The 138,835-nt window shown below is 46.1% G+C and overlaps 13 protein-coding genes, 2 long non-coding RNA genes, 2 other non-coding genes and 1 pseudogene across 33 annotated transcripts; 10 read left to right on the top strand and 8 right to left on the bottom strand.

Moving 5' to 3' along the window:
* Nucleotides 1–1,094: 1,094 nt before the first annotated feature.
* Nucleotides 1,095–2,924, bottom strand: LOC120679438 (myb-related protein 306-like). Its single transcript, XM_039961022.1, has 3 exons — nt 2,511–2,924; nt 2,276–2,405; nt 1,095–2,184 (listed from the first exon to the last, which is right to left on the bottom strand). The coding sequence occupies exons 1-3, from the start codon at nt 2,641–2,643 to the stop codon at nt 1,464–1,466; spliced, it is 984 nt and encodes a 327-aa protein (XP_039816956.1). The 5' UTR covers nt 2,644–2,924; the 3' UTR covers nt 1,095–1,463.
* Nucleotides 2,925–19,652: 16,728 nt separating this feature from the next.
* LOC120679428 lies at nt 19,653–27,885 on the bottom strand. The gene is made up of 4 exons (XM_039961016.1): nt 27,598–27,885; nt 24,596–24,911; nt 23,738–23,897; nt 19,653–20,243 (listed from the first exon to the last, which is right to left on the bottom strand). The coding sequence occupies exons 1-4, from the start codon at nt 27,745–27,747 to the stop codon at nt 19,775–19,777; spliced, it is 1,095 nt and encodes a 364-aa protein (XP_039816950.1). The 5' UTR covers nt 27,748–27,885; the 3' UTR covers nt 19,653–19,774.
* Nucleotides 27,886–36,687: 8,802 nt separating this feature from the next.
* Nucleotides 36,688–41,776, top strand: LOC120679414 (apoptotic chromatin condensation inducer in the nucleus-like). 2 transcript variants are annotated; one of them, XM_039961001.1, is made up of 5 exons: nt 36,688–37,216; nt 37,329–39,919; nt 40,417–40,830; nt 40,941–41,176; nt 41,272–41,776. In XM_039961001.1, the coding sequence occupies exons 1-5, from the start codon at nt 37,023–37,025 to the stop codon at nt 41,521–41,523; spliced, it is 3,687 nt and encodes a 1,228-aa protein (XP_039816935.1). In that variant the 5' UTR covers nt 36,688–37,022; the 3' UTR covers nt 41,524–41,776. The 2 variants fall into 2 exon arrangements, with proteins under 2 accessions (XP_039816935.1, XP_039816942.1); XM_039961008.1 differs by having other exon boundaries at nt 36,689–37,210; nt 37,326–39,919.
* Nucleotides 41,777–44,251: 2,475 nt separating this feature from the next.
* LOC120679403 (60S ribosomal protein L34) lies at nt 44,252–46,349 on the top strand. Its single transcript, XM_039960994.1, has 4 exons — nt 44,252–44,418; nt 44,544–44,623; nt 45,804–45,913; nt 46,001–46,349. Exons 1-4 carry the CDS (start codon nt 44,340–44,342, stop codon nt 46,089–46,091), a joined length of 360 nt encoding a protein of 119 aa, XP_039816928.1. The 5' UTR covers nt 44,252–44,339; the 3' UTR covers nt 46,092–46,349.
* A 140-nt stretch (nt 46,350–46,489) lies between these two features.
* TRNAL-CAG lies at nt 46,490–46,570 on the bottom strand. The gene has a single exon. It is a non-coding gene; the product is annotated as a tRNA-Leu (tRNA).
* Nucleotides 46,571–48,899: 2,329 nt separating this feature from the next.
* Nucleotides 48,900–49,606, top strand: LOC120696060. The gene is made up of 3 exons (XR_005683999.1): nt 48,900–49,019; nt 49,117–49,418; nt 49,483–49,606. It is a non-coding gene; the product is annotated as an uncharacterized LOC120696060 (long non-coding RNA).
* Nucleotides 49,607–51,482: 1,876 nt separating this feature from the next.
* On the top strand, nt 51,483–67,378 carry LOC120679385 (pentatricopeptide repeat-containing protein At1g74600, chloroplastic-like). Its single transcript, XM_039960974.1, has 2 exons — nt 51,483–52,948; nt 66,487–67,378. The coding sequence occupies exons 1-2, from the start codon at nt 51,781–51,783 to the stop codon at nt 67,284–67,286; spliced, it is 1,968 nt and encodes a 655-aa protein (XP_039816908.1). The 5' UTR covers nt 51,483–51,780; the 3' UTR covers nt 67,287–67,378.
* Nucleotides 67,379–68,829: 1,451 nt separating this feature from the next.
* LOC120679394 (putative NAC domain-containing protein 94) lies at nt 68,830–70,978 on the bottom strand. The gene is made up of 3 exons (XM_039960982.1): nt 70,801–70,978; nt 69,656–69,957; nt 68,830–69,562 (listed from the first exon to the last, which is right to left on the bottom strand). The coding sequence occupies exons 1-3, from the start codon at nt 70,976–70,978 to the stop codon at nt 68,849–68,851; spliced, it is 1,194 nt and encodes a 397-aa protein (XP_039816916.1). The 3' UTR covers nt 68,830–68,848.
* Nucleotides 70,979–75,409: 4,431 nt separating this feature from the next.
* LOC120679372 (membrane-embedded CAAX protease MroQ-like) lies at nt 75,410–78,943 on the bottom strand. Of its 2 annotated transcripts, none has more exons than XM_039960953.1 (10): nt 78,597–78,943; nt 78,233–78,321; nt 78,001–78,108; nt 77,819–77,901; nt 77,383–77,516; nt 77,080–77,129; nt 76,886–76,978; nt 76,667–76,758; nt 75,944–76,099; nt 75,410–75,775 (listed from the first exon to the last, which is right to left on the bottom strand). In XM_039960953.1, the coding sequence occupies exons 1-10, from the start codon at nt 78,852–78,854 to the stop codon at nt 75,762–75,764; spliced, it is 1,077 nt and encodes a 358-aa protein (XP_039816887.1). In that variant the 5' UTR covers nt 78,855–78,943; the 3' UTR covers nt 75,410–75,761. The 2 variants fall into 2 exon arrangements, with proteins under 2 accessions (XP_039816887.1, XP_039816895.1); XM_039960961.1 differs by having other exon boundaries at nt 75,993–76,099.
* A 5,342-nt stretch (nt 78,944–84,285) lies between these two features.
* LOC120679363 (activating signal cointegrator 1-like) lies at nt 84,286–87,365 on the top strand. Its single transcript, XM_039960944.1, has 4 exons — nt 84,286–84,528; nt 85,459–86,091; nt 86,660–86,758; nt 86,841–87,365. Exons 1-4 carry the CDS (start codon nt 84,355–84,357, stop codon nt 87,189–87,191), a joined length of 1,257 nt encoding a protein of 418 aa, XP_039816878.1. The 5' UTR covers nt 84,286–84,354; the 3' UTR covers nt 87,192–87,365.
* A 4,072-nt stretch (nt 87,366–91,437) lies between these two features.
* On the top strand, nt 91,438–94,708 carry LOC120679358 (annotated as a pseudogene).
* Nucleotides 94,709–95,854: 1,146 nt separating this feature from the next.
* LOC120679345 (pentatricopeptide repeat-containing protein At2g36730-like) lies at nt 95,855–99,380 on the bottom strand. 2 transcript variants are annotated; one of them, XM_039960921.1, is made up of 5 exons: nt 97,580–99,380; nt 96,774–96,843; nt 96,495–96,564; nt 96,338–96,410; nt 95,914–96,197 (listed from the first exon to the last, which is right to left on the bottom strand). In XM_039960921.1, the coding sequence occupies exon 1, from the start codon at nt 99,121–99,123 to the stop codon at nt 97,609–97,611; it is 1,515 nt and encodes a 504-aa protein (XP_039816855.1). In that variant the 5' UTR covers nt 99,124–99,380; the 3' UTR covers nt 95,914–96,197; nt 96,338–96,410; nt 96,495–96,564; nt 96,774–96,843; nt 97,580–97,608. The 2 variants fall into 2 exon arrangements, with proteins under 2 accessions (XP_039816851.1, XP_039816855.1); XM_039960917.1 differs by lacking the exon at nt 96,774–96,843 and having other exon boundaries at nt 95,855–96,197.
* Nucleotides 99,381–101,286: 1,906 nt separating this feature from the next.
* LOC120679313 lies at nt 101,287–106,613 on the top strand. 13 transcript variants are annotated; one of them, XR_005677132.1, is made up of 7 exons: nt 101,287–101,356; nt 101,553–101,690; nt 101,900–101,955; nt 102,467–102,612; nt 103,166–103,407; nt 103,602–104,367; nt 104,451–106,484. It is a non-coding gene; the product is annotated as an uncharacterized LOC120679313 (long non-coding RNA). The 13 variants fall into 13 exon arrangements; XR_005677127.1 differs by having other exon boundaries at nt 101,288–101,356; nt 101,553–101,675; XR_005677117.1 differs by lacking the exon at nt 101,287–101,356 and having other exon boundaries at nt 101,374–101,675; nt 104,451–105,337; nt 105,473–106,613.
* Nucleotides 106,614–107,962: 1,349 nt separating this feature from the next.
* Nucleotides 107,963–112,918, bottom strand: LOC120679302. 2 transcript variants are annotated; one of them, XM_039960857.1, is made up of 9 exons: nt 112,762–112,918; nt 112,048–112,118; nt 111,588–111,951; nt 109,745–109,816; nt 109,590–109,654; nt 109,290–109,440; nt 109,116–109,193; nt 108,933–109,022; nt 107,963–108,487 (listed from the first exon to the last, which is right to left on the bottom strand). In XM_039960857.1, the coding sequence occupies exons 3-9, from the start codon at nt 111,843–111,845 to the stop codon at nt 108,362–108,364; spliced, it is 840 nt and encodes a 279-aa protein (XP_039816791.1). In that variant the 5' UTR covers nt 111,846–111,951; nt 112,048–112,118; nt 112,762–112,918; the 3' UTR covers nt 107,963–108,361. The 2 variants fall into 2 exon arrangements, with proteins under 2 accessions (XP_039816791.1, XP_039816800.1); XM_039960866.1 differs by lacking the exon at nt 108,933–109,022.
* A 2,347-nt stretch (nt 112,919–115,265) lies between these two features.
* Nucleotides 115,266–116,916, bottom strand: LOC120679292. Its single transcript, XM_039960850.1, has 3 exons — nt 116,713–116,916; nt 116,542–116,612; nt 115,266–115,870 (listed from the first exon to the last, which is right to left on the bottom strand). The coding sequence occupies exons 1-3, from the start codon at nt 116,795–116,797 to the stop codon at nt 115,745–115,747; spliced, it is 282 nt and encodes a 93-aa protein (XP_039816784.1). The 5' UTR covers nt 116,798–116,916; the 3' UTR covers nt 115,266–115,744.
* A 2,898-nt stretch (nt 116,917–119,814) lies between these two features.
* LOC120679288 lies at nt 119,815–120,804 on the top strand. The gene is made up of 2 exons (XM_039960837.1): nt 119,815–120,009; nt 120,119–120,804. Exons 1-2 carry the CDS (start codon nt 119,943–119,945, stop codon nt 120,304–120,306), a joined length of 255 nt encoding a protein of 84 aa, XP_039816771.1. The 5' UTR covers nt 119,815–119,942; the 3' UTR covers nt 120,307–120,804.
* A 4,324-nt stretch (nt 120,805–125,128) lies between these two features.
* On the top strand, nt 125,129–125,270 carry LOC120696356. The gene has a single exon (XR_005684132.1). It is a non-coding gene; the product is annotated as a small nucleolar RNA Z247 (small nucleolar RNA).
* An 8,414-nt stretch (nt 125,271–133,684) lies between these two features.
* LOC120695340 (protein FAR1-RELATED SEQUENCE 5-like) lies at nt 133,685–134,815 on the top strand. Its single transcript, XM_039978616.1, has one exon. The coding sequence runs from the start codon at nt 133,685–133,687 to the stop codon at nt 134,813–134,815; it is 1,131 nt and encodes a 376-aa protein (XP_039834550.1).
* Nucleotides 134,816–138,835: the final 4,020 nt, after the last annotated feature.

Genomic DNA, 138,835 nt, shown 5'->3' with positions numbered 1-138,835 from the left:
ATCGACATCGAATTCCTTTCTGTGTGTGTGTGTGTGGATTCCTATACCTACACAGTTTAATTTGCATTAGTTGGTGCTGTCTTGAATATAATAGTTTGTTTTCTCTTCTAAATTAAAGGAATTGTGAATTTCAGTATGATGGGTATTCCATGTTTGTTAAAATGGAATTAGGTCATTACCTTTGTGATTACTGAGTGACAAATATGTATATATGAGTCGACATAAAATTCGAATAACCTTGGGAATTATTTTTTATTGTCATTTCTGTGTCATAATTATCTTTCGCTAGGATATATACTTCCTTTAGTTAACAAAATTTATCGTGTAAGACTTTGTAGCAAAAAGTTGAAAATATATCATCAACACAATCAAGCAAGAGATTGTACTATATATGTAATAAAGATAGCTAAAAAAACTTTCACTAAAGTTTATAAAAGCGACAATTTTCTAGATGAGTAGTGGCTGTTGTTTGCAGCAGGATATACACAGTACCTTCACCAGAAAGAGAAATCAGTTATCTGTAAAAAGTTCAATTAAAGTCCAGATATATAACAGTACACTGTACTCCAGAAGAGATTAGCTGTGCCGTGTGATTTTCATGCATTGAATTGGGCCAAATAAATGCAAGACAGCGCTATATTCAAAAGAACACCAGAACTCGCTAATTTTCAAGTACACATAAAGATCTCAATTTAAATGGACGTACAGGCAAACTAATTTTTCTTCAACTTGGTGTCCCACATGTTAAAAATGTTATACAATTCACATAAAAATGATTCATGAACGAGATCCATCACATCTTGGGACTACGATCCAACTTTGGAAGAAAGCAATTGAATTATTTTTATTTAGAGATCTGGTAGGATTTCACCGGAATTCCACAAGATAGTTCTAGAAAAGCAAACACTATATATACACTTTTTCCTTTTGCGGGGAGGGGAAATAGATCGAGAAATATGGGGGAGTTTTTATGATTTTTAGTCCCTACTAGCATAGTGCCCGTACGTTCCTACATAAAAAATAACATAATAGAAACAAATGTAAAGTGGAATGTAAGTAAAATCTATAAAGCGCAAGGAAAAAATGGAGTAATATAATTGAACATCTATCTATATTCAATAACATCTAAATATATAGATATCTTTTAAGATGTACACTTCTTTTCTTTCTGCCACCCTCATGCATGGTCCATTTAGGAACCTGTCATTAGTGTAAGCTTACATGATCAGTTCCAAACCCTAACATCAGAGAAACAACAGCGAAAAAAATAGAAAAGGGATTAAACAGACTAGATCGACACCCAACTCGATCTAAATCGCCGAGAATTCAAAGACATTTAGTTTGTTTAATGTCTGCTTAACCAGTAAGGCAGTAACCTAACCCGGCCATTACTTCTTCTGTTCTTGCATGTTACTAGCTACTCGATTAACTTGCTTTTGGTTGTACTTGTGCAGGGGCCTTGATTAAAAGAACTCACTGGGGTCCCCTAGCGGCACCACGTCGGCCATGAGCCCCACCTCGCCGTGCCCCATGCCATCGTCGAGCAGCCAGCTCTCCAGCATCGAGAACGCCGGCGCGGAGCCGGCGCCGGCCGCGCTGCCGGCCATCTTGCTCGTCTCCGTCGAGTAGTCGGGCGTCTGCGCGGCCGTGTTCCCGGCGGCGCCTCCGCTGTGGCTTGCCGACGCGGACGCCGCGCCCTCGCCGGAGCACTGCGGCCGCTGCTGCGTCGTCGCCGTCGTGGACGTCGACCCCGACGCCTCCGGCCCCTTGCCGCCGCCCGGGCGCAGCCACCCCTCCAGCAGCCGCGCGATGTTCTCAGCGCTGGACGCGTACGTCGTGGACCCCGGAGGCGTCGGCGGAGGCGCCACCTTGGCCGGCGTTACCGAGGGCTCCAGCGAGAGCGCGTCGCGCAGCGCCTGCCGCGCTGTGTGGATGTCGGTCTGCAGCCGCCGCTCCCACTGCCCCTTGGGGACGGCTGGACGCTTCCCGGCCCCGGCGCCGCCGGTCCTATCGCCGGCAGCGTCGCCGCCGTCCGAGCCCGAGGCCGCACCAGCAGCGCCGTCGTCTCCCCCGCCCCCTTCGCCGGCCTGCATCTTCTTGAGCTTCTTCTTGAGGTGCGTGTTCCAGTAGTTCTTGATGTCGTTGTCCGTCCTCTCCGGCAAGTAAGACGCTATCGCCGCCCACCTGCAGAGCAGCAGATCAACAAAGCTCAGCGCTCAATCAAAACGTACGCCTCCCCGGCGGCGGCGAGTCGACCATCAAAAAGAAAACAAACCTGTTGCCGAGGAGGGCCTGGAGGTGGATGATGAGCTTCTCCTCCTGGTCGGTGAAGTTGCCGCGCTTGATCCCCGGCCGCAGGTAGTTGGTCCACCGCAGCCTGCAGCTCTTGCTGCACCGCATCAACCCTGCGCGCACACCGCCGGCAAAAAGAGAAAAAAAAATCAAATCAAAGCTTGGATCTTGAAAGGCAATTATCCCACAGCACATCATCTGCACTGCAGCACACGCACCGGTGTTGGTCGGCACGGCCCGCCAGTTCCCGGGGCCGTGCTCCTGGACGTAGGAGACGAGCATGAGGTCCTCCTCGGGCGTCCACGGCCCCTTCTTCACTCCCACCTTGTCGCAGCACGGCGGCCTCCCCATGCCACCGCCTCTCCTTCCCTTTTCCTCCTCTTCCTCTCCGGCCGGCAGCTAGCGGCGGTGGTTTGTGAGCTCTCTTGCTAAGGGCCGGCCGGATAAAAGCACCGATCGATCGATTCCGGCCGGGGTCGTCCAGGCAGATGAGTGAGGAGGTAAAAGGGGGTGGGGGCAGGATGCACATATATATACACGCACAGCACGAGTGAGGGCGAGAGGAGGAAGACGAAGAGAAGTGAGCTAACCATTAGTGCAGTGGCAGTGGTGGCACTGGAAACAGTTTGACCCCCGGTAGAATGCTGAGCTAACAAATCAAAACCGCGACGCGACATGTGTTACATCCACACGCTCTCACGCGCACACATGGGCTGATGTGCACAGTGCGCGCGGCAAGCGAGAGGGAGAACAGGGCCTTTGTGTGTGTGTGTGTGTCTGAATTGAACCTGATCAGCGCGGGTTTGGTAGCATTTCCTGGAATTTTGGGTTTGCATTGCTGTCGAGTGGATATTTTTTTTATTTCGGTATGGTGACCATTAAATGCGTGTGTATCTTTTTTTCCTTGAGAGGAATGGCTGTGTAGTGTACGTGGTGACAATATAATGAATTTGAAATAAGTAGATGGCTGTATCTTGCTAGTGAATATTGTCTCCATTCCAAATTATAAGACATCCAAAAATCATGGAGAGTCAAAGCAATCTCAAATTTGACCAAGATTATAGAGAGAAATATAAAAATTTATGATATCAAATTGATATACTATGAAAATATAACTAATAAAGAATCTAAGGATACTTAGTTTATATAATACATGTCATTATTCTATTATATAAATTTGGTCAAACATAAAAAACTATAACTCTCTAAGATTGTTGGAATGTCTTATAATTTGAAACGGAGGGAGTACAATGTAATGAATTTGAAATAAGTAGATGGATATATCTTGGATATTGATCCGATGACCCAGATTGAAGTTTGCATGGTTTGCATGGAGAGGTTGGTTTGCACCTCATATGTTCTCTTTGCAATAATAGCTACTATTGCAAAACAAATGTATGATCAGGGTAACAAAACAAATATGCGGTTAAAGGCTCTAGGAAAAGAGAGAAATTCTTGATGGTACGGGAAAAAAATGGAAAAGAGCTAGCTGTCATAGGGTCATATATATAAAGTGGTGAACATAATCTTGGGCTAATCATATTCAAATTTCAACTGAAGGGTTAAGAAAGAACGTTAAGTGTAAAAAGTTTATAAAGCATGCATGTAAGCGACTCTCATCAATATACACTCTTACAGGAACTCCATCATAATAGCAAAATACATCCTGAGCTGGAAAAACATAAAACATACCTAAAACCGACATCCAAGAGCCTCTCCTTCCTCCTCGCTAATCCATCTCGCTCGCCACACACCCTCCCTCTCGGTAGGCATCTTTGCCGAGCCTGCGCACTCACCATCTCCCAATATCCCACGTCACTCCCGCCCTTCCACCATCTCGCACGCCCTCATCACCCTACTAGTTCTTCTCCTCTCATGTTGCCGCCCTCGCGCCCTGCCACCCTCGCTCTCTTCCGCCCTAGCACCGCCGCTCTGGGCACACCCCGTCGCTGCTTTGGCACCCTCCCGCCCTCGCGTGACCTCGCCAACGAACCCGAGTGTCGTGGTGTTAGGGGATAGGCACACGGCATGTGTTCTCGCCGCAGAGGCTGACGGCGATGCCCCCCTCTGCATTGTTGATGAGGGTGATGAGGTTCTTGTTGACCTTGCTGATGACCTCCATGGTGAGTGCGTCCGTGACGCTGAGGCCGTTGCGGAACTACGGCTCGATGCCGACGTGGAGCAACCAGGAGTTGATCTCAGGCCCTCCGCCATGGATGAGCATGAGGCGGAGACCGAAGCAGGAGGGCGGGGCCGGGAGCGCGGGAGTGGCTTGGTATTTTGCCGAGCAAGGGGGACGAAATACCGAGTAGGATAGCTATCCAAGGAAAATGAGACTCTATTTGATTCTTTTTCATTTAGCTAACTCTTCAAGGATACCGGGCTTTTGGAGATGATCTAAGACATGGTGAGTATACAAATTTTTAAAATAATTCTAAGCTATCATACACACATCAACAACCACCATATCATGGTCAGCGAGGAGATGATAGCGACATTGGTGGGTCTGCTCATCATTGAGGCCACGAGGGTGTGTGCGATCGGAAGTGTGAGAATAGGGGTCTAACGAGCCTCATCTTGTTAGAGCAGCAGTAGCGTATAGATCGCGGAGTAGTGCTAAGCTTAGACACTTCATTCGGGTGCTACGTGGAACAGAACACTTCATCTTATAGATAAGCATGTGAAGTCCAGTTCAAAAAAAATATCCATTCTTATCCTCACCACTATTGCTTTCTTCCCACGGATTCCCATGGGTATTCCCCTTCCCCTTCTTATTATTTTATTTGAAGCATTCGGTGCAAAACGAAGCTCCGAGACTAAGGTGATGCTTCGTAGCACTTCCCCCTCCAGTGTATGGACAGAGAGAATCTTTGTTAGATGTTCCAGAGCACCCTCTAGATTTCAACACTGGAGATGTTCTTAGGAGGGAGCTAGCTACTGACAACAATGGCATGGTTGGTGGAATTGTTGATATCGAGGTGCTCTGCAACATGTAGTGGAGCTTGGCAGTGGGAAACTGTTGATTCTACTGATGTGTATATTCGCGCCACATCACCACCCATTTGTAGTGCCATGTAGGCAAACTCAACTTTAAAGCTAGTACAAAGGCTATTTAGATGGTACTGTGTGTGGGGGGGGGGGGAGGGGGGGAGATAGGTCGACTATTAGGTTTCTTATGGTGGAACACATACAATCGTGTTCGACACCTTCACTTTGTACGAATGCTCATATTTTTTGAATTTCTTTTAGGATTTAACGACACTAATCTTTCAGTGGTAGATGGCATGCTCATTAATTGTGTGGCACGAGTGGTGACTTTGATAGTAGATGGAGGGAGTAATTCATCAATCATCACCATCCCTCACTATATGAGAAAAGACTTATTTGATTTACATATAAAACAAGACAACATATTGAAATATTTATCATCCAATATTAGATTTCTTATGGTGGAACTTGTCCATTCCTGTTCGACTCCTTCACTTTGCACAAATGCTCATATTTTTTCTTTGAGCGGGGTGGCCCATGGGGCCCTGTAGTGTAATCTAAACTCTTGTGTGTTTTTTCTTCTCCTCCTCTTAATGAAACATGTGCTCGGGCATGTTCTCAAAAAAAACTTTGCACGAATGCTCATATTTTTTTTGAATTTATTTTAGAATTTAACGCTAATCTTTTAGTGGTAGATGGCATGCTCATTAATTGTGTAGTGCGGGTGGTGGCTTTGATAGAAGTTGCAGGGAGTAATTCAACAATCATCACCATCCTCACTATATGAGAAAGACTTGTTTGATTTACATATAAAACAAGACAACACATTGAAATATTTATCATCCAACAATGGGACACACAAAAACCACTTTACGATGGTAATATTTTTCGACCAAAGGCACTTGCCCGGCTTTATTAGAAAGCGTGAAAGAGCGTCTACATGAGGCCGACCCATGTTGGGGGTACAAGTTTACAATTCGCGAACTGCTATACGGAAGCAGGGCACACAACTGCTATACGGAAAAACAGAGCCACTGCCCCAAAGGTTCAAAACCGACACCCAAAGGACGCCAAGCATCTTCCACACGCGCTCAGCAACCCACCAGAAACAACAACTGCAAAACTAACAGACCACTTCAAACCAGATAGAAAGCAACAAATTAAGCCCCACTCTCAACAGGTATTTGGAAAACGATTACTACACTAGACGACTTGCTCCCAACAGTGCGCATTACTTAACAAAACCGATCAACTTGAGCATCTGCATCTTCCATAGCGTCCACATAGCACTTGCACAAGTAACAAGAAGCAGCCTCTTTGAAAATCTTCTGTCATCCCTCAAGACTCTAGAGAAATTTAGGGTGTTAATATTAGATTCCCGGATCAAAATATTGTTAGAAGTTCTCTCAGAAAAGTAATATAAGGTATATATTTGTTTCTTTCTAGAACACCATGGCATTAATTCTACTTTGTCAATTGATTTCTTTCCATGTGGGTTCTTACATGCACTCCAACCATTTTGTTGTGTGTCCAAATGTGGCAGCCAAGTAGTGGTAGTTAGATGATTAAGTGCTGCATTAACTCTATAATTAATAAAATCAACTCACAACAGCCAAGTTTACTTTCTTCGTATTAAGAATGATGTAGACTATCCAAACTATGTTGACCACATCTTTTAAGTATGTCCAATTGCAAATAAGTAACATTTTGGACATCTACACGGCCTTTGAAACACAAATTTGATTAGGTGTAACATATTTAAGGAAAATTATACTTTTACAAAACAAATTTTCAAAACACAATAGAGCTTATTATTACTAAAGGCTGGACTTGTTAATTGGATATGGACCCAAAACATCTCTTATTTGTAATTTTGTAGAGTAACGTTTTGATGTCATATACTGATCAAGAGGACAAATTGTCTTCTCTAAAACAGTGACACCATCTCATCTTTTATAGGGACAAGTCAAATGATTTCAGCCATATACACCCCATGTGTAGCGGTTGAAATACTTGTTGGAATTTTGTATTCCATGGCCTTGAAAAAGTAGCATTGTTTTTTATGCTCATGAACCTATAGATCATTCTTAAGTTTAATTGACTATATATGCTTAGTTTGTGAGCTTTTTTAATCACCACATTTTCACAAATTTATGCTTAATATTGGCATATTTCTTGCAATCACATGTTTTGAGGTTGTCTAAAGTCAACTATTTCATCAATAATCATACTACTACATAAAGGGCCATCTCTAACAATTCATAAGTCCTCAATTTGCCACAATATTAACCGAGTCACGGATGAGGCCATTTATGTATCATCCGTGACATAAAAGTATTATATGTCATAGGCTATCTACTATGATTCTTAACACAATCCTTTGCAGAAAAAAACTCTAATTCGTGATTGATACTTCGAGCTTGTGAAAACATTCATCAAATATCTAAATCGGTATAAAAGAAAATACAAATATTTTTTTGATCCTAGGAGACCCTATTAGTAAATCATTAGCGATGGTCAGACCTAATACCACTAGCACCTACATGCTCAACTATACCATGTGAGATGTGAGGTTGACATGCATGAATTTGACCATCTAAGAAGAACATAAGATGAGAGTGACTTTATTCCTATACATATTTGGTAACTTTTCGAGTAGCTTGTTACAATAAAATTATTATGATTAGGAACAGAGAATATGCATAGAAATAATTGAGAGAGGGATAAATGACGAAATGATCAACAAGGACGTCCAAGCCAATTTGGAGGCCCATAACATATACCAAATTTAAGTTCAACTCGGATTCCTAAACTACAATGCCTTAGAATTGTCGACGAGACCTCTTGCAGAGTCCATTTTCCATGTTCTATATGTATATATGGAAAGCTAAGGAGATAAGCTTTCCAATTTCACTAGTCCCACATCAATATCAAATCCAAGTCAAAGGAAATCATCAAAACAAGTAGATATCAAGAATCCATCAGGGTGTGTGTCTCTATTTTTTAGTTCATTGGGCCAAGTATCATGTTGTAGTCCATTAAGGACATGTCTAGGATTTTTGGCCAAACCCATTTATATTTAGTAGTCCTCGCTCAAATTAGGGTTGGGTTCTGCTTAGATTATTCTATCAAAAATAGTTTCATTGTTATCGGTCTGTAAGACCCCAATTCATGAACACAATTAGTCATTCACAATTTTGTTGCATTCTTCTTCGTTCTTGCTTGTGTTTTTCGATCGTAGGCAAGGATTAGCCTTCGCGGTGTGGACAACCAAGCAACGCACATGATTTCAACATTTTTGAAATAGGGCCTAATAATCTCTTTTGTTTTATAGGATGGGTGTACTACAAAATCTAAGCATGGCTATTGGCACAAACATAGATCGACAGCAACCAGCAAACATGATGGCATCTTACTTTTGTCTTTAGAACTCATACGGCTTTTGCATTTTGAACATTGTATGGCAATTTACTGCCTTTTATTTTGAACAGCATAGGCATGGTAGAACAATGGTAACTTCTGAATAGTGGGTAGAATGATCATGGACTTTGAGAGGGCAAAGACATTTCTATATCACCTCGTTCTTAAAGCTTTGTAATCTGGTCATGCTAGTGATTTGAGATATATATAATGTTATATTGAGGCTTAATATTTATTTGAAATTATATTACAGCTGTAAATGGAATTTTCGCTGTGGACAACAAAGAAATATGCCAGCTCCAACGGTCCTAGGGGAACTTCTCGATTTCCTTGATCGGAGGTCTTTAGGAAATTACATTGGTGGATTTCCCTGATTGGAAGCTGTCAATTGGTGAATTTCCCTAAGGGTTGTAGCTCGCAAGGAAAAAACTTAACCTGATAGTTCCCGACAGATATATAAATCTGATGAGACAATATTATCTTGTGAGTTCACCACCAAAAAAGATAATGACAAAAAAAATATTATGTCGGGAAATCGACCGGCAATTTTATTTACTATGACAATCCATTCTTGTCGGGATTTGCTTGTCGGTTTGCCAACAGAAATTATTTTTCTAATGGTTTTCGGTAATTTCCTTGACGATTTTCGGTACACAGGGTAATTTCTGTTTCTGGTAGTGACAGTTGATGACGAAATGTGAAATGGTACTTCGATTGCAGGTTCATATTTTGTTGATCAGTAGTCGTCGCTTCTGTCAGGTGGTCGTCAAATCGATAGTTACCCTGGCCTAATTAATGGAATATCCGGCACTCCCATTTCCCATCACCATGTAAAGGGGTACGCATGAATTTTTTAGGTACTTATCTAGGCATTCATGAAGCATTGATGCTCCGTACCGTCGATATATTAGTACTATGCATGCACTGAAATAATAAGAACGCATCGTTGTCAGAGATTGGGGCCCAAACGCTTGCATGCGACGAGTGCTGCATGTGTGGGGCCTCCGTCCTTCACCCCGTAACCAGAGTCATCAGTAATTAGTTGTGCACAAATTATAATTACAGTTATCCTAGCTATTTACAGTTAACTATTACAGCTAATTAACCTAGCTACTGTAGTACTGCGGCGTTCTTTGGTCGTGTGGCAGGCGTTGCAGTGAATATATATACACACACACACATATATATATACACACATATATATATACACACATATATATATATATACATATATATATACATATATACATATATATATACATATATATATACATATATATACATATATATACATATATATATACATATATATATACATATACATATATATATATATATATATATATATATATATATATATATATATATATATATATATATATATAGACACACACATATACATACGGCTAGCCTACACGTGCTATACGTACATTTATAATTTATAGGAGCATAGATGGAGCGTGCTTATTGCGTAGTAGATACGTACTCTCTCTATTTCTAAATTATAAATCATGTTAGTTTTTTTAGGTGCATAGCTTTTGCTAGAGATGAAGCTACATTGTCCTTGTGCACCATCTAGCAGTGTGGTGCAGGCTTGCCGCTTGCAGCCTTACAGAGTTGCAATTCTGTCTGATTTTACTTGCCAGTGGCGGAGATCTCTATTTATTTTTTATAGGAATTTTAAAATTTTATTTAGTTCAGGTCTATTTCTAATTCGCCCCCACGAGGAGTTGAATCTTGACTTATTGAAAACTCAGGTGGTCTAACCACTAAGCTAGAGGCTCTTTTGCAACTTTTGATCATTACTTTCTTTTCTTTTTTTGATGGGTCATTACTTTCTTTTCTAACATAAGAGTATTTGATTATGGACATATCCCTCTTGTTTACATTTAAAAGACATATTTAATTTTCTCGGGACCTGCCCAATAGTTATTCTACAAAATATAAAATTATAACTATAAGCAAATATTTTTATAAAAATATAATAATACCAATATGTCAAAAAATTATATATTGATAGAGTAAGTATTGGTCAAAGTCTTGTCTCAACAAAAAAAAACTATGGCCTACATGACAACTCTATATATCTAGATGTACAATAGTATCCAAATTAAATTGATTCATAAAAGGGCAATCGATCTCCTTTTGGAAGAAGAGGTAATATTTAGCTTCATTCCACATAGAAAAAGAAAAGAAAAGGATAACACAGGAGATATTGGTAGGATGATTTTGCTAAGATTGGAGAGGTACATACGTAGCGCATTGCAGATCGGAAAGGCAAAAATTAGGTGACAAGATGCGCTTCTAATCGTGACAAGACCATGGTTCACCAAACCGGTGGGAACCAATCCGGTTTGACCGGTTACTGGTCAAACCGGTCCGGTCCGATTTCGGTTTGAGCCGGTATCAAACCGGCCCAAATTCAAAATTCAAATTTGAACTCAAAAAAATGAAAAATTTCCAAAAAAAAATCCTAAAAATACTTCAAGGTGCGACGAATCTAATGGTGTCAAATTTTCTCAAAAATTCATTCATTTAGTATAGTTTGCGGGGATTTGAAGTAAAAAAAAAGCGTGCATACAAAAGTATACAAATACAATGTAAAAGTAGTACAAAAGAGGGTTGGAGGGTTTATTTAGACTAAAATATATTATACAAACATTTATTTAGTATACTTTGCGGGCATTTGAATTTAAACCAAAAAAGAAAAAAATTGAATTTGACCGGTTACCGGTCAAACCGACTGGTAAGCCGGTACGAACCGTTTGCACTGCGGCTTTTGAATTCAAATTTGACTTCGACCGGTTTGGACCGGTTTCCGACCAAACCGGTCCGGTATACCGGTACCGGACCCCGCCGGTTTGGCCGGACCGGTCGGTAGGGTTAACCCTGAACAAGACACCAAAAGGCTGTCTTCATTCCGATCCACATACACATGAAAGATCAAAAGCACTAAACTTTATTGCGAGACCGATCAAATTAGAGCAAAATTTATTGCAAGCCAGCCTGGTGAAGAGTGCCAGGACACAGGACGAAATCCATGACCGTCACATGTGCATCCTCCTTTGGACACTTAAAAAACGCGGGGGCTAGTTATAAGAATGCATAATTCAGAACCTAGATATCTAGGGGGGGAATCTTGTACGTCTACCTACCCGTTCAAAACCGAGCAAATCTAAAATTTAATCAATGCTATTGTTAATTCAAAATACTTACAATTAAAAGTAAAGACCAATCCTAACTCAGTTAATGGGAGATCTATATAGGTCTATAGCCTAGTACTTAAATTGTGTTCTTTTCTACTCGAATGTTGGTGTCTATTTTCTGTCCAGGAATAAATTACACCCTGGTAAAAGAACTTTTCAAGGAACTTGGTAACTGCTCAAATGATCCAATCATTGCGTAATATTTGAATCATGGTAAGTGTTTCCTTGGAAAATTAAGAGTTATAGTTAATATTCAAAGTAATTAGCAATTTTTGGGAGCCAAAATCCTCTACCATAATGAAATTTGTGTTCTATAATTATATAGTGGTTCTTTAAACACAAACCCACAACCACTCCTTCCTCTAGGAAAAACAGATAGGAAGTGACGCTTGGGACATCAACATGATTGTCCAAAATGCAATTGTGTCTACTAATTTCTACTTATATTAATTGGCAAAACATAGCAACAAATTGTAAGATATGAAACTTTTTTTCGAGAAAAATCTTCTTATACGTACATCTGTAAATGGTTAACTACCCCAAAGTACACAAAATAAGTGATGGACAAAATTTTTTATATGTTAGCCATGCACGCCACCCAAAACATCTCTCTTTTTTGAGCGGAGGGAGTAAGCATATTGTAGCAATTTGTTTTCTTAAATAAAAACAGTTTTTTTAGAATGGTTGGGGAAAAATCAACGGTATTAATAAAGAATGGAGGCAGGTAGTCACCAGCTGTATAAGTGTCTCGTGTATATTCATTGTCCATTTGACTCTTCAATCAATAAGCAGCAGGAAAGCAACATTTATCAACCAGAAAAGGACGAAACTTTTGTATTGTTTTTGAGTTTTTTTTTGAGTTTGATGTATTTTTTTATGTATCTGCACGCCATTGATGATATTGTGCACATCATTATTATTATGTCATGTTGGTTATGTACTAGTTGAGCTTAAGCCGAACCTAGAAGTTTGTCATCGACCATAGAGGTGGACGATTAGACCTAAAAAAACTGAATGATTTTCAATATAATCCAAATTTCAAGTAAGCTTGAGCCCAGCTCAACAATCTGGAGGAAGTCTAGCTAGAGACAAACTGAGCTTGAATCGAGCAAAGGCAAACAGTGAGCGGAGCTCAGTACGTAGCTCGTGAGCCTTAACCTTTCCTAGCTTGTTTTCCAGACTACGTTTAAAATTTTAGAAATGATAAAGAATTTCGCATGGGTCTCTCTAGCATCTTTTTTCCAGAAAGTATACGAGTCCACGAATATATACTTTGATAAATAAAAAGTTACAAAAACCAACATACAAGCAAGTAGGTTTTGAAGTTCCCACTTGCAAGTCATTTTCTTGCAGTCTACTCGGTACGACGAACACAAATACACAATCGGTCAAGAAATCCAAGTGCAAGTATCGTTAGTCCCCTAGCTACTAGCTACTTTCTTGTTTGTTTGAAAACTGATGTGCGACGAGGTTGTTACACGTAAGATCGAGCTCGGTTCAGTGAGACCATTAATTGTGATTTTCGAACCTGCTGTGTTCATCACCCTATGGGTACCTTGCTTGCTACCTACTAGATCATTTAGTGAATTGCCCACATTACGTATTCACACATCAAGTGTACCAGTTGACATTAAAGGACATCGGTTTATCTGTGGAAAACTTGAGGAGGCTTGTGCATTTTTTTTCTTTTCATTGCTGAGCTTTGCTGCCCTTTTCCGCAATCTTACTAATACTAATTGGAGGCTCCTTTGAAGCCACCTAAGATCTTAGCTGGACACTCTAGAAAAATAGAGAAATCCTAAAAATTCCCACAAAAATCAGAAACATCTGGCCATCGATTTGATAACTCTAATCATAATAGTTGTTGGATCTATGAATCTTTTCGAATAAATTACCCCTCTGCCATTATAAAAATAGACTAAAATAACCCCCCTAAATACGTATCTAAATTACCCAGCTCTGCCATCATAAAAAAAATCTGAAGTAACCCTCTAATCTTCATGTAAATTACCCACCTAAAAAATATAAATAATCCCATAAATTTGCATATAAATTATCCAATTATATTGTTGTAAAAAGTTAAGCAACCCCTAAATCTGAATCTAAATTATATAAGTACAAAAAATATTAGAGTGCACCAATATAAATTTATAAATTACTATTTCTATTATTATTAATGTTTTATTTATGCTATTGTTTATATAAAAATGCTACCCGTGATACGTGTCACCATGTATTGATGTATGATGGAAGCAATAAGAATACCAATTCACAAACAAATGCTTCAATTAACATATATCAAACACATATAGACGTGCGATGCAAAATGAGATCCATTGCAACTAGATAATGATAAATATGTATTTTATAGTATGTGTTAGAATATTTAATAGATGAAAGAGGGTGTGAGATAGAGATAATTATAATTATTAGCTATAAGTTTTATTTTTATATTAATTCTAATTAGCTCATGTGGGAGCTCGGGTTGATAGGCTAGTGTAACTAATAAGAGTATTCACTACTTAGGCAAAAAAAAAGGAAACTTGATTATCCTATAACCTTGAATGCCTTTTTATTAGTACTTTCAAGATCTATATATGTTACCCGTTTTTGAGTATCAATCATTATTTGACTTCACGCATGGCATTGTTCTTTTTCTGTTTTGTTAACAAAGTTCGGATACAAATCAGTAAGATTATTGAACATATAATGATTTACGCGCGGGGTTGGGGCGCTCTGGCCGGATGGCAAGCAAACAAGTGGGGCTGTGGGAACCAACCTAGCTCGCACGATGGGGGCCGGACCAAATTCACGCATGGAGATCAAGGGGATGCACCGGGAGCCAGATTATTGCATGAATCATCAGGAAGTAATAGCGTGGGCCCAACCCAAATGGCATTCATCAAGGCCTCGACAATGGGGTTACATGCATGTTGGGCGAAGAAGCCAGATGAGTTTGCAGAGAGAGTGTAGAGATCTCTCTAATAGAAAATTCTGGTTATAATTTAATTAGCAAGTAATTGAAAACAATGGGCCTAATAAAGGTCCATTGGCCCACGGACACGACACGTGGTAAGGTGGACACGTAAGCAACATGTATATACAGAGTGAGTACTATTCTAGTCTGTTGGCAAGGCCCCGTTTGGTTTTCATTTGTTATTCTTTTATTATCTGAAATTGTGGACGTCATGTACAATCAATTTGACCATTTATAGCCTGAGCTGACAACCCTGCTCGACAGGTTACCTACATTTCTGATGCATGTAGTATATGTATACTACTACTTGCTTGACACATAGGAGCACCCAGCCTTTGGTGTGAACTCTGCCTGAAGTAGCTAGAAGAGTGTGAAATCTCATACGAGATGCTCCCTCCATATATCATGTGTACTAGCTGCTAAATCAAGCTGGCGACGAAACTATATTTCATCATGGGAAGCTAAGCTGGCTTCACCTTTTTCGTCCTTGCGATATCCATGGACCATTCCCCAAGCTCAATTCGCGTGGAGGCATGCAGATGTAGGGCAGGCAGGCAGAAGCCCTCAACCGTATCCTCTGATCTGAGAGATAACGTTGGCACATGTATGAACGCAGACAAGATCACAAGTAGCTAGAACAAGGCAATGTAGTCAGCATACAGAGGAAACTAATACGTTCACATGTATGGTACACACACAAAACAAATATAATGCATGACTACAGATGTGTACACAAACAAAATAAAGAAGATCTGTACGCAATACACGTCGTCACCCGTCTCCAAACCGCTCATCAGAATGCATACATGTAGTACTAGTAGCGAGCTGCAAAGGAAGCAAATTCCACTAGGCTGTGCGTCGTCATCTACTTATCTCGTCAGACGTCGCCCTTTGAAAGTGGACTCTTGTACTTTGCTCCGAAAAAGGGACAGTCGATCGACGCGCTGCCAGCAGATGCACTGTCGGCAGAGAACCAACTCGTCGCACGCATTTGATTTTGCCCATCAGCTTCGGTCAGTGGGGCGAAAAAATTTCAGCAGGAAGATCGAAGCAAACACAAGCTAAGGCCCTTGCTCTAGTAGCAAAGTTCGCATGAAACAGTTTGGATTTCAGCAAGAGCAGCAGAAATCCACTGTGCGTCATGGCGGGGGCGGCGGACAGATGCAATGCAACCTTTCGTCAAGAGAATTTCAATGGCGACGATGGACGTGCCGACGGCCGAGGATGTGTATGGTAGCGAAAAGGACCTGATCATCCGAGGCGTCGATCGATCGGCTCGGTTGTGGCAAGAGGGCCAGGTGTGAACCGGGGCCGCCACGGGACGGACGCGCCGGATTGTCAAGCAAGGCTGCGGCGCCGATGGGATGTGATGGCGCGCGCCTTCAATGCGGGCGCGGGCTGACTTGTGCGCGTCACCGAGTCAATGCTGGTGAATGCAACGCCCGCTTTAACTGCCGTCCACCTCCTGCGGTTCATTCCGTTAGCCGCGCGCGCCCGCGCGTCGCGTACTACCTTACCAAGTTACCATCTCTCTCCCATCCCTCGAATTTTCAAAGGTTTTCAGAGGCCAAGGCATCTCGAATTTTTTCCCCCCTTGCCAAGTTAACAGCCAAAGCAGCAGGGAGCTAGGTACAAGAGAACCAAGCCTTGGTTTGGACGTGACAAGGAAGTTTCCGGATGACAAGGATAAGCTAGCGAGCCCTGTGTGTGCCCCTGCGTATGAGGAAGCGATCAACGCTTCGTGGCGAGGTGGGAGGTGGGGTTTTGCGGAGATAGCGAAGCAACTTGGATCAGTTGGTGTTGGTGGGGGCTTGGCAGCGAGCCCAGGTCACTGACGCCAGCGACGGAGCGGCGGGTCGGTTGTCATACGCCCCCACCCAAAACAGCTCATGTTTTCGTTTGTCTTGACGCGGCGGAGGAGAAGGCGAGGACGATCGGGAACCTTTTCGCCAGTTGCAGCGGGGGCGCGGATTGCACGCTCATCTTCAGGCTGCCATGCCACCACACCAAACCGACGCTTTTTGGCACGGCTATACGTGTCAAGAAGCGCTGGTAATCGAGCCATGACGGCCTTTTCCGGGTTTTCCCCCGTTCCGTTCGGGGAGAGAGAAAAGAACGGGATGGAAGCTGACAGGGTTCAAGTGCTGCAGCTCTGCAAGTCTGCAACGGATCACCCCTCGCTAGCGCTGAAAACAAAATCTCCTCCAGGCCGTTTGGAGCACAGGAGTTTCATAACGATTCCTTCAAGTCTACACGTGTTCCAGACAGGCCTTACCTACCATGTGTCCAAAGCCTTACCATCAACCGACAGGGTTTTAAAGCTTCTGTGCATCGGTTCTTCGGATGCGTTCAATGACGGCTTTCGCAGCGCTCTTTTTCCCTCATCCCAGCCCTAGGAGAAACGTTGCAAGCAGCAATGGTAGCTGCACGCCGATCCTTCTTCACCCGCCCGATTCTCTCCAAAACGCTCGTAAACCGCACCGCTGGCATCTGGACCGCCGCTGCCGTTGCAGAGCCATATGACCCACGCAATCTTAAACAATGAAGCGCCATCGCCACACGTATACGGCCCCGTATCCTACCGGTCCGTTCAGGCAGATCAGGGCCCCCGTCTCGCCGCATTTAAATCGACCGGCGACGCGACGCCCCCCGTCCCGACGCCGTGGACGCTCTGGAACCCCCAGCTGGTTCGTCCGCTACACTTCAGCGAGGGCCGGAGGAGCAAAGTCCACCTCCGAACTGGGACGCTTCGCTCGCCACGACGCCACTTGGACTTCCCTTTCCTTCCCTTGAATGCGTTTCCCTCTCGCCCGCGTCAAGCTCACCGGCGGGAGGGCACGTGGCACGGCGCTGCCCGGGGCGCCGACGGCGACGGCCGCCGCGGTAGCTTTCGCGGCCGGGCCACCAGCGTCAGCGGCGGAACACGGCGAGGTTGCGTGCCGGGGGCCGCCGCTGGCCTGGCCTGGGAGGAGGCTTCAGTAAATGCCGCATTGATGGCCGCGGCACGGCCCAGCTGCTTGAGTTATATGTGCCAATTATTGACCAGAATCTGTATGTTGCTGTTGCCTCGCACTTCGCGGTGTACTCTGCACTGTGCCTGCGTCTATCGGCACAGGAGTATCTAAACATCCGAATTCTTAGAACAAATTTGATATTTTAAAATAGATATGCTTAAAATTTTATGCTAATCTTTTTTATATATTATCAAGCATATTATTACACATAAGAATAAAATTTTGTATAAATTTTTTTATGTATTATTTGCTCCCTACAATTAAAAAGGTGAAAAAAGATTCGTATCCGTATCCGATTCGTATTCGAATTTTTATATCTATTATTTGAGAATATATATGATAAATTTGAGGTTTAGTTTTTATGAATCTTTACAAGATCAATGTTAAATACAAGGCTATGAATTTACATAGTAAATTCTATATCTTATTTGTCCATAATCGAAGAAAAATGACCAAAAATCTGAGATTCGAATAGACATCCGAATCCATCCTTAGGAGCACCTCTCAACCGTTGAAAACGAACGGAAATATTTCCGTTTCGACCCTTCGTCTATTTCTGTATTTGTGGGATCCCGTTTCTCCGTCCGTTTTCAAGAAATATCATTTTTACATAGAATTGATCCGTATTTATTCTGTTTTTCATCTCGTTTTTAATCTACATAAGATATGTCTAAAAATTAATATGTTCAAAAACATACCAATCACTAAGTATACATGTTAACACAGAGCATACTAGTGAATATTGGACTAATAACTTCGTACGTGTATATTATTTTGTGACTTTGTTAATGTATACTCGAGAATATTTGATCGCGTTATTCTTTCCGGCTCAACGTCCATATTGGTTTGTTTCCGTACTTCTGCATAACCCGATCCCGTTTCCGTACCTGTATTTTCCGAACCCGATATCATTTCCGCCAAAAAAATATAGAAACGGAAGTAGAAATGAGGTTTTTTCGTCCATTTCCGTCCGTTTTCATCGCTAACCTCAAGCCATTGATGCCCAGTGAAAGCTGGGAACTCAGCCTCACAGGTCACTATGCACAGCAACAACGCATCGCCTAGGTGAAATGTACATGACGGAGGGGGTGAAACGTTTACCTCAGGAGATCAGCGTCTTCCGGGCCTTGTACTTGGGCCATCAGTTACAAAGAACCAAACAGGACCAGAGGACTGAGGGGTCATTTAGTTTACAAAATGAAATTTTTTGAATGTCAAATCGACTATTTGACCATATATCGGGAGGATTTTTATGACACTAATTAAAAAACAAATTTTAGAACTCACCTAAAAACCGCAAGACAAATCTTTTGAGGTTTTGATCACATCATTAGCACATGTGGGTTACTGTAGCACTTATGGCTAATCATACACTAATTAGGCTCAAAAGATTCGTCTCGTCGTGTACATCCAAACTGTGCAATTAGTTTTGTTGTTTACTTATGTTTAATACTTCATGCATGTGTCCAAAAAATTTGAGAAAAAATTTTGACCAAAATATTTTGGGAACTAAACGGCCCCTGAGAAGAGTAGAGGACGAACTGCTGCGACCATGTGCAATGAATGGGCGCAACCGGACCGGACCGGACCAAAGGGACAGGCTCTGATGCAGATCAGATGGGAGCCACGGCGTGCCTGATCGAAATCTGCAATTATTGATCAGGGCGGTATGCTTTACCCACACCCTGCGATGCATCGGATGGCTGTTTTGTCAAAAGTAGGCCTGGAACTTTGGAGGTGTTGGTACCCGAGAAGTGAATAAGTGAGAGGCTGCTTTATTGTTGCTAAAAGCTCCAGTACACCATAGCAGGTCCATGAATTTACTCACAAAGTGTGGGACTTGAATCTGGCTTCCGCGTGATTGCGCAAACCCACATTCATCTTCTCGCGGTGAATGATTCTTGCAGGAAGCTGTAGAGCTCCTCCGCAACTGCCAATGGGTACTCTTCCTGCGGCAGAAGAGCACCGGGAACCTCCACGAATTTGGTCACGCCTTTAGCGCTCTTGAGAGCCTCCATCTCAGCCTTCGACCTCTTGGGGGCGTTAAGCGTCGACACCATCAGAACAGGTACATCTCCGTCCAACTTGGCAAACAACTGCACGAATTCCTCCCTTGACTGGACAGGATCGAGGAGGCCTGTCAGGAACGCGGCAGGGACATACCGCGCACCTTTCCTTTTGGTTAACTCATATCGGCTCTCGATGATGTCCGGCGTCACGTTGTCAGGGTTGGCGTAGACGTGGGACTTGTACTGAGACTGGATAGACTTCTCGTTGCTCACCAGAACGTTGTACATCATCCAGCCGATGGCTGGAGCCCTCAGTGTTCCTCGTAGAAGCCCATACCTGTTAAATAAGAACGAACATTCAGCAAAATCATCAAGTGGAATCTTAAGCATTAATAGGGTCACATATCTGTAGTCAATGGGATGAGTATTCAAGATCAATATGGTTTGTTTCATTTAACAAATGATTCAGGACACTGCTTTAACTCTACCAAACTCCATCACAAGTTTATCCAATTAGTTACAATATACAAATATCGTACTACAGTAGTAAGATGAATGGCACACTTCGATAAAGTACCCGTGAAAAATGAAAGAACATATTTTCCGGAAACCAGAATTGGTGGATGGTGATCTTGATTAAGCCATTGAACCAATTTGAAAAATCTAAGAACCTGCAAAACCATGCTATTGAACTATATATGTCTATATCTACACAAGAACACAGACAAATTTACTGCACTGCAGCAATGAGGACTGCTTTTCATTGTGCGCTAATCTGTATATGAATGAAAACTATCTGTATAAATAGCAGTACTGCATTACTGAACACAGGAAATAAATGCATTCTTGATCAAATGTGATAGCCAGCAAAAAACATTCGAAGGAATTAGTGACAACATGGACACTGCAGAACAAATGATTATATGATGTTGGCAAAGCAAACTTCAATAAGTTGATAAAAAAATCAGGGTCCTTAAAATGATGTTGAAATAGAGTATTTCTCTTAGTCTCTTCACATATGATTAGTGCCAGGGTCATAGAATTGTCAGTTTGTCACCATGACTTCACAGCCTACAAGGTTCTGTGCATACTCATGCATATCAAAAACTCGGCCGGGTGGGGAAAGACCGCCCCACCGGTATTAGCTTGGCTTCCCTGATCGAGAAAATCCCCGAACCCTGGCCCCGCCCTGACACTGGGAGACGTAACCCCTGGGAACTGCGCCTGGGCCATGTAAGGGTCCTCAGGCCGACCTGGGCCGTCTCACAACCAGTGCTTTGGCACACGGGGCCAGCGAGGGGATTTTTTTACCCTCAGCCTGAAATTCGCTCCCACGAGGAGTCGAACTTAGGACCTGAGGGGTGCCGCCGGAGTGACTAACCAACTGAGCTAGCATCCTTTGGCATACTCATGCATATCACGCCAGATCTATGTGTGGCACAGTATCACAGTCATCTGTAAGAATGTATGCTGTATGTATGCACCCATGATAGTTGATATACAGTAAAAAAATAATGTTAGGAGAAAGGAGTCAAGAACATACGCTACAGGCATGAGAAATATAAATACTGCACACTTTATAGGAAAAGGAAAGTAAGCATATGAAAAGTAAAATGCTGTTGATAAAACCAGTCAAGTTTATACAAATTTAGTATTTCAATTCTCTTAACAGGATAAGTGCTTCAACCCAAATGTTAAGAATATAAGAAATGTCACAGGCCACACGCCCACAAGTCGGTCTTTCTAGGCATTCTTTGAAAAGATACATTTAGTAAAGATAGGTCAAATACTCAGTCTCCAGGATGTTGCTCTAACTCTAGAGAGCCTCCACAAATTTTGTCCATTCCTTAGTTATACATATATATCAATATAAGTCAGTTATACACAAGAAAACCATGCAAATATTTAGTTACTTATACACATGAAAACAAAAGCAAATAGTTAGTTAGTTATAATTAGAGCTGGAAAGCGAAACTGATGGCCTCCTTAATCAGATTAAGACATGGAACCAATCTGGAAAATGATGTTTGCAAAACTATTCTAATGCTACTTTCTCTAAACAATATAGAAATTTTCATGAATGAGAACCAAGGCCAAATCTTACTAAGAGTCATTGCATAAAGCACATTCATTCATATGAACCAACAGTCTCAATTGGCCCCCAGCCATGAGACCTTCCCTGATGGTATGGCAAATGGCATATGTATAAAACCATTTACAAACATAGCAGCACTGCATTAATAAATAACAGAATCAAGTGTGCCATTCTTTGAATATGATAGACCAGTAAGAACCTGCAGCACAACTAGCAGGAACAAGTGGCAATATGCCCACTTGCAAGGCTTAATTAATATCAACCAGTAGATGGAAAGTCAAATTAGTATAATGAGAGTGTTTCTCTATTCCTGCTGCATATAATGACTGCCAGGATCATATAACAACTTCATGGCCTACAAGGTTGTCCGCTACACTTTTGTGTAGTAGTGTATTTATGTATGCATGGATACCAATTAATAACAGTTGAAAATGGTTTAACTTTTCAGCCAAGTGGGAAGATCAGTATTTGTGGTATCACTTAACACATGATTCAGGATACTGCTTTAACTCTAGCAAAATCCCATCACAATATCAGCACAAGTGTAACCAATGATAAGTTTGATATGATACGCTTGAAAAGTTGAATGAAAATGAGTACTGGAAAGCAGAATTGGTGAATGGCAATCTCCATAATCAGATTAAGCCATCGAACCAATTGGGGAATGAGACATATAAGTGCCTGCAAAACAACTTTACTGCCACTCCCTCTATGCCACTCCCTCTATATAATCTTTATATCAATGAAATCATTTGTACATTTAGCAGCACGGAATTACTAAACAAACAAAACAATTGAATTATCCATTCCCAGTGAGAACATATAATACAACTAGTTGCAACATGGACACTACAGACTATATAGTATTGTGAGGCATACATTTGTTCAAAAGTCAGGGTGCAATCATGACAGTCCACATACATAAAGCAAAAGATAATGTTGAGGAAATAGATCGAGTAGATATGCTACAGGCATAAGCATCAGGCATGTAAATAGAAAATGTACTGTATAGGAAAATAGGCACACAAAATGTATAATAACAGATGATTTTCCTAGGCCTTCACTAAAATATATAATAAACGAAGTTCACAAAGTTAGTTGAATACTTGTTTTGCATAATTTAACACATGATACAGGGAATTTATTTAACTCTAGGAAGCCTCCATCACAAGTTTTTGTTATTATACATATGTATCATCATAAGTTAAATGAATGATACGTATGGAAAGGGTGTAAACATGAAAATGAAAGAAAATTAGCACTGGAAGAGGAGAATTGGTTTCTCCTTAATCAAATTAAGACGTAGAACCAGTTTGGAAAATGATATGCCTACAAAATTCTAATGCCTCTTCTCTATACACCATAGAAAAGTCCATAAACCAGCCGCGCATCCTACGAGGGTGTGCCCCCCGTGGAGATCTATCCCATCGGTCCACCGGGGGCAGCGCGAGAGCAGCAGAAGCCTTAGGTTCAGGATCGATAACCTAAACTCGGGATACCATGTAGGAAGGATAGATTGCAAATAACAGTGGGATGTATTGCATTGAACCTCTAGGGCAAATATATAGAGGTACAAGCCTTGGGGGCAAGAGCCTACCTGAGATATTTCCTATACTACCAGGCATACATAGATATGCAAAGAAAGTCACAGGTTAAAGAATCAAGAGGATCTATCTAGGATTTCTCTGGCAGATATATGTAATATCAATTGAAAGTCCATATAATTACTTTACTACCTTGTTTCCATATCAGAACCTCGGCCAAATACGATGGGAAGGGGTCCAGCCCATGTAGGTGCAACAGCAGCAACAGCAGATGGTCTGATAAGGCCCTTACCAGCTGCACGAACTGCTATTGTTGCCGCATGACCACCTCCAACAATTATTAGTTCATCATCTGATCATCGAATAGACAGAACAGCCCCATTGTTAATTGAATGACAAAATTCAAGGTTGAGTTCAAAAGTATTAACTCAATGCTAGTAGTTTCATGCTTGTGAAATATCGAATATTAAAATCATAGTGACAAGCATAATCTGCATGCTAATCAACAACTAAGCATAACTTTTTCTTGACTTTGGCATATGGTCCCCTCATAAGTATATCACAAGCAATCACTTACGGTGTGAAATACTGTGCTACAGAACACTTTAGACTCCCTTTAAGCTGCACGGTTACCCTACTTATTGACATATGTTTATTAGTGTTTATTACTGTTTCCATATATATAGAACTGTCAGTTTATCATGGACCAGCAAAGAGTGATTTTTCAGGAAACATGCTTTTGGGAGTATTTCAATTGACTGCAAATGGATGTCCTTGGCCAAATGTAATCTTGTTCACAAGCATAGCATTTTTTATTATACCACTGAACTGTCTGACTCAAAACCAAATTTTTTTTTTCTGGTGAATGAAAACAGTGAGCATATATAGGTATGATAGGAAGTTACAATATAAGCGACAGTAGAGTGAAGTGGAATATTTGTTAAGCAAGTATCCTCAACAAAACCGAAGTGTATTGATTAGGATACATGTATAAATTCCATTGAACGTGCTTGAAGTGCCAGACTACCAGTGACAAAAAATCAAGATTACCTGCATTTGCCACCGGACTATTCGGTGAATTTACTAGCTGAACCAGGAAACTCTCCATGACATCAGCATTATAGTTCAGTGATGGCCTATCTGAGTAACCAAGACCAGGCCAATCGACAATGGTAGCACGGTAGCCTAGCTCTCCTTTTCGCCCAACAATATCTTTGGCGACCACTCTCCATTCCTCCACCGTGCTAACATCTGAGATTGTAGGGATCATGAGGATGTTCTTCACATCCTCAGAAGAATCCTGCTCATGCTCCTCATAGTAAATATTTATAGGTTTATCCTCAAATTTCCACTCCCACCTCCCAGTCTGAAAATACACAAAAGATGTTATAGCACTAATAACAGCAGAGGCAGAAAAAAAATGATATAACTTTTGGCAACACATCATTCTTTAGAGTCTAATTTAGTATATTTTGCTCCAAGATACTAATTTTATCCATTATGAACATTAACATTAATTAGATAATTAACCGATATGCAATGTAAACAGTGCCACAGTTCCAAAAAGATAAACCAAAAAGGTCTTTGCCTTGCTGGTAGCTAATGTTCAGGCCATTGAAGGTCTTGTTATATCATAAAAAGAGAGTCTCACGATTGCCACACACTACAAATCATTCATCTATTGTTCAAGATCTGACTTTGCCTGGTTGCCAAAAGGACTAAGTTTAATGTAATAGCCCACATTGTACCATGTTATGTTTCCGTGTTTAGGACTCACAAGCTGTCAGATTAATTGTGTATGCACCCAAGTAAAATCCAGTATTGCCAGACCTAGTTACTCTCGTGCCCCAACTTATAGAGGTAGGAATCTGTAGGGTTTGATCAGTACTATAATCCTAAGTATTTTATTGATCAGGCGGCACCCGGATCTAAACTGGGGGTAAAGGATTTGCGGTCCCCTGCCTTACCACTTGGCCATGCTGCCAAAACATCTGATCTAAAATTGAGAAAAGAACTATTCATCCACATTGTTTCACTAAAACCCCTTTTCTTTCTATTATATTGAAATGAAAAAGGAGAAAATATATTGACATGACAAAAGAGAAAAGGTGGATTTGCTGCAAATTCCGAACTAATTAGAATCATTAACTATAATTTTAATTTTCTTTTTATGACTCTTAAATTGGTATCCCCCACCCCCCGTCTCCATTATTTTTAATGAAGCTTCACTAGTAGTTAATGATCAGGTTGTTAGATTTTTTTTTGTAATTCAATCAATATTTCAGTTTTCCTCAAGGTGCGCACTAGAAAAAAAATGCAGTTTCGTGATGAAGCCTAGTTTCAGAAAAGTAAACATGGCCGAGAAAAACCGTGAGTGGGAAAGGGAAAGGAGTCTGCAATCTGGGGAACACTGTACAGGCCATGCACATCATGGGAAAAGAGGCAGAGTGTAACATACTAACATTCCTATTTTAAAACCAAGTGGAGAGTGAGGAGTCTATCAGAAATGAAGTGAGGGAAGAAAACAAGGAAAATGGAATGGCACATTCGACTGGTTTCCTATATCTCGCTTTTCTGTGCACGTACTCCGATTCATATATCTTAATCACAGTCTCTTTGTGATGGTAGGAGCAGTAAGACAACAATCTCACTCTTTCTCAGAATCATGTACATTTTATGCATAAACTCAGCCATACATAGCAAGAAACTAAATTAGTATTCTGAAAACCATTTCACTAGCAGGATAAACAGGTAGAAGTGCAGAAAGAAATATAGCAGTAGCATAGAACATTGGTTGTGAAAATTAATTAGCAAGATCAAGCAGATACCAGGTCATTAAATAGCAGTATGAAACTAAATATTGAAGGAGCACTAGTAGATAAAAGATGAAAGCACAAACACGGTAGAAGGGTTTGAAAATGGTGTCATTCTGATTGTGAGAGAAGACAAGGAGAGAGAGAATTAGAGATGAGGGTTAGGGGACCTTGAAATGTTAGGAGTTTAAAAAGGCTTCTAGTATTGTCCCTGTCTAGTGGTAAGAAACATGTGAATGTGTTGCTCCTTTTTGCCACAAGAATTAGAACCTCCGTAATTTTTCACCATAAGTTCATGGGTCATAAGTAAAAATGTTAGATGCGTGTATCACCACTACAATGTTAGCCCAAAAGGTCCACAGATTCCATTAGACCAATACGGTATTAAAATACACAGTCAATGACTCAATGATGCTTTAAGTGACAGCAGGCTTTCCTTTTTCCACTCGTGCCAAAAATATGAACCAAAGTTAGAATCATTGTCTCAATCGTGAGTCGTGACAGATGCGATGGTGATTGAAAGTAAGAACTGGAGGTAGCAAATCTTATGTTTTAGGTTTTCAGTATATTGGACATAAAATTTAATTCTTACCTCTTCTAAGAATAAAGGGGTGTCGTATCTGATCAATGATCATAAGCACTCCACCCCTCTTCCATCTTCGCTACTGAAATTTCAAGTATTCTCTATTTTTTTTCTCGAACGCGCAGGAGAACTGCGCATCATTATAATAAGATGAAATTTCAAGTGTTCTCTAGATGTATAGTAGAACAGAAGACATTAAAACTATAGCTCAAACTAAGGTGTGTGGCCCATGATGAATGTTAACACTAGTGTTTTAAACTCACTTCAATTGGAGAAGATCCTATGTTCCCTTAGGCCTTAAGGATAGGACGTATCACATATGTCAATTTCCTCAGCGTTGGATGTCTGCATGCGTGTTCACATATTTCAGAAAATGAAAGCCATGTACAGACTCGACGACCAAGGAATCTAGCCATCTTCCATCTAAATTGGCCGTCACAGCTACAGCGCCGTAGCCTCTACACCCCAGTACCCAACAACATGAGATCTGAAAGCGCATAGAAGCAGTTCGCATTCCAACCCCGCTAAAAGCCCGTGCTCATTCAGCGAATTATCTGACCCCCAATTCAGCGATCTCAGTGGGCTCAATCCGGCACGAAACCTGAACCCATATACAGTACATTGCTGCTGCATGAGTAAAGGCCAGGTGATCGCACCTTGGAGGGCGGCGGGGCGGGCTTGGACTTGGAGGCGGGAGGGGAGGCGACGGCGCGGACGGCGAGGTGCCTCGCCCGCCGGAGCGGAAGCGCGCGGCTGGACACCGCGACGGCGGGGGAGAGGAAGGCGACGGCGGCGGCCGGAGGCATGGCGGCGAGACTGGAGGGGGCCCGGGGTTGGAGGCAGGCGCGGGGTGGGAGTGGAGAGGAAGCAGCGACGTGTGCAGCCGTGGACTCGGGAACTCTGACATCCGACCGGAACCAGAGCGGTGAACTGTGGAATACGGAGACTCGTGTACATTGTGTTGCCGATGCATCCGTTTCCCAATGCCGTTCGAAATGTTTTTCCGTTACGAATTTATTTATTTTTAGATCAAATGTTACGAATTTATTTTGCTCGATTGAGAATTTGTATCGAGAGCAGGTTCAAATTCGATGGGATTTTTTTATGTTTATACCACCGTATTTATGTTTAAAAATGCGTATAAAGCTAACAACTTGCACAACATTCTGAAAAGAGAGAGCACCGAGAGACATTTTGTGTTTTCCCGTGTCAGCTCTGTAACCACATTCTTTTAGAGAAACTTTGTGTTTCTTTTTTTTGGAAATCTAAACTTTGTATTTCTGGAGGCTAACTTTACATTCACGTGGACATTTCAAATGCCACACGACTGACATGGCCAAAATTCAGCAACAAGCCAACAATTGAATGGTCGGGAAAAAGAAACGAGGAAAGCGGCCTGCCGGACTATTTGGGTCCTCTGCCTGAACAGCTCGTTCTGCGTTGTTGGGTCTGGCACCAGGTGCGGTGAGCGCGACGGGCTTCACCAGCCCAAATGCTGCCAGGAACACCCCCCCGGAATCCTATCTATCTTCTGGAAGAAAGTTTCTTAAACATCTTCCACTTTAAGATGCGTGCACGTAGCTAAGCTAACTGACTAGATGCGAGCGTGAGCAAACCAGGATGACGTGGTCTGGCGTAGGTGTGGTGGACCAGCAACTGTTGGGCCGGACCTGGGAGGGAGCGGGTGGACAGATGGGAAGTCGCAGGAAATTGATTAGCTCACACGAGATTTGTTTTCCAAATTTAAACTTCTTTATCTCTCTAACACCTCATTTATTTTCAATTCTGATTCAACCATCATCTTTCTTAGAATTTTTCTAACAAATTGAGATCTGACATGATTACATATTTTTCTGTTTTTTAGTTTCAACACAACATTACTATATAAAATGTTGTGGCAGTTTATCTGAAATGTTGAACAAGATCTAAAGCAATGTTGAATAAAGTATTCTGAAATGTTGAAATAATATATACTAGCTCAACATTTACTCATGTTTTCTTTTGGTTCAAAAAGGAAATTTGGGAGTTACCAGCTTCAAGGACAACCGGAGCAAGAGAAAAGAAACAAATAACAAAAGGTGGTGCAGTACACTGTGCTCCGCTTTGTTGCTACTGTGCTTGTGTTGTTTATGGGCCGTTATGGACCTACTAATATACACGTTGGGCTTTTGCTGGATTATAGATACACAATCTAATCATCTTCCACAAGATAAATAGGAACCAAAAAAACGCGTTCCTGGCTGACGCCATCTTCAAAAATTCGGTTGCGGTGCGCATCAGAGAATCTGTTACCGTTTCGTCCTCTCCTCTCCTCTCCTCTCCTCTCCTCCATGCCGATAAACATATCCCGGCACGTCCCCTGAGAAGTGAGAACCCAAGCTTTGCCGGTGGCCATGCTTCCGATCACGCGATCCACACGGGGCGGATCGAGAGAGGCAAGCGCCGGCCGGGCCGAAAAGCATGACAAGAACGCAACGAACCCTCAACAAACTGCCACCAAAGCCGAAGGCGGCGCTGCTGCTGCTGCGTTCCCCACCGTCGGCAGGCCTTTCGCCCCGCCCCTGCGCGCCAGATTCCACGCATCCTATCCACGCCCCGCCGAGGCGCCGACGGCCACACCACCACGCCACACCAAAGGGCAAAACATAGCTGCTGATGCCTGATGACCCAGGAGAACGCAGCTCGTCCGTCCTTTTTTTTCTGTGCGCAGGCGGCGCGTCCGCCGGACGACGACGCGCTCCGCTTTGCGGCCCCGCTTTTGGCCATGGCGCCCCCGTACGGTACAATCTTATCGCCGGGTCCGGGACGCTCGGCTTGCCCGTGGGGTTCACGTTCACGTCGTGGATGGACGGCCAAACGGCGGTGGTCCGAGGCGGAGCTTCCTGGCCGGGCCCCGTACGCTTATACTTGTGTGTATATATTATTGATGAAATAGCACGGCGACCTTGACCTTGATTAGCATCGAAGGAAGGAGAGGGCGCCGTCGCTCTCGCTCTCGCATCTGGCGACGAATATTTCAGGCGACCAACCGAACCGCACGGCAGGCGGACACGGAAGAGACGCAGCGGCAAGGGCAAGGCCCTGTGCAAAGCAAACGGAGGGACAGTGCTCAAAAAAAAAAAAACCGGAGGGACCGAGAGCCGCAACTCGGCAACTGGATGATGCCTCTGCATCGATCGCGCTCCGGCTCACGGGCACGTGCTCCCGACCCTCTCCGCACAAGCGTTTGCTTAGCATCGCTGCTCTGCTCTCCCGACCTTTTCTCTCTTCTTTCACCTGCGCGTATCGTTATCGCAGTGCCATTGGCATCGGGTAGCTGGAAAGACACACAAAGTAGCTAGCGAGCGAGCTGCTGCCTCGTGCTAGCCATAGCTGAACGCAAAGATCGACCGTATCTAGTCTAGTATCTTAGCAGGGCTGCTGCCTCATCCTCCTGCTGCTGCTACGTGCCAGCTGCCTCGCCTTCTTTTGGGACGGCCGGGCCTCGTGGTCCTCGAAAACCTTGCGCTCACCATCCGTTCCCGGCGCTATCCGAGGCGAGCCACCACTCCAACAAGGCAACAACAAGCAGGGGCCACTGGAATCCAGGCTCCCCCTTTTGTTTCGTGGCGGCAGCGTCCTTGCCTGAACTCAGGTGAGCTCAGCTGGACGTGGCTGAGCGTTAGGTGCGTGGGGGTTGCCAAGCGGCAAGCAGACGCTGCCAATATACTACTCCACTGAAAATCGCCATGAAGGACAACAAAAAAAGAAACACCAAAAAGGCTTGCAGCTGCAGGAGGTTGGAGTTGGACTAGCCCTAGCCGTGCGCTATCCTGAAATAAATTCCTTTTTCTTCTAGAAAAAACATCAAAATCGCATCGATTGCGGCCTGATTAAGTGGGCTGAGAACAGATTATTACGCTCCTGGGGCCGGCGTGAATGGACAATGGAGTGGAAGGCTCCGCAAGCACAAGCAAATCTGTTGCGGAATGAGTGTGACGACTCCGCTGGAGGTGGTTAAGGGCCCGGGATGATTTGGCTGTAGTTTTCTGTTGTTATTAGCAGGCGAGTTTGTAGGTGCATTAACTGCTGATGATGGCCGCCGACCCTTTTCCGATTGATTCTGAAGACTTCGGAAGAACAGGAACCGTAGCGGTGCTCCTCAATGGCTGCCGTTTTGGGGGCACACCTGGCAGTTGATCGATGGTGTTGACTTGCCACCAGAGCAATCTGGCGCGTGAAATTTAGGTGAACCGCATTCTGCACGCAGCATGTCAAAAGCTGATGTTTCGTCGGGATACGGTAATGGTCAAATGTTCATACTGTTTGAGAACCGTGACCATTTCTACTCTCTTTTTTTTTTTGCTTGGGAAAGGATTGGAAATTTCCGTCTGTGCGAAACTGACAGAAAAAGAAGGTTCTCATCATTGCGAGTCCAGTTATAATTCCTGGGTTTGTTTTTTTGGTAAATTTCTGGGCTATTTCTCTCTCAATGGAACAGTACCTTCTTTTTTGTTTTGGACTGATCTTTTCCACAAGTGCTTCGTTCTTTTCCTCCTATACCCGATCGATCATGCTTTGTTTGTTCTTCCTCGTCAGCATATGCAATCAATATTTTTTGTGGTCGCTTTCACCAGCCTCTGCCCCTCCCCATATGGCGAAAACTTGTCGGTTTTTCACTCCATGACAGCTAGGCAGCCCTTTCTTTTCCCCCCTCGCTCCCAACGAAAACGAAGTTTTACTGTTGTTGCTGATGCTGATCAATCAGCAATTCCCAAGCAGACAAAGCCCTACAAGAGCACCGCATCAATGACGTCTCACGCCTAGGATTGCAACTTCCCATCCTTTGTTCTTCCACAGAGAGCGCAAACAAAACTTCAGTCGAGATCAGCAGCTGACAGGCCAAAATAGAGTGAGACGCACACAAAGGAGCTGTTAAAGTGCCCTAATGGGATCCGTTTCAGGGGTGACCCATCTAACAGGTAAAGTGCTAGATGAAACCGCCAAACCACAACCCCCCGTGGCGTGTCACTGCTCCTGCTCTAGAACCGGACGGTTCCAAACCACCTGGATTCCAAGGACCAGCAGGCCTCCACGGAGGGAAGATGGAAACCTGAAGGTGACTCGGAGGCCACCTCCACCGATTTCCCTTCACCCCCGGTCACCATCTGAAACAAACACCTCACCGTGGGCGGCCGTGCTGGGTGGTTTGTGTTTAACCCAAGCAACCTCCTTCGAGAGGTGAGATTTTACTTTCGCTGATGTGGAGGCGCACGTCAAGAACGTTGTTTTCTCGGCGGGGACAGGTCGCTGTGGATGAGTAACTGTCGCGGCCGCGGAATTATCGTTTGAGCTCGGAGAACATTTGGCCCAGAGAGAAAGAGAGAGGGCGGAGTCTGTCCTTGTCATGGGTCATGGCCAGGCTCTCGAAGCGTTAGTTCCAGGTGTGTGAATACTAGAATACACCACGCTTCGATGGCGTAATCTTCTTCTCCGTGACTGAGTCTTAGCGGATTAGTCGAACAGCGTCACTGCGGAACGGAGTGGTGCTGCTGCATCTAACGCACCTGTTTTGTTTTGTTTTTTTTTTTAAAAAGATTCTAACGCACCTGTTTTTTGTTTTTTGTTTTTTTGAAAGATTCTAACGCACCTGGTTGCATTCACTTTTCTGCAGATGCTCTTGGTTCAAATGTTCAGGAAGCCTGGGGTCTGCAGACCTCAGCGCAGCGCCCGTGTGCGCAGGGCACTGGACACCTGCCGCCGCGTGCGGTGCGCGCACGGCGACGCGCCGGAGCCGTGGACGGGCCCGTCGGCCGTACGGCGCCCGTTTTGTCTCGTCCCCTGGGCGCGCGCGGCGGCCTCACCCGCGCCGCGACGACGAGCAGCCAACCGCCGCGAACCGAAACGCCATGGCCCCCGCACCGTTGCTAGCCCCGGTGGCGTTTCTGGAGCGGCGAGGGTGGCCCCGAACTGGTGGCTTGCGCGCAGTTAAGGAGGGCGATTTGGATTTGCGCCGGGCGTAGGGCCGGGCAGAAGGGATGGGGGTTTAGGCGTTTAGCGGGTTTGGGCGTGCAGATTTGACACCATGTGATGAGGGCCTCGCCTTTTCGTCGTGTGTGGTGGTGGAGTAGAGACGAGTGCGGCGTGAGGTACCGCGCCCCTGTCTGGCGTGTGCGAGTGTGACCGGTGGTCGAAAAAGCGGGTGCTTTTTCCGGTGGTTTTGCGTGGCTTATGGTTTGTGCGTCCTTTTAAAATTCTTAGCTCATGGTATAAAATTTTTGTGCCAATCGAGTCTCTCCTAGCAGCTGAATCTATTTGGAGTTCGTGTGGAGACAAGCAAACCAAAAGGAAACAGTAATGTCGGCACCACAAATGGCTAAGGAAAAAAATTTTGATCCCAAATCCAAAACGATGAAGTTCACGTTACTTTTCTCCTCTTGCTCTCCCCTAGCTAGACAAGGATGACATGGTTCGGGCACCGTAAACTTATTAGATTTGGCGGCCGCCATCTCGATATGCCTTGATTGAAATCTCAATTTCTGCTGCCATCTCATCAACACAAAAACAGTTGTATATGTTATCCCATTGGCTATGTGTAAACAAAAAATGTGCATTAAAAGCTATATATATGTTATGTTCTAGCATTACAGCACACCTTGCTTCAAATCTATCTTTGCACCAATTAACATGTTAATTTCCCAGCCTTGAGGGTGAAGAAATCGATTCGCTCTAATGTTGACGTTCGGATTGAATAGCCCATAGTGTGATTCCTTAGCCGTGGAGCTGCTCTAAAATGGGAGGGGGCACATATGCCCCACTCATAAATATTTGTATGAGAGAAATTTATTCATAAACATTTAGTCTTGCTTGTAAATATGTTTATTAGCAGTTTTATCTCCTCCATTCAGTAGCCATAAAGAAAGATTTTTTGCTTTGGGATACACCAAGAAAGTAGTAAATAAATGATTAGGTCCAATTCCTATGACGATGTCATCAAAAGCAAGACCGGAGTATATCTTTGTTAGTTTCCAAGCCGTATTACAAAGAATCAGTAAATATGCTTAGTGGCAGATATATGGAATGTATTTCAATAGGAACATCACCATGATTATCAGGGATACCAACATGATTTATGTTTTATTTTCAACGTTTTGCTTCTATTTAGGGCAAAACTTTATTTGACATTAGCAGGTATTTATAACGCATTTAGAATTTCAAATTTCAATATTGCATAATATTAAATGTTTTTAAAGGAAAGCTATAAGTAAAGAATCATTTACTTTTCCCCTCAGTTATGTTTTGCCTATCATTTCTAATTCCTCAATTACTCACGATGAGTCGATGACCAGTGAACAAAACAAACTACTATATGTTAGAAAATACAGCAAACACAATGAGCAAAGGGGTATATATATGGTCCTCTTTGAATGGTAACATATAAAAACGAGAAGAAGGGAATGTTTTTCATCACAAAGCTACATAAAAGTTCAAAAAAGAAAAAGAACAGAGGAAATATGTTTTTGGGGGGAAGTTCTATAGGACACATAAGTTTGAGGTGGCTACTGGCTACTTTTTTTTTACCATGGGATCTGAAGTGTATGGATAACATTTAATCATGAATTTTCCATTTGTTGGTGGTAGTACTATAGGGAATATATAATCAGGTTTAGTCCATGGGAGTTCGAGACCTCAACACTCTGATTTTTTTTACACACCAATATTGGTCTAAACTAGCTGTGACCGTATATGCTATAAGTGTAGGTAGGGTAATATGCTGGAGTGTCTAAAATACATAATTTGTTTATTTTCAGTTCTAATACATAATTTCACAAAAAAGAAATAAAATGTGTTATTATGTCTTACCTCTAATACCCAAAAACCATTAAGGCCATGTTTAGTTCCAAAAAAATTTTCACAGTACCCATCACATCGAATCTTCAGACATATGCATGAAGCACTAAATGCAATTGAAAAAAATAACTTATTACATAGTTTAATTGTAAACGAAGAGACGAATCTTTTAAGCCAAAACATGAGTCATGAGACACATCCTAGCACACACGCACAGGACAAAGTTACGCACGAGACATGTACTTCCCCGCACATAATTCCTTAGCACAAGCTGGGGGCACACCAAAAGTTTAGGGAAAACCTGTGTTTTGCGCATAGGATGGCTGACTTTATAGCGACCAAAATAAAGCAGCCAACAGGCATGAGTGAACTCCACAGCGTCCTTTTCCAAATCCGCACGGATGATGCACCATGAAAAGCAGCGAATCCCATATCCCAGACGCATTTGCATTGGTAGGGGGGGGGGGGGGGGCAATTCATTATCGCGCGACAAGAATCTCTCAGCTATAAGAAAAAAAAGGCGAACCATAATAAAATGCTTCCTGATGGAAGGCGCCAACGCTATCAGGCGACGAGAAAAGGCAACCGATGATGATGCGGTGCTGAAATATCCAGCCTTTATGAAAAAAAATGCCACGTTATCACAGGAAGTTGTAAGCTGTAGAGAATTCAGTTCCTTCCATATAATCTATCCCCTGCCTTGGCAACCCGAGGTGGACTCCAAGCATCAAGACCAGTGTTTTCAATGGCGAGGGAATAAATAATAAGTTGATCGACCACCATATATTCCTTTTTTTTTCTCCCTGCCTATAGCAGAGACGCACCGTCAGCCGAGTCCATTTCCTTTTTTTAATTGCCGAAGTCCATTCCCTTGCGCCGTGCAAAGCTACCAAAAGTATCATCCAAGGAAAGAATACGAAAACCCCGCGTGGCTTTGGAAGGGAAGAACGGCACCGGCTGGCCGCTCGACCGGCCGCGGCCGCGCCCGGGCCGGTCGCAGGTTGTTACTCCGGCCGAGTCAGCCTCCACGCACTAACCTAACCCCCAGCGCGACACCTGGTCGCACGCGAAGCCGACGCCCCACCCGCCCGCCCAAATCTTTCGCCGCCCCCGCGCCCCGCCACCGTCCCCCGGCCCCGCCGGACACGGGAGGGATACTCGATCCCGCCTCATCGCATCGCGGCGGCGACCCTGACCCGCCGGCCGGCCAGCGGCCAGGCCTCCCCGACCTGACCTTGGTTCTGTGGGAGTGGTTCGGCCCGGTGCACGCGGCGCACGTCACGTCTAGGATGCCAACGGGTACGAAATATCCGCGTACCTGCGGATACCAAACCCGACGGGCGCGGATACAGATTTGAGTTTGTGCCCGCGGGCACGGGCGCGGGTACAACTCTAAACCCAACGGATATCTTCAAATGGGTTTGAAAAATTGATACCCGAATCTGTAAACCCGCAATCAATGACTCTTGTGAGGTATTATGTATGAGACTAGTTCATTTATTTGCTAAGATTTATTTGTTTCATCAAATAAATGGTGTTGACGTGTTGCTTATTAGGTTATAATTTATTAGTGTTTAGACATAGAGGTGCATTCGTTGATATATTAATATTTGCATACTATTAAAATGTGCTTGTGTGCTTGATTTTCTAAAATTTGCGGGTATACGGATGTGCCCGCGGGTATGCGGGTATCCGCGGATAGCGGGTACGGGTTTCGTTTCCTACCCGTTGCGGGTTGCGGGCGCGGGTGCGGGTGCGGATTTTAACATGCGGGTACAAGACTATGAAGTTGATATCCGCGCGGATTTTACCTGTTGCCATCTTCAGTCACGTCAAGGTGTAGGTGCGACCCCGCCTCCCTGTAGCGCGACGCGGTCGCCCTCTTTTTTGAAGCCGAAGCCTCCCCCGGCCCTGCCCCGCCCGCCTCTCGCCGTCGCGGGCTAGCTGCGCTGCGCTGCGGTGCCCCATCCCAGACAAGTCGCTCTCGATCTCCCATCGCCCCCGCCTGCTATCTTTCTTCGTCCTCCTCCTCTCGTCTCCACTGCTGCTCCCCCGTGCTCGATACGGCCGGTGGCGCGTTGTTTTCTTCGCCCTCTTCGCCCGCCGTGCCGTGTAGAAAGCGGCCGGGGTAGCAGGACCGATCGGTAGCCGTTGCCCCCGCCGCTACGTACCTCGCGGCGGTACCAGGCTTTCCATGGTGTGCCTGGCTTGGAGGGTGGGTTAGCCGCCGGGCGTGAGGGTCCAGCCAGCCATGGACGCCGGGGTTGGAGGCGGCGGCGGCGGCGGTGCGGGCGTGAGCGCCGCCGCCGCGGCCAGCGGCTCGTACGGGCTCGTCCGCACCGTGGTGGGGTACTCGACTTCGCCGCTCTTCTTCTGGCTCCTCACCGTCGCGCTCGTCGCCGCGATCCACATCGCCTCCGGGTCCAAGTCCTCCTCCTCCTCCAGGTAAAAATAAAACACACAGAGCTTTTCATGAATTCTGAATTCTGATCGATCGTGCTGATTTGCCGTGCTCGTTGACACGACGGGTTGATGATGGGCTTTCTCTCCTTTGCAGGAGCGATGAGGAGAGGGAGGAGGCCGAGAAGAAGGCGCGGCGCGACGCGTTGGCCGCTGCCGAGGAGAGGGAGGCTTCCGGCAGGGGCGATGACCGGGTTCTGGAGATGATGCGCAGCTTCAGCTTCATGCAGGCGACCGAGGAGGATTTCATGGAGGGCATGGCCTCGTACGAGTACAGCCACGTCGACTCCGGCACGGCGCACGAGGTTGTCGAGCCCGAGCCGTTTGCGCCGTCGCCGGCGTCGACGCCGACGAGCCTCAGCTTCAAGTTCCAGCACCAGATACCCGAAATTCCGCGGGAGGCGCCGCCGCCGGCGGTTCCCAGAGAACTACCAGCCCGAGTAGAGGGAAAGCAAGACCTGCAGGAAGAGAAGGCGCCGTCAGTTCCTCTGGAATCGGCGGGCAAGCACGAACACGATGAGGTTGAAGCAGAGGAAACAGAGCGCGTGTTGGAAGAGCAGAGGAGGGAGGTTGTGGAGCAGGTTGCGCCATCAATGGTCGTCGCTACCACGCACAACTACCAGTTCTTGACGGAGCGCGACTTCCGGGGCTTCGTCAGGGAGCCGGAGGCCATTACGGTGCGCGTCCAGGAGTCTTTCATGCCGCCGTCGCCGTCGTCGCCGCCGCCGCCGCCGCCGGAGCAGCACGAGGAGCGACCAGTGGTCAGCATCGTCCCCCGCGGCGGCGGTTTCCTGACGGAGAGAGACTTCCAGCCGGCGGACGAGCCCGACGACCTGCGCGACAGAGTGGCGTCGCCGGAGACGAGGACGCCGACGCGGAGCCGGAACCCGGCGGACGAGCCCGACGTGTGCGAGAGCGTGGCGTCGTCCGGGAAGAGGACGCCGTCGCGGAGCCGGAAGCCGGCGAACTCGCGTGACGCGTGCGAAAGCGTGGCATCCTCCGGGAAGAGGACGCCGTCGCGGAGCCGGAAGCCGGCGAACTCCCCCGACGTGTGCGAGAGCGTGGCGGCGTCCGCGAAGACGACGCCGCTGCAGACGCGGAAGCCGGCGAGCTCTCCGTCCGCCGCGTCCAGGGGCAGCGCCGTCGGCGCGAGGATGAGCTTCGCTTCGGAGTTCTCCGGCTTCGGCGACTCCGACTCCGAGTCCAGCGCCAGCGACGGGTACTCGGTGAAGGACCTCGTCGTCGAGTCCGACAGCGACTGGTTCCTCTCGGAGACGGACTTCCCGGCATCCGCGCGCGACTCCGGCAACCTCAAAAACTACAAGGCCAAGATGCTCAAGGCCATCGAAGCGCTGGAGGCGGCGGCCACGCTGGAGCAGTCGTACCAGGACTCGGCGACGACGGTGTCGCCGGGTTCGGTCGGCCAGGGCTCGCCTGACACCATTCCCGATGGCTCTCCTAAGTTCCCTGAAGACATGTGGTCTCGCAGCCCCTCGCCGGACGTCGAGTACAAGGAGGACGAGGAGAAGGTATCGAGGGAAGCTGAAGCACAGTCTGACGAGGACGTCGGCATGAGTGACGACGAGCACTCGACGAAGGGCAAGAAGATGGAATCGGCACCGGTCTATGATCTGGCTCCTGTTGCTGACAACAGTATGGATCATTCAGAGAAGGAAACCATCACTCTGAATGATTACCCAGGTGCAGCCATTTCTGAAACTCTGAAAAGTCCAGAGGCAGTCTCTGCGAAAGAATTAGCTGCTGTATCATCAGACCAAGTTGCTGGCCCAGCCAATAGAAGCCCTGAGCCATCAGAGAAGGAAGATGACGGTTCGGTTGATCATTTATTTGAGCACAGATCTGACGACAGGAGAGAGACTGCCAGTGAAAGTGGTCAGTCATATGAAATAGTTTTCGACGACAAGAGAAGGCTAGAGCCTTTGGAGACAGGATTTGTCGGTACAAATGACCACTCTCATGAGCTTATTTCTGATGTTTGGAAAGATATTATCAGTAGAAATGATCAAACACCCGCAGTGGCTTATGCTAATGAGGGAGGCCTGGATGCAGCAGAGGAAGAATTTGTTGGCAGAAATGACCGTTCAAATGAGCTTACCTCTTATGAGAAGAAAGTGACTTTCAGCGCTAAAAATGATCAGTCGTTTGCAGTATTTTCTGATGAGAAGAGCATCCCAGAGGCTCAGGAGGAAAAATTCAGTGTAAGTGACAATCGAAATGGAGTAGTTCCTGACTCCAAGAACATTCCAGAGACCAGAGAAGATGAGGAAGAAGCCAGTGCAAATGATTATATGGACGATGCCGCTCGGCAAGCCTATATTTCAGTCACCGGGAAGGCGAAGATATATGACGAGGAAGGGGATGATCCGGAAGTCAACTGGAAGGATTTGACAGAAGAGGAGGAGGACGAACTGGAGTCACTGTGGGAGCACCAGGATCTGATAGAGCAGCTGAAGCTTGAGCTGAAGAAGGTGCGGTCGATCGGGCTGCCCACGATCCTGGAGGAGTCGGAGACACCAAAGGCGCCAATGGAGGACCTCAAGCCGTGGAGGATCGATGCTAAGTTCCTGCGCGAAGACCCGATGGACGAGCTGAACAAGTTCTACAAGAGTTACAGGGAGAGGATGAGGAAGTTCGACATATTGTGTTACCAAAAGATGTATGCAATAGGTATGATTAATTTATCAGATACAAATAATTTATCATTGCTTAGTCTGATTCCAGTCATTTTTATTTGGGTGCAATTGCAAATCTATTTATGTTTTGCCCGTTTATCTTAGAGATAAGAATCAAGAATCGCACTTTAGCAAAAAGAAATGCATTTCATTAGGATAGTTAAAGGAGCAGTGGAAAATTAAAAAAAAAAAGAGCAGTGGAAGCCTTAAATAGTGAAATTCTAGTCAGTGCTGCGACTTTTTGTTGGAATCAAGCTTCATCTACATCTTTAAAGCTAGTTCAGGACTGATGCAGCATTTTTTTTTGGATTTTCCTAGAAATTATTTTCTTCAACTAAACATGCCAAGAAAAGGAAGCCTCTTCCCTTTAAAGACTGGTTAAGGACTGCCACAGCTTTATCCTGCTTTATGTAGAAATTTCATCCCTCATAAACAGGCTCCAAGAAATGGAAGTCTATACTAAATATATGGTCGTACTAAATTTGGCTGCAGATTTCCTACAGCTCAGAGGGCCGCAGCAGTCCGCCAGCTCTCTGAAGTCCTTGTCACCGACGATGACATCCATCCTGTCACACAATTTCCGCTCGTCGTCGCGTCGGAGATCCCCAGAGGACCCGTCGGAGCGGTTTCTCAAGGAGCTCCGGTATGATTTGGAGACGGTGTACGTCGGCCAGATGTGCCTCTCATGGGAGTTCCTCCGGTGGCAGTACGAGCAGGCCCGTGACCTGCCGGAGTCTGACCCTTACCACAGCCATCAGTACAACCAGGTGGCCGGAGAGTTCCAGCAGTTTCAGGTTGTGGTGCAGAGGTTCGTGGAGGACGAATCGTTCAAGGGCCCCAGGCTGCCAAACTACATCAACAACCGTTGCGTCCTCCGGAATCTCTTGCAAGTACCCGTAATAAAAGGTGAGCGCCGGTTTCAAACTTCAGAGCTGAAAATCTAGTCAGCAGTCCATGTTTTCTGCTGAATTTTCAATGAAGAGCATTGACCCTGATGCCTGTATGCTGGTTTGCAGAGGACAGTTTGAAAGACAGGATGGAGGATCAGCGCAAGGGGAACCATGTCATCACCAGTGAGGAGCTGGAGGAAATCATGGAGGAGGCGATGCGCATCCTGTGGGAGTTCATCAAGGCCGACAAAGTCGAGACGACACCGGCATCAGTGCTCAAGGGCTTATCTAGCACTCACGTCGAGCTTCAGGACCCTTCAGATCATGATCTTATGGCACACATCCATGCCACATTACAGAAGGTAAGTGTGTAACATACTGCTGGCAAAAGAGGTTATTTGCTACAGTGCTAGCAGGAGTACCAGTGCCATGACCCTGGATCCTGAAATGTATGCAGAAAGAGAAGAGGCTCAAGGATCTCCTCCGGACCGGCAACTGCATCGTGAAGAAGTTCAAGAAGCCCAAGGAGGACAGGTCGAACCAGAACCTCTTCTTCTCGCAGGTTGACATGAAACTGGTGGCGCGGGTGCTGCGGATGCCGAGGATCACCAGCGAGCAGCTGCAGTGGTGCAAGGCCAAGCTGGACAAGATCATACTGGTAGATAGGAAGATCCACAGGGAGGCTTCATTTTTGTTGTTCCCCTGTTGAGAGAGTACATATATATGTTCTCCTTTTTGTTCCTTGTTCTCGATTAAAAAAATATCTTCGCCATGTAATCAATCCACGGGTTTAGGATTTTGTTTTAACCTTTTGGCAGTCCATTCCTTTACACAGGCTCGTAATTATAATTGTAACTTGATAAACAAGACATGCCACAATCCAGAGTCCATACCCGCCATGGTACTTACATTACCTAGAGATTAGAAACTATATAAAGTTTCATTAATCATTAGATCAACCATCGCAATGTACATTTTGCCTCTTCAGCATATTTAAGTATTACTCTCTGTCGCCACATCATCTGATCATGCCGTGCCAGTACAAAGACAGTAGTAACCTACAAGAACTGCACTCCAACAAGCAGCAGCCGACTGCACGTTCAGTTTTCACAGGGTTGCAGCACGCACTGGCCCATCCCAATTGCACTCTGCAAGGTTGTACCAGGATTTAACTGCACTGTCATTCCTGACCTCTGGAGGAACAGTTCTCGATCCTGATTTGTCTACTGACCACCACACTGCCCTACCTGATCCTAACAACAACCCAAGTCCTAACTGCAAACACTGCACACTGTTCCCAGAAAACAACACATCTCATAACTGAAAGCTGATGGAAGTGAGATGCAGCTGAGTAGGCTCAACAGTGGACAGTAGTACGAGCTGGATCATGGGGTGGCAACCTTAACGGAGGCGCCCCAGCACAGGCGCACAGCTGCAGAACCAAGCAAGGCCTCGGCAGCCAGGTACAGAGTGGCTGGCAGTGGCAACCATTCAGATTCAGTGCGGCGGGACGGTGTGTGGCAATGATGGAGCGCCGGGGGCCTATTGCCCTTCATTATCGGCAGGGAGTAGGAGCTAGAGCCCCAAACGGCAGATGCAACAGGATGCAACAGTTCTGAAAAAAAAAGAGGTAGCTGTGCCCCAAAGAGCTATTGCCCTTCATAATTTTTTGAGTAAAGGAGGAAACTGATCTCTCATATTCTTTAAGAGCAGCACTTCAATGACTCACAAGTCACAATGAAGATATGGGTCAAAAAGAGGTAGCCAAACTACATAAAATAAAATAAGAGTAGCCTCTCCGTTTCAAATTATAGGCTATATTTAGATGAGCTACATAATAAAAAATATATATCCTGATTTGTCAAAGTGATGTACAATTGGAAATGGAGGGAACACTATTCAAACCAGGGGGATGCTAATCAGCGCGCCAGGAGCGATTCCAGCGCGCGGTCTCCGACAGGTAGTTATAGCGTCTGTTAGCGAGCTTCACGGCGATCGATCCGACCGCATGCACGTGGCCCTCAACTGCTTTTCCCTTCGGTTTTTCTTTTTCCACACGAAGCATCTTTTCCCTCAAATCCAATTAGAGTCAGGTGGTTACGTGTATATGTTTTTATCGTCTAGTCTAGTTGGAATTCATATTCTCGTACCAGTTGCATACGTGATGTGCCTGGTATCAATTACTTTATTTTTTCTTTTCCTTTCTAATTTTTCCTTTACATTGTGTGATATCTAGTATTCTCTTTCTTTTTCTTTTCTTTTATCTTTTTTTGTTTACCTTCTTTTACCTTGTGTTTGGAAGATGTTTTTATGACAAATATTTCCATACAAATTATGATAAAAAGTTATATCGAAAAGTTGTATTTTTTTACACACACATGCCAAACTTATGCATCAAAGTTGTGTGAGAAATTTTTCTGATAACATTTACATAGAAGTTATGTTCAGATTTGAGTAAAAGTTATGGGTAAAAGTTATGAGTAAAGGTAGGCTGAAACAGTTATGAGTAAAAGTTGTATGTATAACTTTTTTTTAGATAACTATTGGATGATATTTTCCAGCATAACTATTACTTCTAGATGATAATTTTTCAGCACAACTTTTACTATACTTGAACTTTTATGCATAACTTTTTTCCAACCAACTTTTTATAGGTCAATTTTTTAACTGACACGTATAAATTTTTACATATAACTATTACTCCTAGATGATAATTTTTCAGCACAACTTTTACTATACTTGAAACTTTATGCATAACTTTTTTCAACCAACTTTTTGTTGGATAATTTTTTAACATGACACCTATAAATTTTACGCATAACTTCTTCCAACCTCCTTACCAAATGATAACTTTGAACATAACTTTCACCAAAACTTCTCACACAACTTTGATGCATAAGTTCATGATACAACTTGTAAAAATACAACTTATCGAGTTAACTTTTTAGCTTACTTTGAACTCAGTATTTGTCAAAAAGAACATTGAAAACAAAACATAAAGAAGGTAAAACAAAAAAGAATGAAAAAAAAGGTAAAGAAAAGAGTATGTGACTCTAAATTACATAACTAGACTTTTATATCTTACAGCTTGCGATGTGCACATGGAAAAGTTAGTTAACACAAGCCAAATTAACATGCGAGGAAAGAAATTGGATGCGTGCAAGGAAATGAATTAGATGAGAAATAAAAAAATAGTTCAGCAGGCTCCACCCACGTGAAACGCGGTCTGGAATCGAGCGCCAGCACCCTTGCTGACGCTCGCGCGCCATAATGGATTCGCGTTCAAACCATCATCAATTATATATACAGCCCACTTAAGTGTTCAAGTCAAGGCCCATTTACTTCGGCCCGGCCCGTTAGTGCATCGCACCGATCCTGGCCGTCCGATTTAGGTCAAGCCCTCGCGACGCAGCCATTTATATACCCCTTGCCGCCGCCACGCGCTCGCTTCTCTTTTCCCGCGGCCTTTCTCCTCCAGCCTCCCACCAAGGTTTATCCACCGGCGGCGTGCGCGGCGGCGACGAGATGGTGCAGCGTCTGACCTACCGGAAGCGGCACAGCTATGCCACCAAGTCCAACCAGACGCGGGTCGTCAAGACCCCAGGTCCGGATCCCCTCCTCGCCCCCCATCCTTTTCTCTTCTGTTTCCGCTCCATTTTTGGTGGTCCTTTTGATCTGCTTTGGGTGTGGTTCTGATGTGTTCGATCGGTTTGCGGCTTGTGCTTGCAGGTGGCAAGCTCGTGTACCAGTACACCAAGAAGAGAGCCAGCGGGCCCAAGTGCCCCGTCACCGGGAAGAAGATCCAGGGGGTGAGTCCCTGCTTTTCTAGGCATATCGTAGGCCGTAGCACAGCTTGTGTGATGTAGTTCTCATTGTTCAGCTGGTCTTTCCGTTTGGTAGGGCGATTCGTGTTGGAAGTAGGTACTGTGGTGGGGAAATGGGGTGTTTGGGGTGGTTGGTTAATCTGTTCTACAAAATGTAGTGGAGTTAGATGTTAATCTCGACCTTTATGTTACTTTAGAATTTAGTGTTTAGCACTTTTCTTGAAGTGTGAAAACGGTGACAATTGCAGTGTAACCTACAATTGGTAGGTGCTGATGTCAGTTTGCTGCGTGTGGAGTCCATAGAATGACTTTCGTTGTGAAATCATGGTTTGTTTGTACAGTGTGGCAGTTGTTATGCAAATTGCTGCACCAGTAACGAATCTGCATTCTCACATGTGACTTCTGCAGGTTTGTAATGTGCTTAAGATTAAGTTTTAGCTGTTTAACATTTGGGGGCATAATCCAACAACAACAACAACAACAACAACAACATAGCCTTTTTTCCCAAGCAAGTTGGGGTAGGCTAGAGATGAAACCCGAAAGAAATAAGTTCAAAGTTCAGGCACATTGATAGCTAGTCTCCAAGCGCTCCTATCCAAAGCTATCTCTTTAGAGATATTCCAATCCTTAAGGTCTCTCTTAACCGACTCATCTCACGTCAGTTTAGGTCTACCTCTACCCCTCTTTACATTATCGACCCGCTCAAGAACCCCATTACGCACCAGCGCCTCAGGAGGCCTTCGTTGGACATGTCCAAACCATCTCAGCCGATGCTGGATAAGGTCTTTATTGTTCTTTTAAGCATTGGATTATGTGCTGTCAGTGGAAGGTTGGCATTGTTGCTCTCCTATTGATTCTCTTTCATTGATTGCTTGAGATGATGCATCACGATTCACAATTCAAAGTTTTGCATACGCGTTAGGAATATGATATGGCTATAGAAAACACTATATGTTCTTTGTAAACATAATTCCATTAGCTCATTCCCTTGGTGCATTTTTCTCTAAGGAAAATGGTGCCTGGTTTATTTTTTGTTGAAACGTATTGTGTTTCATTGTATGTTTTTCTGCATATCTGTTTTGCTGTCTAGAGAATTCTTTCATGTTATATTTGACTGTTTGATTTGAATATGCCATCTTGTTTGCTAATGCTGCGATGGTTACAGATTCCCCACCTCAGGCCTGCTGAGTACAAGAGGTCCAGGTTGTCTAGGAACCGCAGAACTGTGAACCGTCCCTATGGTGGAGTGCTCTCTGGAACTGCAGTTAGAGAAAGGTCAGCATATAGGCTTAATTTTCTCTGATGGAATGTCCCCAAAAATTTCATCTGTGGAATCTTATGCGGACCTGTATTACCTTGCAGGATCATCCGTGCCTTCCTGGTCGAAGAGCAGAAGATTGTGAAGAAGGTGTTGAAAATACAGAAGACCAAAGACAAGACTGCCTCAAAGTAACTCTGAAATGGAACTGAGCTCCTGTTCTGTAAACAATGGGAGATATTTTTGTCAATGGTGAATTGGTGATGATCGATGTCTTAGTCTCTTCTAGCTAAGTGTTCTGGTGTGTCGTGGTGCTGTTTCTATGATTCTTGAAATCCTGTCTACCATTGTGATGTTGAAGGTTATGATACAACAATGATCCTTCTGTTGCTTTTGTCCAAATCACCAAACACCTTCAAATGCACACGAGTAATGAGTGGGTTTAGTGTCTGAGATGCAGACTTTGAGTGCATGGTGGCTCTAAAATGATAGTTCCACGTTCGGAAGGTGGTATTGTCGTTTGGATACCAGATTGTCTTTTTTTTTTTTGACACTGATACGAGATTGTCTGGAAATTTAAAAAGTACTTGTTTTGTCAAGAATGGGATTCGAACCCATGCCCTTTCGGACCAGTACCTGAAACTGGCGCCTTAGACCAACTCGGCCATCTTGACTTGCGTGCACGCTAATTGAAATTAGCTTAATTAACCACAGATTGCATCCCATATACTATTATTTCGACACACGCAATACTACCAATTGGATTTACAAAAGTAAACATTTTTTCAAGAATCAGTAAGTAATATCTCTATTGCACGTTGCGACAAGGCAACAAATTCATCTCTCCGTTAACAAAAGAAAACGAGATCTTGGGGGTTTTTTTTTTTGAGAGCAAAGTCGAGAGCTTCTATTCATTCCGAAACAGCGGGTTACAATCCTCGGCCGCTGCCTCCAACAACCACGGAGGTAGGCAGCCACGCCACAAATGCTCTGGTGAAGTTACAGAAGGAAACCTAGAACAAAGATCAGCTAGAGAGTTTGCCTCCCGTCTAATCCAACTTACATCAAACGAGACAAAGGACCTGCTAAGCTCTCTAATCTCTTGCCAAATACCAGCAATGACTCCAGGATGACACGTCGGTACCCCATCTCTTGAGCGAGCACTAACCCATCCCGAGCCGCAATAGCTTCCGCCATCAAAACATCTCCCACAGTTCTTAGGAATTAGGAAGTCGGAACAAAGATATCCGAGTCCCCAAGACCCACAAGTCCCTGCGCAGGCTGCGCTGCGCTGCGCCATGTTCATGGCGCGCGCGGTTTTTTTTTTTTACAAAAATATATTTTCGTTTTTAAAATTTACAGGAATATACCCGACCGCCACGCTGCCGGGATCTGGACGCCCCGCTGCGGGACGGCAGGGGCTTTTCTACAAAAATTTTATAAAAATTTTTACAAAAAAGTCCCTAGAGGACCGATCGCCCGGCAGCGGGGCGGCAGGCCCCGCCGCCCGGCAGCGGGGCGGCCGCCTCCCCCCTATATAAGGGGTTGGCTGCCTCCTACCCCCTCATTTGCCTCACTACAAATCTAGAAAGAAAGAAAAGAGAGGGAGGGAGGGAGAGGAGAGGTGATGGAGAGGCAAAGCGGCGAAGCCCTGTCGGATTTTCAAGCCGGCGAGTGCAGGTAACAAAAATTTTCTACACTTTACAAATAGATTATGTTATAATTATTTTTGTTGATACAGTAGATTAGCAATCAGTTTAATTATTGTTAGGAGTGTTTAGTGGTACATTAGCAATTATTTTAATTAATGTTAGTAGTGATTAGTGTTAGATTAAAGATTTAGGTTCGGTTATGTATGGATATGTATTTGAACCAGATGGTAGCATGTAACAATATAATTTTATTATGTATGTATGTGTAGTTGAACCAGATGGTAGCATGTAACAATATAATTTCGTTATGTATGGACATATAGTGTTATACGATGATACTATTTAATTTAGATGTGTGTGATTGTATTGCATTGTTTTGGTCTTACATGGTAGGTATGGCCGGGGTTACTCCTGCGTTGCTGGACCCAACAATAGACTCGGGTCACCGGTCCTTTCTTGCTGTGGTTCAGCACCAACAACTCAACGTGTTGTGTCCACGTCCACCTGCAGAGTTGATTCCTGTAGACCCACGATGGCTGCCCGGATGATATGTCGTCTATTTTCTGTTTTCGTCCGTTATACATTTCGTTATATAATGTACTAATGTTTGTGCACTATACAATGCAGGCTGAGCGAGGCAGGTCTTCTTACTATGGCTCGTCTTGCTGAGAGTGACTTGATGAAGCTAGACAGGTTTCTACTTTCAGCTCTCGTTGACAGATGGAGATCTGAGACACACACGTTTCATCTCCCTTGTGGGGAGATGGCACCGACCCTGCAGGACGTTGCGATGCTACTTGGCCTTCCTATCACCAGGGACGTTGTCGGGCCCCGCGTGGTACCTTCTACGTGGCTGGAGGACCTTGTGCAACGCTTTGCAGATGTTGCCACCACGATTGATCCTGAAGACTTCAATGAGCACCCACAGTTGAAAGGCCCTTCGAAGTCATGGCTCCTACAGTTCCAGGTACAACTTCATACAAAACGATGTGTTGATGCATTTTATAGCTTTGAAATACTTCATGTGTTTCTTATTCTCAATGTTCGTACTTTATTGCAGCCGGACCTGTTGGCAGCCGATGCTGATGACTACAGCGTGACTAGATCACTCGAGGTATACCTGTTGTGGTTGTTTGGGTACATTATGTTCAATAACTCACACGGCCACTGTGTGGATAGGGTGCTTCTGTCCTACGCACAGGAGATCGCCGATGCAGAGGAGGATGTCATACCCTTATATAGTTGGGGTTCAGCGGTTCTTGCATGCACATATCGTGGACTCTGCAAGGCATCACGGCAGAATGATAGCAATGATGTCCTAATGGGGTGCCCAATTTTACTATAGCTTTGGTCTTACGAGAGGTTTGCTATCGGTCGTCCCATGATTGACCAGTCACCATACAAGCCGGATATGTACGGTGACACGGAGGACGACAGACCCACTATGGGGACTCTCTGGTACTCTCGACAGGTATGGACCCGATAAAAATTTGTATTCTATGCATACTATGGTCATACATTGTTCTCTCAATACATTCGTTATGGACACATAATTTTTATTTTTGCAGAAAATATGGGCACATGTACAGACCCGGCGGTCTTATCCTGAGTTTGTTGCGGCATTTGATCGATTGACCCCAGAAGATATTGTGTGGGAGCCATACAGACCTTCGGCTATAGCCACACGTGCACCACTTGGGATATCTTCGGTTTGCACACAGGACCAGGGCCTATGAATGACTACTGCAGCTTTGGTGTACGACGTTGCAGTTGAGGCCCACTGCCTGGACAGAGTCTTGAGGCAGTTTGGTCAACGCCAGTCTTTCCCTGTGCGTTCAGCGTTGGATCGTGTTCAGCGCCACGATCATAGGTAACAAAAACGTATAAGTCCCCATGTACTAATAACGTATCACTAATTTCTATTTAACGTGCAGTTTGTCAAGGGCTGGACATCCTTTCTCCACCATGTGGGTCACTAGGTTACAACCGTGGGTGGCTGCGTGAGATAATGCAGACGAGCAGTTGGCTAAGGACACCGGTCCACACACTGAGGCTTCGTTTAGGGCGTACCTGACCTAGTACGAACCTAAGACTCGTTGCCGCTTGACGTATATTGATATGCATTCACAGCTGCATGTTGCGACTTCGCAGGATGTCTATGCACGACACAGGGATGAGGCACTAGCTGGGGCGGTGAGTAAATATTGACGGCATTTTCAATCTTTTAAGATTTATGGACTAAGTTTTCTTGGTTGCAGTTCGAAATGTGTAGGTTGCTTGAATTAGATTGCTCACTGAATGTAATGAGGATTCATGGCGGGTCTACGATGAGTATGCCGGCGCAACTCGAGGCCTGGACCACTCAACGTGATAGAGCCCGAGGCATTCTTCAGGCCTTTGGTACGCGGACGGAGTACGAAGATTCCTACGGATCGTCGCAAGCGTCCACGTCGGTTCTTGTGGTGCCGCAGTGCAGTAGCCTCCCCCATACCACCCACAGTACGAAGGTATGTTGTAATATTTACCGATCCGTATGTTTGTAGGCAATATTTAAGTACGACTCCACACAGGGTACGGGTACCCCGGTTCTCAGCCCTATGGAGGGTCAGGTGCCTCGCAAGGGGCTCCGTTTCAAGGAACTCAATTTACCTCTATGACACCAGCTGCAGGGACTTTAGGTAAATATGTGGTGCATAATTTTATTTGCTTATGTTTTATGGTCGAATGCTCATACATTACTATTTACACTCAGAATCACAATAGTTCACCGGAGCGGGGCCTTCTTCGTATCACCCTATGCCGCCACCAGGAGGATATCAAGGAGTTTATTCCTATCCACCACCACCACCACCACCTCCTCCTCCAACACAGGGTACGTACAATCATTTGTACGGAATTGCATTCACCTATTTAACATTGCTTTAAAAAAGTTTTTTGTAATCCGTAGGGTGGTCTCAAAACAACGACGAGGTCTCCTTCGACGACTTTACACGGTTGTTTGCTACGCCTGCCCAGGACGATGATCCCAGCTTGCATACACCTTTGGTTCAGTTACGCCGTCCTGCCAGAGACGTGAGGCTACCGGACCGTCATAGCTACCCTACAGATCACGTACACGCACAACGTAAGAGAGGTCGGCACGGTAGGGGTGGTTAGTTGTTGTCACTTGTTTCTCTATTGTTATTATGGACCTGTCGTCTTGGTGTAGTCGTTGATTTTCTAAATGCACGAGACTGCGCTGATTAGTTTGAATTATGAGTTTCAGAATGCTGCAAGTACGGGAACCGCCAATTTTTACAAACCAAAAGCACATTCTTTTTATTGTCTTTTATATGAATAGTATTACGACAAATCGAGAATTTTTTTCTGAATTTTTGGTGAAGCAAATGAGGGTGGACGGTATCTGGTAGGCGGCCGCCCCGCTGCCGGGCGGCCGGGGCCTGCCGCCCCGCTGCCGGGCGGCCTCGGGGGCCGCCCACCCCGCTGTCATGCGACCAGTCCTCCAGGGGCTTTTCTGCAAAAAATTTATAAATTTTTTACAAAAAAGCCCCTGCCGTCCCGCAGCGGGGCGACCAGGTCTCGGCCGCCCGGCAGCGGGGCCGCCGGGTATATTCCTGTAAATTTTAAAAACGAAAATATATTTTTGTAAAAAATAAAATAAAAAAATAAAAAAATAAAAAACCCGCCATGGCGCGCTCTCAACAAGTGTAGCAACCGCTCTCCCACCAGAGCTCCCCGCTCCACTGCTACACCGCAGGTCCGCAACCCAAACGCAATGCCCTCCCCGCCCCCTCCCGCGCGCTCTACTCATCCTCCTCCTCCGCTGCCGCACGCGGCCACGACCCGCTCGATGGAATGCCGCGCCGCGGCGCCGCCGACCGCTTCGCGCACCTGCCGCCCGCGCTCGCGGGCTTCGTCCGCGCGCGCGCCGCAGGTGCGGCGGCCTCCGTCCCCTGCAGGTTCTCCTACGGGAACTCCCTCGCCGCCTGCGCCGACTCCGCCTCGCCGCTCGCCTTCGCCAAGCAGCTCTACTGCGCCGCCTGGAAGGACGGTCTCTCGCGGGACGCCTCCATCTGCAGCGCCGCGGTCGACCTTCTCGCGAAGCACGGCCGCCTGGAGGATGCACTGCGGGCGTTCGAGGACGGGGACCGCGGTAGCGTGGTCTGCTGGAACGCGGCCATCTCCGGGGCGGTGCGTAACGGTGAGCCCGCGCTCGGCGTAGTCGCGTAGAGATGTTCATTGAAATGGTGAGGGGATCCTCTTGCGGGCCCAACTCATTCACGTATTCCGGGGCGCTCAGCGCGTGTGCGGCGGGCGCAGAGTTGGGGGTTGGGAGGGCGGTGCATGGCATGGTGCTCCGTCGTAATCCTGACTACGATGTCTTTGTTGGGACATCCATCGTTAACATGTACGTGAAATGCCGAGAGATGGGTGCTTCCATGAATGAGCTCTGGAGGATGCCGATCCGGAATGTGGTTTCATGGACAACTGCGATCTCTGGTTTTGTGCAGTTGGAGGAGCCAACTAGTGCCATGCTACTGCTCAGGGAGATGGTGCGGAGTGGCGTGGCGATTAACAAATACACCGCTACGAGTATATTGCTCGCCTGCTCTCAGATGTCCATGATACGGGAGGCTAGCCAGGTGCATGGCATGATAATAAAGACTGAGCTGTACTTGGATCATGTTGTGAAGGAGGCTTTGATTTCCACATATGCAAACATTGGGGCTACTCAGCTGAGTGAGAAGGTGTTTCAAGAAGTTGGCACAGTTAGCAACAGAAGCATCTGGTCGGCTTTCATATCTGTGGTTAGCAGCCATAGCCTACAAAGATCAATTCTTCTGTTAAGGAGGATGCTATGTCAGGGCCTGAGACCGAATGACAAATGCTATGTTTCTATTTTCAGTTTTGTTGATTCAATTCAGCTTGGCAAGCAGTTGCATTCATTGATCATAAAGGATGGGTTTGTTCAGGATGTTCATGTGGGAAGTGCACTTTCCACCATGTACTCCAAATGTAATGATTTGAAGGATAGCTACAAGGTTTTTGAAGAGATGCAGGAACGGGATGAAGTGTCATGGACATCAATGGTTGCTGGTTTTGCAACACACGGTCATTCAGTTGAGGCATTCCAGGTGTTCAGGAATATGATTGTTGATGGTTTTACACCAGATGATGCATCCTTACGTGCCATTCTTTCAGCCTGTAATGTACCAGAGTGTTTGCTCAAAGGGAAGGAAGTTCATGGACATGTCATTCGTGTCTATGGAGGAACCACGTCCATTAACCATTGCCTTATTTCTATGTATTCCAAATGCCAAGATGTACAAACAGCTCGAAGAATTTTTGATGCAACTCAATGCAAAGACCAGGTCATGTTATATTCAATGATATTTGGATACTCTGTGTCGGTACCCTGTAACAGGGATACCCACTCTTACTGCAGCAAGGCAGGACCCGCGTAGTTACCCGTAGCTGCGCGGGAAAGATGGAGTAGCCAGGCCCCACAGGCCAGGTTTTTCCCTCACCAGGCCAACGGCCCCGGACCGTTCCCCGCCTGAGGATGGGTCCGGTGACGCCACGTGTCTACACAAAAGGGAAGCTCCGAGCTGACCGCCGAGGCCTCGGACCCCCAGAGGGGTCCGGGACCTCCTGCGCCCGTCCGGACTCCCCTCACCGTGTAGGGGTCCGGAGCCGCCACGTGTCCCGGAGACGTGGGATTGTGCGCGAGTCTTCCGCATGAAGACTCGCCCACCTACCGCATTTAATGCGATGGACAAGGCGTGCTCTGCCGCCGCGGTACACAAGACAGCCTTTTGTCAGGCCCGCTGCGCGCCGCGTATTACCAAGGAGCACAGTGCAGCCGCCTGAGCCGCGCCCGCGCAGAGCCCGTCTGCCGCGTTAAATGGATACGACGGCCCGGCACTTTTCCATCATGCCACCTACGCCGCTCCCTACACAGCCGCTCAGCTACGTGACAGGCGATGCTACTAGCTGCGTCGGGCTCCGTCTCGACAAGACAGCGCCAAGACATGATGGACGGAGGGCTCCGGGAGCAGGCGAGGGAATCCAAGAGAGAGATCTCCTTTGCCTGCAACGCCATAATGTATGAACACTCCGTTATTTTATATTGCATCGTTGGACCCACCTGTCGGGGATCCAACAGCCGTGTACGCACCCCCTTGAGATATAAAAGGGAGGTGCCCGCTGTGCACAGGACAATCTCCACAATCCAGACTCAAGCTCTCGCAAACTTCTCACTCTCGTGGGAAGGCAATACAACACACAGTGGACGTAGGGTATTACGCTCCGGCGGCCCGAACCACTCTAAATCCTGCTGTGTTCATCGTGTTCTTGAGTGAGATCGATCTAAGACTAGCTAACCCCCGAGTACACACCCTCTGGGCTAGGGCGGGTGCCTTCCGCCACCCGGCTGTGGTTTGCAGCACCACGACAGGGAATTGCTTCGCAACCCCCCGGCTGAGGCAGCCTCGCCAGACGCCCTGAGGCAGTGGCGGGACGACGTCGATCGTCTCCTCCATCTGGCTCAGGCCTCCCCCAGTTCTGCAAAGACTGGGCAACGACCTCCGCCTGGCAACGCAGTGGTACCTTACCACCAGCGTCAGGGCGGTGCATCGGCATCTGTGCGCTCCCCTACCGTGAGGGGAGCACGAACAGAAGACTTGCGGGCGGAGCTCAACCGCCGGCGCGCGGGGGAGGATGCCCGCATCGCTGTCGGGAGGGCGCGAGAGCGCCGTCTCAACTTTGAGGGACGCAACCTCAATGCTGATCTGGACGCGGCGGCACCCAGGCCTCCGGTGAACGCCCGGATTCAGTCGGGCGCACCGGTGGCCGGGGTGGGCTGTGCTGCGCTTGCGGAGCACCTCCGCGCCGTGGCGTGGCCACCCAAGTTCCGCCCCCACCTGCCGAAAAAGTACGACGGTACTACTAACCCGTCGGAATTCATGCAGGTGTACGTTACCGCCATCACAGCGGCTGGTGGCAACGGCGCCGTCATGGCAAGCTACTTTCATGTAGCCTTGTCTGGGCCAGCCCGGACCTGGCTCATGAATCTCACACCCGGGACGATCCAGTCCTGGGAAGAGCTCTGTGCGAGGTTCACAGCGAACTTCGCCAGCGCCTACCAGCAGCATGGTGTGGAGGCACACCTTCACGCCGTGAGGCAAAAACCCGGGGAAACGCTTCGGGCTTTCATCTCGCGCTTCACCAAGGTACGGGGTACCATTCCTCGTATCTCAGATGCATCTATTATTACTGCTTTCCGCCAGGGGGTGCGTGATGAGAAGATGCTCGAGAAGCTGGCGACGCACGAGGTGGAAAGCGTCACTACGCTTTTCTCCCTGGCAGACAAGTGTGCCAGGGCCGCTGAGGGCCGTGCATGGCACTCAGCCCCCCAAGATGGAGACACCAAAGCTGGTGGCTCCAGTGCTACCGCTCAGGGCGGTGGCAAGAAGAAGAAGAAGAACCGGGGTCGCGGGGAGCCGCATTCCGGCGGACCAGTCGTTGCAGCAGCAGCGCCAGCAGCGGCGCCGGCTGCGGCTGCAGCGGTTGGGGGCCAGAATACACACGGCAAACGCCCTCGCCCGCAAGGTGGAAGCGGAGGTTCATGCCCAGTGCATCCCACCGCTCGCCACAACGCCGCTGACTGCCGCGAGATCCAAAAGCTCGCGAAACGGGTCAGTGGGCGGCGTGAGCAGTCCTCTAAGGATGGCTCACCCCCTCCTCGCCAGCGGGCCGGCAAGGAGAAGGCCTCTGACAGTGGGGCCGTGGCCGGGGAGAAGGAGCTGGGGTACCAATCCCCCGCCCGAGAGCTAAAGGGCGTCTATCACAACGACGACTCCGATTCCGACAACGGCGACCGCCGCAAGAAGCTGTACGTAATGTATGGCGGGAGCTGGGAGCTTGTCTCCCGGCGGGACGTGAAGACCCTTCGCCGGGAGGTCCTTTCGGTGAAACCGGGGGTCCCGAGGGCGGCGCCGCACCAGAGGTGGATGAACACCACCATCTCTTTCGGGCCATCCGACTGCCCGGAGAATATGGCCGGAGCTGGTGTGCTACCTTTAGTCACCGCTCCTGTCATATCCAACGTGAGGCTCTACCACGTGCTGATTGACGGTGGGGCTGGTCTCAACATCATCAGTTATGCAGCATTTAAGCAGCTGCAGATCCCAGAGTCCAAGCTGACTCCCTCTCGCCCATTCTCCGGAGTGGGCCCACACCCGGTGTTCCCCCTGGGGAGCATCACATTGCCGGTCACGTTCGGGACTGAGGAGAACTTCCGCACAGAGAGCGTCATGTTCAATGTTGCGGAGGTGAACCTCCCGTTCAACGCCATCATTGGCCGACCGGCACTCTACCGCTTCATGGCCATTGCCCACTACGGGTATTTGGTCCTGAAGATGCCTTCCCCTGCCGGAGTCCTCACCGTGCAGGGTGACCGCACCGCTGCTGTCGCTGCAGTTGAGAGACTGCATACTCTGGCGGCAGAGGCTGCACGCTCCGAGGAGGATCCGTCCGCCTCGCAACCCAGGGCGCCTGCAAAGGCTCCCAAGGTCCAACCATCTGACCCGGACCAAGTTCCCGTGAAGTCGGTACAGATTGGAACAGACTCCACCAGGACCACCCGCATCGCGGGAAACCTGGAGGAGAAATAGGAAGACGCGCTCATCGCTTTCCTCCGAGCAAATGTCGACGTGTTCGCCTGGGAACCGTCATAGATGCCCGGGATCCCCAGGGAAGTGATCGAGCACAATCTGAGGATCTACCCTGACGCCACGCCGGTGCGCCAGAAGCCTCGGAAGCAGTCCGTGGAGCGGCAGAACTTCATCCGCGAAGAAGTCCACAAGCTCCTACACGCCGGCTTCATCGAGGAGGTCCACCATCCCGAGTGGTTGGCCAATCCGGTCGTCGTCCCAAAGGCCAACGGGAAGCTCCGGATGTGCATCGACTACACCAGCCTCAACAAGGCATGTCCAAGAGACCCCTATCCTCTTCCGCGTATCGATCAGATCGTGGACTCCACCTCCGGGTGTGAACTTTTGTCTTTCCTAGATGCATACTCTGGTTTCCACCAGATTCAGATGTCTAGAGAGGATAGGAAGCATACTGCCTTTGTAACAGTAGATGGGCTTTATTGCTACATTGTCATGCCGTATGGTCTAAGAAATGCCTTACCCACGTTTGTACGAGCTATGAACAAAACCTTCTGTAATCTAATTAGAAATATTGTTGAGGTTTATGTCGATGACATTGTGGTCAAGACTAAGGAAGGGTCAACACTAGTGGAGGACCTGTCCCTCGTCTTCGACCGTCTTCGCGCCACGCGCACAAAGCTGAACCCAGAGAAGTGCATCTTCGGCGTCTCAGCAGGGAAGCTGCTGGGTTTCCTGGTCTCACATCGAGGCATTGAGGCAAACCCAGCCAAGATCAAGGCGATCGAAGCAATGAGGCCTCCTGGCCGTATCAAGGACGTCCAGAAGCTTACTGGATCTCTCGCTGCTCTTAGCCGCTTCATATCGAGGCTGGCTGAGAGGGCCCTTCCCTTCTTCAAGCTGTTGAGGAGGTCCGGTCCATTTTCATGGACCGAAGAGGCTGAACAAGCCTTCCAGGAGCTGAAGCAGCACCTCACCTCGCTGCCAGTACTGGTGGCCCCAGAACCCGGTGAGCCGTTGTTTCTGTATCTTGCTGCATCTGCGGAGGCGGTCAGCATGGTGCTGGTCGCCGAAAGGATGGAGCAAACTCCCCAGGGGAGCACCAAGGACCCCTTGGCCAAGGATGGTGAGCCGGACCCCGGACACGGGGGCCCGTCAGCCTCACCCCAGCTTGAAGGTCCGGGCCCTGCACAGGCAGGTCCGGAGGAGCCTCATTCCAGTGGGAACCCAGAACCACTGGGGGCCCAAGGGACAGATGTGATGGACAAGGGCGAGCCGGACCCAGGAACTAGGGTCCGGACCGTCCAAAAGCCCGTCTACTACGTCAGTGAAGTCCTCCACGAGGCAAAGGCCAGGTATCTTGAGACGCATAAGCTTATCTATGCAATACTTATTGCGTCCAGGAAACTGCGCCACTACTTTCAAGCACACCGAGTTGTTGTAGTGACCTCTTACCCATTAAGAGCGATCCTACACAACTCCAACGCCACAGGCAATATCGCCAAGTGGGCAGCAGAGCTGGCAGAATTCCAACTGGATTTCCAGCCACGCCACGCGGTCAAGAGCCAGATCCTGGCTGATTTCATAGCGGAGTGGACTCCTTCCCCGAGCAACCCTGGGGGTCCGGTCATAAATGCTGGACCCCCGGAACCGGAAATCAGGACACCAGTCCTCACCGAGCCTCACTGGACACTCTTCTTTGATGGGTCCGCCCGCGAGAAGTGGTCCGGGGCTGGTGTGGTCCTCATCGACCCAAACGGAGATCAGCTGAAGTACATGGTGCACCTTGAGTTCAAGGCCACTAACAACATGGCGGAATACGAGGCTCTGATCTTCGGCCTGACGCAAGCCCTCTCATTGGGGGTCCGGCAGCTTCTGGTGAAGGGGGACTCCCAGCTGATCATCAAGCAGGTCCGAGGGGATTGCAACTGCAACAATCCCCAGCTCGCGGCATACCTCATTCACGTGAGGAAGCTCGAGAAGGACTTCGACGCCTTGGAACTGCAACACGTTCCCCGCGAGCACAACTCAGCAGCAGATGATCTCTCTGCGAGAGCATCTACCTGGGCATCTGTGCCCGAGGGTGTCTTTGAAAGACGGCTGCTGAAACCTACCGCCCAGCCTGCCGAGCCGGGTGAGGGGGATCAAGCTGGCACCTCGAAGCTAGCGGTCCTGGCAGCATTCCACCTATGGTGCCCAACCGGGGCTGTGTGTTCTGATGAGGAACCTGGTGCCCTCACGGAGCCACTCCTACCTGCTTTGGGAGCTCCCGATGCATGGATCTCCGAGATCCGGGACTACCTGAAGGATAACATCCTCCCTGATGACGATGTGTCCGCTGAGCGCATAGTCCGATTGGCTAAACGCTACGCGGTGGTAGAAGGGGATCTCTACCGCCGTGGCGCCAACGGAATCCTCATGCGATGCATTTCCCAGGGAGAGGGCCGCGAACTGCTCGCAGAGATCCATGGAGGCGAGTGCGGAAGTCATTCCTCCTCTCGCACGCTTGTTGGCAAGGCCTTTCGGCATGGCTTCTACTGGCCAACAGCACTCCAGGATGCGGCTGAGCTGGTAAGGTCCTGCAAAGCATGCCAGTTCCATGCAAAACAAATACACACCCCAGCTCAAGCCCTGCAGATGATTCCACCCTCATGGCCATTCGCTGTGTGGGGTGTGGATATCCTGGGGCCTTTCCCCCGGGCTGTCGGCGGATACCGGTTCCTCTATGTCGCCATCGACAAGTTCACCAAGTGGCCGGAAGTTACTCCTGTGGTGAATATTACTAAGAAATCAGCAGTCGCATTCCTCAGGTCCATTGTGTGCAGATTTGGCGTCCCAAACCGCATCATCGCGGACAACGGGACCCAATTCAAAAGCAGACTCTTCCAAGAGTACTGTGAGGACATTGGCATCCAGCTATGCTTTGCGTCCGTGGCACATCCCCGCAGCAATGGACAAGTTGAGAGAGCGAATGCAGAGATCCTCAGGGGACTCAAGACCCGCACCTACAACTGCTTGAAAAAGCATGGTGCCAAATGGGTTGACGAGCTTCCGTGTGTACTATGGGGCAACCGGACCACACCCAACCGAGCTACCGGGGAGACTCCGTTCTTCCTGGTCTACGGGGCTGAAGCATGCCTTTCCCCAGAAATTCACCTGGGCTCACCACGGGTCCAGGCCTTTGACGAATCCATGCAGGAGCAGCTGCGGTGCGACGACGTGGACTTCGTTGACGAGCGAAGGTGGCGAGCAGCAATCCGAAATGCACGCTACAACCAGGCGCTCCGGCGCTATCATCAACGGTTCGTGCACAGTAGGAAGCTCCGGGCTGGCGACCTCGTCCTCAGACGGATCCTGAACCGAGCGGGGCTCCACAAACTCTCCCCCAGCTGGGAGGGGCCTTTCAAGGTTACAGAGGTATGCCGGCCCGGATGCGTTCGCCTCGCCACAGAAGACGGAGTGCCGCTGCCCAACCCGTGGAACATAGAGCATCTGCGTAAGTTTTACACCTAGGCAGAGCAGGGAAATAACTTTTCCTTTGTAATAAGATAGAGTTAGTGTGCGGCCCGGAGCGGTTGAGGGCCACCCTCGTAAACCCGACCTCTGGCATCCATCGCACTAACGGCTAACGTGCGGCTCAGAGCGGTAGAGGTCCGACCTCATAAACCCGGCCTCTGGCATCCATCGCGCAAGCCATGTACATCGAGATTGCAAAGGAAAGATTTTCTCCTAGTTCTGTCTTTGTGTCAAAGTTAAATTACGCATTTCGATTCTCAGAATTTTCGCTTTTTTCTAACCCCCGCGGGACCTCTACTCTTGTTGCTGCAACTAAGATCTGCATTGAGCTGCTGGACTACCGTACAGGTCCGGACCCTCTTGCTGCTGGAGAGGGGTCCGGACCCCTAGAGACCTACTCTGGGGAGCGGGTACTTGTTTCCTGGGGTGGTTCGGAGCCCAGTGCAGCCGCTTAGCTGGTTCCGTACCCAAAAGCCTGCATTCTCCACCACCCTGTAACGAGTGCTCTAGTACCTGGAGCCGGGTAATTGGGGGCCCGGACCTCGTCCCAGCTCAAGAGCTGGCTTCCTAAGTCCAACACGGTGTGTCCAACACTATATCTCAAAGGATCGAGCACAGCAAAGTGACCTCACCCACTGCTGCGAAGGGTCTGGGACGATGAAGCCAGGTCCGAAAAGATCGTGCTGTTTCCTGGAGTGGTCCGGAGCCCTACGTAGCGCCTTAGCCTGGTTCCGACCCTAAGCCTACGCACTCCCCCACTCTGTAACAAGCACAGAGCTACCTGGGCCTGCGCATCTAGAGTCCTGGACCTGGTACCAGCCTGGGATTGGTCAGGAATGAGCCCCACGGGTCTGCTACTAAGCTATAACTTTGAAGTGGTACACAGGTTAAAACCTGGCAGGTGGTAGACAGTCTCAAACCATTGAGCCTACCTACCAGAGGGTCCGAGTATCTGCTTCAAAGCTTTCATGCAGGATAAGAGCCAGTCTCGATGGTAGAAAGACTCATAGCAACTGAGTCTCTCTCCCAGGGGGCCCAGGGCATCCGCTTTGTCCCAGACATCATGGATGAATTCTGCATGCGTCAAATAGCTAAGTTGCAGCATCGTTGCTACCATATAAGCAAATTTGATTATTCTCTCTGTAGTTTTGTATGCTACGCAGGGAACAAGACGCTTGCTCGTCTTACAAACTATGTGACACCTATGCCCAAGGAGGCCCGGAGTATCTTCTACGGCTCACGTGGCAGACAGGTCCAAACAACTGAACCTATCCGCCAGGGGGCCAGGGCGCCGGGGTGCCGCATACCGCAAATCAACAACCGACAAACAGCTAAGTTGAAGTTTCTTCTATTTTAAAAAACTTTCAACTAATACAATGTTTGTTACATAATGCAAAAGGAAAAAAGATACAATCCCAAGCCTAAGGGTCCGCAGGCTCTCGCTTGAAGTAGGCAGCGACGAAGTCAACGACCTCCCGCACGCTGTCCCGAGCGGCGGCCTCCGTCTCTGCTACAGGGCCATCGACCACGGGCGCCAGCGAGATGGCCGGGTCGTGGCTCCGGAGGCAGGTCAGGATGTGCTCCGCCACCATCCGGATCAGCTCGCGGCCCTCGGTTTCGAGCTGTCCAGTAAGGACCGGCCCCAGGCGCTGGAGCCTATCCGAAGCAGAGCTCAACACTGGGAGGGCGTCAGCTATCGAAGCTGGCGGCTCCGCCACCTGGATTGGGCTCATTCCAAATGGCACCAGTGCGAGGCTCGCTTCGGCCGCCCAGTCAGCGATCCGCTGGGCTCCAGCGCGCTGGTCTTCCTGGTGCTTTTGGACCGCCTCCTGGACCGCCTCTTGCACCCGGGTGTCCAGGGCCGCCTTGGCCACCTCCACCTCGCGGGACCTCTCCTCGAGCTCACGGGACCTCTCCTCGAGCTCGCGGGACCTCTCCTCCAGCTTTGTCTCCCTCTGCTTAGCCCGTGCCTTCAGCTTCTTGAGCGAGTCTCGCTGGCGCTCGAGCTCCTTCTCTATGCCGGTGGCGTGGGCCACCCGCTTGGCGAGGGACTTCCGGCCCTCCTCCAGATCCGCCTCGTCGGCAGCCAGCTGGCTGGCTCTCTCCTGCAGTTGCTCGCGCCATCCCTGCAGAGTCGCAGAGAAGACGTCGAGCTCCTGCCTCCGGAACTCGAGGTCCTCGCTGCGAGTCTCCAGCTCGGACTGTTGAACTGCGAGGTGAGCCTCGAGGTCGGACCGCTGAGCAGCGAAGCCAACAACCTCCAGGGTGAAGTCCTGCTCCCGCTGCGCCAAGGATTTCTCCCGGTTCGACACTGCGAGCTCTCGGTCAAACACCTTCTTGAGGCTGGCTCGGTAGGCCTCTTGGTCCGACTTGAGCTTCGACCGAGCTTCCGCAGCGCGGGAGGCTTCTGCCTTCGTGTGCGCTTCCAGGCGGGTGTGCCAGTCGGAGAGACACTGGTGCTCGCTCTCCAGTGCAGACCACTCCCGCCGGAAGGCCGCCTCGGTGGAGGAGGTTGCCTCCTCGATCGACCGCCGAACTCGCAACAGCACCTGAGGAAGCGGAGTCGCATCCTCCTCTGGTGATTGGAGCTGCAGGAGCCATCTGCCAAACACCACCTCCAACTCTTCCTCCGCAACAGGACCGGAGCTGGAGGTAGGGGCTTCCGCTGCGGCACTTGTCTCCGGCGCCTCCGCCGCCGCCGAGTCGGGCGCTGCCGGACCCAGCTCCGGCGCCCCCGCTGCTGCCGAGTTGGGAGCGGCCGAGCTCAGCTCCGGCGCCCCCGCTGCTGCCGAGTCGGGAGCGGCCGAGCTCAGCTCCGGCGCCCCCGATGCCGCCGAGTCGGGAGCGGCCGAGCCCAGCTCCGGCGCCCCCGCTGCTGCCGAGTCGGGCGCGGCCGGACCCAGCTCCGGCGCCCCCGCTGCTGCCGAGGCGGGCGCGGCCGGACCCAGCTCCGGCGCCCCCCTGCTGCCGAGTCGGGTGCCGCCGGACCCAGCTCTGGCGCCCCCGCTGTCGCCGAGTCGGGCACGGCTGGGCCCAGCTCCGGCGCCCCCGCTGTCGCCGAGTCGGGCACGGCTGGGCCCAGCTCCGGCGCCCCCGCTGCCGCCGAGTCGGGCGCGGCCGAGCCTAACTCCGGCACTCCCGCCGCCGCTGTGGCGGACGCGGCCGCATCGGGTGCCCCCTCCACCGATGCGTCAGGAGCGGCTGCGCTCTGCACTGGCACCTCCACCACCGTGTCGGGTGCGGCTACACCCAGCACCGGCGCCACCGCCGCCGCCGCTGCTGCACTGAGCACTGCAGAGTCTGGAAATGGCATGACAGTCAGCATCGCATCATGTGCCACGGAGTAAGCAGCAGGACGCCGTACCTGAGGGTCCCGCACCTGCTGCCACCGTCGCTGTCGATGCCGAGGTCGCCGCCGCCCGGGCACCTGCTGATGTGCCAACGGTGGTAGAAGAACCGCTGGGGCGGGAAGCCCTGGTAGCAAAGCAGAAAAGCCATCAACAAAAAACAAACAAACAGAACACCGGCGCAGGCAAGGAGAGCAGGATGACACTAACCCAGCAGTACCGGGTACCCAGCGTCCCCGGAGCCCGGGCCTCTTCTCTTGTGGCTGCTGCTGTTGCTGTTGCTGTTGTTGCCCGTGCGGCTGCGATGCAGGCGCAACCCGGGCCTGCACCCGTTGCTGATGTTCCTGCGGCTGCGGCATGGGCGTAACCCGGGGTCGCACCTGTTGTTGTTGCTGCCGTCCGCGTGCCTGCTGCCGCTGCTCCTGCGGCTGCTCCTGCTGCTGCTGCTCTTGCTGCCGGCGCGATTAATTCCTCGGCGGCGATGGTGGTGGCCCAGTTGCGCCAGAGGACCCGTGGGGGCCGGCAGCCCGGGAGCTACCTTGGCCTGCGCCCTCAGAAGACCTCTGGCGCTTCGCGGCGGGCTCCGAGACCAGGGTCCCGTCGCCCCGGAGTAGCCTCCGCCGGCCTGCGTCCCCCGACGACGCACCGGACCTGCTCTGAGCCCGGCTGGAGCCGGCCGCAACCGTGCTGCTAGCCGCGGCCTGTTTCCCCTTCGTAGTGGGGCCGGACCCCGCAGCGCCCAGCGTAGCCTGATCCCCGGACGTGCCAGGGATCCGGAGCCCGCGGTTCGCGTCGCCTCCGGTCTGGCGTGGGGCCAGTCCCCCGTCGTCCAGAGTCGGCAGGGTTGCCAGCACCGCCACCCTCGCGGAGTCCTCGCAGAGGGGGATTATGCCCTGCGGGAGGATCAGGTTCTCCGGGATGAAGGTGTCTCCCGTCACGTTCCGCACCAGGACCTCCAAGGCCTCCTGGGTCAGGTCGCTTCCCTCCCCGCGGTGGGTCCTGCTGCAATCGTTGAGGCCGGTGAAGCTCCACGCCGGTCGTGGCCGCTGCTTCAGGGGGGCGATCCGCCGCTTCACGAAGTCGCCGAGCACGTGCCATGAGGTGAGGCCGCTCTCCGCCAGCGACCTGATCTTGTCCAGCACGGAGTCGAACTCCGGCTGCAGCGACGGCTTGGCCCTCCAGGATGCTTTGTCGGAGGCGGGCCCCGCGATCGGCAGGGCAAGGCGCTCGTTGGCTTCGGTGGTGGCGATCACCCAATCCCTGCGCCACTCCTCCCACCTTCCGCCAGCAAGGCCGGGAATGTAAGGAGTCGGCAGGTCGCTCCTTATCTGGAAGTAGTACCCTCCCACTTCGTCCCTGCTCCTTCCGGACCTCACCAGAATGAAGAAGTAGCGGAAGAGGATGACGCAGGGCCGAACTCCTACGAACATCTCGCATAGGTGCACGAAGATGGACGTCAGGAGGAGGGAGTGCGGCGTCAGATGCTGAAGTTGGAGGCCGAAGTCTTCCAGCAGCAGCAACAAGAATGAAGAAATCGGCAGTCCCACGCCGGCGGAGACATGCGAGGTGAATAGCACGAACTCCCCGGCGCGGAGGTTGCCAAGGGGAACCGAGCCTGCTCGCACCCCCCAGCCGGTCTCCTGAGCACTCCACCCAAGCAGGCGGCGCATTGTGTTCAGCTCTCCCTCGGTCTGGAAGCGACGGGGATGAACAAGAGATGCCATCTCTTGGTGGGTGAGGAAGGAGCCTGTGTAAGGGGGAGAGAAGGGCGAGGAAAGCTCAGAGGCAAAGGGGCGCAAAGGCTGGAGGAAGAAGACGAATGCGGGAAAGCAACCGTGGAATGCGGTATGCCCCGTTATAAAGCCTGACTCAACCGGCGCGCCCCGGAACCGTCGCCGGAACTCAAGCGACGCCCGCACCCGGAGTTAGCCGCCCAGTCCATGACGTGGGGGCCCAGGCCCACATGTCAGGGAGGGTGGGTAATCAACGAGGGTGCGAGAAGGCGGGATCCGAACCGTCGCCTGCGCGCGTGAAGCAAGGCGAAAGCCGAGCTGACGTGCGCGCATTAATCGCAGGCGTGGCCGAGCTTTTCGGGAGCTGCGCCGGTGGTAAATGATCCGTTTACTCCGGCCGCAGCAATGCCGAACGTCGCGCGTGTGACTAGGTGAACCACTGATCGTGGGGCCCATAGTCAGTAATCCGTTGAGACGTGATGAAGCAGCAACCAACCCAATGGGTGGTCAAAGCCGGTCAAGACCCCTGCGGAAAGGAGCTTCAAGCTATACAGAGCCAAATCGCAGAAGTGGCCCCACCTGTGGGTTCGTACCTCTCCCAAGGTGGGCCCGAGGGCCACTGTCGGTACCCTGTAACAGGGATACCCACTCTTACTGCAGCAAGGCAGGACCCGCGTAGTTACCCGTAGCTGCGCGGGAAAGATGGAGTAGCCAGGCCCCACAGGCCAGGTTTTTCCCTCACCAGGCCAACGGCCCCGGACCGTTCCCCGCCTGAGGATGGGTCCGGTGACGCCACGTGTCTGCACAAAAGGGAAGCTCCGAGCTGACCGCCGAGGCCTCGGACCCCCAGAGGGGTCCGGGACCTCCTGCGCCCGTCCGGACTCCCCTCACCGTGTAGGGGTCCGGAGCCGCCACGTGTCCCGGAGACGTGGGATTGTGCGCGAGTCTTCCGCAGGAAGACTCGCCCACCTACCGCATTTAATGCGATGGACAAGGCGTGCTCTGCCGCCGCGGTACACAAGACAGCCTTTTGTCAGGCCCCGCTGCGCGCCGCGTATTACCAAGGAGCACAGTGCAGCCGCCTGAGCCGCGCCCGCGCAGAGCCCGTCTGCCGCGTTAAATGGATACGACGGCCCGGCACTTTTCCATCATGCCACCTACGCCGCTCCCTACACAGCCGCTCAGCTACGTGACAGGCGATGCTACTAGCTGCGTCGGGCTCCGTCTCGACAAGACAGCGCCAAGACATGATGGACGGAGGGCTCCGGGAGCAGGCGAGGGAATCCAAGAGAGAGATCTCCTTTGCCTGCAACGCCATAATGTATGAACACTCCGTTATTTTATATTGCATCGTTGGACCCACCTGTCGGGGATCCAACAGCCGTGTACGCACCCCCTTGAGATATAAAAGGGAGGTGCCCGCTGTGCACAGGACAATCTCCACAATCCAGACTCAAGCTCTCGCAAACTTCTCACTCTCGTGGGAAGGCAATACAACACACAGTGGACGTAGGGTATTACGCTCCGGCGGCCCGAACCACTCTAAATCCTGCTGTGTTCATCGTGTTCTTGAGTGAGATCGATCTAAGACTAGCTAACCCCCGAGTACACACCCTCTGGGCTAGGGCGGGTGCCTTCCGCCACCCGGCTGTGGTTTGCAGCACCACGACACTCTGCAAATAGTTATACCGAGGAGGCAATCTCATTGTTTCATCTGATGTTGACATCTGGTTTTCAGATAGATGGATCTGTATGCTCATCAATTATTAGCATCTGTGCTGACATGGCAAGACCATTCTATGGTAAACTATTACATGGGTATGCAGCGAAAGTAGGCATACTATCTGACCTGTCTGTGAGCAGTGCACTTCTGAAGCTATACTCGAAAAGTGGCAACCTGGATGAGTCTCGTAAAGTTTTTGATGAAATAAGTGATCCGGATTTAGTTACTTGGACAGCTATAATTGATGGATATGCTCAGCATGGAAGCAGTCAGGATGCTTTGGTGATGTTCGATTTGATGATTAGATGTGGAGTAAAACCAGACCCTGTCGTACTTGTGAGTGTTTTGTCTGCTTGTGGCCGTAACGGTTTGGTTGAAGAAGGCTTCAAATATTTTAATTCAATGAGAACTGTGTATGGGGTTGAGCCAGTATTGCATCACTACTGCTGTATGGTTGATTTACTTGGTCGGTCTGGGAGGCTTGCAGAGGCAAAAAGTTTTATTGAGAGTATGCCTGTAAAACCTGACTTGATGGTGTGGAGCGCACTGCTTGCTGCTTGCAGAGTTCATGATGATGCTGTACTTGGACGTTTTGTAGAAAATAAGATCTGTGAAGAAAATTATGATTCATGGTGTTTTGCAACTCTGTCAAACATTCGAGCAAATTCGGGAGACTGGGAAGGAGTAATGGATATAAGAAAATCAGTCAAGGATGTGAAGAAAGAACCTGGATGGAGTATGTTGTAAGAATAAAAATGCTTCAAGAGATATATTGACATATTGTATTTATGAACCTGGATGGAAATAAGAAAATCAGTCAAAGATGTTATTTTGTTCAATTTACGAAAGTGGTATGTTGTATTTATGAATTGTCTTCAGAACAATTATTTGGAGGATGCTTTGAAAATGCAGAATTTGTTGGAAGAGTTCAACAAAATCATGGTGTTCGTTAACCCATGATTCTTGGAGTGCACGAGCACATATTTACCAGAAGGTAGGTTGAAAACTTTGCAGTTATTATTGCATCTTCTTCATGTTAATTTCCAATTCAGCAACTAATTTCTTAGAATGCTAGATTGTAGTGTGTCGTCATTTGCATGGTTTATGTTGGACCATGAGACCAGCTTTGTGACAGTTGGACAGAGGGTCCTAGCTAATCCATTCCAATGACAGTTGGACCATGAGAAGGTGTTTCAGAGAAGTAGTCATGGTTAGCAACATGTGTTCTTGTGGGAATTACTCTCCACAATGTACTCTTAGGTGTGATGATTTTGGAAGGCGCAGCTCTCCTGCATTTTTGGAGAAAAAAAGTTTTGTATCAGATGGTCATTCAGTTGAGGCTTGAGGCATTCCAGTTAAAAAAAAATGCTGATGGATTCACATCTGATCCTGTGTTGTTATCTGCTATTGTTTCAGTTTTCATGGACCAGAGGCTTGCTCCCAAAAGGCGATGAGATTCATGGACATGTCCTTCACATCTATGGGAAAATCATTGTTAAGTATATCAGAGGCCCATGTACTCTCTCTTCATATACACACCTAAAGACAAATGGTTAGCATCTTTTCCACAAATCATTCCAAGGTAACATGGATTAACCATTGTTGTGTTTCCATATACTTCAGACATTGCGATGTTCAAAGAGTTCAAAGAATTTTTTACAACTCCATTCAAAGACGAGGTTGTGCTATTTGGATATACTATAAATGTTTTTAGTAAGGAGGTAATTTCATTAATTCATCTTTAGGTGGCAACTAACTTTCAGATAGTAAGGCTTGAAATTTCATCTGTTTTTAGCCTCTGCACTGACATGGCAAGACCATTATCTGGTGGTCTTTTACATGTCTATGCAACTAAAGCCAGGATATTCTCGGACTTTTCTGTAAGCAGTTCACCTGTATAGATGTACTCCATTCTCATAAAGTTTTTGGGTGAAATAAGGGCCCTGTATTTAATTACTTCGGCAACTACAGTGGATAAGTTCAGCGTGGAAGCAGTCAGGATGGGATTGACATACGTGGAAATACTTATCAACTTATGACAGAATTTGCATACTTGACATAAAGGCCTCATACCTACTTCTCATTGAAATTGTAGACTATCCATTATACTAGACATACAAAACCAAGCTATTCTTCTCTCTGTTAGTTTTTCTGTTAACACACCCGCAAAAAAAGTTTTTCTGTTAACACGGGTATATTTTGTAATATATAAAGTTATAAAACTAAGTGAAAATGTACAAGGGTTGGCCTTTTGCTGACAGATGAAGATAGCTCTTGGTGTTATATAGCTCTTGGTGTTATATATCTAATTATGCATAATATTTTTCAGTGGAGCTGCTATTTGACATTTCTGTGGGAGGTGGGGGGCAAGGGAGTGAACATGGCATGCTGCTGGTCCAATCATCTGGTGAATCCACCTCTAAATCAAATGGAAATTTTATTTTTTGTTGACTTCCGCACTCAATGCCTGAACTGAATCCATTACTAGGTTTTCTTGAATATGGGTCATCATCTTTATTTCCAATACCTCCATTTGTGTCTATACCCCAATCAGCTGTGTATCCATAGGATGGTTCAAGCTGTTCCATCTCTGTGTTTGGCAAAGCTTCATTCATGCTATTGACTATTCCAGGGGCCATACTTAGAAGCACGGATGTGATGGCTGATGATTTCTGTGGTGATTGTGTTCCAAATGGCAAGATGATCGGACTGCTATGGATGTATTTCTCTGACAGTTGAGGTGAAGATGGACTGTGGTTGAAGTTAATGATTTTACATGATGAGCCATCTTGTGAACTGTTAAGCTTCTGCTGCTGCCATCCCTGCAAACAATGTTGGCTGTTGTATTGATTTGGTGAGCAAGAGGAGCTTTCCAAAGCAAAATGGGAGGCTTGTATGGACTGCAAAGCAGATAGCAGCTCTGGCTCTGTCGTTGCAATTGATTGAGGACCCCAGGAGTGAGACAACACTCTTTGTGCCACAGAGCTAGGCTTTTTAAATATCCTGCAAATAGCCCATGCATCCTGTTTGATAAAGAAAACTATGAGAACTATGCGACACATAGGTATTTGCTTAACTTCTGTGCTATAACTGAATGCTCAGAGTAAACTGCTTACATTGGCTGGAATATTTTTGTCTTTTGGTGTTTTAGGAAGTGAGGGACAATTGAGTGAAGGCATCCTGTACTCATGCATCATCCAATCTGTCTTGATCCCTTTTGCTGCTCTCCCTTTATAAAAGACAAGAGACTTCTTCAGGCCTATGCACTTGGTTCCTTCGGAAGAGTATATGGGCCTATCTGTTCCTGTTGCTTTCCAGAATCCAGCTCCTGTGACTCTATTTGGTCTAGCACTGTTCCGATACTTCCGGTCCCTTGGGCAGTAAAAGTACAATTCTTTCTCCCCGGTGCTTGCAAGCTCTGTGCAAGAGAAATTCAACAAGAATATATGGTTACAGAAAGCAAAGGTGAAAAATTAGACATGATGTAAGATGCTAAGATGGCAACCATAGTATTCTGATGGGAACTTACTAATCTACTAGGTATCTATTAGTTTGAAGATGAACAGCTTGGTTGTGTTAATATACTAGTGTAAATATCAAAGAAAATGAGTGTGTACTATGTTTTCCCACTTTTGATTGTTTTTGTTTATGGTTGCCATATTCAGAACCCTTTCACTTGCATGCTCGCATATTTGATTTCTTTTTATTGGTGATGCTGTAAAAGTCTTTATTCAAGTAGATTTGCTTTTATAGCACTGAGGATTGGCTACTGTGAATTTGTACAGACTTGTTTCAGTACTCAATCTCTATCCTTAAGTGGATGAAGATGACATTGTTATTTTGCTGATACTGTTCCTTAGGTTACTTGCATATAGGATAATTGTGAAAACTGAAAGCTGTATCTTCATGCTGTAATTTCTTGAACTGTTGCCAGTACCTATATGTAAAACTGTGCAAAATAGTCCTAGTTTGTATAGCGGATCATGAAGCTAAAGTGTTGTGGCTTGAGCTATTGAGTTCTGTTCATACTTTGGTTGATACAAGTTGGTGATGAAGAATAATCTTGGGCTCCGAATGTATCCTTTATGTGGAACACAGTATATTCACGCTAGTAAGCAGATAAACTATACCCACCAGTTCTATTGACACAGAAATATAAATTCATTTTTGCAGTCATTTTATTATTTAGAGAAACAGTTGCTTCACAAAATCGAAGTAGGTTCATTTACTAACAAGAGGTACGGAGAAAGTAGTGGCTTACTTGGGAGATCCCATGGATCATACTTGTAGATGTCCAACTGCCTGATGAGCTCTATGGACAGAGGTTTTTGCTGAATCTTTCGCTTGAGATAGAAGCCAACGAGCTCTTCATCTGTAGGATGGAACCGAAAACCAGGAAGGACCTCATCTGACTTGTCCTTATCAGCTCTTTCATCCATAACTTGGACTGATGAAGACTGATCCTGGTTACCCACTTTTGTACCACTTCTGTGGAAATAGTGAACGACTTTACGACTGAAAGTAACTATGCACTCCCTACTGTCATGTACAATTAATGCAGTGCAGGAACTCTATCAACTCATATAAGAGGCGGTGAGCTGCTCAAAGGACCTAGATTTTAGAAGGTTGGAAGGAGGAAGAGAAGGCAACTAGCCTAACTGGAGGAGATGAGCTGAGAAGCAAGTGCTTTTATAGCGGTGATCTTGGTGATGAACTGCACTTCAATTAGATGAACGTTCCCAAAGGCCTCTTACTACATGCCTGTGTTCCGGGTCATAAACGTTAGGAAGGGGAGGTTAGCATATGATTTACAAAAGAAATCATAGCTGCTAAAACACGACTAGACCAGGTTCGCAAGTATGGATACCGACTTGCATTAAAGAATTCCTGATACTCCTTGTCTCTTGAACCTATTTGATTTTTTAATCAGTGATTAGTATATCAATGAAGACAATCTTAGCAGCATACTGGGACCATCAGTCCCTTTCGATTCACACGCAAGATTATGACCTAGGCATCTCGGACACCGGTAACAGACACACACTCCTACCAGGTAACAGACACACACTCCTACCACGGTAATGGAAAATGTAATACAAACTGAACGAATTTTTGGCAATGGAAGCTGGACAGTGGACACCTCCTGTTACATCCTACTCCCTCCATCCCAAAAAAACAAGTCATTCTATGATAGTGTTTCTTCATGCTTTCAAATTGGTTTAATTGAATGAGTTCTACATTGACCCATAAATCAAAACTTGCATCCGTAATTAATATCACAGCCCCAAAATCTTTAATTTCTTATTAGGTTCACTTTTTCTGCAAAGGATAGCGTCATCTCTCCATTCTTTGGAATAAAAAATATTTTACCATACAAATTTTACAATAGTTGGAACAAATGAGGATCGTCCATTAGGCTGAAATCGACGACCGAGACATGAGAGGTACCTAGAAAAAAGTAACAATCGGTACCAAAATAAGTGAGACCCATACAAAAATAGGAAAAGTACCTCCTGATACCTTACCAAAATAGGAGAGGTATCTTCCGGTACCTCCTGGTACCTTTCCAACAACTATATCACACCTCTTGTTTTACTATGCATCACTGCTCCTAGGCTCTATTCCTACATTACATCAAGACCCTTTCCTACTTGTTTAGTTTGGTTCTCACTATGAAAGCTTCATTTATGTGGATGGATTTTTTTACTGTTAATTGATTGGAGCAATGTCGATGTGACAGCATATAACACTTACCAATTTCTGTGTGGAATCATTATCTTCAACCGGCAATAGCTTAGCTCAAAAGTTGCAGGCAGTGTTAGAAAACCGCATTTATATGAGAAAACTTTAGCGCCCAATGGATACATTATACATATCGCTTCATCGATGGCTTAGCAGTGTAGTAATCCTCCATGTTCTATTTTATCAACTGCCGTACTACACTACTACTTACAGCGAACTGTTCTCACCAATCTCACGGTACCTTCTTAGGCTGTGTTTAGTTCCCTCCAATTCCTCCAAATTTTCCATCACATCGAAACATTAAATATAGCAAATGATCCATGCATGGAGTACTAAATGTAGGTAAATAAAAAAACTAATTGCATAGTTTTGATGTACGTTGTGAGATGAATATTTTGAGCCTAATTAGCCTATGGTAGGATAATATTTACCACATACAAACGAAAAGTGCTACAGTGCTTTTTGCAAACACTTTTCGCATCTTTTTGCAACTAAACACAGCCTTATTGTAAACCAGTTTCTCGAGGGCTCAATGATGAGCAAAAGTGCACTTGAGAACACTTTTGTTGTAAACCTGTAATTCGTCAATTTTCTTTCACCTCTAGTTGGTGCGACATAATCAAGCTCGGCTCCTTTGTTTGAATGTTGTGGTTTATCGCTTTATTATAGACTTATCACTTCTTAAATCTTGTTTGATGCTAAAGTTTATGAGTCAGTCCTACATGAACCTTGTAGAATCTTCCACAATCATCTGTGATTCTGGCTTCCAACAGTAGTTTTAGTGTGCTTTCTATTTTGGCCATAAGTTGGCTTCCGTCCCGTTTACATCTTGAGCTTGATAATAATTACTCAGATACATTCACAAGCAACTGCAGCATGTGTATAACTTCTGCATCCATATATAGAAAATTAATTTTGCGCGTAGTCAGCAAGTGAAACCTACAAAAGAAATAAGATCCTGCCAAGTAGAGTGACCCCAAGAACACCCAAGGTTTCATCTGAACGGTTACCATCCGGTCGGCCGGACAAGGAGCAGGCTTCATACTTCCCTATCATTTCTTTGTCCATTTACGCCTTCCGAGTTCCGAGTTCCGACCTTGCATCACGTATTCCAGTCATTCCAGATCCTACATGCATCTTGTCATGAGTCATGACTGTTACAGGATAGAAATGGACTGGCCTAGAAAGCGACACCTAACATTCAGATAATATGATAGTTCGTTCCTTGAACGAAGTTACCAGATAGGACAGCAAAAAACCAGACTGCATCTCAATCAAGTGTTAAGAAGAGAATAATCAACGGATCTTGATGTCGTGTTCGCGGTTCCCTCCATTCACTGATTCACACGGAAGTTCCAAGGAAAAGTGAGTGAAAAATTCAACTAACACCATATTCATAGCCATGCTAGTGACCTTGCAAGAAACCAATCAGACTTGCATTTAAGATTATATTGGAGCTAGTAGAAACTAGAGCCCTTTCTCCGTGTCCTAACCGAACATGCGGGATTCTAGAGTATAAAACAACTCACTGTTTGTAGATTTTCTATGAACATGCGAAAGCTTTATTTTCACGTCAGTTAAGACCAAAGGGGGTTAGATTACATAGTTTTTTTTAAGGGCGGTGCTACAATCTCTTAATGAAAAACGTGCTACAGGCCACCGCACAAGGGTAATTTTCATTTCTTAACAGAGACATTGTTTAGATGTAAAATTCAAAATTCAAAAATTATCTTGCGGCACATGTATGGAATATTGAATATTAAATCTAAACAAAATAAAAAACTAATTGCATAATTTGCTCGTAAATTACGAGATGAATCTAAAAAGCCTAATTAGGCCATAATTAGACAATAAATTGCTATAGTAAAGCTACAGTAAACATGTTCTAATGACGGATTAATTGGTCTTGATAAATTCATCTCGTAATTTATAGACGAGTTCTATAATTAATTTTGTGATTAGTCTATATTTAATACTTCAAATGTGCAAAGATTCCCTTTAAAAAACTTTACACTGTGCATTTAAACAAGCCCAGAGTGCAACTTGTGCATGCCATTTTATAATTTCAAGTTCTTTATGATCCGTAACTATATGTCCATTGGCTTAGGATAAGTGAAAAACTAATAAGCTAGTCACCCCAGAGTCTGAACTAAATAGATATAAACCATCATATGCTTCAGAGCGAGGTCGCTTATGTCAGCATAGAACACTTTTTTTTTGAAGGTCATCGGGAGGGGAGAGAATCCCCCACATGAATTTTCATTTCATCCGGCCCTGAAGTGGCATATCAGAATGTTTCAAAACATTTTACAACAAGTTCATTTGGTGCTACATTGCGAAATTAAAAACAAGGCACCATGACAAGCTAACACTAAGGTCGCCTGGCGGCAGGCGGTACCCCCAGGTTCTGGCTTCCTCTTTTGCAGCGCGTAGCACGGTGCCTAGGTGGTCATTTTGCTACCGGAAGATGGCGTTATTCCGTCGTTTCCAAAGTTGCCAACAGCACAACAGGAGGAAGGTGTGGAAGTGTTTACCAGGGATATGCGCCGGCGGGAGTAGATGAAGCTTCATCGGCGTCATATCCGGGGGCAGGTCGATGTTGATAGCAGCCCAGAGAGGAGGCCGCAAAGCTGCACCCAAACATGATGTGCGCCGCAGTTTCCTCCGCGCCATTGCAGATCTCACAAGCAGTGTCATGCAGCACGTGCCTTTGTTTCAAGTGTTCCCGGATCTGAATTCGGTCCTGGACGAGGAGCCAGACGAAGAACTGCACTCTTGGGGGAGCCCGGTTGTGCCAAACGAAGGCAGCGAGTGGGCTTGTGGCGTTCCGCGTAGAGTGCATCAGCCTATAAAGCGTCGAGGTGTGCAACTTGCCGTCAGGGTTGGCGAACGGGGCTAGACCGCTGGTCTGGTACCTCAGACGGACTCCACCCAGCCATGATACCCCATTTGCATGGGCAGCCCCAGGGCCGGGCGACCCTCGGCACCGGCCTGGGCTCCGAAGCAACAATCACAAGATACTAGCTGTAAAATCTGTCATTCATATGTTCTGCCAGAGCCGAGAACAGACAACTACCTTGTATTGGCCCAGGCTCCATTCACAATCCGGGTCCGCCACTCCATTTGAATCGCACTGGATGAAGTTCATATTCAGATGTATTGATCTTACCGATGGTAGGCATATATTGTACTGCCCTGTCCCCAAAGCACATTTACATACAAAAACGACAACTCATGATGTGTCGTAATTTATTGACAGGTGTTTCTCCAGTTCTTGCATTAAGGCCATCTGCCACGCGCCCTAGATGAACAGCTTTACAGAGGAGTGATGTGTCGTAAAACTTCTGGAAACGCAACTACCTTGCAGACATCGGATGTGCCAGGTCACACGCCCAACAGAGCTCCTTGGGATCACCTTATGCACAAAACCAGGCTCTGGTTTGTCCAAACCTTCACGATGCCCCCAACAGCTCCTTGATATCATATCCTTGCAGCTGACGCAGTACAAAAAATCACTGTCAATTACTGAATTACATTCCTTTTACAGCACATAATATGTTCCAGAACACTCTGACTTAAATAAAAAACCAAATATAAAGATATTTAGGTAACAGAGTACTATTGGGCAATTCTATGCAACTTATGATTTCGAGAATGCTCACCAAGAAAGAGTTTACTCACTGGTAGCCTGATCCAGACAGAGGGACATACCTGAAGAAAGGTTAGCAGCAATATTACTCCTGAGTTCCAAAATGCATGTATTGTGATAGGAGTTAGAAGATTGCGGGTTTGAGCATATGAAAACCCCAGTGTAACACCTGCATAACAATGAACAAGGTTACTAAATAACAACGGCAAGCAAAAAAGCATAGAATTAAACAAACAAATCAGCAACCCCAGTATCTAACAACTGATTGCATATGACAATAGCTGTGACTGTGCCTGGTTGTGATTCGGATCTATTAGGTGTTGCATATTGTGCCTACGGTTGTCAAATCTCAGATAGTCAGATACCTGCGCAGCCAATTTTAAACTACTCTCTTACAAAAAACAGACCATAAATATAGCATGCCAAAAACTTACCAACAAATAAGCAATTCCTGTAATTCACAATAGTTGAACAGTTGAATATGGTAATGGTTGTGATCGTGGATGTCAGTTTCAATTGCATTTAGAAATTGCGTACAGTGTCTGCCCATTGCACCCCCTCCCCCCAAATCCCAAGTCAATTTTAACTTTTTTCTTACAAAGAAAAAACCAGAAATATGCATACCACAAAATGGCCACAACGATGTAACTAGGCAGGATATGGCCCAATTGATTACCAACTAATATGTTTGCTATTCATATGTTTCTATTTTAATAAAATTTGAACAAAGAATTACCAAGTACAAATAGCTGAGGAAATTGCCCAGGAGTCAGATGAGCAAGGGCGAATACAGCAGCACTGACAAGTACACAAACTGGAGTCGGAAACCTGTACCCAGAAAAAAACTGTTGAATACCTCAACATGAAAAACTTTTGTAATGCACCAAATTTCTACATGCAAGCAGGAGAAAAAAAAATTGCTAGGATAAACAGGAAACAAGTTTTGGATTTTTACCACTTAGTCAAGGACACCATTAGAAATCCTCGAAACACAGTCTCCTCCAGAAGTGGTGCCAGAACTCCAGTAATTCCCACCAAAAAGGCAGTGCTAGTAACACAAAAAGAAAGTTGGAAACAAGATCAAGTTCGCATTACCTGTTTAGAGGCAGGAACCCACTAAAACACAAAAGAGAGAGAGAGAGATGATACCTAGTATTGGATGATCCAATCAGGGGCAATAAAAGAACTAGTGAATCAGTCTGAGCCAATGAAACGAAACATTTTGTAAGTATTTAACAAATTACAAGAAGCGCTTGGCATAGGTTATGCTATATATGTACTATTGTACAAAACAGTAAACAGGCAAATATATGAAAGAAAATACATCATATAGCATATGACATCTTCTATGCTGAATAAATTGAACTACAAACATGTTCTGAACGAGATTAAAGTGACTAATATGAGGTAGTGCACAGGAAAGGTCTAGTTGCTAAAGCATATTTGTCTGACCTCTCTCTCTGGAGTTTCACCATTCAGATAGGTCATTGCAGTTCCTGCTAAAGCAATAGAAATTACTGCCGCAAAGAGGCCGACTCCAGCCCACAAAAGCCATCCATTCTGCAGCTTGAATGGTTCTTTAATATCTGAAAGTTTTACAACATTCCTGCGTAAATATGCCTCTTCCCATTTGATAAAAATTACTATAAAAGAAACATTCATCACAGTTTTTTTGAAGTTATTCATCATAAACTAACTTCGAGAAGGAGCACCCATGAAAAAGAGGATAAACCTAGACTGTCAATTATGATTGAAATGGTAACTTATGTTCCATCAAAATATCACACAACACTTTTCACTTACAAAATAGCTTTTATGAGAAAAAAATGTTTTTGTACTTGCATAATAAGAAATTTATTGAATGACCATAACAAGGTTGAGTCCTTACCATAACGAAATACATCATCTGGGAATGGTCGAAACGTATTGGTGATGCCAAATATAACGCCAAGCAGAACTACTGTCACACTACTGCACAGACAGTACAAAAGCAAAATGTAAATCTTTTGGTAATTTCTGTTGTTTATTTATTTGTGGAAGATAAACAGTTTATAGAAAATTGTATCATACAGTTGCCCAAGAAACAATATTTCTGCCTTCTCATCTATAGTTGCCTCCACAGCTTTAAACCCCACATATTGCAAAGCGGATTGCTCAACTAATCCTGTCAAAACAAAGCTGTCTAAAGAACACTCAGAATTCTTTATTCAACACTCATACAGTACAGTCAAGTCAAACATGATAATCTCACTGTAAACAACAAGAAAAAAGTTAACTACCTGGGGGCGTAAAGGTGGCTTACCTTACTCCACAGCCTACCATGGTGAGCATAACGGTTTGCCACTCCCATGGCACATCCCACCGCCGAAGGATTGTCCACTCGTCAGAACTCTGCTTAGGTTCAGATAATGTCACAAGCTCCTCACCAGTCACACACAAAAAAAAAAAGAATACCATGAAAACAAGGAATAGCCACAATGCGAATGAACTCCGGAGATGTTCTAGATTTAGCTACATACTCTGCAGCTATGTATTCCTGACAGTTCATTTTGATGCATTCAGCTAAATAATATATTTTCTTTGCCATTACCGGAAGCTAAATTCTACAGGGCTACTTTTGTGTTCAGTTCAGGAGGTTATCAAGAAATGAAACAGCTGAGCATCACCTTATCCGAAGGAGAGGGACTCTTGTTATTGGCGTTATAGGAGAAACACGGGAAGCGTCCGCCCCTCCTATAGCTCCTCGTCCACCGGCCGGTCTCCGTCAATCGCAGCTCTGCTCCGGCAATTGCTAAGCGGCCAGATTTTGGCGAGGGAAGTGGCTTCTTCCGTCTCGAGAGGACAACGGGTCTGCACGGGAGCGTCCGGAGGACGATAGGTGAGAGCGGCGGCGGCGACGACGACGATGAGGCCATCGGAAACATGCCTTCTGCTCTCTGTTCCACCGATGGTGAAGCCGCGTACCGACGGTGAAGTATCGCGGCGTCCCGGGGTCCGGGGATAAGATTAAGACGGTGGGGCTTTCGAAAAATACGTGACTCCAATTTATACTATAAAAATTAAAATAATTAAAAATAATTTTTATTAAAATTAGGCCCACCGTACCCCTCATTGACTCCAATTTATACTATAAAAATTAAAACAATTGAAAATAATTTTTATTAAAATTAGGCCCACCGTACCCCTCACGGAGGTCCCACTCGTCTGCCCGGAAGGTTTGACGAAAGAGGGTGGAGTCCCATTCTTTGATAGATAGAAAATATTTCCACCCAAAAGACTTTTTTTCACCAAAAGTTTTAACGTACCCACCTCTATAAAAGTTGAAACAATTAAAAATAATTTTCACCAAAATTAGGCTCACCATACTCTTCACGGAGGTCCCACTCATCAGTCCGGAAGACTCGACGAAAAAAGATGGAGTCTATTTTTTGATAGATAGAAAATGTTTCTATCCAAAAGGTTTGGTTTTTTCACCAAAAAATTTAATTTACCCACCGTTGTTTTTTTTGGAAGGAAAGAGAGAGGATAGCTGTTCCTGCGCGTCGTTGATCACGGACGCATGATTTTTTTTTTTGCAAGAATAGGATCCCATGATACTGTTTCCTAATAGCTCTACTACTGCGCTAATTTCCTTTCCTTCCCGTGCTGGTTCCTTTCCTTCGGTGCTGACCCGCTCTCGATGGCTTCATTTTAGTCAACAATGAGCAATCAACCAATCATATCAATCCATCAAATTAAAATTAGGAGCAGGCTGCCTCTAGCTTCCATTTGATTTCCCGTCTTCCAAACAAGAGAAAATTCCCTGGAATGTCTTGAAACAAATCACGCTTCCTTCTATGGCCCTGAAAAAATAAAACGCCCTTTTGTGGCCTACTTTTTATTTTAGTTCTCTTCCATGGCTCTCCCGTTAGATCCGTTAGCCGAATCCGTTAGACATGAAATTTATTGGACTGAACTACCCCTGCCACTCCCACACACACCCCCGACGGCCCGACCCCATCTCCCCCATCCTATTCCGTGAGCCACTCGTCCTCTCCCGTGGCTTCCAGGCGGCGCGCGGAGGAGGAGATCCCCAGGCTGCGGCGCGCGGAGGGGCGCTCCCCAGGAGGCGGCGAGCGGAGGGGCCCTCCCCAGGGGCGCGGCGCGGAAGGGCCCTCCTAGCGGCGTGGCGGAGCACTCCAGGGGGACGCGCGGCGGAGGCCCTCCCCAGGGGCGCGGCGCGGAGGGGCCCTCCCAGGGGCGCGGCGGAGGGCTCCCAGGGGGACGCGCGGAGGAGGCCCGCCCCCAGGGCTGGGCACGCGGCGGAGGTGCCAAGGGGCGCACGCGCGCAACGCCTCGCGGCGGCCGCGTGCCTCCCGGCGCAGGAGCAGGCGCGCAGGTGCTCGCGCGCGCAGGAGATCGGCGGCAGCCTTTTGGCAAGGTAAATCTCCTCTTTTCGTGACAGATCTGCATGTATTTTCTAGGGTTTATGAAAGATTAGTATTGCTCATGTGTGTAGGATAATATAATTGACATGATGGATCCAAAATCAACTTATTTGTTGGAAATTAAGCTTCTTGGCAATCCCAAAAAAGTTAGAAAGGATGTTCGCTGTTTTTGCTTTGATAAGGTTGTGGACAGTGATACAACAAATTTGAAGGACTTGGTCGATGAGATCACAGATCAGTATCCACCGGGTTATCTAGAAGTAGCACATGTTCAGTACTATGATAAAGATTTGAAAAGCTTCCCAGCTGTTAATACGGACCAAGAGTTGATGTTAATGTTTCAAAAACATAGTAACAGCAAGGTCGTGCACGTGTTCATTGCATATACTGATCCCTCAGGATGCTATGAGCCTATCATTGAGTGGGAGGGTTATCCTAGTAATAGCAATCAATTTTCTGAGCCTGAGCCAACCATACCTAGCAGCAGCACACAAGCAAATGAGGAAATTTCTACAGAAAACCCAATCATCGGGAATGAACATATTGGTGTTGATGAGGAGGGTCTATATCTAAAGATCAAACCTGTACTTGATCTCACTGTTGTTGCTTGTAACAAAGAATAGGACTATGTTCCCGAGGATGAGGATGGGGATGAGGATGAGGTAATTGAGGATCAAGATGAGGTTAGTGACGATGATGAGGAGTTTGTTGGAGCAGCTCATGTGGATCCCATTACCTATGACAAATAAGACCCTCCAATGACAGTAGGCTCCAGTTATCCGAATATGTATGAATTCAATGTGGCACTATCTCAGCATGCAATCAAACATGAATTTGAGTATAATACTGTCAAGAGTGCACCGCATAGATGCACGGTATATTGTTCAAGGAAAGTGGAAGATAAATGTCCCTGGAGGCTGCATGCTTCATCTAGGAGCAGGAGCTGCACTGTAGTGGTAAGAAAGAATCAATCTGTTTTTTTTCCCTTTGTGCATGTTCATTTTTATTTGACAATGATATTTATTTGACCAAGCCATATTGTTGCAGGTGAAAAAGAATCAATTTGCTCATAGCTGCTCAAGCAGTCAAAGGAGTAAGAATGTGAAGAATGCAACCAAATTCTGGATATGCGAGAAGGTCAAGGATTGGCTCATTGCAGATCCTTGTATTGGAGCAAAAGCATTGCAGAAGAAGCTTAATTCTGCTGCATTTTATTTTGCAAGAAGGGCATCACTGGCCAAGTTGCAAGAAGGGCAACCCAGAGGATATTGCAGCTATGATGACTGTGAGGTAATAAACTATGCTTTGTTTTACTATTGTGCTCACATGAAACCAATGTCTGGACTAAAAATGACACCTTTGCTTACCCAAAACTACTGCAGAGGACCACCAAAGAAGAAGAGAAAGACTACCAAGGCATCAACTGAGGAAAGCATAGTACCTTTTGATGGTGAAGCACCAGCATCCTCTATGACTTTTCCACCAAGGTTCTCTCTTTCACAATCTGTTTATGTGCATCTTAATTTTCATCTAATTAACTCTCTTTGTTTCCAATAGCCAAAGTTTGCAACCTACAACTAAGAAGAAAAGTAGAAAAGGTACTTTTGATTCTACAGGCTCAAACAGGTAATATATGCTTCTAATTCTGCTGCATTTTATTTTGCTTCAATCAGTTTTGGTCATGAATACAAATCAGTCTTATTTTATCTACAATACTTGATAATTTGTTATACATGTATAGATCCAAATCAGCAAGTACTACAGACCAGCCTGAGCACATTAGCACTGAGATTCCCATGGCTAGGGGCTCAAATCCACTTGTTGCAGCCAAAGAAAAAGGGAAGAAGCTAGCTAACAAGGCTAAAGAAAAGGGAAAGCTCCTGAAGCCCAAAGCCAAGAAGCAAACTAAAGACAAGGGAAAAAATAACGAAGTGCTATTTGAAAGCCCTGCTATGGGCACAAGAAGCAAAAAAGTTGATTCTTCCAGCCCTGCAATGAGCACTAGAAGCAAAAGAAGGCTCAGTCTGTGATTTACCATGTTCTGGACTTGTTGTCTTATGTATTAACTCGTTTTGTGGAGCTGTATGTGAACATGCATGTCATGCAATATCTGCTGTTAGGCGTCTGAACCTATTATATGTCAACTCATGTTAGAAATGTGGCCGTGAACTCAGTGTGATGTACATTATTATTTGAATCTATCTATTATATTGTACCTCAAACAAGTATGTTAAAATGTCAAGAATTTGCTTCATATTATCTTGCTATACATGTCCAATATCTGTTGTTCTCCATGATATCTCAATATCTGTTGTTTGGGTGCCAGGGGTACTATTGTCTTTTCACAGCCACTTAACTGGGATTTAACTACAGATGTAACGGCAGGGCCATGGAAGGGAAGAAAAATGAACATAGGGTCAGATAAGGAAGTTTCAGTTTTCCAGGGCCATAGAAGGGAGCGTGATTTGTTTGAGGGCCTTCCAGGGAATTTCCCCTCCAAACAAAGGCTGGCAGGCAACATCTTCTCGAGGAGGAGAAGCACAGGGCGGCGGAGGCGGGCCCATCTCTGGGAGGACGAGAAGATCGCGCCGGCGGTGGATGACGCGGTATCAACGGCCCAGCTTGGGTTCAACTGCTGTTAGAGTTTGATTGCGGCAGATCGAGGCCACATTAGGCGACCAGCGATGGCGAGCAGTCGACTTGGCTAGGGAGGAAGCCACAGGGTCACAACCTTGGCTGGTAGACTAGCGCAGGGGCGCAGGACAGGGCACAAGGCACCAACCAGCAAGCAGTCGAGCACCTTCACTACAATTTTTTTAACCGCATGCAACAAGCTAATAAGGTAATTTAGCATTTCATATTGCAATTTGGGGTGCCCCGGTCGGACGGTCCAGGTGACGGCCGTTGCCATGTATCTCAGGTATCATCGGCTAGGATTGCCTAGGACACAGTGCTGGGGAGAGGCGCGGCTGCCATGGAAGGTGAAGCAGGTTTCTGTGCACGCCGCCACGCTGCTGTAAACATAGGGTCTGTTTAGATGAAACGCAAAAAATTTTTGCGTTGGAATCTTATTAATTTGAAGTACTAAATGAAGTCTATTTACAAAACTTTTTGTACAGATGGGTTGTAAATCACGAGGCGAATCTAATGATGCTAATTAATCCATGATTAATAAATAATTAGCAGATGGTTACTGTAGCACCACTGTTACAAAACATAAATTAAATAGGCTCATTATATTCGTCTCGCAATTTACAGCCGATCTATACAAAAAAATTTATAAATAGACTTAATTTAGTACTCCATGCATGTGTCGAAACATTCGATGTGACAACTTTTTTGTGTTTACGGGGTGAGAACTAAACAGGGCCATAGTGAATCATGAATGTGAGTTCCCAACATACTCGGCCATTGTAATGCTTTAATTGCTTGAGAGATTATTCATGTCAAATTTTGATGCAATAAACACCGTGTTCGGCTGATCTACAACTCTCCAGCCCTACAGTATTTTTCTCTCACACCACTCCAGCCACCAGCCACCAGCCAGGTAACAGTATTTTTCTCTCACATCACTCCAGCTCCAGCCTCTAGCTCCAGCTTGCCGAACACGGTGAAAATCAGTAGTATGGTGCATTCCATGTGTTAGATGAAATATCCTTAAGAAACTCATCAATCCGACCCTAATGCTTGTCCCATATGGCGAAGTTTTTTATTATCGAATATTTTTAATCCATGTGATACTAAATTGTCAATTACTATTTTCTTATTAACAAAGTTTCTTTTGAAATTATGTTTTCTCTACATGGACACCTTTACTATAAAATATAAAATTATTATTTATTAGACTTTATATAAATAATTTTTTATTTAATATACACGTGCCGCAGCGTTTCCACTAGTTAAAAATAAAAGTTGTAAAGCTAGGCGTATTCGTGAAAATCCTATAGGTCGAGGGTCCGAATCGCAAAAGCCCCATCTCCTTCTCCCGGCGGTTGTGATGGCGGCGGCGATGGCGACGCCGGCGAGCACGTCCGGGGAGTGGCTCAAGGGCGCCCTACAGGATCTTCGGGAGAGTAAGGGGAGCGAGCTGGAGCTCGACGCTGATCTCATCTCGGGCCTCGTCTCCTTCTGCGAGCTCGCATCTCCCCCCGACGCCGCCAGCTACCTCGAGGTTCGTACGCCAACGCCAGTGCCCATCCCTTACTCTGCTGGGGCGTATATTGTGCGCTTACTCTGCTGGGGCCCTCTAGATTCTGATCGGAGCTTATCTTGTGCGTTTGCGCCTGACGCGGCGGCCTGATCTGATCGCCGGCCAGAGTGTTGTTCCCGGATTAGGGTTTGCGCGATTTGAGATCGGTGAAAACTGTTCGTATTCAATAACACGGTCGCCTGTCTATTCTGATTGTGTGGGTGTTTGCTGCTGCGCGTCCCTACCAAATTGCTATGCTGTTGGGGTTTGGGTTTCTGTGGGGTTTCGTTGCAAGGGGAGGATGATGAATGATCCAAGTGCCTCAGCTAGTCAGCTTGGAAGCTTCATGTTACTGGGGTCTTATGGACTTGTTTAGGTGCTTGGGTGATTGTTTCATAATGAATGACTTTGTATAGCCTGATCATGTATTTCATGTATTGCAAGCATGATTGAACGTCAAATCTGTTGCTTAAATGGGCGCCTGCATGTCCACTGCAACTTAATTGATTTGGTCTGGTAGTATCCAGCATGATTGAGTTCCAGAATACTAATTTATTTTCTATGTTCTTACATGGATATTAGTCCCCAAGCACGAGATGTTAATCTTGGTTCTGCCACTCTATGGTTCAACGGATGTGCAGGATCTTTATCAAATAAGCCACACTTGGTCAAATACCCATGAGGACTAGCATGCCTTTAGCATCTTTTTTTCCCTTTCTTTTCTTTTTTGGCTTGAAATTTTTCTCGGTCCGGCACTTTTCATTATGAGAGGTCTCTAGTTCCATTACTTCATTTTTTTGTTTTGGTGCATTTGTTTCATACCACTTTCACACCATTTATGCACAAATGTTGAAACCACTATAGCTTAGTTTACATTAACATTTATCATGGTTTGCACTTCTAATGTTGCAGAACTTTATTGGAAAAGAAGCTGCTCAGCACATTATTCAGGAGTACTTGCGGAGGAGGGGTCACATTGGTTCCTTGAATGAAACTGAAAGCTTGCAATCATCTAGTCTTCAGCCTTACGTTAAGCCATCTGCTGATGTGGCAACTACACAAACAAAGAAACAAATGCGCGCACAAAAAGAAGCAGCGTCTTCTTCTAGTCAGAGTTCCAAGAGTCAAGCAGAAACTGCAGAATCCCAACTTGCTTCCAAGAGAGGTTCAAAAAAGAAAGGGGCAAAGGCCATTTCTCTCGCTGAAGCAGCAAAGGGTTCCATTGTCTTCAAGCAGGGGAAACCTTGTTCGTGCCAAGCACGGCAGCATAACCTTGTTAGCAACTGCTTATCATGTGGCAAAATTGTGTGCGAACAAGAGGGCGACGGACCCTGTAGTTTCTGTGGTGCGCTGGTCTTGAAGGAAGGTAGTACATATGCTGGTTTAAGTGATGTTGGACTACCTCTTTCAGAAGCAGAAGCTGCAGCTGAAGCATATGCAAAGAGGCTTGTTGACTATGACAGGAATGCTGCTGCAAGGACTAAAGTTTATGACGACCAAAGTGACTATTTTGAAATGGAAGGAAACAGTTGGCTCTCTTCAAAGGTAAATTACATTTGATTCTTTCTACTTGATAGTTCTATTTCATTCCTTATAGTTCATACATGCTCATATTTTAAGTTCCATCCATTGATCTATGCTGTGACCATGCTAAATCTCAACAACAAGAGATATTAATAGTGAGATCTTGATCTATATCTGCCTCTGATCCTGATATGTGAATTAATTTTTATTATAGGATTTATTATGGCTGAGTGGTTAGGAATAGGCGAGGATCTCCTGATTGCTTCTGTGTCCATAAGCATCATCTAGGATTTCCTTGCCTATATATACATGTATTATGTCTCCCCCTATAATCAGTCTATTGTCCACACAATCTCAATTGCTTTCAAGTATTCCTTTTAGGAAGTTTTTTGTGGAACTGGTTCTGTTTCTATTACAAACTCATAATTGTACTAACATCATGTGCATTAAGAACATGTAACCTCATGGATAGTACGAAGAGGTTATGTACGCTACTGGCATATCATTTTTTTTATTTCCGGGTACTGGCATATCTAAATTGAACTGCTTTCAAGGATGCAAACTTATTTACCTATTTTTCACACTCCAGGAAAAGTCAGTCCTACAGAAGCAGCAAGAGGAAGCTCAGGAAGCAGCTGCAAATCAAAAGGGGAAAGTGGTTGTTACATTTGATTTGGTGGGTCGTAAGGTAATTGCTTATACTTTATTGCACTCCTGTTGAACAGCAGCTCATTTGGATGCAGACATAATTTCACAAGTGTTTTCTGCAGGTGATTTTGAACAAGGATGGAGCCACTGAGCTGGAAACGGAGCACCCGATCATGAGACCACCTGATCAGAAGGATCAGAGCCACCGCATACAGCCCAACCCCACAATCAGAGAGCAACCTGTGTACGTCGAAACAGGTCCAGTGAAGCCAAAAACTGACCGAGCAAAACAGAGCAAGAGACTTGCCAAGAATGGTCTGTGCCTGGAGGTAACCGACAGGCTGCAGCACGATGACAAGGACCTGCAGAGCATTCTGAGTGGCAAGGTGAAGAAAGGCGATCACTTGGCTTACAGTTCCTTTGGTCAGGCACGCGAAGGGGATGACGTCGAATGCTCCCAAGATTTTGATTGACAGTATGAAATCCTAGTGATCTAAAAACAGTCATGAAACAGCCTGTAAAATCATTGAGTTCCCCATCTAACCTTTTGGACCCAATTTCCTGCAAAATGCAAATGTGAGTGTTTGGCACCTTTTGTCCTTGCACGTTACTCTCAGTTCAAATTAACAGGATCTTATGTTACGCAAGTCTATTAGGCTCCGTTTGGATGTAGATATTTGAAGGCTTGGCATTGAATTGAGTTCAATGCCAAAACAGAGTAGTATTGGTAATGAGGTCCAATACCAAATCCATTGTTTGGATGTAGATAAAATTGTTAGATAGAATCCAACGAGTTAACAAATTCCGATTCATGTTTAGATGTCTATACCTTGGCATTGGGAACTAGACCATCTACTTCTCCTCTCTCACCACGCCGTGCGGCCTCCTCGGCGGAGCTCACCACGCCGCCGGCACCTCTTGCCCAGAGCTCAACCGCGCGGCCCGCCCTCCAGGTCGGAGCTCACCTTGCCGTCCACCTCTACGGGGCACAGGAAAGAGGAGGAGGGGCGCCGGCCACGAGGAAGAGGAGGAGGCGCGCCGGCCGCGAGGAAGATGAGTAGTAGGAGGAGGAGGGGCGCCGGCCGCGAGGATGAAGTGGATCTGACCGCCGGCTGTGAGGAGAAAGGGGTGCCTGCCACGAGAGGAGAGGGTTGCCGGCTCCCAATTGGAAGGAAGGGAAGATGCACCCAGGCGTGAGGAAGGAGGAATGCCACCGGCCGCGAGGAAGAAGGGGGTGGCGGTCGCTAGCAGCCGTCCCTGAGGAAGAGGAAGAGAAGGGGCGTCCGGCCGCAAGGAAGAAGGGAGTGCCAACCGCGAGGAAGAAGCGGGCATCGCCCGCCATGAGGAAAAAGGGGAGCACTGGCCGCTGGCCGCGAGGAAGAGAAGGGGGCTCTGGTCGCGAGGAGGATGGGGCGGCGCAACGAGAGAGACGGGGGTCGGGGGTGGCGCTCCCATGCCCAATTCAGCACAAAACCAAGGGGTAAGGCTCGGTATTGGAGGGCGTGGGGTGCGAGAGTGGCGAATACTGATTGGTATTGGGTTCCGTTTCCAATTCTGAATTCCAGTCCATCCAAACAACCGCAATTGAAGCTAGCCAATATCAATTCCGAATTCAGAGGCTGAATGCCGACATCCAAACAGAGTGTTAGGCTCCGTTTGGATGTAGATATTTGAAGGCTTGGCATTGAATTGAATTCAATGCCAAAACAGAGTAGTATTGGTAATGAGATCCAATACCAAATCCATTGTTTGGATGTAGATAAAATTGTTAGATAGAATCCAACGAGTTAACAAATTCCGATTCATGTTTAGATGTCTATACCTTGGCATTGGGAACTAGACCATCTACTTCTCCTCTCTCACCACGCCGTCCGGCCTCCTCGGCGGAGCTCACCACGCCGCCGGCACCTCTTGCCCAGAACTCAACCACGCGGCCCGCCCTCCAGGTCGGAGCTCACCTTGCCGTCCACCTCTACGGGGCACAGGAAAGAGGAGGAGGGCGCCGGCCACGAGGAAGAGGAGGAGGCGCGCCGGCCGCGAGGAAGATGAGTAGTAGGAGGAGGAGGGGTGCCGGCCGCGAGGATGAAGTGGATCTGACCGCCGGCTGTGAGGAGAAAGGGGTGCCTGCCACGAGAGGAGAGGGTTGCCGGCTGCCGATTGGAAGGAAGGGAAGATGCACCCAGGCGTGAGGAAGGAGGAATGCCACCGGCCGCGAGGAAGAAGGGGGTGGCGGTCGCTAGCAGCCGTCCCTGAGGAAGAGGAAGAGAAGGGGCGTCCGGCCGCAAGGAAGAAGGGAGTGCCAACCGCGAGGAAGAAGCGGGCATCGCCCGCCATGAGGAAAAAGGGGAGCGCTGGCCGCTGGCCGCGAGGAAGAGAAGGGGGCTCTGGTCGCGAGGAGGATGGGGCGGCGCAACGAGAGAGACGGGGGTCGGGGGCGGCGCTCCCATGCCCAATTCAGCACAAAACCAAGGGGTAAGGCTCGGTATTGGAGGGCGTGGGGTGCGAGAGTGGCGAATACCGATTGGTATTGGGTTCCGTTTCCAATTCTGAATTCCAGTCCATCCAAACAACCGCAATTGAAGCTAGCCAATATCAATTCCGAATTCAGAGGCTGAATGCCGACATCCAAACAGAGTGTTAGGCTCCGTTTGGATGTAGATATTTGAAGGCTTGGCATTGAATTGAGTTCAATGCCAAAACAGAGTAGTATTGGTAATGAGGTCCAATACCAAATCCATTGTTTGGATGTAGATAAAATTGTTAGATAGAATCCAACGAGTTAACAAATTCCGATTCATGTTTAGATGTCTATACCTTGGCATTGGGAACTAGACCATCTACTTCTCCTCTCTCACCACGCCGCCCGGCCTCCTCGGCGGAGCTCACCACGCCGCCGGCACCTCTTGCCCAGAGCTCAACCGCGCGGCCCGCCCTCCAGGTCGGAGCTCACCTTGCCGTCCACCTCTACGGGGCACAGGAAAGAGGAGGAGGGCGCCGGCCGCGAGGAAGATGAGTAGTAGGAGGAGGAGGGGCGCCGGCCGCGAGGATGAAGTGGATCTGACCGCCGGCTGTGAGGAGAAAGGGGTGCCTGCCACGAGAGGAGAGGGTTGCCGGCTGCCGATTGGAAGGAAGGGAAGATGCACCCAGGCGTGAGGAAGGAGGAATGCCACCGGCCGCGAGGAAGAAGGGGGTGGTGGTCGCTAGCAGCCGTCCCTGAGGAAGAGGAAGAGAAGGGGCGTCCGGCCGCAAGGAAGAAGGGAGTGCCAACCGCGAGGAAGAAGCGGGCATCGCCTGCCATGAGGAAAAAGGGGAGCGATGGCCGCTGGCCGCGAGGAAGAGAAGGGGGCTCTGGTCGCGAGGAGGATGGGGCGGCGCAACGAGAGAGACGGGGGTCGGGGGTGGCGCTCCCATGCCCAATTCAGCACAAAACCAAGGGGTAAGGCTCGGTATTGGAGGGCGTGGGGTGCGAGAGTGGCGAATACCGATTGGTATTGGGTTCCGTTTCCAATTCTGAATTCCAGTCCATCCAAACAACCGCAATTGAAGCTAGCCAATATCAATTCCGAATTCAGAGGCTGAATGCCGACATCCAAACAGAGTGTTAGGCTCCGTTTGGATGTAGATATTTGAAGGCTTGGCATTGAATTGAGTTCAATGCCAAAACAGAGTAGTATTGGTAATGAGGTCCAATACCAAATCCATTGTTTGGATGTAGATAAAATTGTTAGATAGAATCCAACGAGTTAACAAATTCCGATTCATGTTTAGATGTCTATACCTTGGCATTGGGAACTAGACCATCTACTTCTCCTCTCTCACCACGCCGTCCGGCCTCCTCGGCGGAGCTCACCACGCCGCCGGCACCTCTTGCCCAGAGCTCAACCGCGCGGCCCGCCCTCCAGGTCGGAGCTCACCTTGCTGTCCACCTCTACGGGGCACAGGAAAGAGGAGGAGGGCGCCGGCCACGAGGAAGAGGAGGAGGCGCGCCGGCCGCGAGGAAGATGAGTAGTAGGAGGAGGAGGGGCGCCGGCCGCGAGGATGAAGTGGATCTGACCGCCGGCTGTGAGGAGAAAGGGGTGTCTGCCACGAGAGGAGAGGGTTGTCGGCTGCCGATTGGAAGGAAGGGAAGATGCACCCAGGCGTGAGGAAGGAGGAATGCCACCGGCCGCGAGGAAGAAGGGGGTGGCGGTCGCTAGCAGCCGTCCCTGAGGAAGAGGAAGAGAAGGGGCGTCCAGCCGCAAGGAAGAAGGGAGTGCCAACCGCGAGGAAGAAGCGGGCATCGCCCGCCATGAGGAAAAAGGGGAGCGCTGGCCGCTGGCCGCGAGGAAGAGAAGGGGGCTCTGGTCGCGAGGAGGATGGGGCGGCGCAACGAGAGAGACGGGGTCGGGGGCGGCGCTCCCATGCCCAATTCAGCACAAAACCAAGGGGTAAGGCTCGGTATTGGAGGGCGTGGGGTGCGAGAGTGGTGAATACCGATTGGTATTGGGTTCCATTTCCAATTCTGAATTCCAGTCCATCCAAACAACCGCAATTGAAGCTAGCCAATATCAATTCCGAATTCAGAGGCTGAATGCCGACATGCAAACAGAGTGTTAATAGGGAGGCGGCGTCTGTTCGAATGAATCTCGGTCCTTTTCCCCATATGCCCCGAATCCGTGGAGCGGTGGCAAATGTGGGCTTTTACTGGGCCCAATTCGGCTCGGCCTGGCACTCGCTCTCCCATCATCGACTAAACGTTCTTCTGCTCACAACCCGTCGCCTGCCCCTCTCCGCTCGCGAAGCGTCCGGCGGCGGCGGCGGCAATGGAGGAGAGGAGGGACTGGTCTTCGCTCCTCCCCGACCTACTGAGCCATGTCGCGGCACGGGTACTGGCTGCTGATGTGGTGGACTACATCGTCTTCCGCGGCGTGTGCGCGCGCTGGCGCGCGTCCGCGCAAAGCCCGCGCGACCCGTCCCTCCGTGACCCCCGCCTCCGCCCGCGCGGCTGGGTCGCGCTCTGCGACGGCGACGGCGTACGCCCGGCCGACGCGTGCGAGGTCGCCTTCTTCCACGCCGCCACCGGCAGGTGCCTGCGCGTCCGCCTGCCGGAGCTCCAGGGCCACCACATCGTCGGCTTTACGGATAGTCTCATACTCTCATCGTCCTGATCAACAAGGACACCACCGCCGTCCGCGTCCTGCACCCCTTCACCCGCGTCGCCGTTGACCTCCCGCCGATCGCCGCCATCTTCAACTGCATGGTCAAGGAGCAGCAGTCCCGCGCCTGGATGAGAGCCGCCGTGCAGTGTGCGCGTCCCAGGACTCCCCCGATTCCATCGCCGTCGTCGCATGGTTCCCCACCGTGCCCGGGGTGGTCGTCGCCGAGCCTAGCTTCCCCTGCTGGTATATCGTGCGCCACAACCTTAAGCTTGCCTCAGCCATCCCCTTCCATGGCCGTAATCTACGGCGTCATGAGCAACGAGAGGCAGGTTCTGCAGATCTACCCTCAATGTCCGGATCCCTGTGTTGCTCGTATCCCGAACACATTCGGCATCCCTCAAACACACGCATTCTTCCTCGTGGAATCCGCTGCGCGCCTGATACTTGTCCTCCGTCATTTTCACTTTGAAAATTACGTCGAGGGATATCAGCCTTGCCAGTTTGCATTGTTTGAGGTTGACACGGTTGGGCACCGGGAGCTCACACACCCGTGAGCAGCCTTGGTGATCAAGCTTTGTTTCTCAGCCGCCACCGATGCCTCTCTGTGTCTCAAAACAATCTGCCTTCCATCACCAGCAATGCCATTTACTTCGAGTCTTAAGACCTCTACCCAGTTGTTATGTACTCTGTCAGCAGCAGCACATGTGAGCTATTAACAACGTTATCCATCATCCATGACTATAGAAAGAGGATCCGGCCCTCTGTGCGGCCCTTCACGCTTGTAGATCGTTTATTCACCTTTTGCAACCATCATTGTTTGTAGGCACTTGGACCTTAGTTAGTGACATTGTTTGTGTAACTCTAATGTTCTAACTGAACTGCTTTTTCTTGCAGGTCAAGGGGACTCATGTTTCATGAATATCACTGCTTGCGTGGCTCATGGAAGAAGCTCTTCAAGAAACTCAAGACTGTGAAGTCCAGGTTCCAAGCCAGGGCCATACAATGGTAGGTGCAGCCAGATGCTCCTTCCAACCCCCCCCCCCCTTTTTTTTTGGGTGGTTAATATTCAGTAATTAATGCCTAACCTAAAGTAATAATTGCCTGGAAGCTTTTTCTACTTTTTGGCCATACCCAATTGGAGTACCTCTCAATCTCAAACTCTCTTTCTCTAGTCTTGTCTGCACAAGTATTAATATAGTTTATAGGGACTTAGAAAATATTTCTCTTTTGTACAACAAAAAAAAACAACTTCAATTGGGTAATTACTATTCTCCCTTCTAGCTAGCAGTCCCGAGTCCCCTAATGTAACATCTACTAACAACGAAACAAAGGAGTCCAACATTATTGTGCTTACCTTTTTCGACATCAAGCAAACAGTTTTCTTCTACTCTAGCTTGCGCTCTATGCTGTTTAATTGGGGTCCTTCCTGCTGTGTTGAACTTGACACCCCATTCAACTTATGACATTTGTTTGATACATTACTAACAAAATTGGGATTTTTTGGGCATAAAGTCAGTCCTAGGGGTGCAAATTAATATCCTTTAGGTGCACCACCAACCCTCTTTAGTTCAAAATTGTGTACTACTTCTCAAAAGTGATATTCTATTTTGGAAAAGTAGTACAAAATTTTGAACTAAAGAGGGTTGGAGGTGCACCTAAGGGTCACCTCTTTGCACCCCTAGTCAGTCCTAGTAAGTAAAAACTACATGATGTCCATAACACCAAATAAAATGAATTCTAATTTGCCAGTTAAGAATTTTGTGGCAGGGCCCATTTTAAACATAGAACAGGGCCTTAAAGAACCTTGATATGGCCCTATTCCATGCTTGGGAGGTTTGAATTCCAGGAGAAGGTCTGTTACAAGGGCCCTTTTTCATCAAGAATAATTGCCCTTCATCAAATGGCACTGCTCAGTTATAATTCAAATCCACGCGGCAAATCTGACTTCATTGATTTCCATCTCCATCAGCAAAGATTACAGAAAAATAGTCACAGATCCATGCTTTGGAGTTTGGATGCATTGAGGATAAAATTTCCGTTGACATGCTGCTCCGAGTTTTCCTATATTAAATTTAATTAGTTAAATGAGGGGAAATATTCTGTGTAGCATGGTTGTATAAACCTGGGCAAGCTTCCATCGATAACTTCGTAACTTGCTCCAATGCATGAAGATTTGGAAAAAAATCAGGTATGGTAGTAGGGAAAGTGATGATCCATCCAAATCGGCACTAGGGATGGGTATTAATTAAGTCTTCCACTTCCCATGTTGCATGTGCGCGTGCACTTCCCTTGTAATCACAATAGGCACAAACAAGCAAAAAAGTTTGTTTTCTCTTTTGCTGATTTGCACATTTAATTTTCTTTGTCCTGTGATGTTTTCTTATATGGATCATGGTGCCACTTTGACAATTGAGATTTGGAAATATGCTTTTTGTTCTGCCAGGTTTATTAGTGTCACGAAAACAGTAGCATTTTCGGACCTCCAAGGGATTCAAGTCGCAGTTCACAATGGCAAAGGTGATAAAGGAGCTCCAAGGTCGCTCACAGTGAGAAAGTTTCATGACTTGCTAGAGCAACGGCGAGTTATTTTGCCAGTGTTGCCTATGTTTACAGTATTCGGCTGTGGTTGAACCGATGCTGGTTTATGCATCGAGGTGTAGTTGAAAGTGTGCGTGTGTCTCTTGTAACCCGCTACCAGTCCTAGATGGAGCGGGCAACTGTGCTTCGTTCTTTCACTAGGAGGCCCATTGTGGAGCTGGAAAGAAACAGTGATGTCGCACCAGGGGATCTGAGGCGCTGGCACGGTCCGTTACATCGAAACATGCCTTGAAACACTCGTCCGATAATGTCTACATCGGCTCCCTAGAGCAACAGATTCTTTAGTATTCATGTGTACATGATCTGCTTTTGACAATTTAGAGGCTTAGCGCAGCACATGACCCAGATATACTATGTGTCAAGTTACACCTTGCCACTCCCTGCCGACACGACACCCACTGACCCACACCGCACTAGCGAAATCCGTAGAACATCTGGTCTTGCACTTGACAAAAGCCATAAATCCTCGCGAAACCCATGCAAATAAGCGATCTGCGGGCCTGCAGACGCTGCAAATGCGGTCACAGTATTGCTATAGCAACCATGATTGTGGAGAGGTGCTTCTGTAATTAGACTTCATTTAGTATCTTTAATAGTCAAAGTTGCAAAATGATTTCGCGAATTTTTTTACAAGGTGAACCAAACATGGCCAAGGCTGCGGCCTTCGTGCTGAGGTGTGGCAAGCCTGGCAGGGGAGTCTGGTGCAGTGGTGAAGTGCACTCCCCATCCTTCCCCCGACCGCAGAATGAATGCCACCACCATTGCAGCTAGAGCAGCATCGTCCTGAACACAGTTAGACACACCACACGGTTAGGGATTTAGAAAAGGCAGTACAGCCACACTAGATGCTGCACTGCACGTGGCCAAGTAACAGCGACAACAAAGTGGTCCAAAATTTCCCGCTAAACTGAAGTTTCATGAATCAGTTTCCAACATATTCAATTGTATGGGTTATTCACACGGCGAACTGTAAATGTCAGCCATGTTTGGAGCATCACTGAGGAGTAAGGGTTACATAACTTAGATCCTGATCTTGATTTTCCTGATGAACACCACAACCCAAATTCAAACAGGTTTGAAGTCACAAACTACTAAACAGGTCGGCTCCATTTCAGTATCTTAGGAACAAGGCAGTGAATAACTGAATAAGTTGCAAGGTGTTCCCGACATATGTTAAGACATAAGAAAAAAAAATGAGGGTATTCATCTTAGAAATGACAAGCTGACCTGTCTAAGTCTCTGGCACCGCAGGATACTGATTGCCCAAACCGTAACTTAGAATACTACTCGTAGAATGGTAGCAGGAAACCCAACATCAAGCAATAGAAAAAGGCTGCCAATCGTAAACCACCAAGTGTTAATGGCAACTTCTTACCATAGGATGCTAATTGCTAACAGAATGTTTCCAAGATGGTTATTTATTTCACTTACTGAAAACATAGCAGAAGTATTGTCAGTGTGTCTCAAGAATAAGATATCCTTCAATTGAGCATGAAGAGGCATACATGATGTTCCATATTAAAGAGAGCCCTGTTGATTTAACTAGCAACAATATAAATACATCTCATCTGTAGTTACTCCCAAAATGAGTGGCAAAAGGCAGCAGTGCAGGCATTCGCGGCAAAATAATCCTCATATTCATTTCAGCTACCATGATATTTGTGCCACTGCAAGGACCCTTGGATCACGCAAGTCAAATCCAATAGCAGGAACAGTCCAGCCACCACCAGACATCATAATGAACTGTGATGTGATGAGGAGCAGTTAGATGAAAATATATTACAAAAGAAAAATATCAGAAAATATGTAACAGAACAGCTTAAGATGCTTAAAATAGTACTCTAGCATCCAAGTTATGTACGAAAACAAGCATTATGCCCTACCTCATATCAATAGTAGATTAGTAGTTTCATCAGGATGTGCTCCGGGAGGTGCAGTGTACCCATATTCATAAGGCTGCAGACATGTATTTTTCAATCAATTCAGCAATTGTCATATGTGAAAATAGGATCACAATTCTTTGTTTATGCATAAAATCACCTCATGACATGTCACATGTTACATCTCCTTTCTCATTGCAGCATCGTTGTACACAAGCCCGATGGACACACTGCATAGCACAAAACAAAAGCGTTTTAGAAGAGTATCTGTGGAAAACAATCTTAAAAATAATCACATAAAAATGCATGAGCCTCATGCACAGTGCATAAGGAACGCAATTTCAAATATTTCTTTTTCCAAAACAAATCTGGGAAGCATGAAAAAAAGGAATCAACTCGAAATTTAAACCTATTCAGATGGAAGAAATAACAGGTGTACCCAATTTGCTAGGAGGTGATTGACATATCCGATTAACACTGGTACTTGTTGTTCAATCTAATCTGCATACCTGCTAGTTAAATATTTGCAGTTAGTCATATCATTAGCTTTATCCCATGGAGTATTGCCCATAACTGGAGATAAGGTTTTATAATAATAGGATATTTGTATTTAGGTTTATAATAGGATATTTGTGTTTTTTGCGTTGGCATGTTTGAAATATGCTCACGACATATCATCAAATTAACCTTCTCTTCTAAGAAAAATATATTTTTACGACTTGGCTCGTGGCTACTTGCAAAATGCAATAACGGCATATTGCTGTTGGGATGAAAGAATATAATATCTTGGCACGTTGAAATGTCACACATTCATTCAGCAACAGGCATTTTTTTGCCAGGTAGTAAAATTATTAAGTTGTACACATATTGCTGGCCAAATGCCTTACATAAGAATCATCTTATGCCCCTAGATATTACCTGTGATACTTTCCAATATATAAGATTAGTATTCAAAGTATTTTGTTGAAACTGAGGCCAAATCAATCTATGTTAAATTGACATTTACCAATAGTCAATGTCGAGTAGAACTGACATGTTTTATATGTCCAATGCACAAAATAAATAAAGACAAGAAAGAGAAGAACCCCCCCCCCCCCCCAAAAAAAAAGGCAAAACAGAGTTCCACAAGACCCACATCAAGTACATATTAATGCCAAAACAGAACTAGCTATTGGAGAGAAAAAAAAAACACAGAAGTGCAGCCTCTACATAGCAAAATCAACCAGAATGGAATGTGGCACCAACCTGAACAGCTTGCTCGGAATACGTTGTCCTCAAATGTCAGCATCAGCAAGCAAAATTTTGTCGACAGGTTCCCATTTTCTCATGATGGTGTTCAGCTCATGAAGAATCCTGGACGCACCGTCAAATCCAGGGCAAGAATCATCCCCGGAGATGAACCGCTGAATCTGCCCACCAATCTCAACGCAGCTCTCCCCTGCCATCTTCTTCATCCCCCCTTCCCTCATCACCCTCCTCGCCATGGCCGCCTTATCCCATGACCCAATGTCAGAGTATATATTTGCAACCATCACGTAATTCCCGCTTCTTCGGGGTTCCAGCTCCAGCAGCCTCTTCTGCACCTTGTCAACAATGTATATGCAGTCCATGGAGCTGTGAAGCTGGCAGGCGCTCAGCAATGTCCTCCAGACAACCGCGTCAGGCTTGACCGGCATGTCCATAACAAAGTCATAAGCTTCCTGGAGGTGGCCACTGCGTCCTAGGACATCCACCATGGCACTGTAGTGTGTCATCATCGGCTTGATTCCATAGACATGCTGCATTTCATGGAAGAATTGGCGGCCCTCGTCAACCAGCCCAGCATGACTGCATGCACAAAGCAGCCCAAGGAACGTGACATAGTTGGGCATGACAGATGCATCCTTCATCTTATAAAACAGCTCTAGCGCCTCCTGTGCCATCCCATTCTGCGAAAACCCCACGATCATCGCACTCCATGTCCAGACGTTTTTTGCTGTCATCCTCCCAAACAAGCGTGATGCATAACTTACTGCGCCGCACTTGGCATACATATTCACCGCCGCTGTGTCAAGCTGAAGCGTCATGTCCAGCCTCCGGGCAACGACCAGCCCATGCGCCCACTTGCCAAGCGCCAAGTTCCCCAGCTCGGCAGCAGCGGAGAGCATGACCACGAACGTTGTGTGGTCAGGCTCGAACCCAGCCTCTACCATCTCCGTAAACATCCTGGCGCACCGGTCGTGGCAGTCGTTGTCCACGCAGGCGGTGAGCGCGGTGTTCCACGACACCACAGTCCGGCGTGTCATTTCGTCGAACAACTGCATGGCGCGCCCGAGGTGGCCGCAGGCAGAATACGCGGCCATGAGGGCGTTCGGTACGTACACCACGGCGCGCGCGAGGCCGCTCTTGATGGCCTCCACGTGGGTGCAAGCGACGAGCGGGAGGGAGCCCGGCGCGAGACGCGCGAGGGCCTTGAGGACGTGCGGGAGCGTGTGCGCGTCGGGGCGCAGGCCGCCGCGGCGGAGGCGGACGAAGAGGCAGGCCCCGGCGGATGGGTCGGTCGAGGAGGCGAGCGGGGGCAGGAGGAGGTTGAAGAGGTCCAGCGGCGGGGATGGTAGGGAGAGGAGGAGCCGGTGAGCGAAGGGGAGGTGGAGGTGCGGGGAGGGCAGCGAAACGATGCGGCGGAGGAGGGCGGGACAGAGGGAGTCGACGCGGCCGGAGGCGAGGAGGTGGCCGTGGATCTGCCTGAGGTGCCGGACGGTGGTCGCGGCAGCGATGAGGGCGCGGACGGCGGCCGGGCGCGTGGCCATGCCACGGAGCGCGCCCTCCTGCCCCGCGCAAGGACAGCGCAGCGCCCTGCTTGCTTCTCACGGTCTCGCCTGCCAATGTCGCCGCGGCGCCAAGCATTGGCCTCTGGATCGATCAAGTGGTGTGCAGCAGCATGCCTCTGCTGCTCTTGTCGTCTCCGCGACGCCGCCGTCCGCCGCGAACGCGAGCGGCGGATCGAGAGCGTGCGCGGCGGCGCGCGGGGTTGGGATGGGATGAACGGATCGCCGGGCAACGGGCTTGAAAGGTAGCGCCAATTAGGGGCGGTAATGGGCCCAGTGGCCTCCTCACAATCCAATATGGTTCTTAAAATTTTTAGTTCAAAAATACATATGTTTAGAGTTCGACTTTTTTAAGACCCGATTCTTAGATTTTCTAATTCAAAATGTTGGGCCCTTTACCACCCCTACCGCCAATTGGGCTCGAATCAGCCCACACGACTCATATGCCACAGCGATTGGCCGCCGGCTCCAGCCTACACGTATTTTCAATATTAACTTCTTGAACAGGAAGCTATTTCCTTCCATACATATTTTTCACTAACTGCAATATCACTCAGTGAATAGCTAATACTAAATGAAGTGTTCGAGAAAAAAAATTGAAACCCATTCAATTTCAGTTCAACAAATGATTCACACACCGTTTCAAAAAAATCCCAATCAAAGAAAATATATACTGCTACTTTGTAAAGAAGTTTGCTTCATATAATATTACTAGCTAGTATATCCGAAATAAGAGGGCTATTGGCACCCTACAGTGCGCCATTATTCCAGCATTCAATGTGGTTTGGTTGTATATTATGTGCAGGGTTGATGATCCACCCAAATTGGTACTTCATCCATCCTAAAATATAAGAGACCCGTTATCTTACGTCAAACTACTTTTAGTTTATCAAATTTATAGAGAAGAATTATAACATTTACCACATCAAAAAATAAACTACAAAAATATACTTTCCAACATTTGGCATCATAAATATTATTGTTCTTTTCTATAAACTTTATCAAATTGAAAATAACACTCACGTCACGTGTATGCTCACGTCCATTTCCATGTTAGTTTTGGCCTTAATTGAACCTGAATCGACTTCAAGTTGCCATGGTGTATGCTCACGTGGGCTTCCCTTGTAACTATGGAGGGAAAAGTCTCTATAGTCACCATTCACATGTCCACACTATATTTCGGTTATGCTGATTCTCGTATGCAATTTTCTTTGCTCTGTGATGTTATCTTGTAATATGAACTGTGGCGCATGACAATTGATCGAGGTGTTCTGGTAGGCTGATAAGTTTCACAAGAAGAGTCATCATTTTAGGAGCTCCAACTCCAAGGGACCAAGTCACAGCTCACAATGAAAAATGTGGCCTCGTGTTGTGTCAGTTACTTTGCCGGTATATCTTGTTGGCGGGATAAACATTTTGGTCCCTAAAATTTAGTTCAATTTTATTCCTCCTGTTCGAGGACGAAACAAACTCCATACAATGGGGCTATTCCACCTACCCTGTTCGTATTTCAGCAGTCATAGATGTTGTCGGAATCATGGAAATGGGGGTATTCCCTCTATCTTTTTTTATATTTCCAGCATTCAGTACTGGTTTGCATCGAGTAGTTGAAAGTGTGGGTGGGCAACTCTTTCACTTGGGCCCCGATAAATAAAATTTATATGGAGTTTGTTTTCCTTGCAGTTTGAAGAAATGTTAAAGCAGCAATCTGTTTCATGTGGGCTGTAGTCTTTGTGCGGTTAACGCAGTTGGGGCTGGAGAAAACAGTGAAAAGCCTCTCTGTCACTAGAACATACTCCCTCTGTTCCAAATTATAAGACATCCCAAGAATCTTAGAGAGTCAAAACAATCTCAAGTTTGATCAAGATTATAGAGAGAAATATAAAAATTTATGATATCAAATTGATGTACTATAGAAATATATCTATACTATAAGGATCCATGACAATTGAAATATTTCTCACCAAGTTTAGTCTCCATATCCACTCACAAACTCCATTTTTAGATCCACTTGGAAGCACCAAATGTTTGACAAGGAGATGGCAGGCCGAAAACGTCCCCCACCCCGTTCATTCACGCGGACGCGCCGCCCTCCGCGAGTTTTTTTTTACCACCCCATTCTGTACCCTCCCCCATACCTGCTCGCCCATTGGTCCTCTAGCGTGATTTCGTGCCATATCGCCGCGCCCGGCCTTCCATATCGTGGCATCCGGCAGTACGCTCCTCCCCCACCCCACCCCCGCCACCGACGCTCCCTCCCTCTCATTCTCTCTCTCCACCTCCTCCCGGCGGCTCCACGCCGCGCCGCCCCCTCCTTCCTCCTCCCTCCGCCGCACCCTCTGCTCCTCCTTCCCCGCCGATTGTGTCAAATCATATAAAGTTGATTCCAACTTTTTCTCTTTTGTTTGAAGATGGTCAAAAGGTTCTGAAGCACAACTTTGATACCAAGATTACCTCAACGATTAATTCCTCCAACTGTAAGGTTCCGGGGGTTGCCATATTGGTCTGTTTGCAATCTCGATTTGCAATGTCGAGTGAGTATCAACCTGGTGCTGATTCTCTCTCTCTCTCTCTCTCTCTCTCTCTCTCTCTCTCTCTCCCCCTCCCTCCCTCCCTCCCTCCCTCCCTCCCTCCCTCTCTCTCTCTCTCTCTCTCTCTCTCTCTCTCTCGTGGGGAATTGACTTAGCTGATTATGGGATGACATAAGCCTGCCTTCCTTTTAAATGTTCTAACATTTCTCATTACCTTGAATTTGCAGGGGGCGTTCAACTGAACAATTTGAAGAGCATGCCCGTCAAGTAGATGTGCTTCCTGGTAATTTTCACATTGCTCGTTTTCTTCTGCTGAAACAGTTGGTAGTAGATGCTTAGTGTTGATCATAGTTAATTCCATTCATGTGATGTCTACCTGCAATTGTTGGATAGAGCACTCCCCTTCTCCTTTTGCCTAGATATGGTGCAATCATTTCATGATTTGTTGTCTGCATGACTATGGCACAGAACACTTCTATCTCAGAGAAACTGATATTGCTTGCTACTCATTACATGTGTTTTCTAGGATTTTTATTTTATCCCTTCAATTCTTATATTGTGATTTTACAATAGAGTTACAAAGGACCTATCTTTTTTTGTATAATGCAACTGCATAACTAAAGAACTTCAAGAATTAAATGATCACAACATAGAAATAATCGTGAAAATTACTGTGAGATATTCTAATGCATATTCTCAAAAGGAACACTCTTTGTTTTCTGACAGTGGGCATTGCTCTGTAGTATGTTATTGAAGTAAGAAAGCTTTGTAACCTGAGGTGTCCAATTTAACAGGAAGATGCAATGACACGGTCTGCATAGACATTCCAGTTGCCACTGAACTTGCTGCACCTTTGGCCGAGAATTGTATCTGGCGACAGGTGAGAGGATCTGGTGCTGAGATTTCAGGTTCTGATGGACCAGCCACGGCAACGGAAAAGGTAAAAAGCACTGCCATCTCGGGCATCGTGATTTTTCCTAATAGCTTAAGTGGGCTGATAATTATTTTTTGTTCTATATTTGTGGAAGATTACTTATTTTGTCTTCTACTAAGGAAGTAAGGATAAAAGTGCAGTCAGAGGGGAAAAAGTAAGCCTTTATTATTTAAAAAAAAGGAATGTTTAGAGTAGTATTGAGAGAAGTACATCATATCCTAAACTACCAAGAGGGAAAAAAGTAAGCCTTTATTATTTGAATTTCAAAAAAAAAAGAATACTTAGAGTAGTATTGAGATAAGTACATCATATCCTAAACTACCAATCATTTATTCTAGGCTTGCTTTTTTTTTCTAGCAATGGTATTAGAATATATTGTTTCCCCTTGACATGACCATAAAACAATTTCTTGTTTTCCATTGGCATCGATAACATAAATATAGTGAAACTCTGCCAATATATGTAATAGAAAGGAATATAATTTACAAGGTGAAGAATTCTACACAATGTACCCATTCAATTGCCCAGTGCCCGTGCCATCTGATTGTTTTCTTCTCAGGTTAGTGGATATGCCTACAAGTCAACTAGCATCAAAGATGGTGTAAATCAGTTTAATCTCCAGCAGGAACATGATGAAGGAAGCGGTATAGCTTGTTTTCAGGCATTGGTTGACTTTCTATGCTCCCTTATGAGCAGCAATGATGATGGAACAATAATTGGTGCAAAGCAAAAGCTCAGTCGACAACCTGAAGAATCATATCTTAAATTTGTGATGCTTTATGCGAAAAAATATTTTCAGAGGTACTATACCTTGACATTTTGTTTTGCTGAAAGGATATGCTATAGCTACTTATGAGTTTTTGTTCATTACCTGTACGTTGTGATGCTTTATGCGAAAAAATATTTTCAGAGGTACTATACCTTGACATTTTGTTTTGCTGAAAGGATATGCTATAGCTACTTATGAGTTTTTGTTCATTACCTGTACGTTGTAGGTCACTCGGGATGCTTATATTGTTGTCCTGGCTGGTGGAACCCTCCAACCTATTGAAGAAACTACGCTACGCTTGTGTCCAAGCTTACCACCAGCTGATATAAAATTCTTTACATGAAACCATATTGTTCCTCCTGAGTATTCTTCCAATAGCTGTTACACATGGACCCTCAGTCATGACATTTGATTTCAGCTACAATTCAAGGAGCTCTCATTCCATAGTTTGCACTTTCTATCTCATATATAACATCCCCTAGCCCATTAGCTTTTGCCACTCTATCATACATTGTGAAATATGAATTACATAAATTTATTTTGCAGAGCATCTTCTTTCCAATTGCTGCTCTAAATTATTTTTTTATAACTGAAACCTAATTGTAGGATATTTAGGATATTAGCTTTGCCTGGTAGAGAAGGATTTGATAGGATGTTTATTTTTCCTGGTAGGGAAAGATTGACATTGTCATCTTTTTGGGGCCTCTAATAATGTAGTTACAACATGATATTTGCTATTTAAGTTAGAGTACATATATGTGATGTTATGCCAAAGTCAAATGATGTTGTTAATCACCAGTGCTTTTACTTCCTGTTGCTGATGTGTTGTCAGAATATAGAGCACTATGTAAAGCTATTTTTGTAGAGTTATTTTCTTTTTGAGACTTATGTAGAGTGATGCTTAGGTTCTTGTTTTTTTTTTGTTTGTTTTTCAGGATGTATGGGCTCTAGGGAGCTGACAATTACTCGAGGTGCTACGTTCTTGTGCTTGGGTATGGTGAGTTATTCCCTTTTTTTGGTTATGAATATTTAATGGTAGAAATTGATGTTAGATGGAATCATTCAAACCATGCAGAAATTAAAGTTTCTTCAGATTGGGCCAATTGATTCTGTCAACATTGAGATTGAGACTGGCAACTGGATGAGACCATCACCAATGTGTTTGAAGGGTGAATCACTATTTTACTTTTTACTTCCTGCATGTGAATTAATCTTAATGTATTCTTATCTCTAGGCTGAGGACACTAGACAGGGCAGATGCACTTCTGTTTGTTGTTTTAAAGAAGTTCATGCTTGAAAGTTTGAGAAGGATGGAAATTCCATGGTAAGATGTTTATGCTTATGCCATTGTCGCAGTGAGAGGCCATGAATGCATTTCTCTGCAGTAGTGGTGTTTCTGAATGGTTGAGGCTTGAGAGCAAATGTTGCATTACAATATTGAAGTGTAGGTACTGGATGAATAGTTTATTTTTTTCACTTGTATATGGTTTCTATACCGGTCAATGATTTAGAGTTTGAAATTTGATAGTGTCATCACAAGATTTACTTAGATTTTTTTGACACTGTTGTGTAGGCAGGCATGCTGTGTGGGACTCTGCTCATTTTGCTCACAGTCACTTGGAAGGCTGAAGTGGACTACTCACGACTAAACTGAACTTTATAGGAAACATTTGATCTGAAAGCTTTTATTTGAATACTGCATTCCTTTTTTCCTTCTTAGAACTAATGGCTGACTAATGGATTTTTTTTTGTTTTTGTTGCATTCATTCAAATAACAATCATATTTTCATATAGATCACTTTGCTGTTTAGCCACAGAACATGTTTAGGTAGCTGCAGCTGGTTCCAGGGCCCATAGCTGGAGTCGCGACCGTCGTTGATGCAGCAAGGATAGGTGCCCTACGCCGGCTGCTGGGCTGCGGCAGCGCGAAATAGTGGAGTTTAACTTGCTTGATGAATTCCGGTAGTAATGTGTATCGATAAAAGTTTGTTGAATTCATCTTAGTTTGGTATACCAGTGATGATTTCCCTTTCTTCCCTATTTTGAAATAGGTTCGTGATGTTTAGATCATTTTTCTTATGATGATGTTTGGCTTAGGGGTAGCAGATGGATGGAGGTAGCATCGCAGTACATGTGCGCACTGGGAGGGGCCTACAGTCCACGCCACCTCCGCGGACACATTAATTTACCTATTTTCATAATTATATACTTTTTTATATTTTAGATATTGTCTATTTTTACAACAACCTTATTGTTTGTTTTCACCATATATAGTTTCTTAAAAATGCCTGTTGCAACTAAGATTTAGGGTAATTATTTTTTTCGCAATATTGTTCTTTAAACACGTGTGTGCCGCACTGTCCTTCTTTAAGGTTTTTCACAACATTTTTAAACACTGCATTTTAAGGTAGCCATGATTTGGGAAATGATAAATTGATGTAGAAACAATATTGCTGCTTGTCCTCTTTAAGTTTTCACGATTTTATCAGAACAATGTAATTTGAAAAGAAAAGTTACTTCTACAAAATGAATAGTAAGTACTGTCTAACTCTAATTTGTTGAAGATGATATGGTTCCATATATGTTGGTTCTCTCGTCTGAAACTTATTTGCACAGCCATCCATTGGTCACAAATGATTAAGTGTTTTTGCAATTGACTTTGTGATTTGTAAGTGTTTCCTTTTTGAGAAAGACATGTGCTTAATGGTAATTTCGACTCAGCTAGAGCTTGAAGATGGTGTTTTGTGGAAAATCTGTGCAGGATTTAGTGGTGGGGTATATGGCCGTGCCAAAATAGAAATGAAAGGTCCATCCTAGGAAAGCAATTTTGCATTAGCTTTCTGATTCGTAGACCTCCTTGGTTTTCTTTCAGTTGTAGTGTTGACACGGCAAATCAACTAATTGAGCACACTGACCATGAGGGGCTCACGGCTGAGGTCTTGGGCTGGAGCAGAAAATATCGTCTTGGAACAAATGGCTTGTCTAGCATTGTACCCAGCACCAAGAGCCTCAACATGGAGATTCTGTCCCTCGACCCTCAACATGCTCTGATTATAAGTCTAGAAAATTTGGAGATTCTATTTTGCTTGCAGATGCAGTGTTTATAGCACACGGTTGTCGTGTCGCTTGTTAATGCACAAGTTCTATACATACAAGGAATATTCATGATGATCTGGTTGTTTCTAGATTGTAGCATTAAGTAGTCTAAGTTGTTACTTGACATAAAAGTTGATGAACATGGTGACAAGAGAATATGTTGAATTTTTTTATTTTCTAATAATGTTCATAGAGATCCTGATTAGGCATCGATTTGAAGGAAATTGTGGGTTTTCAAAGAAAATGAAAGAAATCATATTATTGTTTGTAGAGCGATATTGCTTGTAGAGCGATGTGAAATCAAATAAATCATATTATTGTTTGTAGAGCGATATTGCTTGTAGAGCGATGTGAAATCAAATAAATCATATTATGGCCTTGTTTGTTTTCGCTTAGCTTATAATCTAAGTGTGACCGAGAGAAGCGAAGATTTTCTCGCTTCTCGATTCTCGCTTCTCGATTCTCGCTTCTCGTAGTTCAAATCTCTGAAGCAGATTACCACAAAAGTGAAAATAATCGAGGCGTTTGGTGGGATTCTTGCTTATTTTCACCGATAACCCGATTATAATCAGAAACAAACAGGGCCTATAGTTTGTCTAACTGAGCGGTGCATGTGCAAGTCGGTAGCAAACGCATGGGCATTAACATTTGCACTTCTACCTCGCCATCGGTGCCCTGTCCTGGTCGGCAGCACCGGTTGTCCTGGACGTTGTCATCCTTGCCACTGGTTGTATCGAGGTGCACCGGTTCCCCAAACCTTGAACCCTCATCTCTGAACCCCGTAGCGCATAGGTCTGATTGCTTGTTTGGTTTAATTCGGGTGTGTGTAGTGCACTCAAATGACGATCCACGGAGTCATGTCTTCTTTCTTTCTCCCTTGCCGTGCATCGATTTGATTGGCTCCAAATACTCATGTAAACTCCCTTTGGTTTATTCCATTGTGCAACAAATGAGGCTTTCAGCAGTAGTTCAATGCAATCTAATCATTTTTAAATAATTTTACGCTGGCCCGGGTGCTAGACTGAAAAATATGAGTATTTTTTTTTATGATTTTATCCTTTCTCTGCTTGGCCCCTGCTCTTACCTGGCCCCTGCTCTTACCTGATCAAATTGCGATATAATTTTTCATAACTCTAAGCGGTGGTATGAATTCGATTGTTAGTTTATATTAGATTAGATTGGATTGCTATGAAATTAATAAATAGTTTTAATTTTTTAGTAGGTGTTCGATACAATTCAATTATTTCTTAATTATTGTTCTTTAAAACATGTGCCGCAGGCACGTGCACCCTACAAGTAACTAATAAAAAATCTAATTGTACTTAGTTTATATAATAAATATCATTACTCTATTATATAAATTTGGTCAAATATAAAATTTTTTGACTCTTCAAGATTGTTAGAATGTCTTATAATTTGGAACGGAGGGAGTATTAGCGTAAACATTTCTGACATCCACAGATACAGGATTCTCTGAGCTGGACAGGATTGTCGTGCAAATATTTCTACATCGACAGGATTAGTATTCGTCAGTACATAATCTTACGGAGCCGTAAGCCATATATTGAGACCACATCAAACATACGCCTCAGAAAGCGCCATTTTTCAAACTTTGACAATTAGGGCAATCAGGCCCCAGATATCTCTGTTAAGTTATATATATACACCCCGTTACTTCCCAGCCGACATGCAAAACGCACTAGTGAAATCCAAAGCACGAACATGCATCTTTGCACTCGGTACACTGATATGCAATGAAACTTCAGGTGGAAATTATCTGGTTCTGCACTAGATTGCAGCCACGATAATTGAATCCTTGGGGGATCTGGTGCAAATAATCTGCAGTTGCAGCGACCATTGCCACAGCCAGGCACTCCTGGATAGATATCATTAAGGGTGTGGTGGTTCATGCTGAGGTGTGGCCGGGGAGTCTGGTGCGATGGTGAAATGCACTCCCCTCCCTTGCCCCGACTGCAGGATGAATGCCACCTCCGTTGCAGCTAGAGCAGCTGCCTCCTGAGCACAGACACACAATGAAATTAGGGATTTACGAAGGCCCTAGAGCAACACTAGATGTCATAAGTAACCAAATAATGGTAACGAGGAGGCATGACAGACAAAGTCTGTGCAGATTTTCATTATAAAACTGAATTTTTGTCAAATCTGTTTCCAACATATTCGATTGCACAGGTCACAAGCCAAACACAAGTTTCAATCATGTTTAGGCTATTACTGAGAAGTAATCAAGAAAATAGATGGGTTGCATAGCTTAGTTCCTGATCATGAATTTGAAGACGAGTATGACTACTCAAAGTCAAAGTTTCAAACAACTCATTAACTAAAGGGTCAACTCAACTTCGATATATTTGGAGTATGGTGGCGAATGAGTTTCAAGGTGTTCAAAATATCTTAAAAAGAAAAAGAAGATGCAGATGTTCATATTAGAAATCGCATACTGGACCTGTCTCTGTCTGCGGCGCTGCAAGATACTAATTGCCCATGCCATAATGTAGAATGGTAGCAGGAAACCAGCAGCGCGCAATAGAAAAAGCTGTCAATTATGAACCATCATTACCAAGTGTGAATGGCAACATCTAAGCATAGGATGTTAACAGTATATTCTCAAGATGGTTCCTTCACTTACTGAAAATACCGCAGAAGTATCATCATCATCTTCGTCAGTTAGAGTCAGTGCATGCCTCAACAATAAGAGAGCCATTAACTGAACATAAAAGGGTAAATAGGATGTTATGTGTATATGAAAGCCATCCTGTTTTAACTAGCAACAACATAACAATCCTATTTTGTGGTAACTCACAACAAGAGCAGCAGAGCGGCAAAAGGCAGCAGTGCTAGCATTCGTGGCAGAATAATCATCATATTCAGCTTCCAGGATATGGTTTTGTGCCACTGCAAGGATTCTAGGATCACGCAAGTCAAATGCAGTACCAGTAATGGTCCAGCCGCCACTGTCAACCACAAAGAAATTAGAGGCGATGAAAAGAAGTTAGATGAAAATATACTGCAAAATTACATCAGAAAATGTGACAGAGCAACTTAAGCAGTTAAAAATACTCTAGCATCCATGTTATGAATGAAAACAAGCATTATGCCCTACCTTATATCAATGGTAGTTTCATCAGGATGAGCTCTGGGAGGTGCAGTGTACCCATGTTCGTAAGGCTGCAGACAGGTATTTTTTCCAACACAATTCAGGATAACTGTCATCTGTGAAAAATGAAATCACAATTCTTTGTTCATGGCATAAATCACCTCATGACATATTTCACATGATACATCTCCTTTCTCATTGCACCATCGCTGTACACAAGCCCGATGAGCATACTGCATAGCACAAACTAAAATATGTTAAAAGAGTATCTACAGAAAACACTCTAGATAACAATCACATAAAAATGCATGATAATGCACACATAAGAAACACAGTTTCAAATATTTTCTTTTCCGAAACAAATCTGGGAAGCATGACAAAAGGAATCAACTCGAAATCAAAACCTATTCAGCTAGATGAAAGAAAAGGTGTGCCCTATTTACTGAGAGGTGATTCAAAGATCAAATTAACACTTATTACTTCACACTTGGTCTATCCCGCATACTTGCTTGTTAAATACTTGCAAAAGTCAGTATCGTAAAAGTAGCTTTATCCCATGGAGTACTGCTCATAGCTCAAGATAAAGCTCTATTATAACAAAAAAATATATTTAGGTCGACGTTTGGGTATTTTCAGGTTGACTGTTTTAATAAGCCATCAACATATAATCAATTGCCATTTTCTTCTATAGAAACAAGTTTTTATTCCTTGGCTAGTGCCTGCTTGCAAAGTGCAATATTGGCATATTGCTGCCTGGATGACAGATTATAATATCTTGACGCATTGAAATGAAACACATTTCATTCAGCAATTGGCCATTTTCTCATATGGTAAACTTAAGAGATTGACAAAATGCCTTGAACTACAATCATCTTATGTGCCTAGATATTGCCTATCATACTTTTTTTAGTTCCTAGCTACAGTGTCAACTATATAAATCTATTTGGTATGAACCGAGACCTAACCAATCTATACAGTAGACATTTACCAATTGTCAATGCCAAGCAGAACTGTCATGTCTTAAATTCAATGCACAAATGAATAAAGATAGTAAAGAGAAGATCCAAACTAAGCCACGACAGAATACCAAAAGGCTTTGATCTACTACATATTAATGCCAACAGAACTATATCATTGAGGACATGATGGATAGTATAGCTGAGTGACTAACTGATTGTAGCTCTAGGCAGTAGAACTATGGTATATCATCTAGGCAGTAGAATGTTTTAGGTCTAGAGGACAGAATGGGAAACATGGTATGTGCGCCTCATTAGAGCTATGACATGGAGCAGCCCCAGGCTATGCTAGGGCCAGATTACTCGTTGGACTGTTTCAAGCAAACAATGACCATGGCACTGTTCACGGATGCCCTGGGATTAGGGTTGAGAAATGACATTAGATTGAATAGGTTCCTTAATCTAGAGATTGATTTCTTACGAGTAAGAAACTTCATCTATATAAGGATAAAGGGAACATATCTAGTGCAAACCACAACTTCGTGAAAACCCGTGCAAACCACGGCAAAAAAGTTGTCTAAATTCACAAAAAAAAATCACACATCTAGATGATATGATGATACACAACCTTGTAAAATATCTTGTCCAAACTCGACTTCATCTGTGAGATATAAAAAGAACAAATTTCAAGCCAGGAAGTTGTCCAGATGAGAAATTTGTTATTTTTATATCTCACAAACGAAGTTGAGTTTGGACAAGATATTTTACAAGGTTGTGTATCATCATATCATCTACATGTGTGATTTTTGTGGTGAATTTAGACGACTTTTTTGCCATGGTTTGCACGGGTTTTCACGAAGTTGTGGTTTGCACTAGATATGTTCCCAAGGATAAATTCCTATCTCCCATGTCACACTGCTTTGGTACAGGGCCATAAAAACTATATCCATGACAAAACATTTGACACCTTAAATAATAAGTAGATATGGAGTATAACTATATATATCCATAATAATCTGAAGAAGAAGAGGAGTGGAGTAATGTGAACCTTTAGACTGCCAGTGCAAGCGCATGGACTCTCTAGATTTTTAATACTATCCTCCTCCTGACAAATGCGACACTCCACCATCTGTAGAAGAGGTTCTTCTTCTGAAACCATGCTTTGTCCCATTGCTAAAATGGCATGAGCCATGGAGGGTGGGTGTTCAATGGTTCCCCTAGATGATGTGTTCTTTAATGCCCTAGTGACCTCATTGGGCTCAGGGATGCTTAGGTCATCAACGTTGAGCAATAGATGATCCTTCATTGTTGCAAACAACTAATAAACCTTCCAGTAAAAGAATTCTTGTAGATATGCTATTACATCAGCACAAAGCTCATAATATATTTGCTAGACCAAGCTTATTGTCCCACTGAAAAAGGAAAGAGAAAAGAACAAGTCAGCCGATGCGATAATTAATTAGAAACAGATATAGAATAACTGAAGCAGCTGATGAAACCTATCTAACCTCGCAAAATGAGGCACCCGAGTCCTTGGTGAAAGATAAAAGAGGCACCAATGCTCTGAGCTCCACCTTATCTGCCCAATATATTATATATCACAAAACAATTTCATAAACTTTTTTTCTTGAACACTGAAGGCATTTGAACTCTAAAACAGCAGGGATGAGACATGTCCAATGGATATGAATAAAGAATTTTTTTCTCAAAACACAGAAACAGTAGTGTTCCTCCCACGAAACAATTATGCATTTTCTTTGCAAATGAAACAATTACACAAACAGTGCCAATTTATCATCTGAGATGTCCCTCACAATTGCGTCCACAGCTCCACAAATTGGTAATAAACAGAAGGAACAGATACTGCAATAATAAATTTTATCCGAAATGCACATTCGTAAGTTTGATAATTTGCCTGTCCTAATAGCTCAAGATAAAATTCCCAATACAAGCTACCAACAGGAAAAACTGAATAATACTGCAAGTGCAACACAAGTAACGTCTGCCAACAAAAAAAAAATTAATCAGCCTAAAACCTGGCAGGCAGGGGCGGAACCAGTATAGGACATGGGTGTGCCCAATAATTTTTGCAAATCCGAAGTCAGTTGGCATAATACACGTAAAATTCTGTGATTGGGTCAAATCCGAACACAGATAGCTTAGGTTAGGGCTCGCGTGCTCGGTTTCGCACAGCAGGGACGGAAGAGAAGGGGAGGGCATACCTGGTGGGTGCTCGTCGCCGGCGAAGGGACCGACGAAGACCCGGTGAAGGACGGCGCTGCTCTGTCGCCGCCAGGAAAAGGAAGGCCACGGGAGAGAGCGGTGCGAATGGGCGAAAGTAAAAGGAGGGGCGAACGCAACAGGCGGCGACGCGCTAGGGAGCTTTCTCCAACCATTCCCCCAATCCAACTCCCCCCAAACATACTATTTACTATATTTTACTACCTCCCTCCAAAAAATTCCTCCCCCTATAACTCCTTCTCTCCAAGCATTCCCCCCATATCTATTCCCCTTATATACTATCACTCATTAACTAACTATTTATTTAACGTTTTTGAATTTAAAAAAAACATACAATATTTATACTGTCATAATACACATTATTATCGTGTTACGGGGCTCAAACGAGATTAATATCGTAAAGAAACAGTGTGATTAGAGATATAGGGGGAGTTTCAACTCCCCCCATACGTGGGGGGAGTTTCAACTCCCCCCAATATACAGGGGAGCCATGGGGGGAGCCGTTGGAGGGCTTCCTCCCCCCAAAGCTCCCCGTACGTGCGGGGGAGGGAGCCTTACAGGGCACCGTTGGACATCGCCTTATGGCCGATTTTCTTTTCCTTTTTCATAATCACTTTTCTCAATTACATAATAATCCAGCTGTAAACTAAAACAAGAGGCCAGATTATAACAATTCACATGCCAGACTATTTTAATCCAATATAAGATGTCATTGCCAGCTTATATCGATAATAAGCTGAACTGTAACAAAGAGGATAGGCTAGTCTGAATATTTGTTTCATTAATATTTTTTAAAATTACACAGCACAACGCACGCATATTCACACCCCCTATGAACACACGTACGCAACACACGCACACCCACAGGGGCGGATCCAGTAGGGGGCTGAGGGGGCTCCAGCCCCCCTACTGGTTGCAGCGTCCATTAGAAACAAGGGGGAGCTAAGGAAGAAGAAGATGAGAGAAGAAGAAAATAGAGAGAGGAGAGGGTGGGAAAGAGGTAGAAGAAGACATCAGCCCCCCTACGTCTCTTGGCTAGATCCGCCACTGCACACCCACACACTCATAAAACACATGTACGCAAACACCTCCCTACGAGCATCTTGCATCTTCAAAGACTCTGAGCCGGTAAATTCTCGAGATTGATGAAGTCACCACATGCGTCTCACTGTCGACTGAAATATCACCTACCACCGAATGCATAACACCGTTAAAACTTAGAATATTCGCTTCTATAAGAAGTCGAACTCAAGACCTCATGTACTACTGAGGCTCTTGTAACCACTAAGCTACATGTCCATTCACCTATCAAATATGGTTCATATAGGCCCAATAAAACAAAGCCCACCGGAGCCTAGAAATGCAGAAACATGCGTCTGTCCCGTGATCCCGTCGTTGCTGAGTGGTTTGACCTCCTATGTCCAATCCAGTCAGCGGCACAGCGCCACCCCGCTCAGGCGCTCCCCCCCACTCCGGCGACCGGACGGCCTCGCGTCCTTGCCCCCATGGGGCATCACTCGCGTCCTTTCCTAGCGCGAGTTGCGAAGGACGGAAGGTGCCGGCCACTAGCCCATTGGGGCACCGGGCATCGAAGGCCAGACGGCGGCGGCTAAGGCGCCAAGCGGCGCACCTTCTGCTCCTTCTTAAACCGTGACCCTTCCCGAATAATTGTTTTGTAATATTATTTAATTATTCATGTTTAGAATTTATACTCTGATTACTATTATGAATTTGTTAGATCATTATAACTTATCATCTATTATATTACGTATTTGTTTTGAAAATTTTTATATGTGGCGTACTCAGCCGCAGATCCCTAGTTGGCAGGGAGTTCGAGAAACGTACGCATCCTTCATCATGCCCCGGACAGCTCCGGTGCATCAAGTGCCATGTATAGCATACCATTGTACTCGTATGAATAACAGAAAAAACTACTATCCTTGCACTCCATGTCAAAGACATTACGTGCCGTCATGATGCATGGCTCACTGCGCTGCACTTGCCGTTGGACCAACGTGCCACTTCAAAGTGTCATGTCCAGTTGTCGTGCCCATGCACCCATCTACTTGTTAAGTACCAAGTTCCCGCCGGAGGCGGCCTATTTGGTTTTTAGTCTAGAAATCCTAAAACTTTTGACCGTTAATTAAGAGTGTCAAACAAAACAAAAGTAGTTTATAAAATCAACTCCATCATCATTAGATTTGTCGCGAAAAGTGTACACCCATCCGTAAAGAGGTTTTGCAAATAGACTTTATTTAATACTCCATGCATGCAATATTTTTTTCTCGACTTGCGTGTTCTAGAATCTCTAGAAGCAAACCAAACAAGACGGTTCGTGCACGCGATGAGCATGATGACGGTGAGTCATCAGTTACACATGTTTGGTATGGTTCCAGCTCGAACATGTATCCAAATTGGAGCTGAAATTTATAAAATAGATTAAAATACTTTGTATTTTTATTTTAAATCCAAAATAAAAGTATAGTGACCGAGGAAAAGACTCTTGATTTATTTACAACTCTAGCTTCAAGGATTTCTGAAGCTGGATATAGGCACCTCCAAGAACTCCATGAATTTTCTAGAGTTAAGAGTCATGCCAAACCCACCATCACGTGATGACAGATAGGCTAAGGTTGCGACAGCTGGTGTTGGGCCAAACAGGAGTTGCTAGGCTTTGTGGCTCATATTCTAGACTTTACAATTGCGCATCACACAATTTTCTTTTGCACAAAATTCTAATAATGGACCAAAATTCCGCAGGAAGCTTACAAAATTCATTCTAAATATGGTATGATTTTTTTAACCACACGAACTTTACGTACCACCGTGTAACCACACAGCTATCTATATTATTCAATTGTAATAATAATCAGCCACAAATATCACTTTTTTTTTGAAAACATCACGTTTCTTGAGCATCAACCAAGAGCACGGTACTGGTCAAAGTGATCGCTGTGACGCTGCTCATCTCCATCCCGGTGGCTTGTGGTGGTTGTTGGGCCCTGGGGGACCGTAGTCCTGAGTCTCGAAGGCCATCCTCTCGGAGATTACAGATTCGTCATCCTCCGGCACAAACCTCTTCATTTCCATCTGATGAGAGAGACAATGCAAGAGAAATAATGATCACCGGTCTTCTTGAAGGTAAAACAAAGCGAAGCATCAAAAGATTACGATTCGGTAAGCAAGAGCAGATAAAAGTTTGAAATAAAGGTCCTGTTTGGATCCAAATGCTAATAGATGACAGCGCTAAACTTTAACACTAGTGTATCTAAACATGAGTACTGCTAATAGGGTGAACTAAAGTTTAACCAAGACTCAAAAACTTTAGCAAGATATGAGTGCTAATAGGTGCTAAAATTTAGTACTTAACTTTAGCCTCTCCAAACATGGTTTAAGGTTTATTTGCACCGTGGGAATCCTATTTACAGAAACTTGTACGAACTTCTAGCGTTGGAACCAAGCCATCAGGCTTAGGATCTATTTGGATGGACTAAACTTTAGAACCTATTAGTACTTATATTTTTGATAAAGTTTTTAAGTCTTGGCTAAAATTTAGCCCACCACATTATTAGCACTTCTGTTTTGATGAACTAGTGCTCGAACTTAGTAGTTAGCACTTTGGGAGATTAGCATTTGGATCCAAACATCATCTTAACTTTCTTTTTGAACAGTGAAGATGCAGTTTTCGGAGAAAATGGGTCGAGAGGTGATCGATGGTGAGATTTGCGGTAAGCAAGGCCAGGTTGACAGGACTATGGTACCTTTGGCTCTAGAGTGCTGCCTTTCACCGATGGCATCTGGACAGCCTCTTCCATGGGCATCTTTTGCAGTCCTGCAAGCCACGGAAACGAGTGTTCTGATCAGGTGATGTCACAGCAAAGCCATAGAAGAATGAATCGAAGCATGCAGAGTTGAGAGATGTGTGCGCTCACTTGAGAGGGGTACAGCACTGGAGGGAACCAAGAGGTAGAATGCCAGCAAGGTGATCATAAGACACAGAGCCGGCGCCCTCTCCATTGCCGTGGCCTCTTCAACAGTGCAGTGCTATCTCTCAAGCTCTTAATGTGGATAATGGAATCCGGTTTGTTGCCTTCATGTGGCTTGCACTCTCCCTGGCGAATGGCAATGCCCTGGACCCCTTTTTATTTCGCATGTTATGCAACCTAGATCATTCGTTTAGGGACCAAAGTCAAAAAGGCAACAGAATTGGCAAAGTCCAATCGGTGTTCAGTGGAATTGGACACTGGCCCAACTTCTTTTGCTGCCTTTAGTTTCTCCCCTCCCACTAGGCGTTGAAGTGCTCCTATTAGTCCATATATATCTATCTCTACTTGTTGTTGGCGATTATCATCGTGACAATGCCATTTGTCGGGTGAGGAGACACGGTGCGTGCTCTTCTTCTTCTTCTATTAAAAGAAGACTTGTGAGACTAAGACTGTTGTACCTATCTAATCGGTGAGCCTTATGCACTTTCAAGTTTTAAACGTTGATTTTCTTGCGATAAGGTTCTACATCTATTCCTAATCCAAACGACATTAAAAGTTAGTAAAAGAGTTCATTCAGAGGAAAAAAAACATACTACAGTGCTTTATTATTTATGTGTCCAAAAAAACTTGACAGGGTGTAATAACGGCCTCACCGTTTTCATATCCGGAGGTATCATTTCGATCCCTAAACTCTCAAAATGAATTTTTATATCCCTAAAAATTGTCATTAATTAATTGTATTAAAAATGGACTGTCCATTAAACTTTTTCAGCCGATTTTAGAAATCTTACCACTATGATTATTTTAATTTTGAATTAGTTGTTTATTAATCATACATCATGGGTTGATCTAGATCATTTGATATCAACGGTGGATATTATAGTTTTCTCATTTAACATGGAGATATCAATTTTAATCCTAAATATTTCCTAATAACTATTTATATGTTGCATGTGCTTTGTATAAATTTATTAAGATAATTTGTTCACATTCTCAATAAAAGCGAACTAACAATTTTTTAAATTATAAACAAATATTAACTTAAAGTAGCAAAACAACATTTATATTAAATTGAAAATAGCATCTTGAGAGTTTAGGGATCTGCATGACACCATGGGATAAATTTATAGATCTAAAAATGCATGTTAAAAGACTAGAACATATGTGATGCCTTGAAATAAGCTCAGGATCTGAAATGCAGTTTAGAAATTTAGAGATCTAGATGATACGGAACAAGATTATGGATCGGTAGTGTACTTTACTCTATGCAAAATGCACCGCGATGCCCGAGATATTTCACTCGGAGGAGACTTAGCGATCATCCGTAGTGGGGCGTGCACGAGGGCGCGAACCGGTGGCTGAAATTTCTTGTTTTAGCGGCAGTGGAGACGTCTCGAGGCAACCTCTGCAAAAGTGGAGGATCCTCGCTTGGTTCCTTCCAAGTCAACAGAAAAAGGCGTAGTTTGTGCGCTGATCAGTATGGTACGTAGGTGTCTAGGAGCAGTGCAACACGTGTGGTGATGGAAAAGCCGGGCTCCTTTTCAATCTCAGCAACGGGGACAGTACATGGATGTATTTCGGCTGACCAATGGTGGTTAATTACTTGACTGGAGTTGCTTAGCTAGTTCATCATGTTAGGAGGATAGATGCAGATTAGATTATTGATGTCATCAGTCATCCATCGACTTTCGCGTGTCTAGGCTAAACTGCTCATCAAGTTTATAACATACTCCCTCGGTTTCAAATTACCATTTCAAAATCTATGTATCTAAAAAAGTCAAAACAACTACTAATTTGAAATAGAGTATATAACATATATTCTGTGTTGAAATTTGAAGTAAAGATTTATGCAGAAAGAAAATAGATGTGCTAAATCCTAGGAGAAAATTGGAAGTATTACATGTGCTAATTTCGGTACCGAGATGAAACTGTGCACTGAGACTGACCTATCAAGACTAAGAACTAGGTAATTGTGGTTTCATGTGAAAGACTCGTGAAACTCTTTTTTTCTCTTTCCTCGCCATGTCTGCAAAATTCATAATGTGGCATGGAATTTATAATACCATGAAATTCTTCGTAAAACGTCATTGAGACCGGTCTAACTAATTATGCTATTTTTTATGGATACAGCTGATTGGTTTGCTTCCCGCCCCATCTCAATAATCCATCTTCTACGACACTAATTAGCACCTCGAACTACAAAAGGTCTTTTTTGGGGGGTGTTAGGTGTGAGCCTTTTAGAGTAGCAGGTCGCGGCCTGAAAGGAATGCAGGCCTAGCCGAGTGGAAGTCTGGCCCAAGCCCAAAACTGCCGCTGTTGACCACAAAAGATAGGCAGGCTAGAACACAGGCAATTTAGAGCGAGTTTGGGCTTTCAAGATTAGGCTGCCTTGATCTTTCTTTTTGGCCCGGCAATATTTGAAATGAACATGAACTTCACCAGTGGAAAACCTGATTGAATTCAAGAGCCCGTAATTAGATTGAGTTTCTTGTTAACTTTACTTTCAGTTGTCACTGCCCATTATACACAAAAACTCAATCTAATTACGAGTCTTTTCACCAGCTTATGGCGAAGTCCTACCGAACAAATAATAAAAAAGAAACAGTTTCATCCAAGAAGCTCCCAAAAAGCCCTAAATATTTTTTTAGTAGACGACATAAAACCATTTCTTCAAAAACGCTAGAGCTCGAGCCGCTACGGAAGAAACCAAATCATACCAAACAGGGCCTAAATCAAGACACCGTGAGCTTAACTGATTTAAAAGTACTAGTAATAGCTTTCGGGGGAGTAAAATAATTTAAAACTTCCGGTCAGACCTTGTGTAATAAACTAAAATAAAGAGTGGTGGGAGTCCAATCCAAATCGCCCCAAACCCGTCAACCATCATGAGTCATGACACGGCGGCCCTCCATCCCCCGTTTCCATTCCCGGGAACGGCGAGAGCGAGGGACCCGAGTTGGGCAGACGGGCCCCATCCGTCAGCCTCGGTGGCGGCGGGAGAGGCACGTTAGATTAGGCGGGTGGGCCCCGGCCGGCGTACTCAAGCGCCCCGGCAGTTTCGAAGCCTCCGAAAGCCTCATTTAAAGCCCACGGATCCCACCCCGCACCTCACCTTCGTCCTCCTCGATCCTACCCCCCCCCCCCCCCCCCCCCCGGGTTCTCCTCCTCTCGCCGCCATGGCCAAGCAGAGGCTTCTCGCTCTCCTCCTGGTGGCAGCCCTCCTCGCGCTCTCCTTCTCGCAAGGTAATTCAGAGCCGACGCTGCGGCCTGTCTCCCCCTGCTGTTGCAATTCCTCTCGTGCTGGTGGTGCGTGTGATGGATCATGGACGACGGATCGGGTGATCGAGTGCAGGGCTGGTGGAGGCGCGCAAGGTGCAGGTGATGCGGGCGGCGCCGCGCGACGGGCGGGCCCTCCGCGGGCGGCTGCTGCCGGAGGAGATGGTGTACACGATGATGGACTACGGCCCGCCCACGGCCAACACCAACACCCACGGCGGCATGGTCCCGACGCCGGACCCCTCCTCGCCGCCGACGCACTGATGGACCGACCGGCCGGCCGGCGGGCGGCGGCGTAGCATCTGCGTATATATTTCCACACACACATATATATTTTTGGATTTTGGGGATTGGGGTGTGTCTCTGAACTTCTGAAGGCTGGAAGGGGAGGGGATCGTCAGAGTAAGCTGCTGCTCTTCTCCCTCTCCGATCCTTGGCGCCCATAGAGCGGAAGCGCGTAGTGCCGTGGTAGGATTGCTTGCTGTGCTTGGTTGATTGGAACAGTGGGGGGTCTAGAGCGATGTGTATCGGGTGAGGTGTCAACGCAAATCGTTTCGTTTTCGTTCGTTCTGATCAGTGACCACTGCACCTTGTTCGCCTGTGTTTGTTTTGTTCGGGGAGTTTGGACGGACGTACGTATGGTGACTTGATGAATTTTGTACGAATCTATCAATATCCCCTCTGTACACGATCGCGTGGATATGAATGCTCGTGGAATAAAATTTGTCGGCAATAATAATGCGCTAGTGATCTCCATTGTTCCACTCTGTGTTCTGTCTGTGCATGTGGACTGATGAGCTCAAGTTTGGCGTCTCATGCCTTGTTTAGTTCCAAAAAAATTTCTACAGTATCTATTACATCAAATTTTTGGAGCATTAAATACAGTTGAAAAAATGACTAATTACACAGTATAATTGTTTCATATGTGATGAACCTTTTAAGTCTAATTAGTCCGTAATTGAACATTAATTGTCAAATAACAACGAAATATGCTACAGTACTAAAATTCAAACTTTTTCGCGAACTAAACACAACCTCAATGTTCGGCTGAATAATATTCCTTAGCAAACAATTACTACTAGGTGGCAATTCTAGTTATTATAAAAACGCAGGGGAATATAATCGGCATCATGTGCGCGCGCGCATGTGCAGTTACAATTAAGATAGGTAGAGTCAGTGCTGACTTATGTGACAAACAAAGCATATATCATGTTATTAGCACTGTAGCATATGAGTATAGTGGTTTCTCTATTTGTGTTGAGAGACTAAAACTAGCTAGCTAGCAGCTGCGAAACAGGAATCAAGTGGCACTTATTCCTTTAGCTTCAACAAGCTAAGCCGGGGCTAATCATTCCTCTCCTCCTTGGAGCAAAGCAAGCAATTGATTAGAGCCACCCTTGCAACATGCACGCCCCAGCGCCTAACTTCGATCCACGGCCAGATATAAAAAATGGGTGTCAACCAAAATACTACAGGTGGACCGTGCATGGGGTGACCATGCATCCCGAAGACTCGAAGAAGATGCGTTCAGATTTCATGGTGCCTTTTCCTATACCAGTCTCTGTACTGCCTGCTTGATGTCAAGCAACAAATTAATCATCCTGGCAGTTTTCGCTTTGATGTCAAGCAAATCATCCTTCATCTTTTCCTAGGTCCTTGATGCTGCCAACCGGTAACGTACCACATCATTGCTTTCCCAGTACACCAGAAAGAGAGAGAGAGGTCAACTCATCGGGTTCCATGCACACTACTACTGCTAGATAGGAACTGATAGCTTTTCCGCACCGTACAACATCGCTGTGTCCGAATTGGTCTCATTTGCATGCATGCACGACAGGTGGTGACTAGCTAACTGACTCGGATCCGGCACCGCCGGCCGGCGATCGACGCGAAGCAAAGCTGATAGAGGTAGCAGCAGGAGTAAGGATGGACCTAAACATCCGAATTCTTAGAACAAATTTGATATTTTAAAATAAATATGTTTAAAATTTTATTCTAATTTTTTTATATTATCAAGCATATTATTACACATAAGAATAAAATTTTGTATAAATTTTTTTATGTATTATTTGCTCTCTACAATTAAAAAGGTGAAAAAAGATTCGTATCCGTATCCGATCCGTATTCGAATTTTTATATCTATTATTTGAGAATATATATGATAAATTTGAGGTTTAGTTTTTATGAATCTTTACAAGATCAATGTTAAATATAAGGCTATGAATTTACATAGTAAATTCTATATTTTATTTGTCCATAATCGAAGAAAAATGACAAAAAATCTGACATTCGAATAGACATCTGAATCCATCGTTAAGCAGGAGCTAGCAGAGGAGCCCTGTTCTGTTCGCGTGCAGATTCTCTTGGGACGGATCGGTTGGAACATGTTGGCCTCGTGATCCATCAGGAGAGGCCACCACGCACCGCCTTTGCGTCGCCTACTCATCATCTTTCGAGATGGTCACTTCCTCTATATCCCGACGACGACGATGCGACGTGGGTCTTTCGAGATGGTCACTTCCTCTATATCCCGACGACGACGATGCGACGTGGGTCTTTCGAGATGGTCACTTCCTCTATATCCCGACGACGACGATGCGACGTGGGCGAGGAGGAAATGCCATGTCATGCGAATGGTCAACGACACTAGCTAGAAGAATTATTCGTCCAAATCTCGACTTGCTTTGTTCAATGAAAGGCTACCGCTAGCTAGCTAGCTCTATCGTCTGAATCGCCTCGCAGACCACACGTACAGTCTCCGTGCACAAGACTTGCATTAGGAGTCTTGGACAAGGCCAGGATTGTGCCTCGGCAGTCAGCACAGTCACATAGTGGCATGAGGATCGGAACTGACGCAACAGATCGGCTGTCATCCGATGGACCCCATCAGCTCGATCAGTTGTGGAACCCTGATATTGACGTGTGTGTGGAGTCACACATGCATGCGTCCCAACATCCGAACAAAGGTTGGCAAGGCTTGGACTTTGCGACGGTTGAGCTGTAATATAAGTGATCGGGTTGGACTTTGGATGCGTCGCCAAACCACGCAAGGAGTATTTCCGTCCGTCGCCTTCGGTTTGCATGCATGTTTGGTGCATCTGCACATCTAGCCATGATAGTTTTAATTAGTTATTATCTTGGCACTCAGACTCATGGCTCAGGATAGGTGGACATACAGCCCGGAGCCGGAGGGAAGGAACTGAGTTGCCCGTGGCCCGTGGGTGTGGGGGTCAACAGCTGGTCATAACTCTGGCTGGGCACGAGCGACCGCTTTTGACTCTTTCACTACGGACCGCTAGGACCAGTGGCGGAGGACGAAATCGAATTGAGGTACGGCGAAATTTAGGACGACGTTTTCTTTCTTCCTCTAAGCTTAGATTAGAAGTATAAGAGTACAGCGTAGAGGATAGATTAGAAGTATAAAAGTATAGGCATTACTACAGAACAGGCCCACATTTGTCCCAGCCGTTAGACTCGGAACCAATGGAAGCTTTTGTCCCAAGTCCAACGGCTAGTCGGGCACATGGGGAGTCCAAGGGCCTTTTGTCCCGGTTGGAACCACTAACCGGGACCAAATACCCATCTTTGGTCCTGGTTGGTGGCTCCAACCGGGATAAAAGGCCTAACTCTTTGGTCCCGGTTGTTAGTACCAACCCGGACCAAAGGGCTCTCTACGTGTTAGTACAAAAGGAAGACATCTCATATAGAGTCACATGTGATGTGTAGGTGAGATGGTAAGCAATCCTTGCATGAGGCAAGAGGTCCTAGGTTCAATTTCTGCATGACACAAATTTTTTTTCGCATGACACGGTTGTAGCAACCGGGACTAAAGCGCTTCGTAGTCCCGGTTGGCAACCGGGACAAGAAGCCATTTATGTAGTAGTGAGGATAGCTATAGCTAGAAGATATTGTATCTATTGATGGCCAAATCAAGGTATGGCGAGCGCCACACCTCGCCATACCGGGTCCTCCGCCCCTGGCTAGGACTAGCAGCAGGAGAAGAAACTCGATCGATCGAGCCATCAAGGTCGTCATCGTGCCTATTGATGATGACTAATTACAACTAGTAGTACTCCTTCCGTTTTAGATTATTAGTCGTTTTGATATTTCTAGATTCATAAATTTTGCTATGCATACGATCGACTAATAATTTGAAAAGAAGAAAGTAGTTGCTAAAACAATCGGCGTGCTTGTTCGTCACCATGTCATACATACATACAGTAATACTCGAAGAACAAGCACCCCCGGATCAACTGCCTACTAATCGAGCTAGCCTGATCTGGGGCCGTGGCGTGGAGTCGCTGTTAAACAAACATGTAAACTCGAGATATGATGGAGATGGTTGTTGCCGTGTACAACAAGTAGATGATTAGTTTGTACCTGGTAAGTTGTTGTAATCTTAGAGATAGATCGGCAACAACAACCTTCCCTGAATATTTCAACCGTGTAAGCCATGGTGGCGGCTGTTGTCACCCCTATATAACACGCAGGCGTCGACCCTAGAAGGGCAACGACGATTAACCAAAACTTCCAAGCGCCTCTGATTTTTCACATGGTAATAAGAGCCTCTATCAATTAGTCATAGATCCAATTCACCACCAAAGCAATGGCAAGCTCATCTGCTCCCATTGTCAACCCGTTGATTGGTCAAATGGTTGCAGAAAAGCTAACCAAGACCAATCATGCAATCTGGAAGATGCAAGTCCTCACCACAGTGAGGGGCGCGCGCCTGGAGGGTTACCTTACCGGCGAAATCAAGGCCCCCGCTCTCACAAAGAAGGTGATGTAAGGCGAGAAAGAAGTTGATGCACCTAACCCAGCCTATGGAGAATGGGTTGCTACTGATCAACAGGTTCTGGCGTACCTGCTGTCAACAATGACAAAGGACATCCTGTCCCAAGTCGCGGCATGCAGGACTACTGCAGGAACATGAGCCGTCGTCGAGACCATGTTCTCGTCAATAACGAGGGCTCGCGCCATCAACACTCGCATAGCCCTCGCCACCACCAAGAAGGGTGATCTCTCCATCACCGAGTACATCAGCAAGATGCGCACGCTTGGTGATGAGATGGCCAATGCCGGCAAGCCGCTCGACGATAACGAACTCGTCTCGTACATCCTCACCGGCATTGACTCTGACGACTACAACCCCGTCATCACCTCTCTAATTACTAGAGTGGAACCGGTGAAAGTAGGCGAGGTGTTCTCGCAGCTGCTCAGCTTCGAGCAGCACATGGAGCTTCTTCATGGCAGCAATGATCCACACCACTCCGCCAACATGGTGAACCGGGGGCGTAGAGGAAATCGCGGTGGCAACAATGGCAACCGCGGCAGGGGGCGTGGCAACAACAACAACAGCGCCCCCCGTCAAAACAATGGCAGCAACAAGTCCAAACCTGACACCAGGCCCAAGTGCCAGTTGTGCTACAAGAAGGGGCACACCGTGATCGACTGCTGGTACAGGTTCGAATAAAACTTTGTTCCTAATGAAAGGTATGCAGGTTCTGCTGTCACGGGTTATGGAGTTGACTCAAATTGGTACACAGACTCCGGCTCTACAGATCATGTCACTGGAGACCTTGAGAAGCTCTCTGTACGTGACAAGTATAAGGGGCAGGACCAAGTTCACACAACCAGCGGTTCAGGTATGGAGATTAGCCACATTGGTCATTCAGTTGTCAATACCCCTAGTTGTGATCTCTACTTAAATAATGTCCTGTATGTTCCAAAGGCTAGCAAAAATCTCGCATCTGTTCATCGTTTAGCAGCTGATAATTCTGCCTTTCTAGAATTTCACCCTGATTTCTTTTTGATCAAGGATCAAGCCACAAAGAAGGTTCTTCTTAGAGGACCTTGCTGAAAGGGACTCTATCCCTTGCCATCTACAACCTCAATAAAGCAAGCCTATGGAGCTGCCAGGCCATCTCGTGAACAATGGCATAGTTGACTAGGGCATCCTTCATCTCCGATTGTGGAGAAAGTCATCAATAGTTTTGATCTTCCTTGTTCAGTAGATTCCAATAAACAATCAGTCTGTGATGCGTGTCAAATGGCCAAGAGCCATCAATTACCTTATTCTATATCTCAAAGTGTGTCGTCTCATCCTCTTGAACTTATTTACTATGATGTTTGGGGTCCTGCTACTGTTTCCACAGGAGGCAAAAAGTACTATGTTAGTTTTATTGACGACTATAGCAAATACACTTGGATCAACATGCTCAAATTTAAATCTGAAGTCTTTGAGAAGTTCCGTGAATTTCAAAGCCTTGTTGAACGTCTCTTTGATAGAAGAATCATCACCATACAGACTGATTGGGGAGGCGAGTATGAAAAGCTCAATTCCTTTTTCAGCAAGATAGGCATCACACATCACGTATCGTGCCCCTATGCCCATCAACAAAATGGATCGGCTGAATGGAAACATCGTCATATAGTAGAGGTTGGCCTCTCTCTTCTTGCTCATGCTGCAATGCCTCTTAAATTCTGGGAAGATGCTTTTATCTCTGCAGTCTATTTGATCAATAGAACTCCTAGTGACTCCTCCAATATAAGTCGCCCTTAGAACTCCTCTTTGACCAAAAACCAGACTACACAGCTTTACGTGCATTCGGTTGTGCATGTTGGCCCAATTTGCGCCCCTATAATACTCACAAACTTCAATTCCAGTCAAAGAAGTGCACGTTCTTAGGCTATAGTCCTTCTCACAAGGGATACAAGTGTCTCGATCCAGCTTCTGGTCGTGTATATGTCTCTAGGGCGTTATTTTTTATGAGCATATCTTTCCCTTTGCCTCTTTACATCCCAATGCTGGCCATCGGCTTCAATCAGAAATCAGTCTCCTCCCAGATTTTCTTCTTAATCCTAGCACATCTACTAGTGGGGCTGCACAACTAAATGATCATGGGCCTAATTCTCCTGATTTTACTAATGTTTTTAGTGAAGAAAGTGGTGGTTTTCAGGCAGATTCTACGACAAATAATGATGTTGCAGCAGTGGGCGCGGCACCGGAAGGAGATCCTCCTGCAACAGCAGTAGAACATTCCCCGTCGGCAGATCCTCCTGTTACAGCTCAGACGACAGATCCTACGGCAGGGCCAATCACCAGCCATGCGGACACACCTGGTTCGCCGGTTTCGACTCAGCTGGGGGACCAGGTGCAATCTTCGTCGAATCCAGCGCCAGGCGCTGCTGGATCCTCTACACCGCTTGGATCCCCTGCAGCTGCGACACAGCAGCAATCAGACGCTTCAATTGTCCTGTTACACGCCTGCAACGAGGTATTCGCAAGGTGAAAAACTACACTGATGGTACGATACGTTATGCTTTACTTACACATACTGGTGAACCCAAAATCTAGAAGAGGCACTAGGAGATAATAATTGGAAAAGTGCTATGGATGCTGAGTATTTAGCTTTGCAAAAGAATAATACTTGGCATCTTGTTCCACCTCAGAAAGGTAGGAACATAATAGATTGCAAGTGGGTCTACAAGATTAAAAGGAAACAAGATGGGAGTTTCGATAGATACAAAGCTCGTCTAGTTGCAAAGGGTTTCAAGCAAAGATATGACATTGATTATGAAGATACATTCAGTCCCGTGGTCAAGGTGGCAACTATCAGAATTGTTCTCTCCTTAGCTGTTTCTAAGGGATGGACCCTACGACAGCTAGATGTTCAAAATGCCTTCTTGCATGGAATCCTTGAAGAAGAAGCTTATATGAGACAACCACCTGGCTATGAGAGCAAGTCATTTCCAAATTATGTTTGTAAATTGGATAAAGCTTTGTATGGGTTAAAACAAGCACCACGAGCTTGGTTTGCAAGACTAAGCAAGAAACTTGTAGAGCTTGGTTTTAAAGGTTCCAAGGCAGATACTTCACTATTTTACTATAGTCGGGGTGATATAACTATGTTTGTTCTCATTTATGTAGATGACATAATTTATGTAGATGACATAATTGTAGCAAGCTCGAGACAAGAGGCAGTCCTGGCTGTATTAAATGATCTACAGAAAGATTTTGCACTTAAAGACTTGGGTGACTTGCATTACTTCCTTGGCATAGAAGTTAATAAAGTTCCTGGTGGAGGTATTATTTTGACACAAGAGAAGTATGTGTGTGATTTGCTAAAGAAAACGAATATGGCCAACTGCAAGCCTGTGAGTACACCACTTTCTACCAGTGAGAAGCTTTCTCTGCATGAGGGGACACCGTTGGGACCAAATGACGCTACTCAGTATAGAAGTGTGGTAGGTGCTTTGCAGTACCTTACATGAATTAGGCCTGACATTGCTTTCCCGGTGAACAAGGTATGTCAATATTTACATGCTCCTACTAATATACATTGGGCTGCTGTTAAAAGAATATTAAGATACTTGAAGGCATGTACAAAGTTGGGACTTAAACTAGGAAAGTCAATGTCTACTCTGGTTAGTGCGTATTCAGATGCAGATTGGGCTGGTTGTTTGGATGACAGAAAGTCGATAGGTGGCTTTGCAGTGTTTCTTGGGTCAAATTTGATCTCTTGGAATGCAAAGAAACAAGCCACAGTTTCTCGGTCCAGCACTGAATCAGAATATAAAGCTTTAGCTAATGCCACTGCAGAGGTTATGTGGGTGCAAACCTTATTACAAGAACTTAGTGTACCAAGTCCATCAATGCCTCATCTGTGGTGTGATAATATGGGTGCTAAATATTTGGCATTTAATCCGGTGTTCCATGCTAGGACAAAACATATTGAAGTTGATTTTCATTTTGTAAGAGAACGGGTCAATAAATTTTTTTTACAGATTGACTTCGTTCCTTCTGGAGAACATGTAGCCGATGGTTTTACAAAGGCACTCTCAGTGAGGCAGTTAGAAAATTTCATCAAGAGCAATCTCAACTTAGGAAAGTTGTGGTTGAAGGGGGGTGTTAAAAAAACATGTAAACTCGAGATATCATGGAGATGGTTGTTGCCGTGTATAGCAAGTAGATGATTAGTTTGTACCTGGTAAGCTGTTGTAATCTCAGAGATAGATCGGCAACAACCTTCCCTGAATATTTCAACCGTGCAAGCCATGGTGGCGGCTGTTGTCACCCCTATATAACATGCAGGCGTCGACCCTAGAAGGGCAACGACGATTAACCAAAACTTCCAAGCGCCTCTGATTTTTCACAGTCGCCACGCATATCCTGCTACGCACAGCGAACTGGCACGGGTTTGGCTGGGATGGGATTACGTTAGCCCGGCCCAACACGCCGCCACCTTCCGCTTCGCCGTTTGACGTCGCGCGAGTCCATGGTTCGGCGCGCGCGGCTGGCTGGCTTTTCAGCTGAAGATGACGCCTGCATGCGCCTGTGTGTTGTGCCGTCGGGGACCAAGCTCGCGACGGGACGAGGGCACGAGGCTAGCGACGACAGGCACACGGGCCAGGATGGGAGCCGGCGGCCGCCCGCGGTCGAGCCGTCGAGGCGGAGCGGATCACAGGCGATGACAAGCCGCGCGCGGTGCGAGTGGACCGAACCGGTTGGGCAGGCAGCTCAAGTCCAGCAGGGCCCGGTTATTACTCAGAGGATTTTGACCGCCTTTAATTTCTTTTTTTGAAAGACCGCCTTTAATTTCGCGCGTTCAGCGCGCAGGCCGCCGGCGGCGCCGGTCAGCTCTCTCCATTAGAGCAAGTACAATTAAAACAAGTATAATAATGAATTTAAAGTCAAGTTAGACAGCAGTTTTGAAAGTGGTCGGGTGCTCTAGCCTAAAAAGGGGAGATGGTGAATTAGACACTCTTAAAATCTTAACCTATGGCTCCAACTAGTTTGCACAAAACTTAAACTAAATCAAGCTATCTAGATGTGCAACTATGATTCTTCTAGTGTGAAAATCTCATCCCAAAAAGAGTTTTGCAACCTATAGCCAATCCTAGCAAGCTACTACATTAAGAAAGTAAAGACACACAAGTTGCAATATGAAATGCAAAAGCTTAAAGAGAAGGGATGAGAGGAAGCAAACTCTCGACACGAGGATTTATCCCGTGGTTCGGATTGCCACAATGGCGCCCCTACATCCACATTATTGAAGCACTCACGAAGAGTATTACTTCCCGGCAATCAAGTCTCTTCTGTGAACACAATCACGATCACTTTGATCCCGCTTTCCACTAAGGGAGCTTGCCCACGAAGGAGGGTCTCTGTCCTCCGCACAATGTTGTTGACGCCGCTCCAACCAAGCCGGAGGGTTGTTAACTTGCCGGCGAGCTACCAATGCTCCAAGGAGGCCGGCGCACCGAAATACAAGTTTGGTTCACTCTAGAACCAGCCACAAGGATCTCAACCTTGCTTGTACACTCACTCAAGAGCTAATCTAGCACTCACACTCACAAAGCTAGTACTAAGCCTAAGGATATGATCAATATGCACTTGGGTTGGCTTGGAGGTGTTCTTCAATGTGTATGAGGTCTCTCTAGTCTCCAGCAAACTCAAAATGGCCGGGGTGAGGCGTATATATAGGCCACCAACTCAAGAGAGCCGTTACTAGCCGTTAGCTAGTTTTCTGCGTAGGCATCGGAACTTTCGGTGCTAGAGTATCGGTTCTTCCGGTCACTCACAGAATGATTCTAGCCGTTGGCTCCTCTGACACGGCTGCAGCAACTTTTTGGGACCATCGGTTAAACCGATGCTTGGGTGTCGGTTCTTCCGGTGGTACAGGATCTTCTCATAGCCATTGCACTTGATAATTCCTTGCTGACGTCATTTCACCGACGCTTGCTCCGATGGGGCATCGGTTCTTCCGGTGCTGAAGACTTGGCTGCTGCGCACTTGACATCGCCTCTGGACAATAGTATGTTGATTGCACCGATACCTCTTGAGTGACCCGTCGGTTAAACCGGTGCTACTGAGTTTTACCCACTTGGCTCAGTATGCACGCCTAATTACTCCGATGTAGTGGCGTCGGTTCTTCCGACAACCATCGAATGTCCCGATGGTGGGGCATCAGTTAAACCGGTGCAGCTGAATCTGCAGCCATCTCTGGATTTTCACTATACTTTGGCACCTCTACGACGGATTGGACTTGACATCTTAATGGTGGATTGGACATGGCGTCTCGACGATAGATTGAACATTGCGTCTTGACGATGAATTAGACGTGTTGAATCATATCCATGGGACCTAAAGACTCCTACAAATGTGATCTCATAAATTTGTTAGTCCCATTAATTATATTGTCACTCAATCACTAAAATCACAAACAATGGCCTAGATGGGGCCATATTCCTTACAAGTTTTGCTGATGTGGAGAAGAAAAATGAGAGAAGAGAGCTTGACTCTTATTCTAGCACCAACCTTGACACGGAAGCATATGTATTTGTGGGTTTAAATAGAAGTGAATGTGAGAAAGAGTAGAAAGAGAAAAGTATCACATAATAATAATAATAATAATAATAATAATAATAATAATAATAATAATAATAATAATAATAATAATAATAATAATAATAATAATAAACTTTATAAGAGACAAATATAAAATAATTATTATATGACTTGACTCTTAGGACTTCATTTATAGCCAAGCATTTGGCTCTACTATTAACCGTTCTCTTATATCCCGTACTATCCGATCCACATAACCACATCCACGTGGATGGAAACTGCGCACGCAGCTTCGACAGCCTGGCGAGGCCTGAGTAGATACTAGGAGTCACGCGTGCGGGTGGGAGTGAGAGTTGACGGGTTGGGAGCAGCGGCGGCCCGGCGGTGGTGCTGTGCCACTGTCCGGGCAAGGACCTCCGTTGGACGGTAGCCAGGCCAACGGCGGGGCAAGAAGTAGCCAGGGGCGGACGCAGGGTAAGAAGAAAAGGAGAGGCGGTGAAGACAAGGCAGAGGCGCTTCTGCGATGCTTCAGCTTCCTGCGACAGCGCCTGGCTAGAAGGGAATAGCGGAATAGGGATCGATGCCTGCCGACCCAATCGACTCGCGTGTTGTTTTTCTCCTCTCGTCTGATAAATAAAAAGTCCATGGTAATTTCCCTACAAAAAGTCCCTGGTAATCTTTCTCGGGGGAGTACGATTTTCCGTGAGATCTGAATCTTCCGCAATGCAGATAGTAGACGGATTGAGACAGATTGATTAGCCGCTGGAGCTCTGTTGATTGCAATTGGTCTCCTGACTCTCTCTGACCGGTTCATTTGATGGACGCTCGACGTATGCAGCACATCGTGTGTGTGCCCACCGCGCTAACCTGTCGAGATAATGATGACACGCTCATGTGTCTGTTCCGTTGTAGCAGGCTAGCAGCCGAAGATGGGCTGCGATTTTCTCCGACACGGCCTGCTCGCCAGCTCGGAGAACAGTTTGGGCTTTAAAGGCTGCCGTGATCGAGTTCGGCCTCGGCCCATCGCTTCAAGGCCCCTGAGTATCTATCATCTCACACTGGGCCATCCCATCCGGTCCGTCAAAGAGAGAGAGACAGAGAGCGAGAGAGAGAGAGACTTGTGCACTTGTGCTCGATGCAAGATGGGCGGGCCCTTCTGCTCAAACCGTTTCTCATAAAAAAGAAAAGAAAAGCAGAATAAATGGTCAAGTTGATCGTCACGTCACAGCAGGTAGACAAGAACAGTACCCCTTTTCGGTTTCGCGAAGAAGTTGCTAGGTCCGAAACATGCATTAATATTAGATGTTGAACACATTAATCTGACCCAGCAGCGCAGCGACCATGGACCAAATCTGAACCCGGCTGCTGCGTTGATCGAATCAGTTGATCGCCCAATCTTTTATGGGGACCTCAAAGTCCTAAATTAAAAGGAGTAAAAGACCCTACTTAATCTTGTGACTACTAGTCCATAGTTCCATAATAGTTACGATTATTTTATCAGAGTTAAATACAGCAGTCAGAGTTAACATATGTCAAGCAGGTCTACCGCTGAATGATGACCCGGTACCGGTCTTGCATTCATTCTTGCCCGGCAAGTGAGGCTGTGTGCATGAAACTACTGTATATAGTTAAGAGGTCTTTTACAATGGTTGGAGGTGCCTCCCTGTGCCTCCCGGTGTCTCCCCTAAATAATTAATTTAATTAATTTGATGTGCCCTACCCCTCCCCCCCAAACCCCACGCCCCTGGACTATTCGCCCGAACAGTGCTACCGCCTGCCTTCGCGGCTTCGCCCGGTCGCCTCTCGCTGGATCGCCGCGAGTTCGCCGCCGCCTTGCTCCGCCCCAGTCGCCGCCGGCGTCACCGCCACCCTGCTCTGCCCCCTCCGCCGTGACCGCTGACACCCTCCACTCAGCCCCGCACTCGCTCTTTGTGTCGACCTCCCTGCCCTCGACCTCGCCGCCATAGGCCGTCGCCCTACTCCGCGCGCTAGGTAGGGTTTGAACGCCGCCGGTTGTGTTCCCTACGCCCTCGAGTTGCGAGGTTGCCATCTGCGCCTGCTTCGCCCCCTCCCAGTTGCCCCGTGTTTGGGCATCCATCCACTGGTACTTGAACTCCGCCTCCTCTTGATGGGTCCCTTGTTTCATGATTAGATGATAAATTGCTTAAGATAGTATTAGATGATTGGAGCGAAATGTTTGTTTGTAGTCTACATTCTCAGGTGAAAGAAATGCTGCGAATTTTCTATGTGTATATTTAATTTTTTTAATGTTGTTGATAGGTGCAGTAGGAAATGGCGGATCTTGAGAATTTGATGGAGTACAGTGAAATCGTTAGCAAGATGTTCGCTGACGGAGATGAAGGATATCAGTTTTATAACGCATACGCTCTTGGCAAAGGGTTTAGTGTGAGGAAAAGCTATGTTGAGTGGAATAGTGGCCACACTGAGATCACCCTTCGGCGGTATGTTTGCAGTCGTCAAGGTTACCGTGAAGAGAAGTATGTGAAGAAAGAGATTAAGAAGCGGAGGCCACGGAATATAACTCGTGTTGGATGCCCTGCAAAATTGGTGATTGCACTAGATCGAAACATCGGGCAGTGGTATGTGAAGAATTTCATCGATGAACATAATCATCTGCTGGCTCCACCCGACCTTGGTTGTCTGCTGCGCTCACATCGATCAATCAGCGATGCGCAGAAAGCTAAAATTGTCGAGTTGTGGGTTGCTGGGATTCGCAAACACCAGATATTTGAAATTATGGAGATGCAGTATGGTGGGTATGACAAGGTTGGCTATACATCAAGGGACTTGTATAATTTCTGCCATCTCTATAAGCAGGAGATAATTGCTGCTGGTGATGCTCAAACAATAATCAGTCACCTGATGGAACATCAAAATAGAGATTCTAATTTCTTTTTCAAGTACATGACTGATGGGGAAGGACACCTGCAGGGACTGTTCTGGTGTGATACTCAATGTCTGCTTGATTATGAAGCATTTGGTGATGTTGTTGTATTTGATAGCACCTACAAAACAAATCGGTACAACCTGCCCCTTGTTCCTTTTGTTGGAGCGAATCACTATTACCGCACAGTTATTTTCGGATGTGGAATTATTTCTCACGAGAATATCGAGTCATATGTGTGGCTGCTGAAAATATTTACTGAAGCTAATGTTCAGAAGCATCCTATTTCCGTGATCACTGATGGAGACCTCGCTATGCAGAAAGCAATCAGTGTGGTGTGGCCGAATTCAACGCATAGGCTTTGCGGATGGCATATTGAGCAGAACCTTGTGTACAATATTCACGATGATACAGTGAAGGCTGAGTTCAGGATTTTTATGTATGACCTTTGCTTCATAGAAGAGATTGAGAGGAAATGGCAAATATTTTTCGAAAAATATGATGTCATAGAGGACTAGTGGCTATATCAAATATATGAAGTGAGAGCAACCTGGTGTGCTGCATATCATGCTGTTAATCGCTATTTAGGATTGAGGAGCAACCAACGGAGTGAGATCATGAACTCTAGGCTACAGATGAAACTGGATGGTAAAATGACCTTGTTAGAAATGGTACATCACTATGAGAGCTGTCTTACAAAGGTGCGCAGAATTGAGGCGGATGACGATGCTAATGCACTGTAATCTGAGCCATTCAAAGATTCAGATGTTTCAAATCTCAAAGTAAACGCGAAGAAAAGGTTCACACCAAACGTTTTTAAGACGAAGGTTCAGTTCAGCGTGGAAGCAGCCAAGAAGTGTTCTCTGGTTGAGATTCTAGATGGCGATGATACAACTGAGTATATTGTAGGAAGGAGCAATAGAGATATGATGTACTATGTGAAATGTGAATTAACTGAAGAGGCCAATCTGAAGGAGATTTCTTATTCTTGTCGTAAGTTGCAATCCCTTGGAACCCCTTGCTCACACATCTTCTTTGTATTGGACATTCGAGACGAGAGCATGCTTCCAAATTGCTGTGTTATGGTAAGGTGGCCAATGGGTGCGAAGCGTGAATTTCCGTCGATAAGGAAGAGCACCATGTATGACTATTTCCCTACCCTACTGAGGTGCCGTGAGCTACGCAATCTCAGTCTCGCTGCATCCTTCGTAGCATATCGCTCAACTGAATGATAAGAGCGGATCAAACGTGTCCTTGAACAAGAAGCTGCTGTGATCATACCAAATGCGGGAGCGAACGAAGGGAACATATATGGACCGGTGCTGCCACAAGTGTCGGAGGTTGATTGTGAAGAATTCAGAGATGTCCTGGATCCCATGCATGTGCCTGGCAGAGGGGCACCGAAGAAAAAGTTGAAATCAAATTCAGATAAGACTAGAGCCGACTCCAAATGTAGCCTGTGTAAGGGACATGGTCACAATCGGCGAACATACCACTTGAGACCAGAGGTAGTTTTCGATAATGTTCATCAAAGCTGACAACTAGCCATGTCTGAGGTATGTGTAGTTATGACTAATGTTCATCTTCATTTGTAGGAAACAAAGCTCCCAGAAGATGTGCTAGATTAATGATTTGCCAATGATTCGATTGTAGCTACATAATGTTTATAGGTAAGGTGGAAATTTCTCATCATCTTTCACTGATAAATTCCTCGTTACATGACTAAATTGTTCTTTCTTTTTCTTATGATACAGAACTTGGTATATCAGCAGGATCCATCTTGTTCGTGCACCTCGTTAGTAACAGCAATAGAGATTAGTGGAACTGTATCATTAGACTTAGTTTAGCATGGGTGTATTTCGAGACACCTTCCTTGGTAGAATTGTAACCAAACTCTAAACATGTTATGAAGCGACTGCTTGCGTTTGTGAATTATTTCTGTACTGTTTGTGAATTGTTGTGCAACAACATGTCTCACTGCACTCACAAGTCAGGCTGGTGTTCTCAACGTACAGCATCACCGAATCATTTTCCTGCACTTCGTCTCTGTTGGAACTGAGGTTCCCACACACTGGTTTATTGTTTCAAGATATTAACAGTCACCGGACAATGTTTCAATGTTACGACTGTTTGGAGGTATTGACCGTCACCAGACCGTGTTTGAAGGTCACCGGACCGTGTTTGAAGGTCACCGGACAAACTTTCAAGGGCTTGCCATTCACCGGACATGTTTTCATGTACTCGGCAGATTTCCCGCGCCGGGTGTTCGGTGGGTGCATCGTATATGAACACCGAAGCGTTTCCTGTACTACAAGGCTATGTTGGAACTGTGTGTTGGAAATATGCCCTAGAGGCAATCATATTTCCTTGTATTCATGGTTAATAAAGTGTTCCTTGAATATTCATGGATGACAACTTGCATTGATTAATGCTTATGTGAAGTATTTGTGAAACTCTTTACTTGTATGAATATTCTAAAGTGTTCCTAGTCGGAGTTCATGTGAGGACACACATGAATATTAGACTAGCACATGTATTAGTTGATTGACTACGTTTCACAAGTCATGGACATGGTGATGTCAAACTAATAATGTGGGCTCATGTGAGACATGAGATTGAACTGACCCAACACGAGATGATGACTTCTCATTACACAATATGTACGTTGTGTCCTAAGACCTGAGATCATCGTATGTACTCAAGATGTGAACCGACTTACTTAGGAGCCATCAAACGCTGCACCGTAATAGGGTAGTCATAAAGGTGGCTTTCGGGTCTGTCAAGAAGCATGCTATGAGACATAGTCGGTCAAGATGAGATTTGCCCCTCTCTACAAGAGAGAGATATCTCTGGGCCCTTCGAGTGATTTGGATCAGGAAATGCATGGCCATGCTGGGGTTAAGAGTTAACCAATGATTCCGAATCACAGGATCGAGAAAGAGTGGTCGGCTTTAAGCTAGACCAAATATCGTGAGGCAAAGGGAACAGCATGTATATGATATTGTGGCGGCTCGTCTGATACGATCTTTGTGTGCATATAGGAGTTGACATGTATTGCTAGAGGCCACTATCTACTATTGGGCCGAGTAACAGTACTCGAGGCATGTCTATTCGCATGTGAGCCCATAGGGTCACACACTTAAGGGAAAGAAGCCTGATAAGGATGAGATCCGAATTAGACTGGGCTTAAGTGCACTAATGGGCCTTTTAGGCCCAAAAAGGGGCGCCCAAGGTGGGGCCCAAGGCAGCCCACCTAAGGGGCTATATAAACAGAGGGGGGCGCCTAAAAACCCTAACCCTACCTACTGTTCAAGCGCGTGAACAGTACCAGCTACAGTAGCCACCCCTTTTCTGGCCGCCCATCCTGTGCACCAAGCCCTAGGTCGCCCTCGCGGAACTAGCAGTCCGGATTGTGGCACTTCTTCCCATACGTGTGGACTTCATAGAGGTGCTACGCTTGCTGCACAAGGACGAGCCGTTCGTGAGGTGGTTCACGCAACTGCACTGCCGGCTTCCATCTGCACTACACCGACGCGCTACAGAAGTTCCGCAATCGCGCGTTTAGTGGTAATCCCGTGATCTATAACTGCAGTAATCCTGGTTTATGCGGTAGAAAATTTTATTTTTTGCTACCCCATATTCCTACACTGTGGTTCCCACGCACTGGCTAGTGTTTCAAGAACTTACCAGTCACAGGAATAAACTTTCAGGGATTTGACTGTTTGAAGGTTTTGACAGTCACCGGACAGTAATTTAGGGGCTTCACATTTACCGGTCCATATTTTAGTAAACTGCGAGTCTATCGATTCAAAATTGTCCCTCCTACTCTTAGTGGGCTGGGTCCAGCGTCCACTCCCATGCAGCTTTGGTTTGTTGGCTTAGGTGTTCATCGATTCGTTCGCCATTGGTGACTTGATCCCAGTGATTTCACCGGTCTACCCTGTGATACCGGACTACAAGTCTCTCCTCAAAAGACACATCATGACACCATCAGTGAACCAGAGTTTCATTGTTCCTATCCCCTATTGTTATCATAGTTATTAGACTTAGTGTAGCATGGGTTTATCTCGAGACACCTTTCTTGGGTGGATTGTAACTAAAGTATTACCATGATATGATGCGCCTTTTTGCATTTATGAAAATTCTTTGTGTACCAATTGTTGCAGTGAAATGTGCAGCAACATCATGTCTTACTGCACTCACCAGGAAGACCGGTTCTTGTGTGAAAATATTGAATAATTTGTATATGAATTGAGTGCATGTGAGTTCATTTCATTTCACATGTCAACAACAGTGGGGGATCATCATGAGACCGGTGATCCACCGGAACAAATCACCGGATTGATTTTCTGAAACTCAATGCTCAGCCACACTATGGTTACACACATATGTATGATCGATGCAATTGGTGTTGTCACCAGTACGAATCACTGGATGCAGTGGGGGATCACCATGAGACTGGTGATCCACCGGAACAAATCACCGGATTGATTTTCTGAAACTCAGTGCTCATCCACACTATGGTTACACACATATGT

Source organism: Panicum virgatum, chromosome 2K (assembly GCF_016808335.1).
Source record: "Panicum virgatum strain AP13 chromosome 2K, P.virgatum_v5, whole genome shotgun sequence".
NCBI classification, from domain to species: Eukaryota; Viridiplantae; Streptophyta; class Magnoliopsida; order Poales; family Poaceae; genus Panicum; species Panicum virgatum.
Note: the sequence above shows the minus strand (reverse complement) of the source record. Positions and strands in the feature narration are given on the sequence as shown.

Coding starts and splice junctions, on each gene's coding strand:
- LOC120679438 (XM_039961022.1), bottom strand. CDS start 2,643: ATGGGGAGGCCGCCGTGCTGCGACAAGGTGGGAGTGAAGAAGGGGCCG. Junction 2,406..2,510: donor GGCCGTGCCGACCAACACCG/GTGCGTGTGCTG, acceptor GTGTGCGCGCAG/GGTTGATGCGGTGCAGCAAG. Junction 2,185..2,275: donor CAGGCCCTCCTCGGCAACAG/GTTTGTTTTCTT, acceptor GCTGCTCTGCAG/GTGGGCGGCGATAGCGTCTT.
- LOC120679428 (XM_039961016.1), bottom strand. CDS start 27,747: ATGCCTCCGGCCGCCGCCGTCGCCTTCCTCTCCCCCGCCGTCGCGGTG. Junction 24,912..27,597: donor CCGCCCCGCCGCCCTCCAAG/GTGCGATCACCT, acceptor GTGTATTTTCAG/ACTGGGAGGTGGGAGTGGAA. Junction 20,244..23,737: donor GGTTCTGATATGGAAACAAG/GTAGTAAAGTAA, acceptor CTTATTTAACAG/GTATGGGCTTCTACGAGGAA.
- LOC120679414 (XM_039961001.1), top strand. CDS start 37,023: ATGGACGCCGGGGTTGGAGGCGGCGGCGGCGGCGGTGCGGGCGTGAGC. Junction 37,217..37,328: donor AAGTCCTCCTCCTCCTCCAG/GTAAAAATAAAA, acceptor TCTCCTTTGCAG/GAGCGATGAGGAGAGGGAGG. Junction 40,831..40,940: donor GCAAGTACCCGTAATAAAAG/GTGAGCGCCGGT, acceptor GCTGGTTTGCAG/AGGACAGTTTGAAAGACAGG.
- LOC120679403 (XM_039960994.1), top strand. CDS start 44,340: ATGGTGCAGCGTCTGACCTACCGGAAGCGGCACAGCTATGCCACCAAG. Junction 44,624..45,803: donor CCGGGAAGAAGATCCAGGGG/GTGAGTCCCTGC, acceptor CGATGGTTACAG/ATTCCCCACCTCAGGCCTGC. Junction 45,914..46,000: donor GGAACTGCAGTTAGAGAAAG/GTCAGCATATAG, acceptor ATTACCTTGCAG/GATCATCCGTGCCTTCCTGG.
- LOC120679385 (XM_039960974.1), top strand. CDS start 51,781: ATGTTCATTGAAATGGTGAGGGGATCCTCTTGCGGGCCCAACTCATTC. Junction 52,949..66,486: donor ATATTCAATGATATTTGGAT/ACTCTGTGTCGG, acceptor CAGCACCACGAC/ACTCTGCAAATAGTTATACC.
- LOC120679394 (XM_039960982.1), bottom strand. CDS start 70,978: ATGGATGAAAGAGCTGATAAGGACAAGTCAGATGAGGTCCTTCCTGGT. Junction 69,958..70,800: donor TGATCCATGGGATCTCCCAA/GTAAGCCACTAC, acceptor TCTCTTGCACAG/AGCTTGCAAGCACCGGGGAG. Junction 69,563..69,655: donor ACAAAAATATTCCAGCCAAT/GTAAGCAGTTTA, acceptor TTTATCAAACAG/GATGCATGGGCTATTTGCAG.
- LOC120679372 (XM_039960953.1), bottom strand. CDS start 78,854: ATGTTTCCGATGGCCTCATCGTCGTCGTCGCCGCCGCCGCTCTCACCT. Junction 77,902..78,000: donor ATATTGTTTCTTGGGCAACT/GTATGATACAAT, acceptor CTGTCTGTGCAG/TAGTGTGACAGTAGTTCTGC. Junction 77,517..77,818: donor AGATGATGTATTTCGTTATG/GTAAGGACTCAA, acceptor TAAAACTTTCAG/ATATTAAAGAACCATTCAAG.
- LOC120679363 (XM_039960944.1), top strand. CDS start 84,355: ATGGCGGCGGCGATGGCGACGCCGGCGAGCACGTCCGGGGAGTGGCTC. Junction 84,529..85,458: donor ACGCCGCCAGCTACCTCGAG/GTTCGTACGCCA, acceptor CTAATGTTGCAG/AACTTTATTGGAAAAGAAGC. Junction 86,759..86,840: donor TTGATTTGGTGGGTCGTAAG/GTAATTGCTTAT, acceptor TGTTTTCTGCAG/GTGATTTTGAACAAGGATGG.
- LOC120679345 (XM_039960917.1), bottom strand. CDS start 99,123: ATGGCCACGCGCCCGGCCGCCGTCCGCGCCCTCATCGCTGCCGCGACC.
- LOC120679302 (XM_039960857.1), bottom strand. CDS start 111,845: ATGAAGGATCATCTATTGCTCAACGTTGATGACCTAAGCATCCCTGAG. Junction 109,817..111,587: donor CTTGCACTGGCAGTCTAAAG/GTTCACATTACT, acceptor TGTGCTATGCAG/TATGCTCATCGGGCTTGTGT. Junction 109,655..109,744: donor CATGTGAAATATGTCATGAG/GTGATTTATGCC, acceptor ACCTGTCTGCAG/CCTTACGAACATGGGTACAC.
- LOC120679292 (XM_039960850.1), bottom strand. CDS start 116,797: ATGGAGAGGGCGCCGGCTCTGTGTCTTATGATCACCTTGCTGGCATTC. Junction 116,613..116,712: donor CAGTGCTGTACCCCTCTCAA/GTGAGCGCACAC, acceptor CGTGGCTTGCAG/GACTGCAAAAGATGCCCATG. Junction 115,871..116,541: donor GCAGCACTCTAGAGCCAAAG/GTACCATAGTCC, acceptor CTCTCTCATCAG/ATGGAAATGAAGAGGTTTGT.
- LOC120679288 (XM_039960837.1), top strand. CDS start 119,943: ATGGCCAAGCAGAGGCTTCTCGCTCTCCTCCTGGTGGCAGCCCTCCTC. Junction 120,010..120,118: donor CGCGCTCTCCTTCTCGCAAG/GTAATTCAGAGC, acceptor GATCGAGTGCAG/GGCTGGTGGAGGCGCGCAAG.
- LOC120695340 (XM_039978616.1), top strand. CDS start 133,685: ATGGCGGATCTTGAGAATTTGATGGAGTACAGTGAAATCGTTAGCAAG.